The 122,412-nt window shown below is 46.8% G+C and overlaps 1 protein-coding gene and 1 non-coding gene across 2 annotated transcripts; one reads left to right on the top strand and one right to left on the bottom strand.

Annotated features, from left to right (window-relative positions):
* The first annotated feature begins 5,585 nt into the window (after positions 1-5,585).
* Cngb1 (cyclic nucleotide gated channel subunit beta 1) lies at positions 5,586-65,311 on the top strand. The gene is made up of 34 exons (XM_027406088.2): positions 5,586-5,795; positions 9,305-9,362; positions 9,631-9,697; positions 10,366-10,483; positions 10,589-10,631; positions 11,253-11,289; positions 12,533-12,608; positions 13,447-13,486; positions 13,864-14,011; positions 14,811-14,886; positions 16,222-16,258; positions 21,676-21,783; positions 21,847-21,898; positions 23,744-23,821; positions 29,852-29,939; positions 30,324-30,443; positions 32,220-32,487; positions 37,256-37,415; positions 39,694-39,801; positions 41,354-41,511; positions 43,126-43,281; positions 44,388-44,596; positions 46,689-46,739; positions 46,886-46,972; positions 47,861-47,925; positions 48,894-49,016; positions 52,375-52,516; positions 53,147-53,306; positions 54,673-54,770; positions 54,855-54,938; positions 58,430-58,548; positions 59,059-59,205; positions 63,533-63,752; positions 65,015-65,311. Exons 1-34 carry the CDS (start codon positions 5,586-5,588, stop codon positions 65,309-65,311), a joined length of 4,008 nt encoding a protein of 1,335 aa, XP_027261889.1.
* A 52,413-nt stretch (positions 65,312-117,724) lies between these two features.
* LOC113834696 lies at positions 117,725-117,831 on the bottom strand. The gene has a single exon (XR_003483430.1). It is a non-coding gene; the product is annotated as a U6 spliceosomal RNA (small nuclear RNA).
* Positions 117,832-122,412: the final 4,581 nt, after the last annotated feature.

Here is a 122,412-nt window from a genome sequence, read left to right as displayed (position 1 = left end):
TTGTGTGTATCCAGCTGCTCTCTACCACCTGTTATAGCAACTCTGGTCTAACTGCACATGGCCTCAGAGAGACTAGAGTATACAGGTGAGGGAAGACTGCTCCATCTATACAACTATAAGAAAGTCTTCATCCCTGCTGGGTAAAGACTTTCTGGTGTAGAATCTTGGGGGAGGAGCACCCATTCCAGAAATAACCCCCCACCCACGCTGTAGGGAGACACAGGACTATCTTTTGTCTTTTCTTGGCTCTTTCTTTCAAGGTGTACACCCTCTCATAATTGTTATTCTCCCATGGTTGCCTTTCCCAGTATACATTTCTCTGCTAACACTTATGTTTGAGTCCCACACAGCCAATGAAGACCCGCCTGACAACAATCCCTGGACGCTCCAAAAAAGGAATTGGGCCATACCTCCTAGACTGCACTGGATTCAACTTACTCCGTTTCAACTGACACTCCGACCAGAGCCTCAAGTACTGGCTTCAATCAAGTTGAGGATTTCAACCCAGATCTTCAATCAAGCAAATCCCATCTAACCTGGAGATAACCCATTAGAGACTTTCACTATACTAACATTTTCTTCCCACAGGACCCCACAAAGCTACCATCGTCCCATTTCAGCAGAAAGTAACTTGGAAGATACTACACCCCCGTTCCCTATTATTGTCTATTAGGGTAGTGTAAGCCTAGTTAGGAGTAACTTTCTTATTGTTTAGAGTTGGGATTGGAAGGAGGTGTTCAAGTTGGACACCCTTTTCACATGACTTTAGGGCTTAGCTAGAATAGACATAGTTAGGATGTGCCATAACAGATTATTGTATCTTCTTGTATTTCACCTTTATAATTGTTAAGTTTAGATGTTTTACACTATTAAGTTTTAATCCTCTTTTAGACTAAAAGGGGAATTGTAGGGAGTCACTGTAGCCCCACCTCCTAGGAACTAGGTACAGGCGTGCTTGACTACACCTGTGAGGGCGTGGTCAGGGGAGGTTCAGGATGATGCCTGGGGAGTTCTTAAGGGGGTGGCAGACATGTGGGGGTCCCTCTTTCTGGACTCCCTAGCCTGCTGCCTTTGGGCACGCTCTGGCTTATGCTTGGCCGGTGTTTATCTGAATAAAGATATCTTAACCTCACAGACTACAGATCGTCTTCGCTCACACTATACCACGCTCTGTAAGTAACCCTGATAAATGCATTAGTTCCCCAGAGTGAACTCTGGTGGCATTGTGCTGGGTTTGTCACTGGGAACTTGGGAGAGGAGGAGTAGAAGTTGCTTATGTTTCCTCTAGGAAATTGTAGTAATAGCCTGTCTCTGAAAAACCCAAACAAGAAGGAGAAGTTTGCAATATGATTGCTTCATATGGAAGAGCCTACCCTAGAAACTGTCTGAGAGAAGTGAACCTGTGCCATGAAGACTTGCATGCTGATACTCAGAGCAATGTGGTTTATAGTCAAAAGGTAGAAACAAGCTTGGTGACCACAGCCAGGAATCAGAAACAAACAAAACATAGACATCACCACCTACGAAGAACAGGTGCTTCCCAGATAACACCTCCTCTATTGCTTTGATCTTCTATTGCAACAGTGAACAGTACCTTTCTGTTCCTTGTAAATGACTTGGTTTAAGGTTTTGTGTTATAGTTACCCAGATGCAATAGGACAATTGGCTTCAGAGGAAGCCCTAAACCAGTGTTATTCAACACACTAAGGGTTGGCTCACAGCTAGGTACTCAGTAAGAACTCCAAAAGTTTGTTCCAGATGGTCAGGTTAAGTGTCTGCCCCTTCTGTGACTCTAGAACCAATCCAGGTGCTACCATCTCATAGAGCTCCTCTCCTCTGGGCCAATTGCACTTTGTACCCCATCCTCCTGGATTTGTATTTCTCCTGAGAGTTCAGCCTCGGTTTACCAATTCGGTCAGTTATTAGCCAGACCTTGGGACCTGTAATGGTCAAGACTGTTAATTTTGAGTTTCAACTTGGCTGATCAGGAATGCCTAGAGACTTGGTAAAGCATCACATCTGGGTGTGTCTGGGAGGGTGGTTCCAGGCAAGATTGGCATGTAGGTCAGCAAACTAAAGATTCATCCTACTATGTTGGAACTATCTGCTTGGTTAGTGTCTGGGAGGGAACAGGATAGTGGAAAGAGGAGAACTGTCTCTGATTCTTCTTCCATAATTGGGTGTGGTTCTTCCTGCTGCTGCTGGCCTTGGACCACAGACTCTGGGTCTTTTAGCCACCTTGGATGCTGAGTCTTGCACCAGCCACCCTTCAGGAACTCTGAGACCTGAGACATCTAACTGGGACTATATCCTAAGCCTTCTGGTCCTGAGACTTCATACTCTCTTGGTTCTGTTTCTCTGGAAATGCTGATAAGTACAGATTTTTGGCTAAAGGCCTTGTCCTGGGTCAATGGTTCTTGTGGTAAAGCTCAAGCTATTTAAGACTCTGCCACAGAGAGCCTGCTGAGTTTCAGTATCCATGCTGGAGAGTAAGGACACATTCCTGTCCCCTCTGACTGAACTGATGAGCTCCTGTCACCTTGAAGAGTCTCCCAGAACCACACAGGCATGCAGGCTATTCCTAGTTCTGCTGCCGCTCACTGGCTGTGTCAGGAAGCCGGGACCTGGCACTGGGGCAGGTTCCCTAGAAATTTATAGGACCTAAACATTCTATCTAGGACCCTGTTGGATACACTTGGGGGGGTTGCTGCTGGCTCCCCTGGGCACCAGTCATCTTTTTACCCTGCCCCCCCTTTTGCAATGCTAATCCTTTGCACCCGGCCCATCTAGTGCCAATTAATCCTGGCTGTGTCTGAGGGGCCAGCTGCAGCAGCATTGAGAAGGCAATTCCTGCCAGCAGCTGACATCTGAACAGGTAACTCAAATTGAAGTGGGGCCTCAGTAGGACTCCTTGGGGGATCCCCATGCTCAACTCCTAACAGAGCATTTAGGAAATGAAATAGACTTGGCAGGATAGCTGTGGTGCCTCCTCTGGTGGTTTAGACTTTGGGAGCTTCAGGGCAGCCTGAGACTTGACACCCCCAGAGGGCTTGGGGGAACCTAGGAATCTGCATTTTCTCTAGCTCCCCAGAAGATTCTCCCTTTACAGCAAGTAGGGGAGGGCAAGATGGTCAGGAGAATGAGGTGTTATCAGAGGGGTGTGGGAGCCAGGTGTCAGGAGGAGGGCTTTCCTCAGGTCTGGTTCTGGGCCTGCTGGTAACCGGCTGGAGTCTGTGCATTCTGGCATCCCAAACATGTGACCTTGGGAGGAAGTCGCTGTGTCTAGCCAGCAGGGAACTACAAGAACCCAATGGTTGTGTCTGCCCTCCCGCCCCCCCCCCTCGGTCACTTCTCTGTAGGCTGATCTGAAAGCACAGCTTAAGCTCTGCCCCCTTTGAGGCTGTCCTGGGAAAGCTGAGCCAGAGCTGGGATAGAGGTCAAGGAGCCTGGCGATGGTCTCTGGAAAGCTGGTCCTGGGGTAGGGATCCCTGGCCACGGGGCTACTTTTTTCAAGGGTCCTGGTAGAGACAGGAAGGAGGTAAAATCTTGGGTAGGCCTGTGTCCTGGGTGGTCTTGCACGGACCTGCCTACAGATCAGCCTGGATCTGCCACTGAGCAGTCCTTCGAGAATTCGGTGTCACAGAGCTTGGCTTAATATCAGTGAGCTAGAAACCGGTCGTAATGTCATTATCAACTGTGACACAGGTCCAACTGGCATTTTTATCTTCAAAGTTAAACAAATGATAAGTGTTACTATTTATTTGTTTGTTTATTTTTATAGTTCATTTATCCTTATTTTATGTGCATTGGTGTGAAGGTGTCAGGTCCCCTGGAACTGGAGTTACAGACAGTTGTGAGCTGCCACTGTGGGTGTTGGGAACTGAACCCAGGTCCTCTGGAAGAACAGCCAGTGCTCTTAACTGCTGAGCTATCTCTTCAGCTCTTGTTTGTTTATTTTTGAGACAGGGTCTCACTGTGTGGCTCTGGCTGGCCTGAAACTTGCTTTGTAGATCAAGCTGGCTTTAAATTCACAGAAATCTGCCTGCCTCTGCCTCCTGAGTATTGGGATTAAAGCACATGGCTAATGTTATCTTAGACAATACCGACTTTCTGTTCATAAGCCCCCTGGTCTGAGAATGTTGCTTTTATCAATTTTTTGTTTGTTTTGTTTTTTGAGACAGTTTCTCTGTGTATCCCTGGCTACTGGGAACTCACTCTGTAGACCAGGCTGGCCTTGAACTCACAGAGGTTTGCCTGCCTCTGCCTCCTGAATTCTGGGATTAAAAGTGTGCGCCACCATGCCTGGTTTCTCTTAATGGATTTTATCCTTATACTCTGCTCACAAGGTGGGGACTATCAATGGCACTTGCTTTTTGTTCAAGCTGACCTGGAATTACTGATTCTTCTGCCTCCACTGTGCAAGTGCTGGAGTCTAAGTGGGTACCACCATGCCTGGCTTCAATGCCCCTACTTTACAGACAGGCAAACAGGGATGAAGGGAGTCAGCTGATCTGCTCATGACAATGCCAGAGCATTTGCACCCCCCCATTCAAACTAACATGCTTCTTCCTGTCCAACCTTCCCACAGCCCCTCTTATTGGCTGCACTCCAATTTACTTCATGCAGACCTCACCCGTGATGAGCAGTTTCTTTCCAATAGCTAGCCACTGCTAACAATGTAGAGATATTTTTAGTTATGTATGTTTTATTTGAAATCCGCCCCCAAAGTTGTTCCCTCATCTTGGAAATGGATAAGTGGTACGAAAAATCCATACCAAAGAATACTATTCCATAATACAAATAAATGACTTAGTGACAGGAACACTTACACAAAAGAATCTCAGATGCATGCACTAAATGAAAGAAGTCATGCTCAAAGGCCACGCATGACATAGAAATTCTGGGATTTCTATATCTGCAAGTCTACATTCTGGAATTCAGACGGCAGGGCCAGGAAACAGATATGCATTTCTGGGCCTGGGGTGTGAGAGGTGCTGCTCATAATTGCAGAAACTCTTCCTTTTTTCAGATTTTTTGTATTTAAATTAGAAACAAGCTTGTTTTACATGTCAACCCCAGATCCCCCTCCTCCCTCCTCCCCGCCCTCCACCAACCCCCTATCCCATCCCCTTTCTGCTCCCCAGTGAGGGTGAGGCCTTCCATGGGGGATCTTCAAAGTCTGTCACATCATTTGGAGCAGGGCCTATGCCCTCCCCCATGTGTCTAGGCTGAGAAAGTATCCTTCTAGCAGAAACTCTTTTTAAAGATTTATATTTAATGTGTGTGCTTGTATATTTCATGTATGTGTGGATGCTCACAGAGGCCGGAAGAAAGTATTCATCTCCTGTAACTGGTGTCTGCTAGCTGCTTGATGTGGGTGCTGGGAACTGAATATGGGTGCTCTGGAAGAGCAGCAAGTGCTCTTAACCATAACACCACCTCTCCAGCCCTGTCACAGGATGTATTTTTAAAGATGAGGTGTGGTAAAGGGCATCTGCAGCCCACAAAGTGGCCGTGAAAGAGGAGTGTGCCTGCCTGTGAGCCTTCTCATGCAGTTCAAGACTCTGTCCGTTACAGGTGTCAGGATGTTGGGCTGGGTCCAGAAGGTGCTGCCCCAGCCTCCAGAGAGCCTGCAGAGGACCGAGGAGGAAGCAGAACCAATGCCAGAACCAGAGCCGGAGCCTGAGGCAAAACCAGAACCTGAGCCAGAGCCTCAACTGGAGCCAGAACCTCAGCTGGAGCCAGAGCCACCTAAAACAGCCCCTGAAGAGGATGTGCCAGAGGTCCAGACCCTGGTGAGGGGAAAGGGTGAGGAGGGCAGGATGGTCTTGCTGCTCAGGGACTCACAGCCTGGACCACCTGATCCCCGTGGGCTTTCTCAAGAAAGATAGTGGGAGCCAGCAGGAAACGTGGCTACTGACTCAGTGCACATCTGCATGGGGCCACTTAGGCCCAGAGAGTGGACTGGTTTGCCCAAGGCTGTTTCTGTGAAAGGTAAGATAGGCTTTGTGGGCTTTGCCATCTCTCATTAGTTGCTCAGCCCCTCCAGCTATAGCATCAGCACAGCTGTGCAGAACATACAACAAATGGACATGGCTGTGTGCTGACAAAATTTATTTATGGGACTGGAGAGATGGCTCAGAGGGCAGAAGCCTTTACCATGCAAGCATGAGGACCTGAGTTCAAATCCCCAGAACCTAGGTGAAATCTGGATGGAGTCACATCAACATCCATCATTACAGCACTTCTCCAGGGAGCTGGGAGCAGAGAGGAGAATCTCTGGAAGCCCATGGGCTACAAAGAGACCTTGTCTCAAAAGAGGTGGCCAGCAAGGACTGATACCCAAGGTTGTCCTCTAAACATACATGGTACATATATTGCATACATATACACTTTCTATTTAGAAAAATAAGCAATAGATTATAAATGCCCTGTGGCCATATTTGTCAGCCTCTGTAGTCTAGAGCAGAGAGATATATTCTAGACTCTAGTCCATGATCTGTTTATTACCAGACCATGAGGAGACTCAGAAATAGCTTCAGAATAGAACCACATCACTTCTTTCAGTCAGTATTTATTTGTAGGAAGACTTTCTCAATTCAGGAAGTAGGAAATTAATATAGATTTTTAAAAACAGTATTTTTAAAGGTTTATTTTAAATATTATGTATAATTGGGTGTGTGTGTCTGCTCTCATAAGTGCAGTGACCACAGAGGCCAAAAGATTCCTTGAGAATAATAGTGAGCTGCCTGATGGGGTGCTGGGAACACGAGTTCTCTGCAAGCAGCAAGTATTCTTAACCTCTGAGCTATCTCTCTAGCCCCTTAAACAGTACTTCATTTTCCAATTGTCTTTGAACATTAATGTTCTGAGAATAACAACCATAGACATGCTAAAGTCAGGGTTCGGGCAGGCAGCCTAGGAGGCTTTAATCCTACACAAGAACTAGAGGCAACTAAGAAATTCTGAAAGCAGAAGTAGTAGTTTCCCTCAGGGAAGAGCATATCGATTGTTTCTCCAACACCAAATGGTCAGCCCTGAAAACATACAGACAAGTAACATTTACAGACTGAGCAGGTTGCATTTATGTATTTGGGAATATATATGTATATAGCAACAATTAATGAGTAAAGAGGTCATAAATTTGAAAAGGGGCAAGGAGAAGCTTATGAAAGGGCTCAGAGGGAGGACAGAGACAAGAGAAATGATGTAATTATATTATTTTAAAAAATAATTTTAAAAAATTAAACTGAGCAGTGGTGGTACATGCCATTAACGTCAGCACTCGGGAAGCAGAGGCGGGCAGATTTCTGAGTTGTAGGCCAGCCTGGTCTATAGAATGAGTTCCAGTATAGCCAGGGCAATACAGAGAAACCCTGTCTCAAAAACCCAATAGTTAACTAACCAATTAACTAACTAACAACTATTTTTAAACAAGATTAGTGTTCCACTGTTTATGTATTAGAGTACATACACTTTGGGACATGACAGATTTTTAAAAACTTTATCCCATTTCTTTATTGTATATGAATGTGCAGAGGTCAGAGGACAAATCTTGTGTGGATCATGTCCTCAGGGCGGACAGCAAGCACCTTTACCGACAAAACTTCTCACCAACCCTTAATTTTTAATCCAAACTGCTCAATCACCACAGACCAGTTAGCAGTTTGCACTGGCATTAGTCCATGTACCACATATTGAGGAGCATTTTTCTAGAAAGTTCCTTCAAGCAGATCAAAAACTTGCCAGTTTGACACTACATCCCTTCAGGGGCCTGATAACAACTAATTTAGCAGCTTAATTAAGCAGATTTCATTTAGCTTCTAATTAGCTAGATCCTGTGCTTAGCGCAAAAGGCATAAAGAGGACTCAATCAGGCATTGTCCCTGGGAGGTTGGTACACAAGTGCCCGTCTGCTCCTTCTACCAGGAGACAGGGCTAGCGAGGGACTGGGCTCCAGCACAGCTCTTAGAACTTACAGAAATTCACAAGCAAGGGTCATTTAACCTCCAGAGTTGTAGGCTGGTGGGGCATGCTTAGACACAGGCTGTGGGGGAGTCTTAACTGGGGGGAATAGAGAGGCAAGGTACTCCTGGAAGAAGAAAGGTGGTTCGTGGGCTAGTGCAGAGTGTGTTAAGGAACCAGCTATAGAGTGTGTATGTGTGTACCCGTGTATGTGCATGTGGTATATTCATGATGGTCTACTGTTTATTGTGTGCACAGGATTCCATGTGTGTGTGCACATTTCTGAGTATGAGCTTATGCGTTTGTGTGTGTATTTGTCTGTTACGTTTGCACATCTGTGTATACATCCATATTTTATATGCCACATGTATACTTGTGTATATTTTAGATGTGTGTATATTTGTATATGTGTACATGTGTATATATATATATATATATATACATACTTACATAATTGTGCAAATGCCTGTTTATGTGACTGAGCATATACATGCATGTGTATATGCAAAGTTTTGTCTTTATACATATGCAAGTGTATCTGTATGCACATGTGTTCATGTGTATATACACAGGCATGTCTATGTACAAGTGTCTATGCATATGTGTATATGAGCATAGTTGTATTGCTGACGTGTGTATCTGCAAGTAGATACAAGTGCATTTGCATGAATGCACTTGTTTTGTATATGTGTGCACACATGTGTATCACTATTGTATTCACAACAGTGTGATATGTATGATCACACTATGTACATTGACATAAATATGGCCTCGGGGAGACCAGATCTGAAGTATGGGACTCTTTTCCAGAGGCCCAGAAATATGTCTCTTCTCTGCCCACTGTCCTCCAAGCCCGGGTACGGGTATACACTTGTGTGGATGTGTGCACGGATGCCCATGTGTGGCTGTCTGTATCTGCACACAGTGTTCAGGAGTAGAAGAGGCTGCACGAACAGGAGAGAGGCAAATAGCAGAAGTATGAAGGAAAGTTTGGACACCAGGAGGAAGACGCCTGATGAGGGGTGGAATGGGGGAGGAGTACCTCTGGCCCCTGTTCTCCAAGTCCGTCCTATGGCTCCTCCTTCTCAGGACACTGAGTGGAACAGCTCCTTGGGGGATAAGGGGCTGGGAGGAGAGGCCCCAGCCTGGGTGCAGAGCCCTTATGGTGTGAGGAAGGAAGGACCCAGGGTGGAGGGTGAGGCCAGCAGGACTTATAGAGATGATATTGAAATGCGTCATTCAACTTTGGGGACTGCAGATCCCTGGAGTGAACCAGAGGCTGTCCCTTTTGCACCAGGCAGCCTCATCAAGGCTTACAGGTCCTGTTTGAACCCCACAGCCACCTGAGGAGCCAATGGAAGGGGAGGGCATAGCTGAGGCTAGCCCTAGCCTTCAAGGTGAGTGCTGGGACCCAGGCTGGCTGTGCAGGGGGCTGGGGTCTTCTCTCAGAGCCTAGCAGCAGCTCACTTCACAGATGAAGTGGAGGCTCAGGGAAGCTTGGAGTGGGCTCCTGGGAGCTTTTCCGCTGAGCAGAGTAGAAAAGCTCACCTTCTAACCCCTTAGTGGCCTCCTTCTGCTCTGCCTCTGACTTGATCTCCCTAGCAAGGGAGAAATGGGCCTCTCTGGGGTCCACATTTGAAATATGGGACATCCTTTTTTTGCCAGAGGCCCAGGAAACTGACCCTCCTCAGTCTACCCTCCAGGCCCAGGTTGCTGTTGCCAAGGTGAACAGGTACCACATCACCCTCTCCCCTCCCACTGCCCCTGCAGGGAACCACTGCATAGAGGGGACCTCTGGGAGTCATATCTATGGCCATTCATTAGAGGCCCAGAGAATTAGTGAATGGTCAGGGGTGCTCTGGGCACAATGGGGATGATGGCCAAGAGAGGGCAGGCCACAGTAATATTGGGGAGCTAGAATGGTATCAGTGCTGGGGTGACTTCAGACAACAGCTGGAGCTGCTGATTTCCCAGTGAAGCCAATGTTCCTGATGCTTAGCCATTTTAGTCCATAGAGTTTGTCCCACAAAGCACATCTTGGGCTGGGGCTCATGAAAGGCAGGGATTCGGGATGCTCACATGAATGATGGATCAGCCTCTGCCTCCTTTTAGAGTACCAAACGTGAGAATGCTGGCAGGGGCAAGCTAACTGGGCTATGGAGAGAGGTTGGCTGTGCTGTATGGAGCAACTGGAGGGCAGGTTCCAAAGGTCTCCCTCATGTCCTTGGCTAGGGACTGCAGGGGACCCTGAGTTTTCCAGAGAGGAAGTGAGGCTTAAAAGACTCACCATGGGGGAAAGAGTGGCTTCATTCATGTCAAGTCCTTTGGGATATTATAGACTACCTGCCACTCTGATGGGGTGGGGATTGATAGTGGACTGGTGTCCCTATCCCTTGGCAGTCCCAGCGCCTGGGTACTGACCTGGTTCTGGAAGGGCATGGAGAGGGTCGTGCCACAGCCTGTCTACAGCAGCAAGGGGAGCCAGAACGTGGCTGCTGGAGTAGGAGACACAGATCAGGTACAAGCACACGGTGACCTGCGGGTGGAGGAAGGGTCTGCAGAGGGTTGTGGGGGTGGGGAGGCTGCTCCTTGGACTTCCTGTAATGTCTGTCTGTCTCAGCAGGCTGGAGCACAGATTCTGGGACCCTGTGGCACTGAGGAACCAGGTGAGACCAACAGGTAGGATGGTTTTCCAAGGGTGGGAGCCTCTAAGAGGAGACTGGAATGGGCCCAGAAGTGGGGAGAATTCGTACGGTCTGTAAGAGTGGCCCATCCATTGGCTGAGTGGCCTGATTTGGGGGGTCTTAGTACTGCTTCAGGCTGACCTGGGGTTCAGGCAAGTGCTTGCTCTTGGTATTATGCTTGCTCTCTCTCCCACACTTCCCCCTCGCTTTCTCCTCTTTCCCTCTCTTTCTGCTCCTTGTTTCTTTTTCCTTTCCTCCTCTTTCTCCACTGACTTCATGGATATTATTCAATTTGTTAATTTACTTTTTTAACTGATACATAAAACACAGCATTATTCATCTTAAGGGTTACCGGTGATGTTTTGTTCCCCACACGCTTTTGTAAACCTACCTCAGTCCTCTGACAATTCTCATTTCTTCCTAGTGAAGACACTCAGTCATTTCTGTAGATTTTGAGATATGCAGTGTTCAGTCACTGTCTGTATCCGCCCCCTGTGCAGCCAGGATGTCTGACAGTCCCTACCTGCAGTTTTGTATCCACAGAGCAATCTTTCCTCAGCCTGCCCCCCTGTCCTTTATTTCCTGACTCTGTAGGGTCTGAAGATGGCTCAGATGAAGCTTCCAGAGCTCAAGATACTGAGTAAGTCCTTGCCAGCAAGTGTCACTGTTGTCTGTAGTGGGCCAAGCAGTGTGCAGAGTTGAGAGCTTTGGGCTCAGGAGCAGGGTCTATTGCCACCTCGTGTGTCACTTGAAGCATGTTTCTTCCTTCTTTTCTCTCTTTTTCTTGTGTGTGTGTGTGTTGGGGGGAGTGTTGTTGAGACATACATATAGCCTTGGCTGTCCCGGAACTCGCTCTGGAGACCAGGCTGGTCTCAAATTCACAGAGATCCACCTGCCTCTGCCTCCCAAGTGCTGGGATTAAAAGTGTGTTCCACCACACCTAGTCTCTTTCCTCTTTACAAACCTACTTTTTTTGTCTGTAGCATGGGGTGGTGTAAACACCACACTGCCCATGTTTTCCGCTGCTTGCTGGAGACACTGTGTAGGGCCACCTCTGAGAAGGAAAAGGAGCATGAATGAGCTCTGTGCAGGCAGCCTTCCAGGAGTTGGGGGTCTGTGTGGCATCTGGAAGCAGGGCTTGGACCACCATGGGAAATATGCTACTTGTTTTCTCAGCAGTTTAGGTCTCTCAAAATAAGCTACCTGCCTTGTCAGTGAGGGTGTCGGGCCAGGTGGGGACAATGACACATTGGGGAGCCTGCTCAGGGAAGGCCCTGTCTAGTTTCAGCCACCTCTGCCTGGTGCAATTGCAGAGCCTCCTGTGTTTTATGAAGAGCTACAAACCAATCTGGACATGAGGGCACACACCAGTAACTCCAGAACTGGGGAGGTTGAGATTGGGGGATCATGAATTTGATCACAGTTGGGACTTTACAGCTTTACAGCTAGACTCTGCCTCAAAGTCAAACCAAACAAAAATAAAAACAAAATAAGGCCCAGGACTTTATATAAAGTCCTTAATTAGTACCTATTGCCAGTTATTAATTATATATAATTAAGTGCATACATGCACGTGTGTGCGTGCGCGCGCGCGCGTGCGCGCGCACACACACACACACACACACACACACACACACATAATTGTCATGTCCCTAATGTCAGCCTGAAGAACCACTTTGTGATTTCTGCAAGAAACCCAGATTCATGCCTTCCAGCCCAACCACCTCCTTCCTTTCACCCCTTCACTCACTCATTCCTTGGACTGCTGGCTCCTTGCTGCAAGTGTTGAAGGCTGGCCAGACCTAGACTCCAGTGGACAGTAAGGTAGCTCAGATGGACCTTATTTCAGGCCACCCACTTGCTGACCACTGACCCTTCTACAGGCCCAGCATGTGGCTGATCAGATGGCTTGAGCAGAACCTGGAGAAAGTGCTGCCTCAGCCCCCCAAACCCTCTGAGGTAAGTGATGAGTTAGGGGTGGACAGCTGACCAGCAGGGAGGGTTGGGGCCCAGGGAGCTGCTCCCTCCAGCAGGCCATGGCCAACTCCCAAAATCCACTGGAGAATGGATCTTCTTCTTAGAGTGTCCTGCACTGGGGGGAAGGAGGGATGACTGACTAGGCCCTGGGACATTTGGGAGCAAGACAGAGCCACTGTTTTCTTAGCAAGGAGACAAAATTCCTGACAAAAGATGCGTAAAGAGTTTATGTTAGCTCATGGTTTAAAGTGGGTACCATTTACCATGGTGGGGAACCACAGCAGGTGGTCTATTGCATCTGCGGTCAGTAAGCAACAGAAGTGAATGCTAGTGTCTGTCTGTCTCTGTCTGCCTGTCTGTCTCTCTCTCTTAAACCCTTTTGTTGAGTCTGGGATCCCAATCCATGGCCTGGTACCACACACACACAGTGGGTCTTCCCTGGTCAGTTAAGCCTCTTTAAAAACTCCCTAAAAGACAAGTCCAGAGGTGTGTCTCCTAGATGATCCTGAATCAGGCTAACAAAGGAGATTAATCATCATAGTCCCACTGCCAGCATCATGCATGTGGGTATACACACATGTACACATATGCGAGCACACAGGGCCAGGGCACAGCTGGTCAAGGTGGGGTATAAACAGGGCTGGCATTGACCAACTCTCTGTCATTCAGGCATTCAGGAGAGCCGAACCTGCATACATGTGTGAACACATAGAAAGCATAGATGCATGCATGTGCGAGCACACAAGGCCAGAGTACAGCTGGTCAAGGTGGGGTATATTCAGGGCTGGCTTTGACCATGATTCATCTTTCTGTCATCCAGGCCTGGAGAGCTGAACCTGAGGCTACTGTCTTGGACCCAGGTACAGAGAAGGAACTGGAGGGGCTTCCTAAACGGGCTCCAGGGGAACCTGAAAGTGTGTGTGTGTGTGTGTGTGTGTGTGTGTGTGTGTGTGTGTGTGTGTGTGGTCTCAGGATAGCCTTAGTTCTCAGCCAGATGAGGAGACAGTTCAGTCCTTGCTAAAACTGGAAACCCTACCTTAGTCAGATCTGGGACTCCAGCAACTAGGGTCAGCTTGGATATGTCCCTTTCCCTTCCTGTACTGTTTGATAGTAGGATGGTCCCCAAGGGGCACTTCACCCAGCCATGTCAAGTCTCCAAATCTGGCCCTTTATATCCCAAAGGAATTGGATAAAACCCTGCTATGGGGTCTTTAGTTCTGGCTCTCCTACCACTCAGATCCTCCAGAACCCCGGATGGAGACAGAGCCCACAGACAGTCCCTCCCAGACGAATCCTGGAACCCTGGAGCCCGAGGAGGAGCCAGATGCAGAGCCCCAGCCTGGTTTACAGACCGCTTCCTTGCCACCACCTGGGGACCCTGTCAGGTGAGCCCCCTGAAGGCCACACCTCCCACAGGGAGCAGGCTCAGAGCTTTGCTCTAGCCCAATAGGAGTTGGCTGAGTTAGAAAGTTAAAACACGCACTTGGGAGAAAACTTAGACTCCCCAGACAAACCTCATCAGCCAGGATGGGGAGTGTACTTTTCCTTTAAACATATACCAAGTACCCACCTGTAAACTAGGGAAGATGAGGCAGGAGGATCATAAGTTCAAGGCCAGCTTGGACTCTATAGCTGAATTTTGTCTCAAAACACGCAGCACGCGCGCGCGCGCGCGCACACACACACACACACACACACACACACACACAAACACACACATGAAGAAGGCCCTCAGAGGTGGCTTTATACACCAGTTCTATTTGATTCCTTCAATCGCTGAGAAGAACTACATAGTACTTCATTTATTTAACCACATAGGAACACTTAGAATTGGTTCACACTTTACCTGTAATCGAAAACCTTGTACACACCCTATTTGGCCACCAGGAGTAAGTGTGTGGACTCAATGCCACATGCATTTAAAATCTGGATGGGTGTTGCCCACTGCTCATACCCTGGGTGTGTGAGAGACTGGAAATGCCTATGTGAAGTGAGATGAAGAAGAGAGCTGAGCTGACCTCCCTGCTAGGGCTGGGTGGAGAGGGGAGGGGAAGGATAGGGAGGGGATGAAGGGGCCTTCAGGGTTAGAGACCCGGGGCTGACTTCTGACATGACTTGCCTCCAGGCAGGCTTGTTCTGCCCTAATTCTCCACCCTGAGTCTTCAGCTTGTCTCTCCATTACAGACTGATTGAGTGGCTCCTGCACAGGCTGGAGATGGCCCTGCCACAGCCTGTGTTCCATGGGAAAACTGCAGAGCAGGTGAGTGGCAGCCAGGCAGAAGAGGCCCTGGCTGGGTGGTGGTGAGGGAGGGGTCTTGGAAGCTCAGATAAGGGATGGAGAGTTGACTCGGGTCCCTAGGGATGGGGACACAGCAAGAAGGGAGCCATCAGTGGCAACTCAGCCCTGAAGCCTGTCTGTGTGCATACATTTGCTCAGATGCTGTAGCCACAAGACTGGTCTGCCTGTCAGGAACTTTCAGTCTAGGAACTTCTGCAGGGTTAGTAGAGCTCAGAGATAGAGTCTCCTGGAGCACCAAGGAAGGCTTGCTAGTGGAAGTGACCCATAAGAATGTACAAATATTCAGAGCCCAGGAATGCTCCAGGAAGAAGTGATGTTCCCAGGAAGCCTACAGGCTCCATGAGTATTCCTGGCAGCTTAGGGCCCAACATGGGTGGTAGGGAAGCAGGGCCATGGTCACCTCTTCCTTTTCTTCATCAAGAGACTAGGGCCTGATTCTCCTTCCTGGGGGACAGCTCACATCTCCATAGAAGCCCCTAGGACTGGGAAATGACTGTGTGACATTGGCCTGGATCCTCTGAGAGCCTTACTTTATCCCCCTGACAAGTGGGGGAAGAGAACAATTCCATTAACACCCAGGCTTGTGAAGGAAAAAAAGGAAAGAGCTTTGAAAGTAAGCCAGAGAGTGCTGGGCCTGGACTGGTTCTGGGTCTCTGGGGCCCTTAAGGTCCTAGCCCAGCACCTCTGGGCAGGCACCTTGCTGCAGTTATTTCAGGGACCCTATCTTGTGTCACAGAGCCAACTGCCCTATTTTTCCTGCATTGACTGTAGGCCTAGCAGGGATTTTTTTGTTTGTTTGTTTAATGGGAGGTGCGCCAAGAGCCAGATACCCAGTCCATACCCAGTTCAGCACACTCCTCCCCTCCCAGCTGGCTCAGTGATGAGGGAGGCTGAGCAGAAGGTACTGAAAGCCAGGCTTATGCTTCACACCCTTCATTGTATAAAAGGGTCTGGGTCAGGGAGCAGGAACCATTGGCTAATGAAGATGCTGTGATGACAGAGGACTCTGGGGGCCACAACAGCAGGGGAAACAGGTATAGTTGGGAGAAGACTTCCAGATGCTATAAGGAGAGGGTGGGCATCTCATAAAGTGAGCAGAAGAGAGGGTATTCCAGCCTGAGCAAAAGCTGGGAGCAAGCTGTGGTCCTGGAGGGAGAAGGGACCAGAGCAGCCAGGAATGGGGACCTGAAGCAGTGGGTCTCTGCAGGTTCTGCTGGGGAGAAGACTGATGAACTGATGGCAGGAGGGAGGCAGGTGAGGCAGCCATGGCAGGTCTACTCTTTTCTTCCCATGTAGGAGCCTGGCTGCCCTGGGACCTGTGATGTGCAGACCAGTAAGTATCACACTCATGGGCCCCATGTTCACCTCAGGGAGAGACACCTGATATACTTAGCTCTGAGTGTGAGGCAAAATTAGGGTTTCCCAACCTGGAGTTGAGAGAGCCCGCTCCCGCTCAGCATCTCTGGATAGCAGTGATGGAGCTGCTGGTTAGAGCATTTCCACTTTGGCTCCCAGCCTCCATCAGGAAAACAAGTCCACACCCCTGTTGGCCATCACCAAGAACTGGGGACTGGACTCTAGAAGCTGAGCACGTGGGTTTGGCTGAGCAGAGTCCAGGTTGGGAAAGTGGTGATGGATGGGATGTTCTTGGGAAACAGATTCTAGGAACTTCAGATCCTCCAGTCAGGACTCCTGCTCCTGTGAAGAGCTGGAAGGTATGCTGGAAGGTATGTGGTAGCATCACTGGAAGACAGAAGGTTGAGGGCAGGCAGGAGACAGGCAGGGGCAGCACAACTGGAAGTGGATAATATACTGGCAGGTAGCAGATAAGACATTCATACATTCGTTTATCCATCCATCCATCCATCCATCCATCCATCCATCCATCCATCCATCTAAATAGTGATGGGTGGCTTGCTATCACTTGCTCCAGACCTCTTCATCCAACTGTGGTGGGCTTCAGGTGAGCAAAGAAGCATCATGTCTATGAACAGTGTAGCCCCTGTACCATCCTAGACACATACCCTCTGACTGGCTCAGGGCCTTCCAGGGCAGGAAGAAAACCTTCATCCAATCCCAGACCCACTGAGTTATGCTCTCCAAGAGCATCCTGAAACCGAGTGACCACTGTGGCCAGGGATACAGATGAACAGGCAGGTCGGGGAGGTGAGAGTCCACAGTGAGAGGAAGAAAGCTGGCCATATGCAAGATAGAACAAGCATTCTTTTTTTCCCCCTGGGACTCCTGGCTGTTTTAGAGCATGTAAGGACCCTATGGGTGTTAAAGCAGGAAAAGGGCAAACCTTGGAGAAACAGAGACACCTTCCTATTCAGAGTAAGTCATATGTAGCAGAAACTAGGCTCCATTTAGTCAGGCAAGTGATTACTCAGGCTGAAGTTCAAGGACCAAAATTCCCCAGGACAGGGACCTTCTATACATGGCAGAGGGCTCAGATGGGTGCTGGGTCCTCCTGTCTTACTATTGGCTCCCTGGAAGGTTGTAGGATTTCAGATGGGTGAAATCAGGCCACCCCAAAGTTCCTGGGAAAGGCAGGTCACTGGTGGGCACCAGGCAAGAGTGGACACAGGGTTAGCACAAAGGTCAGGAGCTTAGCTTTGTCCCCTGTGACTGCTGTGACAAATGTGCATATGTCCACAGTTGAGGTGCTGGCCAAGTCCAGTCCTTTTGAGACTCTAGGAGTGGGCTGTTCTTGCAGCGCTTCTAACCAGCTTGGGCCTCCTTGGCTTCTAACTGATCTTCCATCTGCTCCCTGTCCCCTCTGCTCATTTTCCCACTTGGAAGGCCATCTGTTGCTGGGGAGAAAGCCTTCCCTAAACTCAGGGAAGCTTTTGCTTTGAGATCCTGAGGCCAATCATGTTTTCAAAACCCTATTGCCAAATAAAGTCACATTGACATAGAATAGGATAGAACTTGAACATGTCTTTTCAGGAACACTGTTCAACTCACTACATGGGGTGACTGGGGGCCCGGGGATACATGTTCATTTCCCTCCTCTGCCCTGTCTCCTTGCCTCCTCATCCATCCATCCTCTGCTTGGCCACTCATATATCCATCCATCCATCCATCCATCCATCCATCCATCCATCCTCTGCTTGGCCACTCATATATCCATCCATCCATCCATCCATCCATCCATCCATCCATCCATCCTCTGCTTGGCCACTCATATCCCCATCCATCCATCTATCCACCCACCCACCCATACTCTACTTGACCACTCATATCCCCATCTATCCATCTATCCACCCACCCACCCATCCTCTGCTTGACCACTCATATCCCCATCCATCCATCCATCCATCCATCCATCCATCCATCCATCCTCTGCTTGGCCACTCATATCCACATCCATCCATCCATCCATCCATCCATCCATCCATCCATCCTCTGCTTGGCCACTCATATCCGCATCCATCCATCCATCCATCCATCTTCTGTCTGTATACTCAGGTGCCCACATTTTTGTCACCTCCTTTGTTTCAGGGGTGACAGCTGCTGGAGGCCTCTGAAACAAGGGAGAAGGGGACCTGGGAAGCCCATGGACAAACGGATGGATGGATGAAGGACAGAAGGATGCCTCAAGAGAAGACCTTTTAGGGGGCAGTGACTGCTAACCTCCACCCTCCTTGAATAGTGAACCCCAGGCAGGACCCAGGAAACCAGAGTCATGTGAAACACCAGAGCTTTTGGGGCTCTTGACCGAGGGGCAGCACCCTGACCAGAGCAAGGGCAAGGGGGACTTCCTTGTGGGAGACTATATTCAATGTTCAATGTCTGAGCATGCTCATACCAGGCACCTAGCAGCATCCACACTGCCGCAGGACCCAGGTTCCCTACAAGTGGTTCTCCCAAGGTCTGTCCTAGTTCTCTCTCGGAGTCAGGAACCACCACTGACTGTGGCATTTGTAATTGACATTAAAGAGTGTGATTTTACACCTCAAATCTGTGACTGCATGGCATTCTTAGGAGAAGTCCGAAAGAAGCCTTTGGGTTTTACTTTTTTTTTAGACAGTATATAGGCTATATATTCCAGGTTGGTCTCCAACTCTCCATTCTCCTGTTTCTGCCAACTAATTGTTGGAATTGCAAATATACCCCACAACACTGCAGTACTTAGGTACTAAACAGAGACGAGTTGGATAGACATTGCCCGTGGTACTGGGGTTATAGGATGGAGGAGTTGGCCAGGGACCCTGAGGTCCCAGTGTCCCCTAGATGCCTTTATTTAGATTGACTTTAAAACAAAATTGTTAACTTTTAAAAAGTTCTGCTTTCATGCTGGGTGATGGTGTTGCACACATTTAATCCCAGCACTTGGGAGGTAGAGACAGGCAGATCTCTAAGTACGCCAGCCTGGTCTACAAACCAAGTTCTAGGGCTACACAGAGAAACCATGTCTCAATGAATAAATAAATGCATAAGTAAATAAATAGATAAGATTTAAAGATCAGCTTCCACAGAAGGGCGTGGCTTCTGTTGGGAATGGGATGGTCTGGCTGTGATGGCCAACATTATGCTCATGAGAAAAGTGTGAACGGGAGCTGTCACCTGCAGGCAGCTGACACTTGTCCCTTCATTCATATCCACCATCTGAGTTTGAGTTTGAGACCCTCAATGCCTTGAACTGGCAGTGAGAAAGGGCAGTCTGTAGAGAGAATAAAGTCGGAAACGCCTAAAGTTGGGGGCAAGGGGCCGGAGAACTCTAGACATGTCAGCTAAGGGGGATCCCAAGCTCTTGATAGTCAAGTCAAAACTAGACGTTTAACTAACCTATAGGGATTAGGCTCTAGGCAATGGGGAGCTACTGAAGGTGGTTGAGCAGGGACTGACTTCATGAAGATTACTCTGGGGCTGAACAAGTACTACAGGCAGAGGACATACTCAAAGCAGGACTATACCTCACATGACCAGGCTCAATTGTGAAGAATGCCCCACCTCCAGACCTCATTGCTGGGGTACAGGTATCCTGGAAATCTGCCTTTTCAAGTGGCTCCTGCCTTCCCATGTAATCCTGTTGATGGCAATCCCTGGGACTTTCAAAGGTGTATGTGTTGAGTGGGGGCCTCTGCTTCAGAGCAGAGAAGATGAGGACAGATGTAACCTGGACTAGAGTAAGGGGCATCATGGGCTTACCTGCTAGAGAAGACAGACTGAAGCAAGCACAGGCCCTGCTTTCAGGAGACTCGAGACCAGAGTGTCTAGCCTGGTGAGAACCTATGTGACCAGACTCCCTGGAAGCAGGAGCTCCTTTCTCAGTGGAGCAACTGGATAGGTTACTGACTGGAAGGTATCATGTCCAGGAAAGACTCCAGGGGTGAAAGTTAAACATGGGCTGAACCAGCACTGGACTCCGGGTGGGCTGTAGAGAACAAGCAGTAGACTATTTCTTGATACAGAAGGGAGCCAGAGCACCGCGGGCAGCAGCTTCTCCCAGAGGCCTGCCAGCCTCTCACCCCAGCCCCTGCCCCCATATATGTTGGCTATACCTCATCCTTGCCTTTTTGGCTTGGTGACAGGGCCCAGAGTTATAGCATATTTGGCTGTAAACAGGCACAATCTAAGGTACCTTGGAGGCCTGTTGCAGAAATGAGGAGAGGAAGTGCTCATGAAGAGTCAATGATTTCTAACTGTGTTCAGAGCATCTAAAAAGCATTCATAAGGAAGGAAACAAGGATGGTGACACTGGGGACAGTGCTCAGTAGGGCACCAGTGCTGAGGAGGTGCTCACAGGCACGTTTATTACCTGGGATACAGTGACATCGCTCAAAAGTTTGAGGCCATCCTTGGCTGCCATAGCAAGACCCTATGTCCAAAAAACAAGGAAGTCACCATTACTAACTCATGCTTGACTTGAGGGCCACCAAGACCCCTGCAACTTTTGAGAAACAGCTGGTTTGCAGGAAGTCTCCCCTTCCCTCCTTGACAAGGGTAAATTGGGTTTCCCGTGAGAGGTCCTGAGCCGCCTTCTTTGTTTTTTGAAATGGAGTCTCCCTGTGTAGCCCAGGGTGGCTTAGAACTCACCACATTACAATCCTCTCTATAGAAATCCCCTTGCCTCTGCCTCTTAAGTGCTAAGATTACAAGTGTGAACTACCACACCCAGCTGTCTGAACCTATTGCCTGACAGGCCCACATCGCTTTCTAGTCAGGGATCTGGATCCATGGAGAGATGTTAAAAAGTTGCAAGCATCTGTATTTGTTTTCCATGTCCCCATTGTTTCAGAGAGTGGATATTCTAAGCCTAGCTGGAGGGATAAGGTTCCCAGAAGCAGGTGCTGAGCTCACAGACATTCTGTCACCAAGAGACAGCACCCAGGAAATAGGCAAGGAGCATGCTTTGTCTGCACCCCTTGGGACAATCCAGGATCGTCCCTGCCCCTGGAGGTGGGGAAGTGTCTAGTCTGGGACCTTTGACATCAGCTATGATGCTGTGAATAGAATATTATTTCTGTTCTGGCCAAACCTCTAAGAAGGAGAGCCCTGATAGGAAGCAAGCTTGGTCAGCCATAATCAGAGCTTGGTCCCAAGAAGGGAAAGGCAGAGAGTCATGGGAGGAGGCTGTTTGAGGCTGTCATTGGGGCATTGAGCTGGCTGCTTATGATCCTGTTGGTTAAACAGCCAGCTAGGAACCAAGGCCCCCATGGTAGGGCCCCAGGATGGATCACCAGGACTCAGGGGGCATAAGCCACCCTCCTTATCCCACAAATGGCTCCTCTTTATCCCCTGCAGTCAGCATCCTCCCCATGGAACAGGTGGAGCATGATCTTGTCCTGGAGGAGGTGGACCCCTGCTGGGAGGACATCCAGCAGGAGGACAGTGCCAGCCAGCAGGAGGACAGTGCCAGCCAGCAGGAGGACAGTGCCAGCCAGCAGGAGGACAGTGCCAGCCAGCAGGAGATAGAGGCAGCTCCAGTTTCTGAAGAAGAAAGCGAGGCCATGGTGGAGATGCCCAGGTGGGAAAACAGAAGTCCTGGAAAAGGAGCCAGTGCTTGAGAAGGTACCAGGCATACAGTGTGGAATCCTAAAGGCATAAAAGGGCCGGATACAGGACCACACCTGCCTCTCCACTCTCAGCACCTGCCCTCAGCCCCTAGGCACATGGCTCCAGACCCTACTTCAGAGTTAGATTGGGGACAGATACACATGGAACCCCATATTCTAGTTTGATTTTGTTGCTACGATCAGAAGCAATGTAGGTGAGGAAAGGGTTTATTTCTGCTTCTACTTCCAGGTCATAGTCCATCATTGAGGGAAGTCAGGGAGGAACTTGAAGCAGAAACTGTGGAGGAATGCTGTTTGCTGGCTTGTTCTCTAGTCTTATGCTTAATTAGCTTTTTACATAGCCTAGGGCCTCTTGCCCAGGGAATGGTGCTACCCACAGTGGGCTGAGCCTGCCTACATAAATTAATACAAGACAACCTCCTCCAGACATACACAAAACCACTTTGATTCAGGCAATTCTGCAGCTGAGTTCTTCAATTCAGTCATCCTCTCAGATGACTCAAGGCTGTGTCAAGTTGACAATTAAGGCTAACCAATTAATTAGCCTAATTAAGGCTAATCCTTTTTTTTTCCACAAAAGATGGCATATCATTTGTATTTATCTGCTCCCTAGTTATATTTGGTCAGTAATATACCTTGACACTTTCCATAATTCACTAGATGGAAAGCATCCTCATTGCTTTCATAGTTGTATAGTATTCCATTATGTGGCTAGACCATAATTTGTTTGTTTGTTGTTTTGTTTGTTTGTTTTTAGACAAGGTCTCACTATGTAGTCTTGGCTGGCCTGGAGCTCACTCTGTAGAACAGGCTGGCCTTAAACTCAGAGAGACTTGCCTGCCTCTGCCTCCCAAGTGCTGGGATTAAAGGTGTGCGCCACCGAGCCAAGCTTTAACATGCCTTCCACTGTTTACCACTCTAGTTGGAGGCATGAACCTAGGAGAGTGGAGCCTAAAAATGAAGTGGACTAAAGTCTCACGCAATAGTCAACTTTATTCAGAACATCAGACGATTTATAATCTGAGAGTTAAGAAGAGTCACATGAGCAAAGTGTACAATCACAAGGGGAAGCTAGCTGCACATGGCAGAGACATGTTTTTCCATCGAGGCAGATAAAACAACAGCAAGTTGTAATGAATAATCTAAAGTGAACTCTCTTCTACCCACTACACCTGAGAGGGTCCCAAAAGCACATTCCAACATCAGTTCCATGTTTTTGAAGAGATTGAGGTCACAAGACTCTTGTCTTGCTTTCTTGGAGTTTTCTCACAAGCACCCAGAATTCCCCCCAAATGACTCCATTCTTGGACTCTGTTTAACACTCCACTGGTGACGTTTAGGTTGTGTGTTAGTCATCTTTCTGTTGTAATTAGATACTCAAGGTCACCATCTTCTAAAGAAAGGAGGTTTGTTTTAGCCCATAGCTTCAGAAGCTCAGTCCATGGGCAGTGGCCCTACGACTTTTGGGCCTATGTTAAGACATGGTGACAAAGAACAAAATGATGATGTCAGGGAAGCATTTGAAAAAGAAGGGGATGTTACAATGAGCAATGCAAGCTCCTGAACTGCATTGCTAAGAAATACATAAGGGGAAACTGAGGCTCACTGAGGCTCAGAACCATCCTCAAGTCACCATCAGGACCGTGTTGACAGGTTGTGGCTAGAGAGAGCCTGGGGCTACTGATGAGGAGCTCCCAGGTGGAGCTGCTGTAAGTCCCAGGACTCATGTCAGAGATGGGGTGAGGAGGGCTGGAGCAGCCTGAAGGGCTCACCTCTTGCCTCTGGCCCTGATTTAGGAAGTTGCCCCAGATTCAAGAGGAAAGAGAAGATGAGGAGGAGGAAGAAGAGGAGTACGAGGAGGAAGAGGAGCCTATGTGAGTCACCGTCCTGGGCAGTGGGATTAGGGGCTTCTGGGGTGGGGTGCTTTTCTGCCTTTGTTCTGTGATGAGCACTGTTGGGCACTGACCAGAGAACTGGGAAAGCTGGGGTCCCCACTGTGCTGAAATGAGTCCTCAGCCTAATATCCCTCCCTCCAACTCACACATGAAATCTGAGACTTGAGAAGGTTGTTTTTATTACTGTATCCCGGATGCCTGGTATACAGTAGGCATTAAGGTGCATGAGTGAACACATGTATTGAGCTTACAGTAGTACTTCTCTTTTAACAGCAAAGCCAAGGTTGTCTCCCTTATGTAAGCATGTACACGCATGTGCGTGCGCGGGCACACACACACACACACACACACACACACACACACACACACACACACACACCAATGATCCTGAGGCAGCCTCTGCCTTGGGTTCTACTCTGTCCCACATCCACACAGTGGTGGCATTAAAGTCCACATAGTGCATTTTAAATAAAGCTTAAAAAATGGAAGGCAGATCCCTGACCTAGTTAGAAGCTGGAGACTTGGTGTAATGGTTGGCAGAGTGAGGAGCTGTGGGCTGGGAGGAAGCAGGGGATGAGTGAGGAGAGAGCACAGGCCAGGCACACAACCAGAGATGGTCAATGAGGAGGGTCTGAAGGACTCCACCAGCGAGGGTACATGGGCGGGGGGAGAAGAGCACACAGTCAGTGATCAAAAAAGACTGCCTCTGGAACAGGTTACGACAGCCTTGGACCTGGGTTCCCAAAAGCCACAGGGAGCACTGAGGATTTGTGAGCAGGAGGGTGATGTAGCTGGCAGCTGTCTGGAGAGAGGTACAGACAGGGAAAGTAGGGAAGCGGCTGCTGTCAACAGAGGAGCCCTATCTGTTCCTCTAACCCCTTGCCTTGTTCCCTTTATTTGTCACGCTGCCCCCTGTCACAACACTGACCTAAACCTACAATCCCTGGGTTTTCTTCTCTGGCCAGAGCTTGCAGCCTGGCAGCACCACAAGTGTTCAGAGAATAGCTTTGCTCCAGAAATGGTACCATACCTGTGAGCAGGGCTACCTGGTGAGAGGCTTCCCTCTCCAGTGCCCACCTCCATAGCTATAGGGGGCTGACAGCAGAAGGGCCACAGGGATGGTAGTCAATGGGTGCAGTGGGCCCATCGGTGACTAGTGTTCTTGTCCCCACTAAGGGCAGCTTCATCCCCAGTCAAGAAACAGTTAAGCATGAAACCAACATGAGATCCATGTAGAATCCTATGGGGTAACATCAGCCAGCTATCGGGGCACTCTTGCTCAGTTTACATTTCGTCTTCCCAACTGTGACAGGGAACTACACTTTCCCTTGCCTACCTCCAATGATGAGGGAACTCATCGCCTCTCAAAAGCTATCTAGGGCCTGGGGAGAGACAGCTCAGATACATCTCCAGAACCCATATAAATGTCAAGGGATGTGGTCGCCTGCCTGTAGTGTAGCCCTTGAAAGGTGGAAATGAGATTCCTGGAGCAAGCTGGTTAGCCAGACTAGTCAGCTAGAGCTCTGACTTCAATTGAGTCTCAATAAATATGATGGGAAGTGACAGAGGAAGACTGCAGGCCTCCACACACCACAAACCTATGTGCACATATATGAACATGCTTATATATGTGCACAAACACCACATACATACACATGCAAACAATTTTTTAAATAGTAAAACTTTCTGAGCTGGCATATGCCTTTAATTCCAGCACTGGAGAGGCAGAGGTAGGTGGATCTCTGCGAGTCTGAGGCCAGGCTGGTTTACAGAGCGAGGTCCAGGACAGCCAGGGCTGTTACACAGAGAAACCCCGTCTCAAAAAATTAACCAAATAAATAAATAAATAAATAAATAAATAAATAAATAAATAAATATAAAACTTTCCATCCCATCCCAAGCACTGTGAAAGTTCCTCCTCCCTCCTTCAGCCCTGTGGGTCTTCCCCTCACACCGGAGCCAGGTGGGAGTGCCATATGCTGCCCCTTCCTTAGGGCAGACTGGTGAGTACTCTGCATTCCATCCACCTATATACACAGTGCTGGCTCTGAGTTATCCCCCACGGACCCTGAAAATTCTGGCACATGCCCCTGTTCTTGAACTGAGACTCCTCCCAAGGTCAATGGCCATATAGGTTCACGCAAATGTATACGTGTGTCCTCAGACATAGTGACATGGGCATGCATGCATGCATATGTGTATAACTGGCTACATACACTCACATATCCATATACACACATGCATCATCTCACCAGCTCACATGTGTGCATAAAGGTACTCATGTATGTGTTTGTATGTGTCCAAACAGCTCAGGCACCTCAAGCACACATACATCCACACAAGCGGTCACCCACAGCTTTAAATTCAGAGAGCCTTTGGCCTCTGTGATGACAGTCAGTGGTCCCAGCTGCACATACAGAAGATGTGAAGCTGGGGCCAGGCTGGGCTGGGTTGTTAATGTCTGGGGAAGGATGCCCTTGGCCAGCTTTGCAGAGACACAGGTTAGTGATGACGTGAAGGCCCTGGTAACGCAGATGGTCACCTAGCAACCCCGTCTCTGCAGGCAATAGCTCTGCTTTTCCTAGCAACCTTGGCCCATGATCCCCACCTGCCCTCTCTGGAGCGTTCCTGCAGTTCCCTGTCAGCCCATTGGTGTGGCTAGAAGCAGGAAGGACCAGTGGCTCCATGCTGAATCAGTCACAACATAGAAGCTGTTGTCCTGGCTGACCCAGGACTCTTCACAGCCCCACTCATATGCTCCAGTCCCAGGCTTGGCGTGATTGTCACAGCCCCAGGCTGACCTACTGCAACATGGCCCCCCCTACCAGCAGTGTCCGAGAGAACCAAGTAGGTGGCTGCTCCTGTCTCTGAGCTCTTGTCCTCCCTTCCTTCTAAGCTGGGATTTCAGAGGAGGAACATGCTGAAGGTGAACTGCAGATCTGAACTTGGGGGGAGCATGGCTTGTGGTGAGTGGGGGAGGAGTAGGCTGCTAAACTTAGATGCTGGCATGGCTATTGCATCTTAATCCTTAATCTAGAAGTCAGGGGCCTGCTGGAAGCCAACTCAACCCATCTCTGCTCTTCTGCTCACAAATCCCTGGGACTTGGGAGTTTTTTAGAAGTCGAGGGGCTACTGCTTCCAGACTGGACAAGAGGGAGCCATGGACAGTACTGGGCATACTGTTGAGTAGAGCAACATGGCTTTGGCACATGGACCCTCTGCAGCCCTTGGTAATGTGTACAGGGCCACCATTGTGTTAGTAAATTGCTTTGTGAGCTGAGGTTGTTTATCGAAGTATGTGTGTGATGTCCTAACCCAATGAATCCTCTGGGATTAGCTGTAAGGATACCAGCAGTAATAATAAGAGCTGCTAGATACTGTAGAGACAGTTGGAATGACAAGTCCATCACTGAGCTCACTTCTCAATTAGGGACACTGAGGTTCAGAGCTGTGTTCTTGGCTTCCTGACCAGGAAGTGCAAGGCAGGGTCTGGCTCCTCCAAAGTGAAATGCAGACAAAGTCAGCATCTCACTGTGTTTAGAGAGAAGAATCCTGAGATGGCACCTGACATTCTTCTGGCTTTCCCATTTCAGGCTCCCTGACCTGTAACCACAGACAGCCCATGCAGGGCCCTGGCTTTTTGACACAGGAATAGAAGAGGCAGGCTTGTGGGTCCAGGCAAGGTGGCTTGCCCAAGGCCACAGAGAGACCTGACACTAGAAGGATCTAGACAGAGAGGCCTCTGACTAGTGCTGGGTGCCATAGATAGAGCCTTGCAGCTGTTTCCAGAAGAATCTATTCAGGCCCTCAGCACAGGATGGCCCATCTGCATGAAGCCAACTTCTGCTTAGAACCAAAATATGTGAGGGGTCCAAGAGAATATTAGAATATTACTTTGACTGAAACTAAGTCCTCATGAATGTTAGGCAAGCTCTCCAACCTAAGAAACTTTTAATTTATTTTTAAAACAGACCCAAGGAAGAACTTTTAGATTTAAGAAAACACTGCAAGATATAAACTAATATTGTTCTTTATTCAGTGCCACCAGGAAGTAATTTTGACATATTTTTAGGGGTGAAGAGACCCATGAAGGCTAATGTAATGAAGGCTAATGATCAAAATCTGATGTGAAGCAGTGTGGACACTCAGGATGGCACAGGACAATGGTGCAAACTCTGCACCTTGATTCACCTTGCAAAGACTATATGACCGTGGGCTTCTCTGAGCCTCTGTTTTCTAAGCAGGGATATTGACAATGTTGCAAAGAGCTTGGGCACAGGGCCTGGCACACAGCTCATGGAAGCTGCCATGGCCATGTGATTATTCATAAGCCCCAGCAGGAGACTTATATAGACTCCATTACATCCTGCCTCAGCCCCAGCTTACTCACCTTTGGAGAACTGAGACATGGCCCTTTGGGTAGAAATGACACCTTGGAACATCTGCTGTGAATCCCTGGGGACAGGGCTCTGATGGGGAGGTGGGGCTGTCAGGAAGTAGGACCTAGTTCTAATTACAAAAGTCACATTAGAATCTGGGCTTGGAAGCACATGCCTGGAATCCCAACACCAGGAAGATTCCAAGTTCTAGGCCAGCATGTAATACATGGCAAGTTCTAGGCTAGCTTGGACAATATAGGCCCACTACAAACACACACACACACACAAAGACACACACACACACACACACACACACACACACACACACACACACAGAGAGAGAGAGAGAGAGAGAGAGAGAGAGAGAGAGGTGGCACTCACATCATCTTAGCCCCTGCTTCTGAGTTATTCTAACACAGGGGTCACATACAGTCATCTAAAGGCCCAATTCTACCTAGAGACTGAATCTTATGTGTCTGTGTGCGGTGTGTGTGTGTGTGTGTGTGTGTGTGTGTGTGTGTGTGTGTGTGTAATACATTTTTATGTAGTTCAGCCTTAAACTTACTATATAACCAAGGGTGCTCTTGAACCTTTAAAAAATATTTATTTTTATTTTATGTGCATTGGTGTTTTGCCTGTATGTATGTCTGTGTGAGGGTGTTGGATCCTAGAGATAGACAGTTGTGAGCTGCCGTGTGGTTTCTGGGAATTGAACCAGCAGTCAGTGCTCTTAACTAATGAGCCATTTCTCCAGCCCTGCTCTTGAACTTCTAATCCTCCTGCCTCAACCTCCTGAGCACTGAGATTGCTAGTGTCCAGCTCTTCTGAATAGATGCATGCTTACATAGCATCCAATGTCAGAACATTCTGCCTGAAAAATCTGGTTCAGATGCCTGGAAAATGAGGAGATACCTCTGGCCCCCCATTCCAAACAGAGTGGGGCCCCTTTCACACGGACAAGAGCCTTTCTGTTTGCCATGGTCTCCTCCCTGCTCCTCCCAAGGCCTCCACCACCCCAGACCCTGTGGCTCATATATACTTGCCATCTGGGACAGTGATGCCAGGAGCCTTCAGCATGGTACTGTTGGTGCTGAACTCATGGGGAAGAAACAACAAGGGCCTTGGGTTAAGGTTTGTGATTTTGGTCAGGTTGCTTCACATCTGTCTATCCACCCCCATACATACTGGGGATGGAACCTGGGGCTTTACACATACTAGGCAAATGCTCTACCACTGAGCTACACACCAGCTCTTGCTGTTCTTCCATACCTTTCCTTGCCTGCAGCCACCAAGATTTCCTTCAAACTTGGGGAAACCCGAGGTATATATGCTCAGCAGGCTCCATCCCAGAGATGCTTCTCTGAATGTCTCCTATGGTGTCCTCTTTAGACCAATCCTCTCCCAGTCATCCTTGAGACCCTGTGTGTAACCCACTTCTTTGGGGAAGCGCTCTTTCCTTGCATAACTGTGGCCTTTACTTTGGTTCCTTGTCTCAGATAGTAGATTATCAATGTGGATGTGACTTAGCCTCTGACGTCTCTATGTCCGCTGTTTCTGGTCAGCTTTGGCCACCAGCAGGATTTGGAAACACCAACCTCCACTAACACTGGCTCTTTCCTCTGTCTTCTAGTGTCCTGCTGGATAGCTGTTTGGTGGTGCAGGCTGATGTGGACCAGTGCCAGCTAGGCAGGACAGAGCCACAGATAGCATCACTCCAGGTAGAAGGTCCCAAGCCCGGGGAACCTGGGGCCATTGATGATGGGGTGGCAATGGGGTTTGCTGGTGAGCTATCCATAGCACAGAGATGGTTGAGATTGTAGGGGGACCCCCAGGGGCTGTTGTCCAGGGGCAGGTGTGGTCCTGGAGTAAAGATTCTAGGGACAGGCTGATTGGGTAGCTTTGTCCCTACAAACAGGGCCTCATGAGTATGAGATAACCCCTGGGCTTAGGAACTTGAACTTCAATGCACACTGCCCTCTACAGTTGGTAAGCCACCTCCTTGGATGGCCCAGGAGATGAACTGCTCCAGTTGGTACTGGGTGGGGTAGGAATTGGGGGGAGTTCAATGAGGCACCCAGTGTCCTCTCTACATGTCTCTGCAGGAGTTGCCAGAGGAGGAGGAGGTGGAAGAGGAGGTAGAGGAGGAGGAGGCTACCAGCTCTACAGGTAGGAGTGACGTTGAAAGGATCCTCTGGGGACCTTCAGGCTGGTGGCAGCTTGGAGTGAGGCCCTCTTCCAACCCTCTGTTTCCTTCCAGCCCAGGGCCCCTCCATTCTGTCCTGGACAAGGACCCTCCTCTGTGTCTTAGGACCCCATTATTTCAACTAGATGATGTCATTCAAAGATACTGGGGAAATGATGCCCAGAGCATTGGGGGAGTCTTGCCCTGCCAGCTCCTCATGCCACCTCCTCTCAGGAAAAATGTGCCATAAACTGTGTAGAGAACCTGGGGGTGGAGGGGCAGAGCCTGTAAATGGCATGATTACGCCCCATCTCTATGGCCACACTCGATGCTTTTGAGCATGTCCTGGGTAGGGAGCACCATCTGTACCCATATCTGTACTGTGGTCCTCTCTGCTACCCCAATCTGAGGCCTGGTGTCTTAGTCAGTGTTCTATTGTCATGAAGAGATACCATGACTACAGCAACTCTTATAAAAGAAAACATTTAATTGGGGCTGGCTTAGGGGTTCAGAGTTTTAGTCCATTATTTTCATGGTGGAAAGAATGACTACACACAGGCAGACATGGTGTTAGAAAGGTAGCTGACAGAGTTCTATATCTGCATTGACAGACATCAGGAAGAGAAGAGAGATGCTGGGCCTTTGAAACCTCAAAGCCCACCCCCAGTGAGACACTTCCTCCAAAAGGGCACACCTACTAGTGCCATTCCCTATGAGCTATGGGGGACTATTTTCATTCAAACAATCACACCTGGTAACCCCAGGGATTGGATGCTAAGGAGAAGCCTGGGCCATTGCCCCTGGACAAATGGCATCTTGGACTACTGGGCTGCATTTCTTATGCACCCCCACATTCTGTTCTTCAAGATGTTGGTCCTTGAGTTGCCTTGTGAGGCTAATATATTATTTTACAGGTAACAAAACTAAGGCATGGTGTGTTCCAGGGTAGGCAAAAAGTGAAGGCACAAACTACATTGGCTTCTGGCTCCTCCTTGCTATGGGACAGAGTTGAGCAGTGCTAGAACCTCCCACACAGGCTCAATCAAAGCGGCCTGTCACTCAAAAGTCTTTTCTGTTGAAATCAACACTCATCTGTAGAAACCTATGGTGTCCAGGCTGGACCCTGGGCATTCACAGAGATGTGAAGGCTAGAACCAAACAGCAAGCTGGCTGGGTCCCCTTCCCTAGGTAGTCTGGGGAAGTAATACTCAAAAGCTGACAGCTTCATTGTCCCCTGGAAACTGGTTAGAAATGTGGAATTTAGGTCCCGCCAAGCCCTGCGAAGCCAGAATCTGCCTGCTACCTGCCTAACTGTCTGGTGATTTGTCTTCATGTTAGCGTTTGAGGCAATAGCTCTGAGCCCCACTTCTCGGATAGCTGGAGCAAGGCTGGGCAACAGGACCACATAAACCTCTTCAAGGGATTCTAGCATGTAGTCCACTGATCCCAGGGTCCAGCCCTGCGTCTGTTTCTGGTGGAAGAAAGATGAATTGGTTGCAGGGTTTCTTTGAAGAGGAAAATTGTTCTGAGCTCAGCACATTGGAGCCTGGGTTCTGAAGTTCCAAGTCTTTCCGCTCCAGATTCTGAGTCTGGCATCTTTTGAATGTGATGTGGGGAATACTATTGTGGCTGATAAGCAGTCCCAAGGCTCCAGGAAGTCACCTGGTGATACCTTTAGGGTTGAGTGTTGGAGAAAAGAGTGGTGCTTCAGACCTGAGCAGGGCTGATGCAGCAGGCAGGTATCAGGTTGGTTTATGCCAGTGCTTGGCTGGAGCCCCACCTGCACCACCTCCCTCAACTCCACTCCTGATTACAGTCCCCAGGGCCACACCTCTGCCTGCCACCTTCTCGACCCAGTACCATGGCTAAACCAGGCCTGAATATGGAGCTGAATCGCTTGGTTCAGGACCAGCCACCTGGCCAGGAGGGCCCCAGGCCTGGCCCCCCAAACCCAGCCGAGCACCTCCCCAATGTGCCCAGCTATCGTCCAACAATTACCCGCATTCCTGTCCTCGCTTCCCGGAGGACAACCTTGTCCAACTCCAGCTTCGCCAAGGAGACCAGGAGCTCCATCCGTCGCCTGGGTAGTGTGATCTTGCCCCAGCATGCTTGGGATGTGGCAGAGTAAGGTTTCTGCATGGCTTGGGCTGTCTTCTTGCCAGTGAGGCATGCTGCAGGAACATGCTTTGTGCTCTTGGAATTCCCCTTCCTCTAAAGACCTCCCTCCCACTTTGTAGTGACTTAAGGGGGTTTAGTCCTTTTCTTTCCATGTGCCTAGAAGCTCACAGTTAGCAATTTAGTTCTTTGACTACATATACTTTCTGCATGTCATCATTTTATACAGGCACTCAGTCCCACTCTGGTTTTGTTTTGTTTTGTTTTGTTTTAATGAGTCACCTCTCTAGACCATGAAGCTTGGGGAAAATGCTGATAGAAGAGGGTAGGGGCCTAACTGAAGGGCTGTGGACAGTCAATAGCTTCTGGCGGGAGGGGGAGTCAGTTTTCTTTAAAGATATGGTTCCTGGTAGGTCAACCATGCTCCGATGGATGGCCTCCTAACCAGGAGTTTGTGAGGAGTACAAATTGGAGTTGGTGGTTTATTATAAAAGACATTAAGCTGGGGGAGTGAGAAGGTGGGGTGGATCTGGGAGGAGCTGGAGGTGAATATTGTCAAAATACATTGTATGATATCTTCAGGAACTAATAAAAGTAGCCAGGTGGTGGTGACACACGCCTTTAATCCCAGCACTCGGAAGGCAGAGGCAGGAGGATCTCTGTGAGTTCAAAACCAGCCTGGTCTACAAGAGCTAGTTCCAGGATAACTTCCAAAGCCATAGAGAAACCCTGTCTCAACTCCCCCCCCCCTCCAAAAAAAAGAATTAATAAAAGTGTTTTTAAAAGAAGGGACAGAGGGACAGAGGTCATGGAAAGAGGGAAATCAAATGGTGGCGTGATGTGCGGTCCATTGTAGTTTCAGGGCAAGTGGAAGCAGGCAGGTGCAGACAGGAGAAGCAGGCAAGTGCAGATAGGAGAAACAGGCAGGTGCAGAGAGAAGCAAGCAGGTGCAGGCAGGAGGATAGGTAGGTGCAAGTAGGAGACGCAGGAAGGTCAGGCAAGAGAAGCAAGCAGGTGCAGGCAGGAGAAGCAGGAAGGTGCAGACAGGCTAGGAGAAAGAATTCTTAGGATTCAGTGCAGATTAAGGGCCTGTCCAACTAGTCACTGGGCTAGTTCTGCTCACTGACTAATGACAAAGTACTTGGGGACTACAGGTGCCCCAACTTCTCTCTCTTTTTGCCTTGGTTTAAGCCATTCTGCCCACTCTCCCTTTGATGTGATAGACATTTGTGCTGACACTGGGCCAGGCTGTCTCTGAGATCAGAACAGGTAGGAACAGGACACTCGATAAAAAAAAATTCCTGGTTGCCCTTGTCTCCTCATCCTGGCTCACGATGGGCACAGAATGGGGTGAGCTTGTATTCTGATCATCCCTGCAATGAGGGGCAACACCCAGGGCTCACTCTGCTGTTCCATAGGACCCCCAACTTCTGCTTCTTTTGCTGGATTTTATTATTTTTATCTAATTTTACATAAACAGGAAAACTTTTAATGGCTAGTCAAATGGAAAATCAGAGTGGCTTGGCATAGACAGAAGATGCCAACAGTTTGCTTCTGTGTTGCAGTGATAAAATGCTGAACAAAAGCAGCTTGTAAAAGCAAAGGGTTTATTTCAATTTACACTCCTGACTCACAGTCCATCACTGAAAGAAGCCAACACAGGCTCTCCAGGCAGGAACCTGGAGCAGAAACTGTGAAAGAATGCTGCTTACTGTCTTGTTCTCCTTGGCTTGCTCAGATAGATTTCTTCTATATCAATTATCAAATAAGAAATGCTTCCCAGACATGCCTGCAGGCTAATGTGATGGAGGCAACTCCCAATGGAAACTCTTTCAGATAAGTCTGGAGCTGTGAGTTTCTCATGAGATAGAGACTGCTGAAGGCTTGGAGCCCAGAGGGGCTTCCTCTGTGCCAAGGCCACAGAAGCATTGACTTTGCTGATCCCCTCTGCAATCAAGATGGAAGGAGAGTGACAGTAATGTTGGGGTCTTATTCTCCACCTTCCCTTTTCTGGTCTGTGTTTCTGGAACCGTCTATGTCCTCTGGGTCCTGGGAACTTCGACTGGGAAGTAATCTCATCAGCACCATGCAGGCATGGCTGGTACAGAGGAACAATGAAGTACAGCAAGAACGCTGTTCCGGGTCTGGGTGTGGTGGTGCACATCTGTAATCCCAGCATTTGAGGGTAGCGAGACCTTGCCTCAGAACAAAAGGAAACCAGAAAAACTGGCAATTGGTTAGTCTTGCCTCAGCCCTACTGAACTGGGCCTGCAACTGCACTGCAGCAGGTTTCTGAGCTTTTCTAACCTACAGGCCCCATAGGCACAAGTTGGGAACAGAATATAACAACTGCCCGACAGAGCAGCTCAGAAGGTTAATCCAGCCCTGCCATACTGCTGAGAACCTACAGTCCCTGACACTCAGGAAGCTGGGGCCAGGGCATTGGTTGAAACCAGAATATACAGCCAGCTCAAACCCCAGCAAGGGGGAGATGGGGAAAGGGAATAGACGTAAATACTTAGCATTTAAAAACCAATAACAGAAGCTGAGCATTAGTGGCACATGCTTTTCATCCCAGCACTCAGGAGGCAGAGGCAGGTGGATCTCCGTGAGTTCAAAGCCAGGTTGATCTACAAAGTGAATTCCAGGACTCACCAGCACTACAGCACTATAGAGACTGAGGCAAGAAGATTGGGAATTCAAGGCCAACATGACTACATAGTGAAACCCAAGAAGGGAGGGAGGGGAGGAGGGGAGGAGGCGAGGAAGGGGAGGAAGGGGAGGGAGGGAGGGGAAGGAAGGCTGACCAGGAGGATGGTTCAGTAGGTAAAGGTGCTTGCTGCCAAGCCTGGTGATTGATCCCCAAAATGGAAGGGGAGAACCAATTCCCACAAGTTGTCCCATGAGACACACACACACACACACACACACACACACACACACACAACACACACACACACTATGGCATATTACACCATATGTAATAAAAAGAGTATAATTTTCTTTCAAAACAAGATTTCGCTGTGTAGTCCTGGCTGTCCTGGAACTCTGGCCTTGAACTCAAGAGATCCACCTGCCTCTGCCTCCCAAATGCTGGGATTAAAGACGTGTGCCACCAAGCTTGGCTTATAAATGTAATTTTTTAAAATTTACAAAGAAAAGGGGAAAGGGAGAGAGTAAATGCATTGAAAGTGTTTAACAGTAAACATTCTCCTGACATTTTAATGTTTCTGTTTCTAGTATTATTAGTCTAGATCACTATACTATAAACCTATCTCGTCTGAGCTGCCCTCCGCCAGCTGGTCTCTCCTCTCCACTGGGAGGTGGCAGTGGTGGAGTCCTGCCTAGGGCAGGCAGCAGGAGAGGGCATTCCTTGCCTAGCTCCCCGAGTCAGACTTGCTGAGCATACTGTATATCCTGGGCTGGGGGCTGAGGCCATGCTGGGGGCAGTTCTGGGATCCCCGGGGTCTAACCTTCAGGTTCCTTCCTCTTCTGCTCCCATGGGGACTAGCGGGCTGTAGGTGAGGCCTCTCCTCTTCCTTTGAGCCTGGAGGATTTCTTGTCAATCCAGCACACTGGTTCTCAACCTCTCTAATGCTGCAACCCTTTAGTACAGTTCCTCATGTTCTAGTGACCCCCTCACCATAAAATTATTTTGTTGCTACTTCACAACTGTAATTTTGTTACTGTTAGGAATCCCGCCGCCCTGCTCCCAGGAGACAGGGTTTCTCTGTAGAGCCTATCCGGAAGTCACAGAATCTGCCTGCCTCTGCCCCCCACCCCCGCCCCGGGGTTTAAGGCATGTGCCACCACCGCCCAGCTAGGAATCTTAATGTTAATATCTGATATATAACCCCTGTGGGGGTCTAGACCCACAGGCTGAGAATTGCTGAATTCTAGCAAATGATCTGATCTGCCTCAGTGTTTAAAAATCTTTTCCATTCTTGCTAGTCCTCCTCCAGGAGGTGTGGGGGAGGCACTTTCTATGACTTAACAAAGCAAGCACCCAGGTCTGAGGCCCCCTTTCCTCCCACTGTATAGCTGTAAGCTATGCACTGGACTTTCCATGGTGGCCATCAGCAGAAACATCCCAGGGACAATTATTTCAGAGTACCTTCCCTGCCTTTCGGTGGAACAGTCTTGTGTGCAGCTGCCTCTTAGGCTCCCTTCTAGGGATAGTCAGCCCTCCAGTGTCCTGAGTCCCCAAGGTGATGCCATACGCAGACTCCCCAGGAAGTACCAGACTCCAAGGAATAAGGCCAGGTTTTTCAGAGGCCCAAATAGACAGCAGGTGACTTCTGGGTCCCCTGGTATGGGTGCTAATACCCTCCAAAGTAGATTCCCAGGCAAACACATGACTAAGACAGCAAATACATCTGAATTGGAGTCCCTTCAAGAATCCAAGGCCTTGACTCCTGCCCTCCCTACAGGCTTGGAAAACATGGTTTCTCCTACCTTGAGAGGGGAGCAAATGGGCCTATCTATGTGACACTAGTTCCAGCCTCCCCAAGTCGCTGCTACTTTCCACACTGAGAAGCTAAGAGAGTTGTGGAGCATTGAGCCTAGATTTCCAGCTCCTGGGTTTGGGGCTGGGGTGGTAGTGACATGCAGAGGGCCTCAAGTTGCATGGAGCTTGGCTGGGGACTGCAGTGGTGAGGCAAAGCCACCAGAGACCCTCCAAACACAGCCCCAGAACCTGGCTTCTCTCCCTGACTATCCCCTCCTATCTCTTCCCAGTACCAGCCACGAAAGAGCATCCAGAGCTCCAGGTAGAAGACACAGATGCTGACAGTCGCCCCCTCATCCCAGAGGAGAAGCTTCCTTCACCGGAGAGACCACCGTCTCCTTCAAAATCTGACACCCTCAGGGTCCCTGGCTCTGCTGCAGCAGCCCACAGGTTAGCCATGATGGTTTGCTTGGGCTTTTGTCCTCACAATGCCACTAGCCCATCTGACAGATGATGGGAAGCAGAGGACTGAGATCTCCTCCGCTGGTGATCCTGAGATGTATTCTCAGAGTCCTAGCCCAGATACCCTCCACTGCAGGACAGAGGGATGCTATGCAGAAATGCCCGTGTTTATACACACACTAAATGTGACAGCTAATTCCAGCTGCCTCTTTTGTTTTATTTTGCAATTTGGCAGAGTATTGCTTCCTAAAGAGCACACATGACTATAAATTGCCAGAGTGCTAGGTCTTCTTTATTTTTTTCTCATTTTTTTCTAGTTCAGGACTCTACATACTAGTCAAAAGCTCACACTCCCAGCATCTCTTAACAATTTAAAAATATGGTTTTATTAATCTGTTTATTTAGTGTATGCATGTGCCATGGCATATATTCGGGGGTCAGAAGACAACTTTGTGGCATTGATTCTCTCCATCTACCTTTAAGAGATTCTGGGGATTGAACTTAGCTATCCAGTTTTGCACCAGCACCCAGAGGCTTCCTTTTTGAACTAAACAACTTCACTGTGTTATCACAGTGTCACAGTTAAAGACCACAGCTAGACCCTGATGTGTGCCCCTAGCTGATCATAGTGCCGCCACTGAGTTCAGCACACTGAATCCTCACAGCTGGGCAAACTCTGTAGCCACATTCTGTCCCAACACTCTTCTTTCCTTTTTTCTTCTCTTTCCTTTTTCTCCTTCTCTCTCTCTCTCTCTCTCTCTCTCTCTCTCTCTCTTTGGTTTTTTGTTTGTTTTGTTTTGTTTTGTTTTGAGACAGGGCTTCTCTGTGTAGCCCTGGCTGTCCTGGAACTAGCTCTACAGACCAGACTGGACTTGAACTCACAAAAATCTGCCTGCCTCTGTGCTACCACCTATCCTGACTTCTTTTATTTTTTGTGTTCCAAAGGTCCTTTCTATGTGGACCCATCCGCATGCATTACCCTGTCATTCTCATTTGGAGTACACTAGAGTTTAGGTCCTAAGCCCTCATCATCTTGTTCCTTACTGTTCTGACCTTCACTTGACAAGCTAATGCATTGCCTTCATGTGCTAGCACACCTATCTTTGTCCTAGACTCTTGGTTCCGTGTTAGCATTGTGCATCTTGTGTTTATATGCTGAGAGTCTTTAGGAAGTGGCCATTCTTCTTTTCTGCATTCATTATCTCATAAAATGTTTGTTTCTAAACTGTGTGTCGATAGTACATGCATCTAATTGCAGTACTCTGGAGGCTAAGGCAGGAGGGTCACAAGTTTGGAAACAGCACAGGCCACCTGTCAGGACCCTGTTTAAAAAGAAATGAAAAAGAAAATGAGAGAGAAACACAAACACACACACACACACACACACACACACACACACACACACACCAGACAGGCACACCAGAGGTACATAGACACACAGAAAATCATTTCCAGCTCTTGGTCTGACCTGCATCCTCCAGGTACCATCTTTGTGTTTCTGTGTTTACTTACTCTACTCCACCCTAAGCAAATCTTTCACTGAAGCTGGGGATAGCTTTCTTGGTAGTGTTAAGAAATGTCTGTCTTTCCCAGGGTTTGGGATTCCTCCATAAAACAACCCATCCCCACTCTTGAGGACAAGGGTAGGAACATCCAGAGAATAGTGCCAAGGACCCCCCTGTCCACAGCTCATACCACCCAGCCTCTGACCTGTGGACCTTCATATCTAATCAGACAAGATACTAGTGGCTCCAAATGCAACAACCTGTGGTGTTCCTGAATGACAGCCCCACCCCCCACCCCAGATAACTTAGGCTTCATTCTGTAGTTAGGGGCCTAGAGTTAAGAAGGAGAAAATTTGTTCAAGGTCACACTGTGAGCTGAAGACTGGACTCCATGGCTTTGTCTCACAGCTGAAGGGTGGTACAATGTGAGGGTGGGGTTGGGGAAACTTCAGATCAGAAACAGGAGGCAGAATGATAGAAGGACACTTAGGCAGAGACTTAGTTGAGGGACAAGCACCTCTATTTTACTAGGTAGATTCACTGCCACTTATAGAAGAAAAGATGGAGGCACTTTATTGTTTAAGTACTGTGCCCAGGTCAAATTCCAAGTTTGCCTGATACTAAGTCCATGCTGTTCACTTTGGGCTAGGCCCCTGAGAGGTGTGCAAACACTGGGGTCCTGAGATCAGGCCTTCTTTCCTCCCAAGAACAGCCTTAGGCGGCCTTCTCTGAAGGTCCCATACCTGTCTGGGTCTTTACAGGAAGAAGCTACCTTCTCAGGATGACGAAGCTGAAGAGCTCAAGGCACTGTCACCAGCAGAGTCCCCAGTGGTGGCCTGGTCAGACCCTACCACCCCACATGAGGCTGAGTAAGTGGAGCCACTCCTGAGTCTCAGAGACTTCAAGGTTGGTTTGGGATGAGCAGACAAAGAAAGAAGCCGAATCTGGGGTGCTTGTAGAACCCCACACAAGGTGAACTTCATGTTTTGGAGTGGTAAGGTGGGAACAGCTCTCCTGCCCAGAACTTTCCTGGTTGGCCCAAGGGTGGACTTGGACTCAAGGTAAGATGTGTTCATTCCTGCAATGATCAGAGAGGAAGTAGTACCTAGGCAGAAGCCCATAACCACCATAGATCTTGGCACTGAACTCCAAATAAGTCAATAGGAGGAAGAAGACCATAGGTCCCTACCTGGAGCTTGTTAAATCTGATCCCAGGCTCCACACAGCTCTGGACAGAGGTCCCAAAACTTGCATTTCCATAGCATTCTGGTGACTTCGATAGCTGGTATGTAGGACATGGCTGGAGGCCATGATAGCAGAATTGGAAGCCAAGTCCCTGCATCTAACTGTCCCCAGGACTGGGTTATGATAAAGTACCTTCCTGAAGGTTTTCGGTAACCCTGTTTGATGTTAAGTGTCCAGCCCAGAACATTGGCCTAGCTACTCTAACATGCTCTCCAGGCATGACCCCTGTATTGACTACAAGAAACTTGAGGTAGGCCTGCCTCCTTCCTTCTGTCCTTTTTCCGCCCATAATTATATTTATTTGTTTTAAAATGTATTTATTTGTTGTTATTGTAAGTGTGTATTGATGTCAGGAATACATACATGCGTGCCATGGTAGACATGTAAGTCAGAGGACGTCTTCATGGAGTCAGTTCTCTTTGACTTTTTGTTGGGTTGGGGATGAACTCAGGTCCTCAGGCCTATGCAAGCACTTTATCTGTGGAGTCATCCTTGTGGTTCTCTCTCCATAATTTTATTCACTTTGTACTTACCAGAGTTGTGGAAAATTCAGAAAAGATAGACTCAGGGAATCTCCAGATCTTACACAGTTCAGCTGACATTTTAATACCTTGAAATTGTATTTTATGTAGCAGAGCAGGGACACAGTTAAGATTTAAAAGAAAAATATGGCAGGAATCAGAAACAATAAAAATTACCCTTGGGATTGTATAAGGAGGTCAATATAGAGACCCACGTATTAGTTATGTAGGTTAAGCTGCTGTAATAAACAGGCCCTGATGGTTCAGGAACTTAAAAGACCAGATGTTTCATATGTTATAGTCACTGCACTACTTGTGTTTTTCAGGTCAGTGGAAGGCTGTATTTTATGAAATCATTTAGGGACCCAAGTATCCTTGTCATTTAGGCAGTGACTCTGGTATCTCCATGTATAAGATGTTCTGGATAAGACTAGAAAGAGAAAACTTCAGCCATACATGGTGCCACAGGGTTATAATCTCAGCTCTTCCAGAAGCTAAGAGAGTGGAGTGGGTCTGACATTGTCAGAAAAAAATTGGGTTTAATTAGCCTCCCTTGGACTTTGCTAGAAGTGGAGGCATAAACATTACTCAGCATAGGCCTGGGGTCCTGGCAACCCTTCCTGTTTGGTGTTTATCCTCGGCGGTGTTCCCACAGTGGCCAGGACCGTGCAGCCTCCACAGCCAGCCAGAACAGTGCCATCATCAATGACCGGCTCCAGGAGCTGGTGAAGCTGTTTAAGGAACGGACCGAGAAGGTGAAGGAGAAGCTCATTGACCCTGATGTCACTTCCGATGAGGAGAGCCCCAAGCCCTGTGAGTGGGAGTAGAGGTGGCCACAGGTGGTCAAGGAGGGTGTGGTGCCCAAAGAACCCCATCACCTACTACTGGGGAGTGTGGCAAAGGAAAATGGTTGGGGTGTATGAGAAAAGCCCAGACCACCAAACTCTGGATTTGGGCCTTAGATGTGTACCCGGGAAAGGAAGAAGGTCAAAGGTGAACTTGACCTTCCCACAGCTAGTGGTTTATAGACTCTTCTGCTTCCTTCTCCCAGAGGGGCAGAGTCTCTCTCTCTCTCTCTCTCTCTCTCTCTCTCTCTCTCTCTCTCTCTCTCTGTCTGTCTGTCTCGCCCAGGCTGGCCTTAAACTCAGAGATTCTCCTGCCTCTGCCTCCTGAGTGCAGGGAATAAAGACTTCTGCCACCACCGCTCGGCATCAGGCAGTCTTTATATTCAGAGGCATTCATGTCTTTCTGGGCCACCTGAATAATTCTTTTTTCTTTTTTGAGAAAAGATCTCATTCTATAGCCCCAGTTGGTCTGTAACTCACCCAGTAGCCCCAGGTTGGCTTGGAACTCATGGCAATCTTCCCACATGCTGGAATTATAAGTGTGAACCAGTGTGCTGGGCTAACATCTCCTTCCTTTAAGGAGCCATCTGACAAAGTGATAAATGCCTGGCATCCCTAGTGCTTGGGAGTCTGAGGCTGGAGGATCACAAGTTTGGGACAAGCCTGGACTACATAGGGAGCTACTATCAGAAACAGAAACAAAGACAGAGAAAGAAAATGAACAAGAACAAACTCGAACATGTTTTCTTTTCTTTTTCTTTTTTAAATAGTCTCACTGTGTAGTCCTGGCTGGTCTGTAACTCACTTTGTAGACCAGGCTGGTCTTGAACTCACTGAGATTCAGCTGCATCTGCCTCCCAAGTACTGGAATTAAAGGTGTGTGCCACTATACCCAGCCCAATGAACAAGCTTTTTGCCAGGGATATTTTATAGGTTTTTCTGACAAGGGTTGTGCACTGGGACTCAAATGCCCAAGACAGGTTATCAGAAACTGACTTCACACACCCCTAACACTAGAAACACAGCTGTGTTGGACCCCTAAGAGCCAAGGCACAGTATCACAGACCCATGGAAGGCTGAATCCTAGCCAGGTAATGCGGCTGAGTCTGAATCAACATGTCCCCAAGTTGACTGACCCCTTCAGCATTCTGAGTAAGGAAGATGGGGGCATGGGCATCAAAAGAGCAAGGGGTCCACTGACACACAGACACAGACAGACAGATGTGTATACACACACACACACACACACACACACACACACACACAGAGAGAGAGAGAGAGAGAGAGAGAGAGAGAGAGAGAGAGAGAGAGAGAGAGAGATATGAAGTGTGCTCTTGAGTCTTGAGGAGCACCTCCTGGCTGGGTAGACATCTAGGAAGAGCTGCCAGACTGTTGTGGAAGAGAGGGCCGTGGAGTTCGCTCCTGAGGAGCATATTGGCTTCTGCATTCAGTGTTTATGAGCAAGTTGTGTGTTAGAAGTGTGGAGACCCTGCTGTCCCAGATCCGTGAATGGGACACTTTTCCCTACATTCTCTACAAAGCCTCAGGGCTGGGTCAGATTGTCACTGATGTCATCCCACAGCCCCAGCCAAGAAGGCTCCAGAGCCAGCCCCAGGCCAGAAGCCTGCAGAGGCAGAGGCAGCAGAGGAGGAACACTACTGCGACATGCTCTGCTGCAAGTTCAAGCGCAGGCCCTGGAAGATGTACCGGTTCCCCCAGAGCATCGACCCACTGACCAGTGAGTCCTCTTGGAGGAGATCCCCACATACAATATGAGAAGGGAGGCAGGGCCCAACGACATGGACATCCTTGGTTCATGATTCCTCACACTTTCCACAAACGATTCCACATGCCCTTGCCTGACTCTGTAGCACAAGACCCCGGGGCTAGGGACAAAGGCCACACCCATTTTATAGATGGAGAAGCTGAGGCACAGAGAAGGACCTGAAATACAGCTAGTTAGACTCCTCGCCTTGACCATGGCCAAGTCTTCTTTTTTAACCTGGCCATGTGTGCTCCTTTCTGAAGCCCCTGCTCTGAGCAGGGGCAGGGTGGAGTTCCCCATAGTCAGAAATGAATTCCTGAGATCCTCTGTAAGTCTATTCCATAGTCCTCCAGCCCAGCACCCTCCATGTGTGTACCATACTTCACAGTTCACACTGGAGCCCCTTGCCTTCTCAGCTGGTGACTTCCTGTGACCTTGAAAAGACCAAGGCAGGTACCAGAGAGGAATTTCTTTAAAGTTAAACAGGGAATCACTCAAGGGCAGGACCCCAACCCTGTTGTCTACTGGGTTTCTAAGATACCAAGTGATCCCTCATCTGTCCGTGTATCCACCCACCTGTGTGTCCATCCATCCATTCATTTTCTGCATGTCATTTACTGCTCTGGATTTCCTAAGATGAAAAATTTATTGTCAAAACCTGTTCATGGGCTGGTGAGGTAGTTGCCAGCCAGGCCTGACAACCTTAAGTTCCATCCCCAGGAGCCACATGGTGAAAGGAAAGAACTAATTCCTGAGAGTTGACCCCCGACCTCCAAAATGTCTATAAGATCCTTCCACCCCCCATAAATAAATGAATATAATAAAAAATTAAATATGGAAAGCAGGAGGGCTTTCCAATGAGCCATCTGTTATCCAATAACGCCACCATGCCCCCCATCATAAGACTCTGATCTTTTAGGACCTATCAGTGACCTCCATGGCTACCTATACATTCATCCACTAGTCCACCTGTCTGCCCATCTGTTTGTCTATCTCCCATGGGATGAAGTCCACATGCCATTGCCCAGGTGAGAGGTCCTCTCGTGCTGGCCTTCAAGCCCATCCCTGTTCCCCCACAGACCTCATGTACATCTTGTGGCTGTTCTTTGTGGTGCTGGCCTGGAACTGGAACTGCTGGCTGATTCCTGTGCGATGGGCCTTCCCGTACCAGCAGCCAGACAACATCCACTTCTGGCTGCTGATGGATTACCTGTGTGACTTCATCTACCTCCTGGACATCACCGTGTTCCAGATGCGCCTGCAGTTTGTCAAAGGCGGGGACATCATTGTGAGTCACAGGCAGGTGGAGGGGGTGACAGGACAGACCTTCTAGCCAGGGCCTTCAGGGGACTGACCTGAATGAATGAATGAATGAATGAACAAGGAAATCCTGGGAGCAGCTGTTCATGTTGGGTTTTTTTTCCCTGCCTCTTTCATGTGTTCAGATTATACATATTAGATACCATTCCATGGTGAATTGGTTCCCAGACCGTCTGAGAGTTAAAGAAGTGGTCCAGAGAACAGCCCTGTCTGAGCTTCAGTGTCCTCATCTGGGAATAGGGTGGTAGCAGCTCCCCAAATGATGCAAGTATTGCTGTGAGAATTAGACGGTGCACGCAGTGTGCAGGGCTCAGGGAGCTAGTGCCTCCTGCAAAGGGCATGGGGCTGATCTGCTGTATGGAACAGCCTGAGCCAGCCCCTTACTGTGAGGAAACTAAAGCCTTAACTGTGGCCCTGGTGGTGTGACACACGCCTGTAATCCTAGCACTCAGGAGGCCAAGGCAGGTGGAGCTGAGTTCAAAGCTAGACCAGGCTTTGTGGTGAAAACCTGTCTTTTTTGTTTGTTTTTGTTTTTCAAGACAGGGTTTGTCTGTGTAACTCTGGCTGTCCTGGAACTCACTCTGTAGACCAGGCTGGCTTCAAACTTACTGCCTCTGTCTCCTTGAGTATTGAGATTAAAGGTGTGTGCCACTGCTACCCCAGCAAGACCATCTTAAAAACATAGGGACCAGGGGTTGGGGGAAGGGATAGGAGAAAGAAAAGAAGGCATCCCAGTTCCCAGTTCGGTGAGCAAGTCGTTTTCTAAAATCCCACACTGAGGCCTGGGTGTGTAGCCCTGGGTGTGTAGCTCAGTAGTGCTTGACTAGCTTCCTGAGGCTCTAGGAGACCATCTTCACTATTGCAAAGTTAAAAAAAAAATTCCACACTACAGCAAAGGTGAGGTCTTTCTTCTCAAACAGCTTTTAAGTGGCCTCTTCTGAATCAAACTTTCCTTTGATAAGGGATGGTGACTGGCTCTAAGAATCAATGGAAGAAGTCAGGCAGTTAACATATAGATAAGGAGTCAGAAATATTAGAGAAAGGTTTTAGCCACTTCCATTATATTGATAAGAATTAAGAGGGAGCCAGGCATGGTGGCACACACCTTCAATCCCAGCACACAGGAGGCAGAGGTAGGGAGGATCTTTGTAAATTCTAGACCAGCCTGGTCTACAAAGAGAGACCCTGTCTCAAAACAAGATGAGTCAAGGTCTCTGGAGAGATGGCTCAGCAGTTATGAACACTTCCTGCTCTTCTAGAGGACCTACATTGGCTACAGGGATCCAATGCCCTCTTCTGGCCTCTGTGGGGACCTGTGCACACACAGACACAGACACAGACACAGACACAGACACAGACACAGACACAGACACAGACACAGACACAGACACAGACACAGACATAGACACACAATTACCTGAAGAAAATGTAATCTTTTAGTAAAAAAATCATTCAGTAAAGAAAAAAAGAAAATTGATAGTATTATGAAGCTATTTATTAAGCTGTGAGAGGTTGTTGAGTGCCATGTTAAAGGTTTAGTATAATAATTGGTAAAATAAAATGTAACATTATAAAAGTTAAGGTTTTGGACATTGTACCATATTCGTTGCAAGTGATGCTAGGCCAGCCACTGTTTCACGGGCTGCAAATGTTGTAACAACAGGCACCATGAATTAAAGTGCAATGTGAACCCAAAATGGGTAAGGAGACTGTAACACGCTAGACAGCATATGCCGGAAATGAAAGAGCTGGTAACAAGCAAGGAATCTTTGGCCAACCTTCTTCCTTAGCCCCCTCAGAGAAGTTGCCATCTCCTTACAAATCAAGTGGCTAGTAGTCCTGGGAGGAGCTGAGAGAATAGGCTCCAAGCTCCCACTTCCCTCCATCCATGGAGGCTAGCTGGTGACTCCAGTGTGGCTTGTTCCCATGGCTAGTCACCAACCCGAAACCACAAGTCTTTCCCGGCAATTCACTGCACACCCCTATGATGGCATCCTGGCTCTCTCTGGTCAGAACTTAATCTAACACCATTTCCCCATCACTGTGTCTCCTTCTTCCAGACAGACAAAAAGGAGATGCGTAATAACTATCTGAAGTCTCGCCGGTTTAAGGTTTGTACTGGGGTGGGGTACCCTCTCATCTGAGGCTGTCCTGAGCATTCTGACCCTTCTCTCTGGCAGATAGAGACATGCCCCTTAGCCCCCCTACCCCCAAGGTTTTGTGCCTTATCTCCTACGGTGCCCCATTGGGATTTCAGATGGACCTGATCTGCCTCCTGCCCTTGGACTTTCTCTACTTAAAACTCGGAGTGAACCCCCTCCTTCGCCTGCCCCGCTGCTTGAAGGTAAGATTGGCAGGTCCCCCGGGGCCTTCAGCTCCTCCTGGCTTGGCATAGGCACTGCCACTTGGGGAAGGGAAGGTGTCCCCAAGAGGAGACCCTGGAGAGGTGAATGCCCCCCAAGCATGTCTTAGTATTAATTTGTTATAATTGCTGGTGATTTGTAGATGCTCTTGTTCATCTCTGATCCAGAGACTTTACTAATTCTAGCCCTTCAATTCCATTCCTTAAATACTGTTCTTACCATTTTAAGGAAAGGGGCACAGAGAGGCTAAGGAACTTGCCAGTGTCACAAAGCAAGGCAGGAGTAGAGTCTGGATTTGAATGTAGGCAATCTAGCTCCAACTCCATCCCTACAGAGCTTCTCCAAGAAAGGTCTTCTGCTTTATAATGGACTTCATTCAAAAGATGGGAACTTGGCCCTTGGAAGGGCTGGGTGACTTGCCCAAGGTAACAGGAGTAAGGCTGTGCCAAGGACAGATTTGAATGCACAGCACCCACTTTATAAGTACTCAGTGTCTTTTTTTTTTTTTTTCCTGACACTCACGGGCTGGACCTAGAGTCCTGGGAGGATCTGCTTGATGCAGGGTGGAGATCTGTCATGTGAATGTGGTCAGGATCAATGGCTACTCAGAGCACTCCGGATCCCCTATATGGACTTTTCTAGCCAACCAATTAAATTTACTATCCCCTTGACATGATATTGCTGTTCTTTTCCAAAGACAGTAAATGGGAACAATTACTAACAGAGGGAACCATAATGACACTGGTTACCTAGAGGAAGAGTGCAAGGAAGGTTACCTGGTAGCCATCGGGTAGGGTGGGAGGCAAGAACAGTGTGCCATGTCCCCAGAAGGCACAAGACAACTCTGACAACCTTCCTCTCCCTCCTAGTACATGGCCTTCTTCGAGTTTAATAACCGATTGGAAGCCATCCTCAGCAAAGCCTACGTTTACAGGTGAGAGTTCCCCATGCACACAGGTGGACATATGTATGTCAGGGAGTACACACACACACACACAGACACAGACACACACACACACAGAGACACACACAGAGACACACACACACAGACACACACACACACACACACACACACACACACACACACACACACCATACCCCTTAGCCACTCTCCCTGCTCCAGGCCTCATGGCCTCTAGAAGCCAGGCCTCTTCTTGACTCAACCTCTTCTCTAGAGGAATATTTGATCTGTTTGTTTGTTTTATAAGATCCAGTGATGTCTTATTTACACCCCCCCCACACACACACTGTGACAAGGGACACTCACAGGTTGACTCAAGTGACAAATCAGTGTTTCTGTGTCAGTCTAGGGAACTGAAGCCCCACCCTAGCTCTAATATAGGGACCATTTGTAAGAACACAGTGGATGCAACACAGATGTTCAAGGTAGGCCCAGGACCACCTAGGCCATACTTGGGGAGCAAGGATCCTTGTTCCTACATCAAGGACACATAGCTCCTCGCCATTTCATTTCCATTTCTCTGCACACACCTGTCTCCTCCCTGCTCCTCCTCAGACCACATTTCCCCTTTGACCTCTCAGCTTTCCCAGCATTCATCTGTATAGATTTCTCTGCCACAGCTGGGCTGAGTTCGGCCCTGCAGTTTGACCAGGCTCCAGTCAAGAGCCCCGGTTCAATTCCAGCCCTTTTCACAAAGAAAAACCTGAATTGACTAAGTGGTGTGTCATGCAGTTAACTATACCTTAGAATTAAAGGGATCCAGCAGAGAGAGGAGAGTAAGACTGGGTATCTGACTGGGTGACTGGGCAGGGCTGTGTGGTTCCAGCAGGGAAACCTATGAGGTGGGCCTCGGGGAGCTGAGATCTAGTTCTTTCTCTGAAGCGCTGCCTCTGGGGCAAGGTGTCACCTCCCTGGCTGTGTCACACTCTCTCCCTCTTCAGGGTCATCAGGACCACTGCCTACCTGCTGTACAGCTTGCATCTCAACTCCTGCCTTTACTACTGGGCATCGGCCTTCCAGGGTATCGGTTCCACTCACTGGGTTTACGATGGCGTGGGGAACAGGTGAGCCAGGCTTCCCTGGGGCATCATATGATCCTCTACAGTTACAACCATTGTGTTGCCAAGACAACCTTGCTCCTGAGGAGTCAGTCACAGCCAAGGTTCTAGCGCCAAGTTTTCCTTTCCCATCCATGTACCTAAGCGAAGGTCTCCTGGGATTTGCAAGTGCCAGGAGAGGGTCTGGGCATGAGATGTGCTAAGATCTTCTCAGCATCCCCAAGGCCAATAGGTTGGCAAGTATACCACACAGATGTTAGTGTGAGAAAATATTCAGGGCCGGGGACAAGGACTCCTGGATAAAGCTGTTCCCCATAACGTCATTCGTCATATAGAAAGAATGGAAATGCCCCTTGGGACCAATGGAAGGATCGCTGGCAGAAGCAGCATAGTTTCAGAACATCTATGTGATATTGTGTTATTTTACCTCCCTGTGGGTGACCTACTTTTTCAAATTTTAGCATTTCTAAATTTGAGGCATAAGGATAATCCATGTGCATGTTTAACATGATACTTATTTTTGTACAAAAGGTTGGATTTGGGTTTAAGATTCAGCTCAGTGGGAGAGATCTTGCTTAACATGCATAGGGCCTTGGGCTCAAACTCCAGTACCTCAAAAAAACAACAAAAAACAAAAAAATAACAAAAAAAAAAAACCAAAAGCGAAAACAAAAAAACCTGAGTTGCCTCATTGGTGTGCTATGCCATTACTGCATCTTAGAACTGAAGAAATGTCACAGGAGCATGTGTTCCTGGTTTTTCTCTTAGAGTCAGAATTAGCAAAATAATTGCATATGGCATCATGCATATATGTGTATCCAATACAGTGGCCAGCAAACAACAAACCATAGCTGGTTCCCTACTGCCTAAAGCAAGGCTATCCATTTATGCAATATTGCAATGCAATGTGACTCATATATACAACTTGAAATGTTTCAATAGCCACATTGTAAACATAAAAGGAGGTGAAATTAATTTTAGTAATATATTTGATTAGTCCCAATGACAAAATTATCCCTACTACATGCAATTGCTATGTTAAGCATGAGTGACAGGTGGTTGGCCTGCTTCCTCTATACCTTTCAAATCCTGTGTGCGTCTGGCACCCACAGCACATGATTGTATGTGAATCTCTGGCCTCCAGCTTCATGTCTTCCTTATGAGATACATATATTTTAAGTTCTAGGGATAGAGCCCAAGGCCTTCTCTATGGAAAATAAACTAAATGTTTTTAAGACCGTCTCTCTATATTGCCCAGGCTGGCCTTCAATTCACTCTGTAGCCCAAGTTGGTGTTGAATTTTCTATCCCTGCTAGCTTCCTGAGTGCTTGGATGCTACCTAGGAGTCTTGTGACAAGAAATAACAACAAAACAAAAACAATGAGTGTTGAGTGTCTGGCTGGCGCCCGGATGCCGGGTCAGTGCCTGCCCCGGCTGTGAAAGTCGGCATGCCAGTGAAGGGTTCTAACAGCCCCAGCCTGGAAACAGAAGCTAATTTCTGAGAATATATCAGCTGTTCTGAGTAGTTTTCTGGCTTTCCTTCAATTCTCAAAGGAGTCTGGGCCCTGGAATCTAAGAACCCCCTTCTCAGCAGCAGGCCAGACTGGCAGACCTGGAAGGAAAGAGCAGGAAGGAGAGATCAGTAGATTTCTGGAACCATCTTCCCAAGGACCTGGGCTGGGTTTGGGGTTGGGGGGCTAGGCCTGCTTGCTGACACTTTCTTTCCCAGGGGAGTCCTCCAGGGACCCTGGATACAAAACGCAGTAATGGAAAATTCTTCAAGTTCTATAGCACAAACACTAACTATAACCACTTCCTGGGATTCTGTGTGCCGGAGTAGGAACCTTGGAAAACCAGTTCCCACCTATGTCAGTCTACTGTGCTCTGTCCCAGCCTGCAGTGCCCACCTGGGACCCACTGCAGGACGTCCCAATATGTGCCATGTCTGTGGGAGATACTCCAATTAGAAACATTTAGGGAAAAGCAGGGGCTTTAAGGACACCACTCTTAGACCCTCTGTGGTTCACTACCTAGTTGCGTGAACACTTAGCTTCCCCAACAGTTGGGTTGGCTCGATGGTTGATAGGGAAGCAATAGGGGTGTGTGGGGGGGTATGAGGGGATGGCACTCAGTTCTGCCTAAGTTGCTTCATGCGCCCTCTTGTGACCAGTACTGGTATGGCATTTGTTGTCAGGGCAGATAGGTCTGATGTCATCAAACGTCCAGGCAACTGGCGACTAGGAGCCCTGCCTACGATCTCCCAGGTAGTCTGAGGCACACGCTTGCGCACACACGCACAAACAAACACTCACCCTGCCACAACTCCAGCCGCCTGGGCTCCCTCTCAGCATAGGTGTGCATTGGTGCTTTGGTGCTTGTTCCCACTAAGTAGGAAGCATCTGGAAGACATGGCCACTCTGCTTTGTTCCCCACAACAGGTGCTGGCAGGCACAACACTGCGCAGGTCTTGACAGGGCCTGGTCATTCTTTTAACAGCTCTCTTCATCCTCACAGTTGCCTGGGAACAAATGCTCCTCTATTGCGTCCATTTTATGGAGGAGGCCAGCTGCAGGGAGTGAAAGTTGGTCCACGTTAGAAAGTGGCTATAGGGCAGTGGTTCTCAACCTATCGGTCCTGACCCCTTTAGGGGTTGAACGACCTTTCACAGGGTTCACATATGAGATATCCTGCATATTATTTACATTATGATTAATAACTAGCAAAATTACAATTATGACGTGTCATAATTTTAAAATTTTTTTTACAATTTTACAGTTGGGGTCTGTGTGTGTGTGTGTGTGTGTGTGTGTGTGTGTGTGTGTGTGTGTACACACACTCCCTAGTGGGGACTGAACCCAGTTAGATACATTTTTCCACCAAGTGTTTCCCATTTGTAGCTGGTTGGGTCTACAGGAGCAAGCCCTTCAGATGTGAGGGCCCCCAGTATCTCCTGGTTTTGTTTTCTTTCTTACTTTCTGTGAGAGCAAAGAAAAATACTGGAAACTGAGGGAGCCCCGTCACCAGGTCCAGTCTGTCTTCCTGCCAGCTCTTCCTTGCTGTCTTCTGGAAACCTCCTTGGCCCTGCTGGCCTTCCCTTTGCTAACTTCAAGGAGGTGTCAGCCTGGCACTGCGGCCAGGTGTCTGCTGGAACCTCAGTTCCATATCCATGTCTCAAGGTGACGACATGTTTTCACATTGCTGGGACAAAGCCTCAGCCACACCTGGTAGCATTTGAGAGTGCTAGTGGAAGTGGAGCCATTTCTTGCATCTGTGGCTATGTGGGGTCCCTCTGGGTGTCTGAACCAAGACCACAAGGTCAGCAGTTCCTCTACTGACCAAGGTTCCTCTTCTCAACTCTTACTAGTTACATCCGATGCTACTACTGGGCTGTGAAAACTCTCATCACCATTGGAGGGCTGCCCGACCCCCAGACACTCTTTGAAATTGTCTTCCAGCTGCTGAATTATTTTACAGGTGTCTTCGCTTTCTCTGTGATGATTGGACAGGTAACTGAGTCACACACCCACCTGCCTGTGACTCCCCTGCCCAAATAGAAACTTCCCTGTGTGTTGTAGCTTTGGGATAGAGTGCAGGGGATATACAGGCTGAACCAGGAGCCCATGGCATTTGGAACAGGAGGATGTCTGTGTCCCAGGACTGCCTGAGATCTTCCTGTTTGAATGTTAGTCCTTTGGGAGCATGGTAAGCCTGGTGGTTACATGGCTTTTTTAAAGGCTGGGGACTTGGGCTGTGCCCTGTAAGAAAACCCTTTGGCGTCTTTGATGTGATGAGTAATGTGTGTTCTAGTCAGGACACGAGGAAACAAATTGAGTCCTCAAAGAAAACTCGGAAGGCTCAGTGTTCCTCCCTGGGGAGAGTGTCTGTACACTAGAATTAGCCTATTCCAATGGGACTCCCTAACACACCCCGAGGGACCTGAGATGGCCAGAGAGGTCTGCAGCCTTGCTTCTTGCTTCCAGTGTCCACGCTTTATGTGTGGCCATCTATGTTTTTCTCCCCTACTTACCCACCAGCACAGGTCCCTGATCTGTGTACTGCTACATAACCAAACCTGTGTCCTACCCAGCCTGGGCCCAACACTTCCTTGACCTCTCCTTACTGCTGTCCTGCTCTAGATGAGAGATGTGGTGGGGGCTGCCACAGCAGGACAGACCTACTACCGCAGCTGCATGGACAGTACAGTGAAGTACATGAACTTCTACAAGATCCCCAGGTCTGTGCAGAACCGTGTCAAGACCTGGTATGAGTATACCTGGCATTCACAAGGCATGCTGGGTAAGACTGGCCAACCCCCCATACCCCCCACCTCCCCCAACCAACTTTCACCTGATCCCCAGATTGACCAACTCTTCCCTGGTCCTCTGTGGTCTGAGGGGTCTCTCTTGGTTGCACCCCTATTGTTGATATTAGAGGGACCTCTCGACCTGAAGACCCTGGAACACCTAAAGAGCTTGTCCTCTGGACAGTCACTCTCCTCTTGCTTCATCTACCTTAAGGTGTAGCTCCATCCAAGGCGGAAGCAATTGCAACCAAGGATGCAGCCAGGCATGGCAGCTCAGGCATGGGATCCCAGCACTTAGGAGGGCTGCTTTAAGTTTGAGTCTCAGGTAGACTACATAGCTAGACCTTGTCTCCAAATGAATAAAATGGTAGGTGGACCAATGAGATGACTCAGCTGGTGGAGGGGCTTGCTGCCAAGTGTGATGGCTCCAGCTCTGTCCCTAGGACTCAAATGGAGAGAACTGACTTTGACAAGTTGTCCTCTCACCTCTACGTGTGTATTATGGCGCGCGCGCGCGCGCGCGCGCGCACGCGCGCACACACACACACACACACACACACACACACACACACACACACACGATGTGAAAAAATCAAAGTGGTGGTGGCAATTGCTACAGAATAGGGACCACTGATACAAAAGCTGGGTAGGGGCATCAAAGTCAGGCATCCTGGAGGAAGTGGCATTAGTCCTTAGTGTCCTTAGTTTTGAAGGATGAGTAGGAGTTTGGAAGGGAGGAGATGGTGTTCCTGACAGGGGAACTCTGAGACTCTGGTAAAGAGTGAATTACCAATACGGAGTCAAGTAAAGATATCAGGGTATTTACTAGCAGGGAATTTACTAGGGAGATGCCTTACAGAGCAACCTAGCCAGCCGGCAGGGAACCAGGTAAGTAGAACAAGCCAATGATGAAAGGAAAGAAGGGGCTCCCATGTGCGTGCTCCCACTCTTTTGTTTGTTTGTGTTTATGTTTTTTTCGAGACAGGGTTTCTCTTTGTAGCTTTGGAGCCAATTCTGGCGCTCTCTGGAGACCAGGCTGGCCTCGAGCTCAGAGAGATCCACCTGCCTCTGCCTCCCGAGTACTGGGATTAAAGGCGTGTGCCACCAACGCCCGGGGTACCCCTCACTCTTAAACCTCCCTCACATCACCCTGTCCAAGCCCTAGGGGGCGTGTCCAGGTACACCTGTAGCAAGCCCCGAGAGGAGGCGTGGTTAGGGTGTTCTCTACACTCTGGAGAGGCTCCCTGTAGCCAGGGAAGCTGAGTTGGCTGAGCAGGGCCTCACGTGGTTGCATGGATGCATGTGGTGTGAGGGGCAGGCCTGGCTTGAACTCTGACCCCTGTTGGGTCTCCTTCCCAGATGAGTCAGAGCTGATGGTGCAGCTTCCAGACAAGATGAGACTGGACCTGGCCATCGATGTAAACTACGACATTGTCAGCAAAGTGGCGCTCTTCCAGGTACCCTCACGGGTGCCCTCCCACGGGGGGATCTGGGACAAAACCCCTGCTTTCTAACTGACTCCTCCCTCTCGGTCTGGTCAGGGCTGTGACCGGCAGATGATCTTTGACATGCTCAAGCGTCTTCGCTCAGTTGTCTACCTGCCCAATGACTATGTGTGCAAGAAGGTGAGCTGTATACGGGGGGGGGGGGGGTGTCACTGCAGGGCCTGTGAGGGGGTCTGCCCGGCCAGAACAGCAGCCTCACCACAGAGGAGGTAGAGTGCATGGGCAGCCTGACTGGAGAACACCTGCTGCAGAGGGTGCCCTGGGCTCTGCCAAGGGCTTCCAACGCTCCCTTCACACAGAGGAGCCCTCCTTGCAGGAAAGGGGTAGAGGGGCTCCAGCCCACAAAACTGCCACCACAGTCTCAGTCTTCCCATCAGGAAAGTGGGCAGTTTACAGCCCTGAGGTGTTTTATGAATTTATTTAAGTAGAATTAATCCCTAACCTTTAAAAGTTGGAAGATTTCACATCAAAATTCAAATGTCTGGATGAAACAGAACTTTGACTAGCTCTGGACCCCACTTCCCACAACGGCAAGAGTCAGAATGAGAGCAGGGGTTGTTCCTAAAGGGGACAAGTGATGCCCTATCTGATGCCACGGGTCCCACCACTCTGTTCCACCCCACACCAGGTTGTCTTCATTGCTTTGAGTCACCTAGGAAACACATATGCTAGAATCTGGTCATTGACATTGTAAAGCCCTTTGTGCTCTTTGTCAAGGGGTCCAGGATAGCAGCAAGGTCACCGGGATGGGGTGGGCAAGTTTCAGGTCTTATGTACAGAGATATTAATATGTCTGGGTGAGTGTGTGGGGTGAAAATAGCATAAGACGTCGGGCATTGGTGGTGCACACCTTTAATCCCAGCACTCGGGAGGCAGAGGCAGGCAGATCTCTGTGAGTTCGAGGCCAGCCTGGTCTCCAGAACGAGTGCCAAGTCAGCCTCCAAAGCTACACAGAGAGACCCTGTCTCGGAAAAAAAGAAAGAAAGAAAGAAAGAAAGAAAGAAAGAAAGAAAGAAAGAAAGAGAAAAGAAAATAGCATAAGACTTGGGAGCCTCCAGCCCCTGTCATTTAAAAATTATTATTTATTATTTTTGAGACAGGGTCTTTCTCTATAACCCTGGCAGTCTTGATCTCACTATGTAGACCAGGCTGGTCTTGAACTTCAAGAAATCCTCCTGCCTCTGTCTCCTGAGTGGTGGGATTAAAACCGTGTGTTGCCATGTCTAGCTTTTTTTAAAAAAAAAGTCCTTTAAGGATTTTATTTTTACTTATTTATATGGTCCCCTGAAAGAGGAGTAAGTGTTCCTAAATCCTAAGCTCTCTGACCCCCCTCCTTTAAAATTACTTATTTGCTGGGGGTGTGGGTATTCCACAACAAACATGTAGAAGTCAGAGGACCACTTGAGGGATTTGGTTCTCTCTTTCCACCATGTGGGTTCTGGAGATCAAACTGCCCATCAAGATTGACAGCAAATGCCTTTCCTGCTGAGCCATCCCTGAGTTCAGTTTACAGTTTTGTGTTGGAGCACAGCTATCCCTGGCCAAAAGTGACTCAGCGAGCTGCAGGTTGGACACATCTGCTGGGCAGTATGCAGGACAGCAGCTTCTGGAAGTAAATGGCTGAGCCAAGGGAAGAGAATGAGATTCAGAAGGATGAGCATTTAAAGCTGTTGCCTTAGGGGCAGGGGAAGTTTGGGACCCATAGAGTGCTTTGTACGGTATGGGAGCCACTTCCTAGCCTTGCTGTGTTGGGTAGGTGGCTTGACCTCTCTGAGTCCTGTTCTCATGGATGAAGTATAGATAATCCAAGTACCTCTTTCATGAGGTGGCTGGGAAGACTGAATAGGATTTGCCTGCTTGGAACCAAATAGGCACAATTGCTGACACTGTTTTCCGTGTGATTTTAGAGTTTGCGGCAGGTGAGAGGTGACTCAGGTGTTGGGGAGCATGTGTGAGCAGCGCCCTCTGCTGTATCCTCTGTGACACTGGGACTTGAACCACCACACTTTGATACCTTGTAAGACTGAAAAGAGAAGGGAACAGCAGATCATGACTGCGAGTGATGTGTAGGAACATTTGTGGAGTAATTTAAAGTGTAAAGGGGTTTCCGCCACCCCTTTTAATCATAACAGGTGTGATTGACAGGTGGCCACCAAGGTAGAATCTGGAAGGGCATGAATTGGAAGATGTGTGGCAAGTTACTGTTTTTGATTGAAGTCAGAACAAGCCATCCATTCATCCGTTCACTTAGTTGTTCCTTCCTCATTCATTCATTCCCTGGTTTAACTTGGGATTCAGGCTATTTATTGTGTACTAGGGCCAGTAGATCAAACTGAATGGCTCATTTCCTCAGGTAGCAAGATGTTCATCTTCTCTTTGGCTATCTTCACCTATCTGCATTTTCTGTAAGAATGCCAGTTGGATTGGATGAGGGCCAAACCTGCTCAAGTAGGCCATCGTAATTGAATTACACATGCATCAACCTTATTGCCAAATAAGGGCCTATTGGGAGGTCCTGGGATTTCAGCAGCCAGGGCTCAGGTTTGGGGACAGAGATTAACCACATTGGCTATGCAACCTGGAGTCAGGTTGTCTGGATTCAGATGCCAGCCTTCCCGGGTTGGCCTGTATCAGTCCCACGCTACAGAGGTCATGTATTCTGGACTGATGTCTTTGGGGGCTGTGATCGGAACCAACTGAACGGCCCCGGGTCTGACCCTGAATGGGGGAGTATGGATCAGGAAAGTCCTAGCTACCCAGCAGAGTTAAGGATGAGACAGAGACATCTTGTCATCTCAGGAGGGCTCTCAGTCCATACTGGAGACCACAGTTTATTTAAGCATGCTCTTAAATATCTTTCCAAAAGTGGGGGTACTGGTATAAGACATCTATTATCATGTATAGAGCTGATAAAAGATATTTCCTTTAATCCCCAAGATAGTCCAGAACACACTTACACAAGCCCTCAGACATTCCACAAGGGCACATTTCACTAGTCCCTCACTAGTCCCCAGGTACTTCCTACCAGCCCCCATGATGGGTGTGGGTCCACCCAGGGGCCTAGGTTTATTGTTACACAAACTAAAAGCAATTCTCCACTGTGGCCAAGCCATCCAGTGGTAACCAGCAGATATCTAAAAGATGATGGGAGATTCGAGCTCCTGGAATTGAGCTGAGGCCTGTATCCGAAATACCAATATTTGGGCTCCGACACCAGGCCTGGTTCGACCTTGCATTATGATCTTGGTAGAGCATAATCTTATCATAGTAGGCTCACTGGTGTGAAGCATGCCCACTGGCATCAGTTTGGAAGATGTACCAGGGCCTCTGGGTCTCCTGACCATTATTATCATTCCTATGTCAACTGGCTGAGCTCCTGGGGCACTGGCTGAACTCCTGAGGCACCGGGCATAGTTTTTCACTGGGGTGTGGACCACAGGGTAATACCAGCGGAGCTGCAGAATAGAATAGCGTCATACCCAACATTCAAAAGAAAGGGCAGGCCAAGAGCAAAGTGACCTGCCCCCCTCCCCACCACATGATCTGGTGGTGCAGGGCTGGGACAGCCTCAGTGGCTATGAGGTGTGGGGCTCAACCCTCTTCTGTTCCAGGGGGAGATTGGCCGAGAGATGTATATCATCCAGGCGGGGCAGGTGCAGGTCCTGGGTGGTCCAGATGGGAAGGCCGTTCTGGTGACACTCAAAGCCGGATCAGTGTTTGGAGAGATAAGGTCAGTGGTGGTGGGGGAAGGGGTCAAATGCACCCTGGGCAAGGGCTGGGGGCTAGGGTCAGGGGAAACTACAGTGAATACCAAACTGGTACAGTGAGTACCTGCATGTGTAGAATGGGTGCCGCTGAGGTGTATCATGGAGTGGGTGGGGAAATGCAGAGTTGAGAGATGTGAACAAAACCCAAGCCACTGGGTGGCATGCACTTACAGTCCCAGTTACTGGGGAGGCTGATAGTGAATCAGCCTGAAGGAAAAAAAGAGAATTCTATTTCAAAAACCTAAACAATGCCAAATGTGGTGGCACACACCTTTAATCCCAGCACTGAGGAGGCAGAGGCAGGAGGATCTCTGAGAGTTCAAGGCTAGCTGGTCTACATAGGGAATCCCAGGACAGCCAGGGCTACATAGTGAGATCCTGTCTCAAAGCAAAACAACATAAACAAAAACCTAAGACAATCTCTCGAAGCCACAGCCTCCAAATGCTCTCATTTCTTTTCCCTTCTACTCCAGCTTGCTGGCTGTGGGGGGCGGGAACCGGCGCACGGCCAATGTGGTGGCCCATGGGTTCACCAACCTCTTCATTCTGGACAAGAAGGACTTGAATGAAATTTTGGTACATTATCCTGAATCTCAGAAGCTACTCCGGAAGAAGGCCAGGTACAGAACCCCTTTCTTTTTTTCTTGTCAGGTTTTGATGCTTGGGAGGAGCAGGTTCTCTCATATTATGCAATACCACTGTGAACATCAGAGAATTTGCTGCAGAAACCATACTGTACTCTCATCTCTAATCCATGCTGAGATTGTCTGGAAGCTCTCTTCTCCTTCCTGCAACAAGTCAAAGGCCCTGTTCTGCATTAATGTGCTGAATCTCCTGTCTCCTCTGACCTGGGACAGTTCCTTATGGTGTCTATCTCTAATGGCTTTGACCTCTTTGCAGCCAATGGACAGGCTAGGCTTTAGAATGCTCCTTCGATTAGGTGTGTCTGGTGCTTTCTGGTGATGTTTTTTTTTTGGCTCTGCATCTGGTGCAGAAATCATCAGGGTGAATATGCCCCCCAAGGCAGCATATGGGGGCAAAAGTCTGGTTCTTCCCAGGCGATGAGTTCACCTTAATCACATGGACCTGGCTTCTGGACTACAATGTTACTATTTCTTTGTACTTGACAAGCGATTGGTGGGGACCTCTTTGGAACTACATAGATGTCCTTCTTCCCCCAGATTGCCACTTGGTGGACACTGATCTGCCCATGGCTCTTTGTTCTTCTCTCCTCAGTGGTCTCTCTGAGCCATCACTGTCCAGCTTCCTCCTGCCTCCCACTCCTTGGCTCACACTCTGCTATGGAAGAGCCTCCCCTCCTGGTGTTTATTACATCAGCAGGCATTGCTTTGTTTTATAAACACCTATTACAGTTATTCTGAGGCTTCAGTTGCTCTTGTGTGGCCAGTGAGAACTCATCAAGCTGATTTTTGTCACCCTTTGATGTCCCATTATAATTCAACATTCCCTTGTGTGTATGGGGGACAAACAGGTGCAGCAAGACAGCCTGGCCAACCTTGGGCTCCAACACCAACTGCCCCCTCCCTGAAATGGCAATTTCTTCAAGGAACTAAATTCCTTCTAGTGGAAAATGTTTGAAGGAATTTTGGGGGCCACGAGGCTTGGGGAAGGAGCCCAGGGCTTTATCCATGCTAAACATGTGTGCTTTGCCACTGAGATATCTAGCTGCAGCTTACCAACGGTTTTTAGAAACCAAGATCTAGTGTGTGTCTCGTGCCATTAATGTCAGAGGCAGAGGCAGGAGGATTGCTGCAAGTTCAAGACCAATCAGGTCTGTGCTTCAAGTTCCATGCCAGCAACAGCTATGTTGTGAAACCCTTTCTCAAAGTAATGAAGTAAAAATAAAATAGAAAGAAGATCTGAACCTGAAGGGTACTCATTGCTATGGGTTACTACTAGGCTTCCTGGTGAATGGAGCCAAGGGACCCCCATGCCTGTGTACATCAGTATAAATATTTTCACATATGTATGCACATACATGTCTACATAGATTTTTCTATAGATAGTGATGAATTGGGAGATCTATAACACAATTCAGATCATCCCTTCAGTTCATTCTAGTCTCTCTATGCTTCTAACCCCCTTCCTGACACTAAGACTTTTGACTGCCTTTATCTGTGTTTTATCTATTCGTTTGTTCAGTCCCATGATATAATGTTTCATCATGCTTAACCCATCCACTGTGCAAAAACAAGCCTTCCACATAGAGTTCAGTGTCCGACAAAGTTATTTTTGCTTTTGGCTCAAGTATTTATGGTAAAAGTATTGTGTTTGAAGTTATTTGGGTCAAGGGCTGGAGAGTGGCTCAGCAACAAAGGCCTTGGAATGCAGAGAGACTCACCATCTCTCCAGTGCTGGAATTATAGGCATGTGCCACCATGCCTAGCTAGCCTTGAACTTTTGAACTTCCTGCCTCAGCTTCCTGAGTGCCACGATCACAGGCATGTGCTGCTGTGACTGGCAGAACTATTGTTTTGAGAACATAAAATACTGACAGGACTCCTAAAGTACAAAGCTGTATGCTCAGGAAATAAATGGTTAAATATGTTAGGTTTGTTTGGGGATATTCTTTCTTTCTTTCTTTCTTTCTTTCTTTCTTTCTTTCTTTCTTTCTTTCTTCCTTCCTTCCTTCCTTCCTTCCTTCCTTCCTTCCTTCCTTCCTTTCTTTCTTTCTTTCTTTCTTTCTTTCTTTCTTTCTTTCTTTCTTTCTTTCATACCCAGGGCCTTGTACATACTGGACAGGTGCTCTACCACTGAGCTTAAACTCCAGATATTATATTTGATTTGCTATTGGGGCAGAATCTTGCTGGATTGGCCAGACTGTTATTCCTGTTGTTTTGTAGTCCAAGTGAGTGCTGCCTTCTTCATCTGCCTGCCTGTAGCAGGGCTCACGGGCTCGTGCTGTCTGGTCTGGCTAACCTCATAGGTTCTCACTTTTTCCTCTGTGTTTTTATTTTTTTAAAAACAGGCAGGCCCATGGCTGTTTTCTTATTTCTCTTTATGTGAAGGGTAGCATATTGTAGCGTCATCTTTCCCCCAGAGTGAGCACATGGGGCAGCGCCAACGTTTTGCAACTGTGACTAGCAATGCAGGTGTATGTGCTTGTGTTTCATATTGGGAAATGGGTTATTTTGCTTTTAGAAAAGCAGACGTTTGCTTTCTAGTCCTTTAGATGAGGTTTCAAGTTGAGTGACTAAGGAAGCACTCTATGCTATAGAAGCCCACAGGCACCCAGAGAGTGGGTTAGGGGGGTTAGAGATTCACAAGCAACCTCTTGGTAAAGGGTTTGCTGTTTCCTTTTCATCAGACAGGGACTGCTACAGGTGGGCGTGGTCAGAGTAGCAGTGTGGCCCAGATTCTAACAGCAGACTGGCATAGGGTGGTCGTAGACTTGGTTGCCTAAGTGTGCACTCTAGCTAGTGTCAAACATTGTGCCACTCTGTCCCTGAGAAGAGCAACTCAAAAGGAGGAAAAGCTTGTTTTGGCTCTTGGTTTCAGTCCATGTTTGCCTGACAAGAGTGCTTTGGACCTGCAGTGAGGAAGGACCTTGTGGTGGGATGGATGGATGGATAGATAGATAGATAGATAGATAGATAGATAGATAGATAGATAGATAGAGCCATAGATTGATAGAGACAGAAGACAGACAGAGGCATAGACAGGAACCCCAGTCTCAATGACATCTGTTTTTTTTTTTTTTTTTTTTTAAATGTGTGTTTGTCTCTAGTCCCTCTTCTTCTGCCTCATGCCCTTTCTGAGCCTAGAACACAGAGAATCCCATTCATGTGGACACAACTGTCTGTGGACACATCTGTCTGTCTGCACTGACTCAAAGCAGAGCAGCTGCCAGCAGCTGTCCCCTCCACTGCTCTTTGTTACTTCAGCACCAAACTGAGCCTTTCTGCTGCCTGTCATGCATGAATTATGGACTCACATGGCTCAGGTGACAGTGCCCAGGCTACTAGCGAGCCTGCTTCCAAGGCCTCTGATGGATGACCATGCTTGTGTCTCCTGGGGAAACCCAGGGAGAAATGCAAATCTCAGCTGATTAATATCACGGCACACAATTCAAGCCCATTGGCTCTGATTAGCTAAGCAGCCGGCAGCGGCCTCATTAAAACCAAAAGCAAAAACAAAAAAACAAAAAACAAACTAATTGCGCTGGAACCCTAATTTATGAATTTGCCAATTAGCAGTCTCACCCACTAGATTGCATGCAAAATGCATTTGTTCTTGAGTCAAGCTGTTTATCACATATTCATAGCTTGAAAAATTCATAGTAAAAGGCGCAGGCTCTGTTTGATGGAAAATTCTATCCTTATTCAAAGAAACAGGGTGCTAGGTCACACCTGATCTTGAGTCGGGTTCTGCTGTCATCACTCCTTGGAGGCCTGGAGCATGTCACTCCCTGCCCCTATTCCGAGCCTTTTCCAGATAAAGCAGAGATGGGGCCAGCATGACTTTTTTTATAATAACCCCTTTCGTGAGAACTAGTCAGGATCCCAGGAACTAGATAATTAAAGACTTCTCAACAGGCCCTGCCTCTAAGGTTCCGTGCTGCCTCCCTCCCACAATATCACCACGAGCCTATGAACCCTTGGAGATACCCTCAAACCACATCTGAACTATAGCTGTGTCCTTGAGTCTGTCCAGGGTGACCTCAAGCAAGTTAGTCAACCTCTCTGGGCCTCAGTGTTCTTATCTTTATGGCACAGAGAATAAGCCCCGTCTCATATAGCAGTTCTAATCATTCATCTATGCAGAAGCACTCAGCACTGTGCTTGACTGAGCACAAGCACCCTGAAATCATCAGCCAAAGGCAGCACCAACATTACTACCCCACCGCCACCCACCACCCCCACATAGGGACAACTCAGAGGGTTCTGTGCAGGTGCAAGCACAGATGGGGGTGTGGCTCTCTTTCAGGCGCATGCTGAGAAACAACAACAAACCCAAAGAGGAGAAGAGTGTGCTCATCCTGCCCCCACGTGCAGGCACCCCGAAGCTCTTCAACGCCGCCCTTGCTGCAGCAGGAAAGATGGGTGCCAGGGGAGGCAAGGGTGGCAAGCTCGCCCACCTGAGAGCCAGGCTCAAGGAACTGGCTGCCCTGGAGGCAGCAGCACGACAGCAGCAGCTGCTGGAACAGGTAACATGGTTGGGACCTGGCTCTTTGCCCTTGGCAGGTTTGTTTCCGGAAGAAGGTCGGGGACCTCCAAGAGCTCATCACACACCCAGTGTTGGGACTCTGTGTCTCCTTTACAGCAGTAGGCCTTGTTTGGTTCAAGTGAGACAAGCTGGGTCAAGCCAAATTGAGAAACCTCGCTCGTAGGTGTAGCTCACGTGGTTGAGAAGCTGATACAGAACTGCTACGAATTCTAGGCCAGCCTCGGCTACTAATTTTAAGGCAGCCTGAGCCTGAGAACCCAGGGACTTTTCTTTAAGAAAAAAGGCTCCCCCCAATTACTTATTGATGGCCAACAATACCACATGGAGGAAGCACAAGTTAGGGGCTGCAGTTGCCCACCAAGCTTGTGAACACAGGGCCACTTCATCCTAATTTTGCTGTCATCCCATTCTATTCTTCCCATAAGGGCTGCAATCTTTGGAACCTTCTAGAAAGATGGCCAGGCCATAGGTACTCTTGCTCACTCAGTTTTACCTATGTGCTCCAAGTTTTTCTCACTCACCCCAGAACCATCCATTACTAATAAGAAGTGTGGGTGTATAGCCGGGCGTTGGTGGCACACGCCTTTAATCCCAGCACTCAGGAGGCAGAAGCAGGGAGATCTCTGAGTTGAAGGCCAGCCTGGTCTACAGAGTGAGATCCAGGGCAGGGTAGCAGGGCCACACAAACCCTGTCTTGAAAAACCAGAAGAGGAGGAGGAGTGGGTGTCTGGATGGCTCAGCTTTGGAAGAGGCCAGTCGTCATGCTTATCAGCTCCCCAGATAAGCTGGGGGAATGGATCTGTACTTGAATGCAAAACTTAAGGCAGGCTTCCAGCCCATTACTAATCTAAAATGTCCCTAAAGACCTGGGCATGGTAGCCCACACCTGCAGTCTCAGCATCCAATCGATAGGCTCAGGAAGAAGGACCCTGAGTTCGAGGCCAACTTGTGCTCCACACCAAATTTAGGGTCAGCCTAGGCTACATATGGAGACACTGTCTCAAAATTAAATCCCCAAGACTTACACCCAAAACATGCTGGCCTCTCATCCTCAAATTTCAACCTGCCAGTACTATATTGTTTCTTCTACATTACCCTGATACTGCTCTGTTAGGCCACTAGCTTTCAATCTCCTTTGTGCCACTGCCCTCTGGAAGTCCCAGAAGGTGGGGGCAAATTGGCCTGTAAGATCCCTTTGAAGGAGACTACTTCACCTCACCTGTCACACTCTCTGGGTTTCAGGCCAAGAGCTCGCAGGAAGCTGGGGGAGAGGGCTCTGGAGCCCCGGACCAACCTGAGCCCCAAGAACCACCGGAACCCAAGAAGCCCCAGGAACCTTCAGAGTCCCAGGAGCCCCCGGAACCCCCTGCCCGGAGCTCTCCACCGCCGGCCCCGGGGAAGTCCGAGGAAGGTACTGAGGAGGCTGTGGCTGGGCCCTCGGAGCCCTCGGTGAGGATCCGTGTGAGCCCAGGCCCGGATCCAGAGGAGCAGACACTGTCTGTGGAGATGTTGAAGGAGAAGGAGGAGGAAGTGGACTGAGGCGCACGCAGGCCCCATGATTCCCATAATCCATGATTCCCCATCCCCGGGTCGGCGTGAGTGGTGGATCCGCCTACCTGGATAAGCTTCCTAGCCCAAGAACACCTCCTCACAGGCTTGTTGTGGAAACCCTCAAATTTCATCAAATGGTGGTGGTGTTCTTGAGCTCCAGCCCTCCTTGGAGCACCCTGCCCCCTCCCGCAGTTGCAATTTTCAAGAAGAAAACCACCTTGCACTTTTAAAAGTTTTTAGAAGGGTATAGAAGAGGGCTCCGACATCACTGAGAGCTCTACTAGAAAATTCGAGGGTTGGTGATATGGCAGGTCCCCACCAGCACCCACCCTTGGCTTAAGTGATAGGGAAGAGTCGGAGTGGAAGTGCACACCTGTAAATCCAGTACTGGGGAAGCTGAGGCAGGAGGAACCTTGGTTCAAGGTCAGCCAGTGCTGTATAGTGAGACTATGCCTCAAAACCAACTAATAGCAAAACAGCTTGGGAGTTCCCAAATTCCTGGAAACATCTCTAGATTCCAGAGCAGTAAACACAGTACTCTCTTTGGTGACAGAGTCAGTGAGTGGGCACTCCGTACACTGCAGTTAATGATGATTGGCACTGTTATCTTACCCCTTTAAAGTTTGCTTACTTTAGTAGGCAATGACATTAAAAGTTCTCCATGCTACTTCTGGCACCCCCACCCCCACCCCAACCACTCTCAAGCATCAAATAGCAAGTGTGGGAAAAAACCAAAAACTACTTAGAGAGTAGTTTTTGTCAGTACTTAGAGAGTATGCTTGTAGCGGGCATGGTGGAACACTAGAGGCTGAGGCAGGAGAATCACAAGTTTGAAGTCAGCTGGGGCTACATGACAATACCCTATCTCAAAAAGGGGAAGGAGGAAAATGCACTGGTTCATTGGTGATGTCAGCTTAGTCCCTTGTTCAGATGTGTGGTGACATTTTAGCTACTTCATCAGCGAGCATTTGGGTTGTTTCCAATTTCACACTGTTAAGAATAACGTCTCAGGGCATTGAGAGGACTCAGTGGATAACAGGCCCTTGACACACCACCATGCAAGCTTGATGACCCGAATCTCTGAAATTTATGTGAAGGTGAAAAGAATCATCTCTAAAAAGTTGTCTTCTGACCTCCACCCGTGCACTGTGGCACACACACACTCTCTCTCCCTCCCTCCCTCCCTCCCCTCCCTCCCTCCCTCCCTCCCTCCCTCCCTCCTTCCGTCCCTCCTTCCCTCCCTCCCTGCCTGCCTCCCTCCCTTCCTTCTTCTCCCTCCCCCCTCTTTCTCTTTCTCTCTCCCTCTCTCTCTCCCCCCCTCTCTCTATAGCTCACAATAATAAAATTGTTTGGTACAGAAAGGGGTTTGCCTTACTATAGATCACTTGCCTGGCCTACTTGAAGCCCTGAGTTTGATCCTCAATACCAAAAGAAAGAATCCTACACAGATCTAATCTCACTGGTACACATTATTTTTCAAAAGTGGGATGAGCTGGGAGTCTAGTCATATATTTTTAACCCTAGTGTCCTCATGTATATTCTCATACCTGCGCCCTAGAATCTAAAGCCCTGGGTATAGAGAATGTTTCCACCTGTGGCAGATACTTCAGATGTTCCTATAAGGTAAACATGGCACCCTTCAGTAGACCTCAGAATGTTTCCTGACCCCGCCTCTATGAGGTCCTGCTTCTTCCTGATGCTGCCACTGTGAGGTCCTGTTTCATAAGGAATCTGTTCTCTATGGATGCACCTACTAGATGCTAGTCTTTGAAAATGCACTGCTTATTATATACAGCGAGAAGTTCTTGGGATTCCTGGAAAGAGCATTAATTTTGAAATGAGATCTGCAGTGTCTTAATTTCACCGAGCCATCTCATTCAGGGTAACACTCTCACAGAACCCAGATATTAGGTAAACTGAGTTGGAGACAGGCATTAATCTCCAAATTAAATGACACAGCTCAGAGATCATGGTAAACCAGAGTTAGAACAGAACATGTATGTGTGACTATTGAATCTCTCCTCTTTTAATCTCCTCAGTGTGTCTTGCATTTTTGAATATAATGAATCAAACGCCATCTTTCTAAAAACTACACAAATATTTTAAATAGAATTAAAACCAAGAAGCTGTTTAAAGTTTCATTATCAAAATATGCTCAGCCACCAGAAATAGTCTAAGCTGTTGTCTCAGTAAACACGAATGCTTTATGTACACACCAGCTTTCATAGTACAGTGAATTTTAATTAAAGTGTTAAACAAATGTTCCTGGGTTGTGGATTCATTTTAAAAACTAGAAGTTGGCACCAGGTTTGATGGTGCCCACCTGTCATCCCAGCACTTAGGAGGTGGAATCAGGAGAGTCAGGAGTTCAAGGCCAGTCTCAGCTACTATTGAGACCAACTGGGTATATGATACCTTGTCTCAAACAAACTAATCCCAATCAAGCGGAAAAACTGCAAGTCTGGCTTGGCATATTCCCGTACACCTAGTACTTAAGAGACTGAGACAGGAAGACTGAGAGTCAAGGGCCAACCTGGTCTGCATAAGGAGACCCTGTCAGAGATAAACCTAAAGGGTGCCAGTGAGAGGAGAGAGTGGAGTAGAAGCAGAACCCTCATCCTAAAGGAAAACCAGATGACCACGGGGAAAGGCACCTGGTGAACCTGCCCACGACACAAGCTCCTGGGCCTCGAAAGCTTCAAATACCAGTTGGGAGTTGGTGAAATACTGACTGCTCCTGAGGGAGGGATGGGCAGTGAATAACAGATCTGTTTTACTGTTTTCCAAGTCTTGGAGGGTTGTGGATGGCCATCGTTTCTAAAAGGTAGCTTATTGGTTAAGACCAAACTTCCCTACAGGCCTGATAAAAAGGAGCAGTCACAAGTTAGGAAGCTTGTGATCAACACCCTCTCTGGCATACACACACACACCACCACCACCACCACCACCACCACCACCACCACCACCACCACGAAAAACTCCTGAAGCCACTTGGAGAGGGGGAGGGTCAGTCACTGACAGGCTGGAAAGTTCAGGTGGCAGGAGGTTTGTCTTTGGCATGAAGGGTCCTGTGAATACACCCTCAAATGACTAAACTGAGCCATCTCCTGACTATAACTGGAGAGTAAATGTGGTGGTTTGAATGAGAAAGCCCCCCACAGGCTCATGTATTTGCATGTTTAATCCCCAGTTGGTGAAGAAAGGATGAGGAGGTGTGGCCTCATTGGAGAAGGTTTGTCACTAGTGGTGGGCTTTGAGGTTTCAAAAGCCCATGCCAGTCCCAGTGTCTTGCTCTCTCTATCTGCTCCCTGCAGATCAGACTATAAGCTCTCAGGACTGTAAGGATTCAGGCATTATGCTGGCTTGGCCCCTGTCACCTGACAGAATGCAGGGTTCTGGTCAGCCCAGGGTTCCATGGCTGCTACTTCACTACATAATCTGCACACAGGTGAAAAAGACCCTTTAAAAGAAAAAACTCCACCCACTCCCGCTCCCTCCTCCCCCATTCCTCTGAAGGAGCACGCAGAAATTTTCCTGTCCCACTCTCCCTCCTTCCTTCTCTCTCTCTTCCCTTTTCTTTTCTGTCCTCTCTCTGGAGGCAGCTCCGTCTGTCCCTGTCTCTGTGTCTCTTTCAATATGAGTCATGTCTACAGGTCTCTGTTTCCCCGTCAGCCCGCCGCCCATCACCTACTGAGCCACAGGACCAAGGTCTCAGCCCAAGCTGCTGTATTCCTAACAAGCACCAAGCCTGTTTGCTTCCTGCCATGATGATCATGGACTAACCCTAAAAATCTGTAAGCAAGCTCCCAGTTAAATGCTTTTTTTATAAGAGTTGCCTTGGTCATAATAGAATAATAATAGAACACAACGATAGAGTGGTAACTAAGACAGTGAGTTAACTATGGTCTGGAGTGGCTCAGCCTCTAAAGTCAGACATACTGTGAGGTGTTCAGCCTGGGGAACAAGCACTCTGACACTCCAGCAGGCTGCATGATCATCTATAGCTTTATACTAGTAGATTTAACACTGAGTGGGTCCTGAAGGTACAGAGACGGTTCTCCCATGCAGATCTCAGCTGTGTTTGATTCACCAAGTAGCAGAGCACTCTTCTTGGAAGACATCCCCTGGTCAAGCATCTTAGCCACCCTGGAGGGAAGGGGGGAGATGGGAACCTCCAAAGTCTGAGAGAACCTGCCCAGCCCGTGGGCTGCAAAACTAAGTGTGGCCAGCAGAGGCCGCTAATCCACAAAGAAGGGAGACTGACAAAGTGAAAACAGCTGTGGTGAACATTTGTTGCTATCCTGGTTCCACACCTGCTGCTTCCCATCCCCATCACTACTGGGCAGATTCCAATTTTAGAGGACCCAGGAGGAAGCTATTCAAGTGCTTTATTCTTCTCATCCTTATAATTTTTTTTTTTTTTTTTTTTTTTTTAGAAAACACACTTTGTGCACACACAACCTTTCCCATCATTGGGCATTTTTCTTTTCACTATAATAGCCATTTCACTATAGTCTTAAATTTATTTTACTTTATTTTTATTTTTAAAAATCATATTTTTAGTCTTTCTTCCCCTTCTTACATTTATCTTGGTTATCTCACTCACCCAATTACAGTTGTGCCAGTATCCCAGGCAACCTCCACATGCACTTCTGGGCACCCTACCACAAGTACCTGTCCCCTGTGATCCTAAGGCAATACTATGACAAGTCTTGGTCCCCTGGAAACACCCTTGGATTGAGACTCCATCCTGTGGCACCGAGCTCTGGCCATGTCATACTCACTGTGTCTCTGTTTCTGTGTTGCTGGGATCCTCCTTCTGCTAAGACTCCTATTTACCGCTCCTAATACCTGGATTTGGAAAGGAAAAACTGTTCCCCAAGTTTCTCCGACATCCTCTTTGCTCTGCTTCTGGGAATTCTTGGCTGCCGCCTTTTCTTCAAGGGTGTCACTCTTCCTCCCTCTAACTGACCATGGGCTCCTCCCGTTCAAAATTAAACTCCCTACCTGCCTTCCCAAATCTCTTTCCCTCCTCGGACTCAGACACCATTAACCTTGCCACCTTATTCTTTTACTGCAATATAGCTTGGCCTCAATACAAGCTTGATAATCAGTCTCAATGACCCAAAATGGAACATTAGACTTTCAAATTCTCACTGATCCTGACAAATTCTGCCGACGCTTTGGCAAGTGGCTCAGGACTCTCTATGTCTAAGCCTTCTTCTTTGCTCTCCACTCTTGTCCTTCTCTGTGGGTCTCGTGTTACAGCCACCAAATTCTCCTGGCAAAGGTCAGACCTCCTCCCAAAGCTGACCAGGACCTCAGCTCCCTCTCCTTTCAACTTAGATAGAGGACATTCCCTATGGGCGTCACCTCAGCCTGACCTCAACATCACTCACTGGTGTCCTTCCAGCCTCCTCCACCTTCTTAACCTGACTCACCTCATCCTTGCTTCTTCATCACCCTTGGCCAGTCATACCCACTCCCATATAGATGGTCTTTATCCCCTCAGGGAAATGGCGGGCCCTAGTGGCATACTCCATGTGCCTTTTTCTATGGTTAATCTCTCATAGGGAGACGAGCAACTTGGTTCTTTCCCTAATAACCCTTCTAACTTCATTAAAGAATACAGGTTCCTCACCCAAATCTATAACTTCACTCACATGACCTCTATGCCATTCTTTCCTCTACTCTCATCCCTGGGGAAAAGGAAGGGGTCTGGATGGCTGTCTGGGACTGTGGAGGTTTAAAAGAAAAATGGACTCCAAAGGGAATGGCACTATTAGGAGGCGTGACTTTGTTGGGGTGGGTATGGCTTCATTGGGGATAGTGTGCCACTGTGGGGTGGACTTTGAGGCTTCCTGTATTCAGGATACCATCCACTGTGACTGTCACTTCCTGCTGCACTCTCAGCTCCAGCAGTACGTCTCATGATCCCTATCATGAAGATAATGGACTAAACCTCTGAAACTGTAAGCCATCACCTCAATTAAATGTTTTCTTTGTAAGAGTTGCTGTGGTCATGATGTCTTTTCACAGGGCCCATGCAGATGATAGCCACAGGATGGATCACACCTATCTGGTGTCACTGCAGCAGTTCCCAGGTGAACCCCACTGGAATTATCAGTTTAGTGGTGAACATTGGTCAACTGGTAGGGAGACCCAGGATGGTTTTTTGCCTCATGGCCAGCCTACAAAAGGCCTCCCATAAGGTGGTAAATTTTGACAAACTTAGGGGATCACCAGAGGCCAGACAGATAAAATCCTGCTGGGCTCCTAGCCCAGCTCACAGAGGCTCTTCTTCAGTCAGCAAGCTGGGCCCTAATGCTCAAGAGGCTTGCTTGTCCTCCATTCTCATTCACTTTCCTAGTGAGTCCTGCTATCAGAAGAAAACTCAGAGTCTAGATGACGGCCCTCAAATCCCTCAGAGAGATCTGTTGACTGTGGCATTTAAGGTGTTTAAGAGCAGGAAAGGATGGTGAGGACTTCTCATAACAGACAGAAATACCAATTTCTGCCAGCAACCCTGAGGATGGGGCACCAACACACTCCACATGGTGCCTCAGATGTGGCAATGCCTATATTGGGCTTTTCTGTCCCACCTGTACCTCAAATCATGACACAGAGATTTATTAATTATGAAAGCTCGGCCTTAGCTTAGGCTTGTTTCTAACTAGCTCTTATAACTTAAATGAACCCATTTCTATTCATCTGTGTGCTGTCACGTGACACATGACTTTTACCTCTCCTTCTGCATGTCTTGCTTCCTCTGAACCTGGCTGGAGAGTCCACCTTTCTTCTTCCCTGAGCCCTCTGTTCCCAGAAGTCCCACCTAACCTCCTCTTGCCTATCTATTGGCCATTCAGCTCTTTATTAAGCCAATCACAGTGACACATCTTCACACAGTGTAAATAAATATTCTGCAACAAACACCACTCACTGGGCAAAGAACTGCACTTCACCTTGCCTGCTGCCAGTACCCTGCACACACTGTGGACAGGCAGGACGCCAGAGGGTTATGACTTCCTTCTTTGCCTTACCATGGAAAGTCAGTCCCCTGGGTTCCTACTCCACAGGAAAATCTTTCTGATCTTCTGGGCCTGGTAGCCGAAGATTGGTGTCTCCTTGGGACCTTGGCCTCCAACAAAACCATTGAGATTACTACCAATGTGCCAAGGGTAACTGTCTAGGTAGTGGGTTAGTGTCTGCTGTTTTAATAGATTTGGGGGCTACTGGGTTTACACTTCCTGCTTACTATAGTGAAACTTATCCTTGTTGTATCTCTGTGATGGGTGTTGATGGCTGGCCCCACCAGCTTAGGGCTATAGGTCTTCTCTGTTCCTGATGAGGTCACCTGGTTGTCACTCCTTCCTTTTTATGCCTTGTTGCCCTCTGTTTTTGGGCAGAGATATCATGGCTACATTACATTTTTCATCTAATGTCTTCCAGAATTTTTTTCTCCTTGTTAGCCCTCTCCCTTACCCTATAACATCCCTAAAGCCTGGTGATTCCTCCTGCTTGGTTTAGGAACCTTCGGGTTGTTAATTTGGTAATCCCTCCTATCCAGCCAGCACTGCCTTAACCCGTACACTTTACTTTCTCAGACTCCCTCTTCTAGTTCTCACCATTCTAGACCTGTAACAGGGCCCCAGACCTTAGCACACCCATTCCATGATGGAAGTACCATTCAGGCCATAAAACTCAGCACATAGACAGCACCATCTGCCAAAATAACAAAGACGTAATCCATCAAAGTCCATAGTTCTGGGGAAGTCTCTAAATGTACTAACCATGCTTTTTGACTTCTGTAGTTTCACTTCTGGCTAATTGTTCTTAACTGAAGTTTGCTAACCCAGGATATGTTTTTGTGATTAAAAGCTCACCCCGAGAAAGCCTTGGGATTATACCAGGATCCTGAATACCCAAGATATTTGCCAGCCAGCTAATACAGACTTTCTATTGACTTAAACCCAAGTCTGAGCTGTCTTCTTAGGCGAATGCCCCACAATAGACTTTACGGACACTATCGGCACCTTTCCTTTACACCCAGATTCACATGGCTTCTTTGCCTTCGCCTGGAAGAACTCTAACACCAGAACATCGTCTCAGTTTATGGGACTGACCCTCTTCACCAGGGGTTCTAAAATAGGCCCATTTCTTTGGCCAGGACTCGGGAGACAGAGGCAGATGGATCTCTGTTAGTTCAAGGCCACACTGAGTTACAAGAAATTGATTCAGTCTAAAAGAGAAACAGCTCACACAAAGGTGATCTCAGCACTTGGGATCACATGTCTTTAATCCCAGCACTAGGGAGATGGAAACAGGAATGATATGGTTGGTCTGAGAGAGGAATACAAAGCAGGAGGAGACAGGAACTCAGAGCTTTTGCCTCTGAGGGTTCAAGGAGACAGGCTTACACTTTCAGTCTGAGGAAGAGGTAAGAGCTAGTGACTGACTGTTTTGCTTCTCTGATCTTCCAGCTTGAATACCAATGTCTGTCTCCGGGTTTTTATTATTCATGTTAAATTTACCAATGAGCCTCTAAATCCTAAAGCTGTTAGAAGCCTCTTATCTTCCTAAGCAGGCAGCAGTTATTAACTGTAGGTCACCTGGCCTCTGCTAGTGATACAGCTTTGTGAAAGGCCCCTACTAGTGATACAGCTTTGGAAAATGCTTTCACTGACAAGACTGCTAAGGAGGCCAACCAATATCCCTACCCTCCTTTTTCTATTCTCCTTTTGGCTCCTTCATGCCTAACTCCTACCCAGTCTGAGCCCCAACAACAGGTCTTCCAGGCTATGGGAACCCATTACAGGTCCTCAGGGCTGCATCCTCTACAGGACAGGTACTGTCTCCAAGGATGCTCAGGTAAAACCCTTCCAGGTCCTTTCCCATTGGGTTTTGACCTCTCTACTGCTTCATCCAAACTCTCTGCTTCCACCCCAGCCCTTCTGCACTCTTTAAAGCTTTCAATCAGGGATGTCCCACCTATAACCAAACCTCCCCACAGAGGGCCTTGAGACCCCCTCCTTCCTTCAACCCACACCAATTTTGGGGCAATCTTCCGGGGAGGACTGGCAGATAGATTTCACATACATGTCTCCTAAAAAGAAACATAAGTAGCTGGGTGTTGGTGGCGCACACCATTAACCCTAGCATTCAGGAGGCAGAGGCAGGCAGATCTCTGTGAGTTCAAGGCCAGCCTGGTCTCTAGAGTGAGTGCCAGGATAGGCTCCAAAGCTACACAGAGAAACCCTGTCTTGAAAAACCAAAAGAAAAAAATAATAATGAAATAAAAAGAAACATAAATATCTTCTTACTACAGTAGACACTTTTCAGGATGGGTAGAAGCTTTCTCTACTAGAGCTGAGAGTCCAGAAGTGGTCTGTTCCCTGATGGGGATTATCCTTCTGTACATATTTTTCTCTTATTGGTTAATGAATAAAACATTGATTGGCTGTTGGCCAGATAGGAAGTATGAACTCTTAACCAGGATGGGGCATACAGCCTTAACAAGTCCTCCGTGAACCCATTTGAGGTATGGTCACCTTCACCATCTGAGACCCCAGGGGTGAAAAATGGGCCCAGTGCATTGTGGGACAGATCTACTTCTATATGGTGGGGGCTAGCCTGTCTCATAGAGGGTGATGGTGGTAATTTTTGGGCCACTCAAAGAAGCACCTAACACTCCTATATACAGTATAGTTGGGGTTATTAGACTATCTAAATCAGTCCTGCAGTCCAAGCTTTGAGAGATCTCTCTTAACTGGACCTTTGGAAGACTATTCTATTTTTCCTTCCTTCCTTCTTTCTTTCTTTTTTTCTTTCTTTCTTTTTTATTTATTTACTTATTTTTTCATTTTTGTTTTTTTGAAACAGCGTTTCTCTGTGTAGCCTTGGCTGTCCTGGAAGTCAGTCTGTAGACCAGACTAGTCTCAAACTCACAGAGATCTGCCTGCCTTTGCCTCCAGAGTTCTGGCATCAAGTTGTACGCTTGGGAGACTATTCTAAATGACTCCTTGCGTCTTCTCTGTACTTTTGGCAGTAACAGCAGGTCCTTTAATGCAACCTCATATTTCTTTTGTGCTTCCCTGCAACAATCCCACTTAGCCACATAAACCCAAATGCTATGCTCTATAACCCTCAAACCATTTCTTCTCCCTTGTCACCATTGGTACCTCCCTACTCTTTGGAGTCACCAGGTGACTGCCTCTCAACAATCTTTCTCATCCTTGCCCTCTCCATCAGCCCCAACTCATATCTCAATTTTGGGAATCTTGCTAGCCCCAGAAGGAACCTTCTTCAGGTGTCACTTCAAGCTCTGCCAGTGTATAGGCAAATCCACGCACGGTCCCTACTTCCCACTCTGTTACTTCCCCAACTCATCCTATACACTGACAGAGAATTCTATGCTCTCCTCCTAGTCACACACAGGAGTTGATAGCTGGCTGTGGCTCTCCCCGTCGTTACTGGGGTCAGTTTGTCAGCCTCAGTGTCTGCCATTTGGCTGCAGGCAGGCTGAGTCACAGTCTATATCTATCTCAGCAGATTTCCACCCACCTAACAAAATAAGCTTCTTTCTTCCAAGTCCTTTATACAGGCTGCTACAAGAAGGTGTGGCTCAGAGTTAGGGAGGGTCTTCCAACATTGAATGTTCTAACCAAAAAAATCCCTCACAGGAGTGCCCAGCTGCTTGGGTAACTCCAGATATAGCCAAGTTGACAGCTGAGAATAGCCATCAAGAGTCTACCCTCGTCAAGTTGACACACAATCATATCTCCTTATGTTATGCTTAATTTATAAGTGAAAACACAAAAAGTTCATAATTATGCTTGACAAGATATAACTATCCTGTGTATAACTGCAAATGCATTATTTTTAAAAATTTATTCATTTATTTGTTATGTATGCAGCATTCTGCATGCGTGTATGTCAGCAGGTCAGAAGAGGGCACCAGATCTCATTATAGATGCTTGTGAGCCACTACGTGGTTACTGGGAATTAAACTCAGGACCTCTGGAAGAACTGCCAGATGGCTCTTAACCTCTGAGCCATCTCTCCAATCCATGCATTATATTTTTAAAGTCGGTGGTAATGTTGCTTGTGTCTAATAACTTAAGTATGATAATTGCTGATATTATATCAATTGATTTTATATTACATAATAAAGAAATCAACAAAGAAAACACAAATATCTGTACAAACACATTCTTAACAAGATATGACAGAAACACTCATGTCAATTATACTCCTCACTTCTGCAGCTGGTCACATGGCCTTAGCTGGTGTTTGTGGCTACCTTCCTCTATTCCCTCCACCTCAGCAAGCACCTCCCCAGGCCTTGGTCACCTCCCTCCCCCCGCCCCCCCCCACCCCAGACGAGAGACTCATACCTTCATTCCCAAAAGGAATGTGCCCTATGTCATCCTGACTGGATTGGACGGTCATAGTTTTGCTGTTGACTTTAACCACAGGACATGATAACACCATGAGATTTCCCCAAAGGATCTCCTGCAATCTAGACATAATCTTCCTTACCCCTATTGTGGAGGATTAGGTTTTATATGGCATACCCACTCTAGCATTGCAATTTCCCTGAGCCTTAACAACCCTTCATCTACACTAGGCCAAAGGATATAGGGCATCATCAGCTTCTTTTCAACAGACCATCTTTTGACAAACCCTTCACTAACTATTCAAATAAAATTTTAACATCATGTTTAACTGTTCAGGCTTCCATATTACAACCTAGAATCTCCACTGAATGGGCCCATATCAAGAAACAGCCTGATCTAGTTTTATGTTCCTTCCACTATTATCCCGTACTTGTAAAATCCATTCCCACACATATTATTCAGACTTCTGCTTGAATGAATCAGCAAATTCATTAAGCTCTTTAGTGATATAGCATGTCTCTTCATGGACTGAACTTTCTATTTCCTCTATAGGATCCTATCTAGCCTTAAGTCTAGTTGAATACACTCAAATTGACAATCAAGAATATCCACCACAGCTACAGAGATCCTAGGAACTCCTAAAACAATGAAGGCTAATGCCACTGTTGTTGGTTGCCTTCCAGAGCTACATGGTAGACCCTATTGCTGAAAAGGTTGGGCCTAAAGAGTCCCCTTCCTGTGAGCTAGATGGCTCCTATTGAAAGGTTCAGGCATTATGCTGGCCTGCCCCTGTTACCTGGTGGACCAGGCAATACCCTGGTCAGCCCAAGGTTCCATGGGAACTAAGTCTGCACGCAGGTGCAGAGGACCCCTTTAAAAGATAGGCCCCTGCCCATTTATGCTCTCTGTTCTCTCTGTTCCTGCTCTCTGTGCTCTCTGTTCCCCCGCTCTGCTTTGTCTCTACTCTGTCCCCCACCTATGCTCTCGCTCTGTCTCTCTATGGCGACCGGCCGTGGCGGTCAGCCATTTACCCCTGTTCCTCTCCTTTTAGTCTCCCCATTCTGCTGGGCCTTATAATAAACTTATAGTCTTATGTCTCATGTCTCAGCATTTCTCTTTTCTTCTTTTTAAACAAAAGAATAACACCTATAGTGTCAGAAAGTGCTACCAGCAGTGCTGGGAAGGTTTAAGACCTCAAGTCCTACTCAGCTGCCTGATGAAAGTATCAGGTAAGATGTGCCAGCCTGTGCAACAGTGGCTTAATTGAGGGATTTGATGTGAGAATTCCCTGTGATATGCCTATGCTGGAATCAGTGTAAACAGATGCAAGGAGAAGCCAAGGCTGGGGACATTCAATTAGTGGCAGGAGAACTGTTTCTCCAAGACCTCTTGGCTTTAGTTCTTTGTTGCTATTGTTGTTGGGTTTTGTGTTAGTTTTGTTTTGTTTTTGTCTTTTGGAGACAGGATGTAATCAAGAATTCCTGGCTGATGTGTAACTCACTTTGTAGGACAGGCTGGCTTTGAACTCTGAGATCCACCTGCCTGTCCCTTCCATGTACAGGGATTAAAAGTGTGAGCTACTAAACCGGGCGGTAGTGGCACCCACCTTTAATCCCAACACTTGGACAGCCTCCAAAGCCACAGAGAAACTCTGTCTTGAAAAAACAAAACAAACAAACAAACAAAAACAACAAAAAAAGAAAAAAAAAAAGAGTGTGAGCTACCATGATCAGCTTTAGCACAACCGATGCCATTTTTGTTGGCTTCCAGACAAGGTTTCTAAGAAACTGAGGCTGGACCCAAGTTTATGTTCTTCCTTTGTTAGCCTCTTAAATGATAGAACAAAAGCACGCACCATGTGTCAGTGGAACTCAATTTTGATCCTAAACGTATTTCTTTTTCTCTGAACAAATTTCTCTGAAAACTTCAATTAGTCTGGTGGTCCAATTTTGACTGTCAGTTGTCACTGGGGAATGAGATCTGATCCCATGCTGGAAGTGTGATGTCAAGAAGTTAGTGTAAATAAAATCCTTTATGGCCAATTTTAATTAATTGAAGAGGTACAGGAGTGACTTTAAGGCCAGGCAAACATGGAATCCGTTCTTGAACTTGATTCTTTCTCTCCTGAGGGCTGGAGAGGTGGCTTAGTTGGGAAGAAGTCTGGCTTCTCTTCCAGAGGACGCAGGTTGGGTTCCCAGCAGCCCCATGGAACTATCAGATTGCGACCAGCTGAAGAGTTGGTGACCTAAAATCCTCAAGGGAGCTGAGAAACAGGAACCCTGATAAACTGATAACATCTAAGGTCAGCATACCAACCTCATTGGTTGCAGGGGGAGTTTCTGCCGATTTCTGTAGCTGGTTTGAATCCAGAGTGTTAACACCTAGCTTTGATCTGCCTTTTGTGACTGCTACCTTTTGTCTCCAGGTACCTTCTGTATGAAGTATGTAAATCTTACCTGAGAGTTTCCTAGGGATTCAAAGACTATGCAAAATTTGGTTGGAGGAGAACCTGGATGTCTTTTAACTGAGAATTTGCATTTGCCATTGTCCCTTTGGAGAGTTTAGATAAGAGGTTTTGGTATATAGAAATTAACGGTGTGAATTATATAACAATAAAAAAAAAGCACTTTGCTAAGCTACAGTGAGTCAGTCCTCCAGAGACTGAAACTACCCCCCCCCCCCGGAGCTGGAAAGGCTAAAATTAATCCTTTAAGTGCCACAGTGTCTTCTTTCCATGGACCCACCTGCACCCACACCACACCAGATACAATTGGTATTCACAGCTTTGAGACTGCAGGGGAGCAAGTCTGCCTATAGGATCTTCCACCCCCAAAGTTCCCTTTTTCTGCTCAGTAACAACAGTCACCGCTCCTATGAGGTTCAGACAAAGGACAATCTGCTTCTGCAGAGGTCCGTCTCCTCTTTCTTTTATTTTCACCGCTGCCTCCATCAGTCTCAATCTTACCATTGTCTGTAACTCCAGTCCCAGGAGATGCGATGCCCTCTTCTGGCCTTTATGAGCACCAGTTATGCTGTACAGCGTAGAATCAGCAAAACACCAATACACATAAAATAAAAATAAAAACTTAGTATGTCTGTCCTGTGGGTGTGCCCAAATCTTTCAAAAGTATCGCTTAAGTTCTTTTGTTAGAAGTTATATTTCACCGGCTTGGTGGTGCATGCTTTTAATGCCAGCACTTGGGAGGCAGAGGCAGGCGGATCTCTGTGCATTTGAGGCCAGCCTGGTCTACAGAGTGAGTTCCAGGACAGCTAGAGCTACGCAGAGAAACCACCTTGAAAAAAACGAAACCAACCAAACAAAAAAGTTACATTTCTAGCCGCCTGTGATAGCACATGACTCTAATCGCAGCATTCAGTTTCCCACGAGAGGCTGACCCTTTCTCTGTGCACTAATAAACAGTGCTAGCTATTGAAGGTGTGTGTGTGTGTGTGTGTGTGTGTGTGTGTGTGTGTAAATATAATCGTTAGGCTTTGTTATTTCCAGGGTTCCATAGCCGTCAGCATTCAGCCAAAATGCCTAGTCATCCCAGGGCCTTGTGCGAAAGCGAAGCTTAGCCGTATTATCCGGCTTATGTGTGACCTGGCTACAGAAGCCCCCATACGAATTTGCTAAGTGACCTTTAAAAGGAGACATGATGTTGTGCCCAGATTTCAGAACCCCAAAGGAACCCACCAACAAGGAGACGACTCACCGAATGCAAGGACAAAGGTTTCTTTATCGACTCAGGGATAAGAGCTGCAGCAAGGACCCCATTCGTTCGGGAACAAATGGAGTACCCACTTTCAACTGAGGGGTGTTTTTATAAGGGAAAATTGTAGGGCTAGAAGCCCCAAGATTACAAAACTTCGTGGTTACACAGGACAGGGCAATGGCTGTATGCTTCAGGCAAGGTGCAATTAAGCAGGAAGCTGCAGAGGAAATGAGTTTGTTAATTGTCTCCTGGGCTGGGGACTTCTACAATTGATAACTATCTGGTCCTCTTTGGACCAGAGGAATGAGGACACCATTCAAGGGTGTGATATCTGGCCTACGGGCTTGAGTCCTGTTGAAGGGACCAGCTTCCCTTTTGGCAGCCATAACTCCGAACATGTGCTCTATGACCTTGTCTTAGTCACTAGAAAGTCACATGCCTGCCTCGTGACAAGGAACCAATCAGAAGTTAGCTGGTGGCGCTATGCTTTACGACCCTGGGTGTACTTTACAGACAAGCACACAGCAATGACGAAAAGCATAGCAACCACCCTGGGAGGGCCTATGGGCCATAACAACCAGTTGACCAATCAACACAGGGCAAACCCTTCAAGGCTGGAGGCACACCAATAGTGAGCCTGTGCATACCCCTAGACACTCCCCTTACGCTGCCCTACAAGATCTATACGCATCGGGTTCGAGCTGTCTTTGCTAGCCATCCGCCATGGCAGGTGGGTGAAAGACCTGAGCTAACATGGGGTTAGCTCGTTAAATTACAATAAAGCCTCATGCAGTTTGCAGCAAGCTCTCGAATCCACCTGGTGATTGGGGTGACCGAGGTCGTGGCCTGGGACCCCGGATACCTGAGTTTTTCGGGAGTCTAACACTGTGGACCTTTGTTTAACCTTGTCTGCTGAGCTGCCTTTTGGGAACTCAGAGTTTTCTTTTTGGGCTTTGGAGTCTGGGTTTTAGACTTTTATTAATTTTCCCCTTTCAATACTCAACCCACTTTCTCTCTCCACACATTTCTTCCAGACAGGCCTGCCCACACCCCTCTCCCTACTCTTTACTAATAAAACTCTTTAAATGGGTTTTGTTGTGTATCTTGTGGTCTGTTCTCAAGCACAGTAAATAACATTAGGAACATAAGTGAGGCCGTTTTTCGCAACTTGAAAACCATTTTGTGTGACTTGGAATAATGTAATGCTTGTGAGATAAGCACTTGCCACAAGGTAGCTCTGATGCCCCAGAAGCAGGCTCTGGTGTGTTAGTTAATGGGCCCTCCACAAGGCAGCTCAGTAATGAGCCAAGCCCAAGATGACACTAATATGTTAATGAATTAACCCCAAGATGGTGCTAGTATGCAAGTGAACCAGCCCTAAACTGTGAGCCCCAATAACGCAAAGCTACCACCCAATGAAATGCTGCAAAAATTGGGCCTTTGAAAGTGGCCACTGGGATGCTAATGGTGTGCTCCTGAGACATGGACCCTTGAGCCTCTGTGCTGATGCCCTTCCATGAGGAGGACTTTGAAACTGGCCTCTGCGTGTGGCCCTGGCTTCAATGACTGTTGAACTTCTATCACTGTTGAGCTCATACATGCCCACCTGTCAGAGAGGATCCACCTGTTACAGGTGGATCCTCTCTGGGACCTTCTGGACCTCCACCAGTGCTATCCTCCTGGCCTGCCACAGCTGAAGGACTTCCCGGTAGACATGGGTTGAGTCCATAAAGCTCCCAAAGAATCCTCACAAGAAAAGATTCCCCAGTAAAGCCCTGTAGTTGTGTTTTCTGCTTGACTACCTGTTCCCCACTGGCGGGATGTCTGCTTGGTGTTTTATTGCTGTGAAGAGACATCATATCCAAGGCAATTCTTATAAAGGAAAGCAGTTAATTGGGGGCTTGTTTACAGTTTCAGAGGGTTAGTCCATTATCTTGGTGGCAGGGTGGATGGTGGCATGCAGGAAGGCATGGTCCTGGGGTGGCAGCTGAAAGCTTTAAATCCTGATCTGAAGGAGAGAGAGAGAGAGAGAGAGAGAGAGAGAGAGAGAGAGAGAGAGAGAGAGAGAGAGAGATCTGGCATGGACTTTTGAAACCTCAAACCCCATTCAAGTGGCACGTGTCCTCTAACAAGGCAATACCTCCTAATCCTTCCCAACCTCCTAATCCTTCCCAACAGTCCACCAACTGGGAACCAAACATTCAAATATGTAAGACATTTTCATTCAACCCCCTCAGTATTATAAGGTATATTTGTGTGAATAAACTGAGCATATTCAAAGACAAATCTTGTGTGGACATCCTGATTGTCAAACACCTAGCTCATTGGCTAGGTTCTTTACAATAATACATTAGGAACACATAAACACAGGCATACTAGTTAGGGTTCTCCTGAGTAATATATATATATATATATATATATATATATATATATATATATATATATATGGTTTATTATTTGTTGTGGTCCAGATAATCCAACAATAGCTGTCTATGAAGAGAAAGTACAAGAATCCAGTAGTTGTTCAGTCCATCAGACTGGATGTCTCAGCAGGTCTTCAGTATACTCCAGAAACCAGAAGTAGGCCCTGATGCCAGTGAGGAATGGATTTTCTGGTGAAGGCATGAACAAGTAGGCAAAGAGAGAGGCTTCCTTCTTCCGTGTCCTCTACATAGGCTGCCCATAGAAAGTGTGATCCAGATTACAGGTCTTGCCACTTCAAATGATTTAATTAAGAAAAAAGAATCCCTCACAGATGTGCCCAACCATTTTGAGATTTTAGTTAATTCCAGATGTAGTCAAGTTGATAACCAAATAGCCATTGTAACAGACTGATGGACCAGCTAGATTCCATTTTAAGATTAAAAGCTATCTTGTTACAAGGTCAAAATTAGTTCACCCCTGTTTTCTGTAAAACTTGTATTTGACCTATTCTAGAATTTAACATATTCCACACCCTATACCCTGACCTCCTCCCTGAGGATAAGATATTCTGCCAAATAATTTTGAAAAGTTCAGCCAACTTCCTATATAATCAATATTCTGCTGGAAATCCACCAACCCTTGAAAACCCCCAGTCTTCCAGGTTTTGGGGCTATATAAACACCACTATCACCTATGTTCTATGCTATTTTCTTAAACACCTGCTTTAGGGAGATAGCCCTGTCTGACAGAAAATAAAGCTTGCTTAATTTGACTAAAGAATTTGGGTAATGGTCTTTACTCTCATTCAGTAGGATTAACAAGGCCTCAGAAAGATTAGCACCATTAAATACTCTAGTTTGGAGGACACTAGCTTCGTAAAGTTTTCTTCTAAGCTTTGCATCTTAGAAGCCCTGCTAGTTAGTTCTTGTCAACTTGACACAGTCCTGGGCCATCTGGGAAGAGAGAGCCTCAGTTGAGAAAACGGCATTGACTGGAGAGATGGCTCACCTTTAAAGGCTAGGCTAATAACCAAGAAGACAAGAGAAACGGCCTCCATCAGATTGGTGTGTAATCAAGTCTATGGGGCAGTCTCTTGACTAATGATTGATGTGGGAGGGCCCAGCCCACTGTGGACAGTACCATCCTTGGGCAGGCAGTCCTGGAATGTTTGAAAAAGTAGGATGAGCAAGCCTTGGGGAGAAAGCCTATAGGACAATGGTCCTCTGTGATCTCTGCTTCAGTTCCTGCCTCCAGGTTCCCGTCTTGAGTTCCTGCCTCACTGTATGACTCTATGATGAACTGTGATTGGGAAGTGTCCCGAGCAATCGCCTCGCCAGCAAGAACGACACAGGACATTCGGATCCTTCTGCAGTAAAGCTTTTAATGCATCTTGAGAGGAGAGCATAAGCTTACCAGAGCGGAGACCCCGAGCCAAGAATCCCGTCCCCTAATAAAGGCTGGCAGCCACCGCCTGGGACGTGTCACCCTATGATTGGCTGCAGCTCATCAGGCCATATGACACCACGGAATAGGCAGAGATCAAGGAATGGAAAATTACCCAGCGCCTGCGCAATAATCTTGTTTACATTCAGTGCCTGCAGGCGCCATCATTGTAATAGAGAATGCAGGGACGGCTCCCTACAGGGAAGTATAAGACAAATCAACCCCTTCCCTCCAAGTTGGTTATGGTTAGTGTTTTATCACGGTGTCTTAGGGTTTCTATTGCTGTGAAGAGACACCAAGACCATGGCAACACTTATAAAAGAAAACATTTAATTGTGGTATCTTCAGGGGTTTAGTCCCTTATCATCATGACAGGAAGCAAGGCAGCATGCAGACAGACATGGTGCTAGAGAAGGAGCTGAGACTTCTTATATCTTCATTCACAGACAATAGAAAGTGATCTGTCTCACTGAGCATGGCTTGAACATATATAAGACCTCAAAGTCCACCTCCATAGTGACACACTTCTTCCAGCAAGACCACACCTCCAAATAGTGCCATTCCCTTTGGGGGCCATTTTTCATTTTCTTTCAAACCACTACACACAGCAACAGAAACCAAACTATAACAGGCAGTTTTTATTTATCGGTTCTTTCAACACATAAGTTAAATCTAAACTCTACTCATGACACATTAACATCACATGCTTTTATTTTAAACTTTCTTGGTAAATTATGTTGTCACTGCTCATGTAAATCCTGCACCAAGATTTTTTTCTCAGTTTGTTTCTAGAATTAAGATTTGAAAGTGACAGACCCAAAGCCATTCTACCTACCAGGAAGGAAGTTCAAAATTAACTTTTCAATATCTTCAGTCCCAAATCTACAGTTAATTCCTCTATTTTTAGCTAACTACATTTTCAAAGGATTAGAGGAAAAACAGAGGCTACAGCTCCTGTATATTAAAGTAGTTTAAAAATTGTCCTTGGAACACACACACACACACACACACACACACACACACACACACTTTAAATTAGGCATGCTAAGAACAGTAATTTAAAATTCAGTGAGTTTTAAAAATAAAATAAAATAAAATAAATGAAGTGACCGGAAATTTGTCATGCAGTTTTCAGGGGTGTTAGGACTAGACAATTTTGTCTCATGCTTTTTTTGATACAAAATGACACAAAGTGCCCTGAGCTGGTGCCTCAGACCTTTAATCCCAGCACTTGGGAGGCAGAAGCAGGCAGGTCTCTGTGAATTCCAGACCAGCCTGATCTACAGAGCCAGTTCCAGGACAGCCAGGGCTGTTACACAGAGAAACCCTGACTCAAAAAAAAAAATGACACAAAGAAATTGTTAATGAAAATTTTGGGGACTTGGGGGAGTCCCTTCATGGTCACCACATGTTACTGGACAAATCAGGGTTTCCTCTTGGAGTTCCTGGTCTAATTAATAAAAGAATATGAGCCACATGTAGTGGTGCACACCTTTAATCCCAGCACTCGGGTTGTTGGGGGCAAAGGTAGATGGATCTCTATGAGTTTGAAGTCAGCCTGGTCTATTTAGTGAGCTCTAGGCTAGCCAGGTCTACATAGTAAGACCCTGCCTCAAAAAGCAAAGCAAAACAAAGAAACAAAGAAGGGAAACTCAAAAGGAAAGTTGAGGGCAATTTTATTAGAGTTTAAAAGAAAAACCCCAGGGCTGGCCATCTATAAGTCTCTGTAGCTAGTTGGAGAAGGAAGACGAAAAAGAGAAAGAGAGAAAGCCATGGCATTTGAGTTAAGCTGGTGTGGAGGTCAATCACATAGTGGACAAGTAGTCATATAACAGGAAGGGGAGCTTTTGAGAAAGAGTAAGGAAGCCCAGAGTACCAGAGACAGCATGCTAGATGCTGGCCATTGTTTAAAAGAAACGCTAGAAGAGAAGAAAGGAAGGGAGACGCTGTGATTGTTTGGGTCAGGGTTCAAATAGGCAGGCAGATCTAACAGAACCTCTTGGTGACTTAGAGAGACTGTGTGAAAGGAAAGGGAATTTTGAAAAGAAAGTATATTATTTCATTAAAGGGCTAATTGTTCCTTCTGTGTCTCTTGAGCATGGCTTAAAGTGAACCACCTTGGCTAAGTGATTGATTTACCCAACTGGATCAACTCTTTTTTCTATTTAGTCTTAGCTGGTTTGGAGCTTGATATGTAAACCAGGCTGGCCTCTGCCTCCAGACAGAGTGTAAAAACAGGATTCCTGTGAAATTGTAACAGGGCCCCAGACCTTAGTAGGCCCTGAGACTCCATGATGGAAGTACCATACAGGCTGTAAAACTCAGCATGTAGACAGCACACCTGCCAAAACTAAAACAAAGGCCTAACCCATCAAAGTCCATAGTTCTGGGAAAGTTTCTAGATGTTCTAACCTTGCTTTTTTGCCTTTGACTGTTTTGTAAACCCAAAGCATGGTTTTTATGTTTAAAATCTCACCCTGAGAAAGGCTCAGGCTATAGTGGAATCCTAAACACCTGTGTAGCTGCTAATAGGACTTTCTATTGGTTTAAACCCATGTCCAATTATTCTCAGGTGAATACCCCACAAGGTTACAGCTGAGCTTGCTCAACCCTTAATGGTCATCCCCTAGAGGAATGTCTGATTGTCTTGCCCCCTCACTCCCAAGCCCCTCTTCCCACCCTAATAAAAGGGCACAGCTAGGATATAGCACAGTGATAGAATGCTTGGCCAGCATGCACATGCACAAAGTCCTAGTACCAATCTTCAGTGCTGATATATGTATCTATCTTAATATATAACATTATGTATAGATATATCTTAATATATTATATATATGTATGTATGCGTGTGTGTGTGTGTGTGTGTGTGTGTGTGTGTGTGTGTGTGTGTGTGTATGTGTGTAAGTATGTATGTGTATATGTATGTATGTAAAAAAAGAGACAGAACACTGTGAGTGAATTTTGGCTCAGCTCCCTGATGGCTCCCATTGCTATTCTCAGTGCTCTAGTCTACCCGTGTTACTGCTTCTGGGAAGAGGTCGTTACTCGGCCTCATGAGTCCTAGGAGTTGAGGCCTCTTCACCTCTGGTTTCATCAGCTGGTCTCACCAAGCAACTCACCATACCTCATCAAGTTTGTTAGGACAGACATGGGTTCTGCATCCAGGAAGCCTGGCTTCCGGCCCCAGGGTGATCATTTACCATAGTCAAGGACCCCTTTGAGCCCTGAAGCCCTCATCTGTAGGATGGAGGTGGGGACCATTCTGAAGATCAGTAGCACGCTGGCATTGCAAAGTCTGAGTGGGCATAGGGCAGGGAGGAAAGAAAGAAGTGGGCGTGAAGAATGAAATCGAGTGAGTACTCCAGTGGAATGTTGAATGATGCTCTCCTAGGATGAGAGAGGCCCAGGGAAGGATTCGTGGCCACGTGACCATCTGCAGCCAGACAAGCTGTGTCAGAAAGACCCCTTGTCAGCAATTGCTGGTGATTTTTACTAAGGAGCCCTTCATTTGTGTTTGTCCTGGGCCCCACAAATGGTATAGCCAATCCCAGCAAGGTTATTGGTGTGATTGTGATACAAGATATTTCCCAAAGGTTCAAGAGTGAAAGGCTTAGTCCTTCATACAGTGTCCAGAGCTGAGCTTTGGGGAAGTGGCTGGATGAAGCCTCTAACTGCATCAGTAGATTCATTCACGGATGGGTTTGGGCTTGAATGGGCCACTGGGAAGTGGTGGGAACTGGGGAAACTGGGGCCTTCCTGGAGAAAGTGGGCTCCTCAGGCCATGTCTTAGAAAGGTTTGTCTTGTCCTCGGTCACTTCCTCTGTCTCCCTGATTCCTGGCTGAGATGAGCAGTTTTCAGTGTGGCTCTTGCCAAGTCTTCTGCTTCTCCTCAGTCCCAGAGCAGTGTCTCACTGACCTTGGATTTAAACCTGTGAAACTGAGAGACACGGTAAAAATTTTCCTCCTGGGAGATGATTTGCTCAGGTACTTGGCATAGCTGTGGATGAATGGATGGATGGATGGATAGAAAGAAAGTTAGAAAAATAGATAAATGATGTCCACACTTAGGATACCATACACTATCTGAAAAGGTCAGTAGCAAAGGGAAGTGGAGATGTACTAATTTTTTTTTCTTTCCTTCAGTCTCCCTTCAGCTCCAGGATCCTTTGGGAGGAGGACTACCTTCTGATCCAAACTGCCACCATTTCCAGGAGGTCAGCTGCTCGCCAAAGATCATCACAGCAGCTGGGCTTGTTAACTGTTGACTTTCCCCCCTGGAAGGAAGGGGGAGTCATAGGACCCTCACCTGAGTACCCAGTTACTCCTCCTGGCCAGTTACATGCAGTTGTCCTAATCACCATGGTCTTGGGAAAGACTGGAGGACATAGGTGGGAAAGGAGGGAGCCATCAGCGCGTGGACCTTCCTGTGTGGCTGCATTGATGTCACCACTCTCTCACCTGTAACCCCTCCCCTATAGTCTTAAGTAAATTTGGTGGACTCACACTTGGTTTGTTTGTTTTGGAGACTACAGGAGGGAGGGGATAGACATTGTTCACATCTCCCTAAGGAAGGAGTTTCAGCAACAAATGATCACTTAGGCTTGGTGGTCTCAAAGAGGCCACTGGGAAGCTGGGTTTTGAGAACTATTTGTCCTTCTTTCTTCTGCCAACCTAGTTACAAGCTGCGCATGGCAGTCCAGGAGATGGAGCCTGGTCTAAGACAATCCCTGCTTGCTCTTCTCTTGCCCAACACTTGCCTGACTGGCCTTCCCCACTGTAGGGGTGAGCATTTGACCCTGTTCTGACCTGTAAAAGGAAGGAGTATGGAGGACCAGAGTAAAGGAGATACTCTGTCTTTGCTGGCCTTCTTTTGCAATACTGATGGAAGAATGTATTTGTTGCTGAAGCAGCCCTCTGGTCCTGAAAAGCCAAAAATCAGGGCTGAGGAATATAGTGAAACTAGCATCTGCCTAGGTATATGTGAGGTCCTAGCAACACACAAACAGATGGGCAAAATGAGAACTGTAGATCATTAAATATTTACCAAGTCAACCCCGAGACCACTTTTCTCCAGAGCATCCATCACATGAGACAACAAAGCACTGTTATTTAGGCTGCTCTCTGACCCTGACTTCAGCTGTGAATGGAGACAGCACAAGGAAAATGGGATCAGCTGTTCTCAGCTTGGACCCTCTGAGCAGGGGAGAAATGAGTTGAAATTCAATTTCCCGTGGGTCCCTGTGTTTCTCTGGCTGCTCTTCAGTTCTTCCCTAAATCACACAAGCCACCCTGTGCATTTAGAGTCTAAACATCAATGGGTCAGATTTGATTTCTGTTGTTCATGATAGACAAGACCTAAGCAGAGTAGGCAAGGCACTTCCTGGAATCTCCTAATGGCTTGCACTCAAGAGCTTGGCCACCCACTCTGGGTGTGGCTTTCAGCATAACACAGGCCTTGGTTTCTGTTCAGAACCTGTTTATAAACAGGTATTGCTTTCTAAATGTAATATCGGGAAAAGCCCAGACACATGGGAGAGAATAGACTGTTTGGACTAAGACCAAGGTCAAAAGCCTCTCAGAGGATGGCTAGCCTATTGAATGGGTGGGCTTTGTCTAGGGAGGTAAACTTGAGTATCAAAGCCCTTTGACCCCAGGTCTTCCCCAAATTCCTCTAGTACTAAAGGGGTACTCCTCGACCAAAGGCCCCTCATAGAGTCCCATCAGTCTTGTCCCCCAACCCCATGCTGTCTGTAAGAATGAACTATGTTCTGCATATCAGAGAGCTCTGTCATTCAGTTAGTTTGACTGCTATGCTCCTGCAGATTGACCAGGAAGGAAATAATCACTCAAATTATAGAAGAAATTTGAATTTGAGATGGAAAGGAAGCCAAGAGAAGAACATACCTGCAATCCCAGCACTTGGGAGGCTGAGGCAGGAAGATTATACAAGACCCTTTCTGAAAAACAAACAAGAGCAGCTGTGATGGTGCATGGCCATAAGCCCAGCACTTGGGAAGGAGAAGCAAGAAGATCAGGGATTCAAAGAAAGTTTCACTACTTAGCAAGTTTTTGGGCCAGCCTGGGCTACATGAGATCCTGACTCATAAAAATACAAAATAAGTAAATTAATAAATCTAAACAAAATGAAATGGATTTATTCTGTCCCAGTGTAGAGACAGAAACATCAGAGTGTAAAGCACTCATGAAGACAGGAGGGCACTGTCCCACTTAGGTTGCTAGCTTACATTATCATCTAAACTTGGCAACTTCCATTTTAGCTAGGTATAACAGTGCACACCTATACCCCAGCTCTTGGGAAGCTGGAGCAAGAATATCTTGATTCTGAAATCAGTCTAGGTTACACTGTGAGATGCTTTTAAATGGGGTATGGGCTGGAGAGCTAGCCCATCCATTAAAATTGTGTATTGTTCTTGCAGAGGACCTGAGTTCACAACCACTCATAACTTTAGCTCTTGCAGGATCTAACATCTCTAGACTCTGAGGACACCTCACACACACACACCACATATACATAATTTAAAATAATAACTACTTAAAGAGTGAAGCAAGGGGAGAGAAAGAAAGAAAAAAAGAAAAGAAAATGATTTTCCTGTCCTAATTGTTTTCTGGGCCCAGAGGTTTCAACTCTGCATGTTCTTTTAAGAACACTGGGGGCTGGAGAGATGACTGAGCAGTTAAGACCCTGGTTACTCTTGCAGGGGACCAGGTCTTACTTCCCAGAACCTACATGGCAGTTCACAACCATTGGTAACTCTAGTTCCAGGGGAGCTAACACTGTCTTCTGACCTCTGCAGACACCAGGCATGCATGTAGTACACATACATACATGCAGGCAAAGCATTCATTTACATGAAAATACATCTAAAAATTTAAGTATGTTAAATAGATATTTGATAAGCTAGTAGAAAGATAAATGTGTAGATGTGAACATCTCTCTGCCTCACTATGTCAGGTACCATCTCCTCTAAGCATAAAGAAGGCCAATACACGCTTCTTAGTATCTTACTCTCTCAGTGGACCCAAGGTACTGCTGGCATGTCTTTCCTGATCACCATCAATGACAGACTTAGGAATTAAAAGCATAAGATGACCAGTTCACTTAGATTTTTGATAAACAATTGAGAGGTTTCTGGAGTACTATTTCATGCAGTGTTTACGACAAAAAAAGGTTTGTGTTATTTATTTGAAACTGAAATTCAACAGGGTGTATTTTACTTGCCATCTCTAGGCAGAGACCAGTAGCTCCTGTTCTGCAGAATTAGGGTGCAACCTTGGCACTCCGTGACTTGGAGAGGTGGGCCTAGGCTTTTGGACAGACGCCTTAGCTTCTCCAGTCAGTTATGATTGCTAGAGGAGCATAACTGGGTTCAGCCACCCACCCAAATGCCAGTTAAAGAGCTGGTGAAAAGCAGAGACCATTTAACCTGTGCACCCGGGAAGAGGAACAGATCAAGGGGCCAGAGACCCCATGTCCTTCTTTGTGGTACTGGCATGAGCTTTAGGTTTAAATAGAGGAAGTATTGGGCAGGGAGGAGAGCTCTACATGATTAAGCATCTGGCCATGGTGTGGTCTGGTTGATGACATTCCCGATTCTGGTTCTACACGGTAGTCTCCAAAGTCCCTCCTGACTGAAGAGCCCAGCTGGCTCCCAGGAGATGACTGGTCCTGCCCCAGGATTCAGCTTCAGCAGCATAGATGGTTGCCTTTCCTAAGGGTCACCTGTGGTCCAAGGCAACTGCAGGTTTAGGATATGGAGTAGAGAAAGACCTTCAGGCTCTTTTGAGGGTCATTGTAAAAGCTGACAGTAGCCTCTGCTACTCTTATCTGTCTGCTTTTATCCTTAAAGGAGAATGAAATAGGTTAGGCTATTTGTTTTGGCCTTGAGTTGTGTAGCCCAGGCTTTGCCTCAAACTCATGATCTTCCTGCCTTAGCTGCTTGAGTTCTAGGATTGCATGTACTTCCGAACAATCACACTCAAGGAATGCAGCTCTCTGCCTCCTGCTTCCAGGGAAAACCCTTTCACGAGGAAAGATGGGAATAGCTACCTCTTTTCCCTTTTTGTTTTGTCGTTTTATTTTAAATGTTATTGGGTCTGTGTGTGCTGGCTCACATGGGTATGTGCATGACATGACACACAAATGGTCATCAGAGGACGGTTGAAGAAGTCAGCTGTCTCCTGCCATTGTGTTACAGAGAAACCCAGTCTCAGAAAAACCAAGAACAGCAACAACCAAAAACCTCAGGGGTCTTTAAAGTCTGAGACCTCATGCCAGCCATTTGGCATATAAATGCCTGAAGAGGCCACTCAGGAATGCCCTTGGAGAATGACCTAGGGACCTCAGCTCAGATGCAGCCACTTGTCCCAGTAGAGGTAAAGGAGTTTGTCACCCTTTCCAGTGAAAGCAATTAAGGAGACACATGTCTGAAGAGCTAATTATTAGGTGTGTATAGAGTCCCAGAGCACTATGATCTCCTGCTTTCAGACTTCCTAATTCCTAAAATCCAAAGTGTTAATCCGTAAGGAAAGATGGAGGGAAGAGAGGTTGCACAAAACCTGAGGCACTGCAGCCAGATACAGACAAACCATTCAGGTAATAGCCACGGCGCTGGTGCACACCTATCACCCCAGTACTTACAAGGTTGAGGCAGGAAGAGTGTAAGTTCAAGGCCAGCTCAGGCTATTTTCCAAGACCCTGTCCCAAAAGGTGAAAAGGAGCCATGGCCACCTGCATGAACTAGGACCCATGAAACTGGGTTGGCATGGATGAAGTGAGGGTTCACTCCTAGATGAGGAGTTATTGGCAATTAATGAAGAAGTTTGTTTTGTTTGTTTGTTTGTTTGTTTGTTTGTTAATATTTTTTTCTTATGTGTATAAACGCTTTGTCTACATGTATATATGTGCACCACATGTATGCCTAGTGTCCACATAACCCAGAAGAGTACATCTGATCGCTTGTAATTACAGTTAGTTACAGACAGTTGTGAGCTACTATGTGGGTGCTGGGAGTCAAACCCAGGTCCTCTACAAAAGCAGCCAGTGCTCTTAAGAACTGAGCCATCTCGCCAGCTGTTTGGACATCAGGTCTCAATGTGTAGCTCCGTAGACCAGGCTGGCCTGGAACTCACAAAGATCTCTACCTTGACTTTGCCTCCCAAGTTCTGGAATTAAAGGCATGTGTCACCATGCCCCAGCTTTATTTCTATTCTTAACCATGTATTCTTCATACAATCCTTTGCCCTGGGACCTAAGCGTCTAGAATTGCATTCTCTGAGCACAGATCCATGGCTAGGCACGCCTCAGCATGCTTTCCCCTTGCTTAGAAGCATCACCTTCCCCCCCCCCAGCTTGCTGTCTTGTTGTTTGTCTCTCAGATTTTAAGTGCTTAGCTTTAAATTCAGATGGACTCCAGTTAAACTTCAGTGGAGGATAATATATTGGACTGCTTTGGGCAGATCCATGAGGAGTGCCTGCCAGGAGAGAAGATTGCCAAGAAGAGATGGCTGGCCCCAGAGAGGGTACTTTGGTTTTTTTTGTTTGGTTTGGGTTTTTTTTTTTTTTTTGGTTTTTTGAGACAGGGTTTCTCTGTAGCTTTGGAGCCTATCCTGGCACTTGCTCTGGAGACCAAGCTGGCCTCAAACTCACAGAGATCCACTTGCCTCTGCCTCCCGAGTGCTGGGATTAAAGACGTGCGCCACCAAGGCCCGGCTGAGAGGGTACTTTGTATTGACATCATTAGCATGTGGCATTAACATGATAAGATAGAAGGGGGGGGTAAGGAATAAAGGAGACAGATCATTTATTTCTGATTACTCATGAGAATCACACAATGACTACAGTGAAGGCTGGAAACTGTGATTCAGATTTGAAATGTCCACTGCAGTCTGCAGTCATCGCCCAGAAATGACTAATTTCTCTGCAGACAATAAACTAAGCAGAATAGTGACATTGAATCATGGATTCCCATGGGGGGAGGGGGAGGGGAAATCACAGGGCACCCACCCAATTCTAATAAGCCAGCCCTAAAAATAGCTGCATGACATCGCTGATGGGAAAACATTGCTGTAGTAAATCTGTCAGCAGGTGACATGCCACGAATGGTGCAATTAGCAGCACCCAGAGCTGGGAGGTGTCCCAGTCATTCTACTTGGTAGTTACTTTACCTTTGATGTTTGACAGACACTTTAAAGAAAATTCTCCATAGGAGGAACAAGATAAGTTTTAGAACAATGTAACAAAATGAGGAGGTGATCATTGTATGGATTGCTTTAATGTTTGGTTCTTTGGTATCTGGTAGATGCTGCTCAGAATCTTTGTATTCTCTACTTTAGAAAGCCATGGATCTGTTCTTCAATGAACTTTTGTGCTCTGTATTCATTTGAATAGCTTATTACCTAGATTTCTCACTGGCTGTGTTCTCATCGCCACTGGAGTGTTTGTGGGTGGTACCTTATCATTGGTTTGTTTCTTGGTCATGACCTCGAGCATGCTAGGCAAACACTGAGCTACATTGTACTATACCCCAAGCCCTTTTTTTTAAAAAAAAAAAAATCAAATTCTGGCATTTAGTCTAGTTGTCACTCCGATTTGGTGTGGACCTGCTGTAGTTTGCATCCCTTCCCAAAGATCACATTGAAATTTAGTCTCTACTCTAATGGTGTTGAGGGAGAGCACCTTGATGGAGTGTCAGGCCAAGTGAATGGGATTGTGTTGTGTCAGGATTGGATTAGTTAGAAAAGCTAGTCTACTGGGTGGAGTGGCACACACCTTTAATCCCAGCACTTGAGAGGCAGAAGCAGGCAGATCTCTGTGAGTTTGAGGCCAGCCTGGTCTACAAAGTTCATTCCAGGATGGATTGGGTTACATAGTAAGACCTGGTCTCAAGAAAAGGAAGGAAGGAAGGAAGGAAGGAAGGAAGGAAGGAAGGAAGGAAGTCCAAGGCATGTTTGAGGCTAGCCTGGACTATGAAACAGAAACAGGACCCTGTCTCAAGAGAAGGAGAGGAGGAGGAGGAGGAGGAGGAGGAGGAGGAGGAGGAGGAGGAGGAGGAGTTTTTTGGTCCCTCTGACCCATCCCTGTCTCTCCAGTGCTCTCTGTTTGTGAGATGTCTTTCCTTGTGTTGTCTTGTAGCAAGATGTGACTCTTCACCTTGAGACTGCAACCTTCAGAATGTGAAAAATGAATGTCTTTTCTTTACATAGCCCCCAGGCAGTGGTATTCTGTTACAGCATCAACTATCAGACTAAGACAGTGTATAACCTGGCTTGGCTTGGCCTGGTGGACGCAGTCCCTGCGACGCCTGTAGAGCACTATACTTTATTCTCTGTAGAGGCTGTATCTCCCTGTCTTGGCCCTGGTTCCTGTCCCTTTGTTGGTCATTTAACTGCTAACCATTTTCATTTTTTTCAGTTATTATGGAAATCACATGCTGATACTCTGGTCTTTGCTTCTCGAAGTCTAAATTTTGTGGCTATCCCCCAGGCATTGGAAGAAGTGGCTATTTTGTTGGTTTTGTTTTTGAGAAAGGGTCTCCCTCTGTAGCCTAAGCTGACCTTGAGCTCAGGATCCTCCTGCCTCAGCCTCTGAGTGCTGTGCCCACAGGTGTACACCACCATGCCCAGTTAGGGTTTGCTTTGGTTACTTTTCTTTTGATACTAGTAGTGTGTGTGGTGTGCACATGCATGCAGATTAGAGGACAGCTTTCAGAAGTTGGTTCTCTCTTTACAACAGGACTTTGGGGATAAAATAGCAAGCATTTTTACCCATGGAACCATCTGGCCAACCCTTGCTTTGGTTTTCTTATTTGGGCCCCAGCACAATTGCACCTATACCTTATCCATGCGATAGGATACAATTTCAGGGTAGAACATTGTTTGATTCCTGGGAAACACATGGTGGGAGAAGAGATCCTTCAGGTTATCCTCTGGCCTCCATTCTCACGTGTTCATGCAACTACACACAATAAATAAAGTGTAAAGTATAAATGAGGAGGGGTGGAGAAATGGCTCCATGGTTAAGAGCACTTGCTGTTCTTGCAGAAGACCCAGGCTGTGTTCCCAGGATTTACATGGTGACTCAAAACTGTCTGTGACCCCAGTTCCATGGAGTCCATGGTGCACATGATATGTGCAGCAAACACAAAATAAAAACCAATCTTTAAAATAATACGTTCTTAGAGTGATGCATCACATGGGCTTAAATGGATACATTGCAGTGTAACTTTCAGGAGTGAGAAACTGAAAAAAAATGGGGATAGGATTATGCTTACCATGTGAAGCACGTTATCTGACACAAGAAATTATTTCTATTGAATTTAATAATTCAACAATCTACTTCAATTTGTTACTTATAAGGGGTCCCTTGCTACTAACAAAACTCCACGTGAAATACCGGGTGTCCCTGGAGGCTCCCAGAGCTCACAAAGGGGAAGGGCTTGGACAACAGGGATAAAAAATGACTTTTTTTTCAGGCTGAGCCCTTGTAGGTGTGATATCAGCTCTCTGAGCTGGCAGGTCCATTAATCAGGGGACACTTACATCCAGCAGGCTGGAAAGACAAGCCTGAGCCACCGAGTGTTCATTACAGAAAAAAAGAACTCTTGCAAAAAGCCTTAGGCAGAGAATTCTTATCAACCAGAAGAGGGGTGATGAGTATGACATCTGTGGGGAGAGAGAATCCCAAGTGGAATTTCAGGACCAAGTGGCGGAGATTGGAGAATAGGACCACATTTACATCTCAATGGCGTGAACACAGAGGGTCATTTTTCATGTGGACTTAATGTATTTTAAACTGCAAACCCTGAGATTCATTGTGGGTGTATCCCTGTCTGGGTTTTCTTACCACGATGATGACTTTGTAGTGGGCTACAGTGCTATTTAAGCCCCAGTATCGAGTACATTTTTATTTATATATTTACAATTTGTTTCCAGTGGAGGTTTGGACTATAATCCCAGCACTGTGGAGACCATGGCAGGAGAATTTCCTGTTGGACACTTCTTGGGACACACGGTGAAATGTTCTCTCAAAAATACAGCAGAGACAGCAGATATGTGAACCAGCAGGGAAATGTGCTTATTGTCAAGGCTGAGGACCTGTGTTCAATCCCTAAGACCCACATGGAAGAAGACAAGACTCCCACCCTCGGCATACATGCCATGACACATGCATCCCACCCACACAAATAAATAGATGCACTCTAACAATGTTAACACATACAGTGAATAAGGGGGTAAGAGGCAGGGTAACGGGATATGATCAACATACGTTATATGCATATAAAATAAATAATAAGTAAAAGTCAGTCATGGAGTCAAATGGTAAGAGGTAGAGGTAGGATGATTGGGAATTTAAGGCTAGCCTCTGCTACATATAGAGTTTGAGGTCTTATGACCATCAACTCTGGCTACCCAAGACCTTGTCACAAACAAATAGATAAATGTTGTCTGTCCATCCTATGTGCTAGAGCAGGGGGAGGTGTAGATTGGGGGTGGAGCCTCTACCCAGTGTAGATGAGGCCCCACAAAACCCACAAAACAATGTATGTTTCAGTCTTTTTTAATTCATCAGATGAAATGGAGCTGATCTAAATGGAACATGTTATCCTTTATGTAACTGTATGAACCACCTGAGGAGCTCAGCTACTGAGCTTACAGGTTGGGGCATATGTTGAGCTGCAAGTAAAATACAAAAATCAGGTATGGGCCTGTCTCCGAAGTCCACAGGCCATAGATCATAGTGTTCTTCTGTCATCATTGTCTGACACACCTGTGCCCAGAGAGCCAGCCCCTTTCTTCAGAGCCATTTCCAAACCATGCCATGGCAAGGTTGATCGTTTTCCTTGTTCAGTTTCTTGTTTCAGTCACTTTCAGGTTGGTTGTACATGTGCCAAGAAGGAGGCACCTGGAGATGATGCTTAGGGGATCTCCTTTTTCTGCTTTTTGTTTTTGTTTTGTTTTGTTTATGTACACGCGCTTGTCAGTACAAAGTTACACTATTTGGAGTTTGGAGAGTATAGCACTTCCGTAAAGTGTCCTCACTTCACTATCATGCCATGTATCCGGGGTCAGGTGATAGTAACTGTCATTCAGTACTCTCTGAGGTTCCGTCAGACCCCAGAGGAAGGATAGAAAACCAAAGCTCTTTAAGTTGGGATACAAATGAGCGTCAGTTGTCATTATTTGCAGGAAGTTAAGGCAAGAGGACGGCAACTCCAAGGCTTGTCTGGGCAACTTCGTGAGATCCTGTCTCAAAAAGATACAAAAGGGCGCGGGACTGAGCACGGTGGTGCAGACCTGTGTTTCCGGCACTAGGGAAGTTGAGGGCAAAGAACAGAGGGACCCTGAAGGGAGGAAGACAGACAGAGAGGTTGACCATGGTGAACAGGAATTGCCTTGTTGCCTGTTTCACGTTCACCTCCACCTTCGGAGGTTTGACCTAATTTCTGGTCCCCCACTCCGGGCGCCTGAGCTGGTGGGTTTCTCTCTTGCTCCTCGACTACTTCCTCCAAAGTTCCACTAGGTGGCGCTACGATCCTGGTTATCACTCCCAGAGAATCTAGAAGCCTGCCGAAGCCTTACAGGCTGGAGACATCTGAACCCAGTCAAGGCTTCAGAAATTTTGTGCTACGAGTATATGGAAAGTCAAGGAAAATAAGTAATAAAGAGATTCAAAGATCTCTCTCCTCCTTTCTCTCCCCATAATCTGTTCCAAGCTTCCAACAATGTCATATCACCCAGGAAGGAGCAGAGCTCAGACGTGGAAGGTGGGGTTTGCCATGCAGGAAGCACTGTGGTGGCTTCGGGTCTCCCTCTCTCTGCCTCGAAGAAGACTCGTTTTAAAAAGAAGGGAAGAAAGAACTGGAAAACAATTTTAAAAAATAGCCTAGTGTGGTGACTTACATCTTTAATTCCAGCCAGAATTCTGGAGTTGGAGGCAAAAGGATTACAGTGCGTTGTTGGCCAGACTGAGTGAGTGAGCTACATAGTTCTAGTCCAGTCTGAGCCACAATGTGAGACACGGTCTCATCAATCCAAAATAGCAACTACAGAAAAATTTAAAGGAAGCAACGACTGGGTATCTTTGGTTTTGCATGGTTCTTGAGAGAACGAAGAACATGAGAGGAAGGTCATAGGGGCTCACCTCTCTTAGGAATAAAACAGCGGAGAAACACACAAGCAAGTCTAGAAGCGCTGTTACAACAGAGATCACAATCAGCTAGCTGAAGAATTTGGAGCTTTTTTTTATGATGCTGAGGATGGAGTCCAGGGCCTCACCTATACCAGGCAGGTGCTGTCTCTGAACCACGCCCCTGTCTTTGCTGCAGGATTTTAAAGGGAAGGTTTTTGTTTCCGTTTAGAGTAACACGATCTCACTATCTGGCCCAAGCTGGCCTTGAACTGTGAAACCCCCTGCCTTACGAAGATTCTGGAAGACAATGCTGAAGACTGAAAGACGCAGGGACTCTTGCAGGCCGGAAACTGTTTTTGCAGGACTTCACTCTTCCGAAGGCTTGGCTGGAGGGCAGCTGGCTGTGACAGATAACTAAAGGACACAGGGCAGAAGTCAGCTGGGAAGGAGGGCATGGCTGCGAGCTTTCCAGGAGGTTAGGAATTTGTACTTTGGCCTGAAGGCTGTGGGGCAGTCGGGTAGGCAGCCAGCTCAGGGAATGTCCTGGGCAGAGCTGCTGCTTGAAAAGAGGACCCTGGCAGCCTCGTGGAGGTCCAGAGACAAGAACACATCGGGATTGGAGACTGGGGGCACACAGGAGAATGAGGTGAGGATGGAATGGGTGTGGCAGTGGGGAGGAAAGGGAAGGCAGAGGTTTAAGCTAAGACAGGTTTCTCTGGCAGTTACTAGGGGATTGCTAGACCTCTGGCCAGGACTTGAGCTACTCATAAAAAGCTAGAAAAAAAATGATTTTAATTAAATGTACATCTTTTGGGGCTAAGACTTTGGAAATTGCTTTTTCAAATTTGTGAATATGTATGTTTATGCAAAAGCATGAGCTCACACATAGCACAGCACACATGTGGAGGTTAGAGGACAACCAACCTGTAGGAGTTGATTCCCTCTCCTTCCATCATGTGGGCCTTGAGGATGGAACTCAGGTCTTATGCTTGGCAGTAGGTGTCTTTGCTTGCCGAGCCATTCACGGGTCCCTGGAATTACTTTCTAGTTTAATGGCATTCCAAACGGTTGCACACAAAGGGCTCCATGGGTAGGGCTACTAATAATCTCCCAACTAATAAGAGGCCACACTAGAATACTCCCCAGCCCTGTTCAACCCACAGCATTGATTAGAGTTATAAATAGACCCTCCCCCCAAAGCTGGGAACAAATCTTAATGGTAAAGAGTCTGTCTGGGGCCAGGCTTTGGTGGCACACACCTTTAAGCCCAGCAGAGAGGCAGAGGCAGGCAGATCTCTGAGTTTGAGGCCAGCCTGGTCTACAGAGTGAGTTCCAGGACAGCCTCCAAAACAGTACAGAAAAACCCTGTCTTGAAAAAACAAACAAACAAAAAAAGGAGTCTGTCCAGGATGCATACACAAGGCCTGTCTTCCACCCCAGTCCATGATTCCTCAAAATTGGTAGCCTCCCTTTGCCATGGTCTCCCTCTTCTAGGATATGACACAGAAAAAAAAAAACAAATTTTTTTGCGGTGCTAGAGATGGAACCCAGGGCCTCATGCACCCTAGGCAGGCACTCTGTCATTGAGCTATAACCGACAGACCCCTGTTTGTTGTTTTGGAAGAGTCTCACTATGTAGCCCTGGATAACCTGAACCCACTAGGTACACCAGGCTAGCCTAGAACTCACACAAATCCACCTGTCCTGTGAGAATTGGGGTTAAAGACATTCGTCACCACTCCCAGCCCCAGTGTCTTTAGTTACCCAAATTCTACTTCCTCTGGCTGCCACCACTGATGAGGATAACTACATTATTTCTCTCTCCTGAGCTCACTGCCATGGATATGATTCTAAAATGGCCTTCGTGGTAGGCAAATAGGCTGGCCTTGTGCTGGATGGACAGGATGTCTAGAGTTTGGAGAAAGGGGGTTGTTTGGGGATGGCCCTGGGTGTCTAGAAGCATTTTCCAATTGCAGAATCCCTTGGTGTGGAATATTATTTTAACTATGTAAAGATGTATTACATTTTTTTAGGCCGTGGAATATTACTTTAACTGTGTAAATGTGTGTTACATTTGTTTCTGCTGTCTTTGTTAATGATGTAAAGATGTGCTACATTTTTTTGTCCTGCATTTGTTTAATTTTGTAAAGATATATTGCATTTGTTTCACCTTGCCTGCCTAAGGCACCTGATTGGTCTAATAAAAAGCTGAACAGCCAATAGCTAGGCAGGAGAGAACTAGGTGGGGCTGGCAGGCAGAGAGAATAAGTAGGAGGAGAAAGCTAGGTTCAAGAGAGGAGAGAATAAGGGAGAAAATGAAGGAGATACCCAGGGTCAGCCAGCCAGACAGGAATAGAACATACAGAAAGAAAGGTAAAAAAAAACAAAACAACAACAACAAAAAAACCCTGAGGCAAAACGTAGATGAAGAGAGAGAGGTTAGGTCATAAGATCTAGCAAGAAACAAGCATAAGACAGAGCATTCATAGCTAATATTAAGTCTCCATGTCATGATTTGGGAGCTGGTTGGTGGCCCAAAAGAAAAAGCCTGGTACAACCCCTGATTCTTTTGGACTCAGTCAAATACTGATTTAATCTATTGTTACTCAGAATGTCACTTGGCACCTCAAACTACAAGTTCCACAAACTGAAAGTGTAATGCGGCAGGGAAGCTGGGGTAAAATGATGACCCTTTCAATGTTTGAAGCTCCTGATGAATTTGCTTGGTTTGTACAGGTCTACAAGCTGGTTTGATGTTTTCTGGAAGAGTTAGTGATTACTCCTGCTTGTTTTGTTGTTTTGCCTTGCTCTTTGTTTGTTATTGAGCCCAGGCTCGCTTTGAACTCACAGAACCCAATCTGACCACCAAATTTCTATCCTCCTTTCTCAGCCTCCAAGTCCTGGGAGTAAAGGCATGTGTCAGCATGCCTAGCTGATCACTTCCACTTGTTCAATGACTTGCAATGTGTCAGGACAGTTGACCTGGGCTCCATGAAGCCTCCAGAGCCCTAACAGGACAGGAGCTCAGATGACATGACAGGGCCTCGGGGCAGGCTCTTCCTTGGGAACAGAGAGCCACTTTTGAATTCATGCATGAACCTAGTACCACTTAATAGAGAGGAATGGGAATGGGGCGGGGTGGTTTTTTTGTTTTGTTTTGTTTTGTTTTGTTTGTTTGTTTGTTTGTTTTTTAGACAGGGTTTCTCTGTGTAGCCCTGGCTGTCCTCCAATTCAGATCTGCTTGCCTCTCTCCTGAGTGCTACGATTAAAGGTGTGTGCACCCAGCAAAGGGTGCCTCTTAAATTGAGATTTGAAGGATGGAAAGAACTGCTGTATAAGGAGCGCCTAGGCTCAAGCAGGCATGAGGAAACCCACTGCCTGCCAGATCTGCTCCACAAGTCCATTTTCCTTTTCTTCCTATCTGCCCACACTGCCAACCAACACTTCAGCTTCCCGAACCAGGAGCTATTTCTCCTTTAGGGAAGTATGGGACCCTTTGACCTCCTGGCCTGCAGTTTCCCTGGGAACATTGGCCCTGGCCAACTGTATTTGATTTATGATTGAGAAACTGCATTGCACGGTGCTATGGTTCACAGGAGAGGTGTGGAGGCTTGATGATAAAGGAGAATATGTAAGCTCGTTTCATTCAAGTTAGTCCAGGTTTCTAAACTTTACTCCGCCTTTTCATAATTTCCAAGAAAGGACTAGGAGACTCTCATCAGAGCTGAGTGTTCCCTGGAACTGTGGGTAGTGGCACCAGCATGTGGAAAGAGAGGCCAGAGGTTCTGGATCCCCTGGAGCTGGGGTTAGAGGCAGCTGTGAAAGCTCAGGGTGTGGGAAGCAAACTCGGGTCCTCTAGAGGAGCAGCAATTGTTCTTTAACCCCTGCACTACCTCACCAGTCCCTTGTTTTATCTGACAGGGTCACAAGTAGCCCAGACTTTCCTTGAATTTACTACATCATCAAGGGTGACCTTGAACTCCTGATCTTCCTGTTTCCACCTTCCAAGTGCTGGGATTATGAGTTTGTAACACCACACTTGGCTGGTAAAGTTGGTTTTTTTGGTGTTGTTGTTTTGTTTTTGTTTGTTTTGTTTTTTATGAAGCCAATCCTTTAATTATTTTTAGTTACCTACAATTGTCCGCCCCTTGTGACTATGGCATGACTTCGGGGTGTCAGAGAATTTGTATGAGAGGAATTTCTAAGGTCAATGGGGAGGGCATGATCATAGGGTCTATGTCAGCTCAGCAGGAGTGGATGAGACCCTCTGGGGGAGTTTCTGAGAGCTGATGGAAGTGAAGGAACCAGCTTCCCTTTTGGCAGCCATAACGGCCGAACATGTGCTTCTATGACCTTGCCCTAGACACTAGAAAGTCAGATTCCTGTCTCGTGACAAGGAACCAATCGGAAGTTAGCTGGTGGCGCTATGCTCTATGGCTCTGGGTGTACTTTACAGACAAGCACACAGCAATGACGTAGAGAGCATAGCAACCACCTTGGGAGGGCCTATGGGCCATAACAACCAGTTGACCAATCAACACAGGGCAAGCCCTCCAAGCCTGGAGGCACACCAATCGTGAGCCTGTGCATACCCCTAGACACCCCCCTTACGATGCCCTATAAGATCTGTGCGCAGCGGCTTCAAACTGTCTTTGCTAGCCATCCGCCATGGTGGGTGGGTCAAAGACCCAAGCTAACATGGGGTTAGCTCGTTAAATTACAATAAAGCCTCATGCAATTTGCATCAAGCTTTCGCCTCCATTCTGTGTTTGGGGTGGCCGCGGTCCTGGGCTAAGATTCTGGAAGCCTCAGCTTTCCGAGGGTCTTACAGAAGCAGCTATAATTAGGATTTCACTAAGTGACTCTTTACTTTGTGTGTATGGAGGCTGGGGCTGGGAGTGAATATAGATGATAGGGCCTCAATGTGCTAAAAAATGCTCTGGGCTGAATCCCCATTCTTCTCTTTTTAAAATTCTGAGTAAAAAGTCATCCATGCCATTTCAGTAGCTTTACCCATGTCTTTGGAAGAGGGAGGGAGGGAGGGAACTCAACACAGCTTGAATTTGGACATGGACACAGAAGAAAACACTCAAATAGAGAAGATTTAGTCCAGGGTTTATTTGGGGTCTGGGGAAAACAGAGTTTTCTGGTGACATTTCTGGAAAGGCTTGTGTCTCTACAGAATGAGTCCAAGCCAGCCAGAGCTACATAGTGAGATTCTGTCACAACATATTAATTGATTAGTTAATTTTAAAAATGAGATTAAAGTTGACTCTAGGTGCTTCTAAGTCTCACAGAAAGAAGGCCTCCCCGGGGAAAGCACACTTTTCAGGTACTCATGAATTCTTTTCTTTTTCAAGACAGGGTATCTCTACCTAGTCCTGTGAGGCTCACAATATAAGCAGGACTGGCCTGGAACTCACAGGGCCCCGCCTGCCTCTGTTTCCTGAGTGCCAGGATTAAAGGGGGGCACCATCATGCCCAGCTTCCTCTATATTTTTGACAGATCGGAGAACAGATTTTAATACCTTCTTTAAATAGCTGATAGAATTATAGGGTTGGAATCTTTCTGGGTGGTGGTGGGTTTTAACTAGACATTCAGTTTCTTCTAGTGGGTGTGGGGACTATTTAGTCCTTCTGTTTCCTCACAGGGGAGTTTTAACAGTTTGAGGCCTTAACAAATTGGTCCATTTTCTTCTGAATTATCAGACTTCTGCACACATCTCTTTACTGTTCTTGTCAAAGAATCTGCTTGTTTTTTATTTTCTGATCTTTGTTTTGTTGGATTTTTGAGATAGAGTCTCACTATGTAGCACAGGTTAGTTTTAAACTTGTAGCAGTTCTCCTGCCCCTCAAGTGTTGAGCTTATAACATGTGCCCAGGTACCCCATATCCAGGTTTTGTGTTTTGTTTTTTAAATGTCTTTTGGAGACATAGTTTTTCTATGTAGCCATGACTGTCCTGGAGCTCACTATGTAATCAGGCTGGCCTCCAACTTGTGATGATCCACCTGTCTCTGCCTCCTAAATGCTGGGATTACAAGTGTGAGTCACCTACTCAGTTTCAGTCTGGAATTTACAGGATTAAGTGATTGTCTTGCTTCAGCCTTCCCAGTAGCTGAGATTACAGGTCTGTTCCAACACCTGACTTCAGCTTTTGTTTTCATTGTTGTTTTTCCATTTTCAATGTTACTGATTTTTTCTCTTAGCTTTATTATTCCCTTGCTTTTTCTTATTTTTTTCCACCTTAGTTTGTTAGGTAAGAAAATTAGTGCGCGCTCTCTCTCTCTCTCTCTCTCTCTCTCTCTCTCACACACACACACACACAGAGAGACAGAGAGAGAGAGAGAGAGAGAGAGAGAGAGAGAGAGAGAGAGAGGAGACTCAGCTTTGTAACCAAAACTTGCCATAAAACACCCTGTTCTTCTGTCTCTCCCATGAGTGTTGGGAGTACAGGCATGCACCACCATGACCAATCTAGATTAGCTTTTGAACTGTGGCTCTTACTCTTCTCAGATAAGCATTCAATGCTATAAATTTTCCTTAAGCACTCCTTACTTGTATCCCACAAATTTCCATGTGCTGTATTTTCATTTTGGTTTGGTTTGAATGGTTTTCTATTCAGACTAAAACTCCCACTTTAGAAATGAACTGCTGCCACATGCCTGTAAATTTCCAGCATTCAGGAAGCAGAGGCAGGAGGATTGCCACAAGTCGGAAAAGCCAGCCTACACAGTTAGTTCTAGGCTATAAAGGAAGACCTTCCTTTAATAATAAGCAAAACAAAACACAAAGACAAAACCAAACCAAACTAAAGAAGAAATATGCTGTTCGGTTTCTAAGTACTTTTCCAGCTTTTTTTTTTTTTTTTCTTATTGGCTTCAAATTTAATTCCATTTCGGAAAATAATGTTATATCATTTTAAGTCTTTTTAAGCTCCTCTCACAACCAAAAAGGTTAGCTCCTTCTAAGCATGGGGATTTGTTTTATGACTTACAGAGCAGTCTCACAGTGTTCTACCTGCACCTGAGAAGCCTGTGTGTTCTGCACTTATTAGATGAAAGAGTCCATAAAAGTCAATGGGATCCATTCAGCTGATGTGATGACTAAATTATGTATCTATGTTTATTTTTTTTGCCTACTTATAACATCAATTACTGAGAGAGGTGTATTGAAGTCTCTAACTATAATTGTGTATTTTCCCATTTCTTCAATAGCTTCTAAAGATTTTGCTGGCTCTATTTGAAGCTATGTTGTTAGGCACATATGTTTAGGATGGTCTGTCTTCTTGGTGAAGAGGTTACTAGATCCAGGTGCTTACCCCATGGGAAGACCAGTGAGTGCTCCAGAGGCGGATGTTGGGATGATGGATGTGTAGCAGTAGGGGTGAAGGCTTTATTCAGTGAGCCAAGAGGAGAAGAGAGATCTTTGCTCCTGAGTCAGCTTCTCCAGCTGGACATGGTAGCAAATGCCCACAAGCTCAGTAGTCAAGACCCGAAGGCAGGGGAGTCACAAGTTCAAGGCCAGCCTGCACTACATGTGAGTTCTGGGTCAGCCTGATCTACATAGCAGGACCCTGTTTCAAAAGTACAAAATAAAACAATAAATAATGAAGTCAGCTCCCTTACCCTCTTCAGGTAGGAATAATGAGGGAGAGATGGCCAGGAAATGGAAGAACATTCATGGCACTTGTGTGACTAGGTGGGGCTTTTCTAAGAACTTGGGAACCACCTCTTTTCCTGGCTTTCTTGGTCTGGTGTTTCCAGTCACCGTGGCTGAAGGTGTCACCAGCCTGGAAGGCAGGGTGAGAGACACACTAGCAAGTCTAGCTCAAGTTAACCCTGCTTTGTAGTTTTTGGCAAAACATTTCTCAAATGTTTCACATGCCTACATGTAGAACTCAGTCAAATTTGACCTGAAGGTTAAGTCAGAGGAGAGAGACGACAGACAGCTCTTCATCCATCCTAATTACCTGTCTGTCATCTGCAGGGCCAAGCCAAAGGCCCCGTTTTCAGGTTCCTGGAGAGCCCCTCTGGCAATCACAGCCACAGCCCATGCAACCAAGAAGGCAGTGGGGACTAAGGATGTGCTACTTAGCTACATGACCTCCAAAATTAGTGGGTTTTAACCCAGCTGAGAGCTAGTCAGGCTGGGGTTTCTCTGGGTGACACAAGCGGGTCCATTTGTTCTCTACGAAGCAGCTGGTTTTGCTCTGACAGTTTGCTTGGCCTCCGAGTTGGTTCTGAAGTCTTGCTGAGGCCATCTATGGGACAAGGTTTTCCTCTTGGTGACAAACTGGCCCTTTTGTCATTATGTAATGTCTCTCTTTATTCCTGGTCATTTTTCTTGCTCTGGTACTTACCTTATCTGATATTAATATAGGCACTTATATCCCCATGGTATCTAGTTTTCCATCTTTATATAGAATATTCCTTTTTTGATTTTCTTTATATATAATATTATTTTTGTTTGTTTGTTTTTATTTTTTGAGACAGTTTCACTGTGTAACCCTGGCTGTTCTGAAACTCATTTTGTAGACCACAGAGATCCTCCTGTCTCTGCCTGTCAAGCACTGGGATTAAAGGAATGTGCCACCATTATTACTAATGTGTATATGTGTGTGGCATGTGTGTGTATATGTATGTGGTGTGTGTTTGTGATATGCATTTGCGTGGTGTGTGTATGTGTGTATGTGGTGTGCATGCGTATATGTGTGTGTATGGTATGTATACATGTGTGATGTGTGTGTGTGTGTGTGTGTGTGTGTGTGTGTGTGTGTGTGTGTGTGGTGTGCCACAGTGTGAATGTGGAGGTCAGAGGACAACTCTCCTTCCACCTATGGTTGGGTTCCAGGGGTGGAACTTAGGCGGTGAGGCTAGTGTGGGAAGTGCCTTAACTGGCTAAGCCATCTCACAAGCCCTATTTAAATATTTTAAGTATTCTGTTTTAACTCAGCTATTGTGTGGGGTTTTGTTTGCTTTGTTTTTGTGACAGTGTTGCCACATCCGTACATAGCTTGGGTCCCAGAACCCTTACTAGGGACAATGAGGGAATGAAGAAATGATGGACACATGTACAGAGAAAAGCAGAGGGCAGGTGATCTGGGCTCTTGGACGATTGTTGTATACAACTGAACAAGGACATGGGGTCATTACACATAAACAAGGAGACAGGGTTAGCTGGTCTCGACAGAAGCAGTCTCTGTAGGGAACAGTCTTCAAGCTGCACAGTGGTGGGCGAGAGGAGGTAGGTACAGTGGGATTTGCTGCACACACCATCAATGTCTGCCCACACCATCAATGTCTGCACACACCATCAATGTCTGCACACACCATCAATGTCTGCCCACACCATCAATGTCTGCACACACCATCAATGTCTGCACACACCATCAATGTCTGCCCACACCATCAATGTCTGCCCACACCATCAATGTCTGCCCACACCATCAATGTCTGCCCACACCATCAATGTCTGCCCACACCATCAATGTCTGCCCACACCATCAGTATCTGCACACACCATCAATGTCTGCACACACCATCAATGTCTGCACACACCATCAATGTCTGCACACACCATCAATGTCTGCCCACACCATCAATGTCTGCCCACACCATCAATGTCTGCCCACACCATCAATGTCTGCCCACACCATCAGTATCTGCACACACCATCAATGTCTGCACACACCATCAATGTCTGCACACACCATCAATGTCTGCACACACCATCAATGTCTGCACACACCATCAGTATCTGCACACACCATCAATGTCTGCACACACCATCAATGTCTGCACACACCATCAATGTCTGCACACACCATCAATGTCTGCACACACCATCAATGTCTGCCCACACCATCAATGTCTGCACACACCATCAATGTCTGCCCACACCATCAATGTCTGCACACACCCTCAATGTCTGCACACACCATCAATGTCTGCACACACCATCAATGTCTGCACACACCATCCCTGCTTTTCCATCTCTCTGAGCCTTACCAGGGTGGAACAGCTTTGTCACTCCCATTAGGCATGCCATGTCAACTCACTGAGGACTTTTTTTTCTCTACAGCATGTCATTGTGTAGCCCAGGCTTGCCTAGTCTAACTCATGATCCTTCTGCTTTAGCCTTTAAATACAGGGATTACAGAATGTACCACCATGTCTGCCCTGCTATCTATTGTTCTGTTTTGCTGTTTTAGACAATTTCACTCCGTAGCCTAGGCTACCTTGAAGCTCATTTTGCAGCCTGGGATAACCTCAAACTCATGACAATCCTCCTATCCTCCTGCCTCAGCCTCCTGAGTTTTCCCTGGTTTTTTGTTTGTTGCTTGTTTTTATGATGCTGATGGCTAGTTCTCTCTGTCTCTGTCTCTGTCTGTCTCGAGACAGGGTCTCTCTACATAACCATGGCTGTCCTAGAACTCACTATGTAGACCAGGTTGACCTCGAACTCACAGATGTCCACCTGCCTCCCCAGTGCTGGAATTAAAGTCATGTATCTTTTAAGAAGAAATATAGCAGCTGGGTGTGATGATACACATCTCTGTCTCTCTCTGTCTCTGTCTCTCTCTCACACACACACACATACACACATGGCAGTTTATCTCAAAGGATGGGTGTATGTTTCACTATCCTTACCTATAAGATAATTTATCTCAATTCAACTAGGGTGCACAAAAAACAAACAAAAGAATTATAAAAGACCAGGCATGACAGATCAGGCCTTTCACCCCAGTGCTCATGAGGTTAATGCAGTAGATCTCTGTGAGTTGGAGGCAGGCCTGGCCCATATAGTAAGACCCTGTCAATCAATCAGTCAGCCAATAAAAATAAATGGGTCAATAGAAATAAATTGATGAGTAAAGTGGAATCTGAAATCTGGGTTTGATTATTTTGCCTTTTGAAAAAGAAATCTTTATGTGTGGGATTGTTTTCCTGTCTGTATGCCTGTAGACTAGAGTATATTCCTGGTGCCCGCAGAGGCCAGAGAGGTCATTGGATACCTTGGAACTGGCATTACAGATAGCTGTAAACTACCATCAAACCCAGGTCCTCTAGAAGAGCAGCCAGTGCTCTTAACCTCTGAGCCAACTCACAATACCCACGCACACCTTTTGTTTTTAAAAGGTTTTAACATAGGGCATTATTACTCTGTAGCCCTGGCTGGCCAGAAGCTAGCTATGTAGACCCAGAATTTACAACAGCCTCTCTCTGATTCTCAGATCCTGGGGTCAGAGGTGAGCAGCATCATGCCCAGCTGCATTGCTTATTTGCAGCATACCATTTGGACTGAGATGACCATTTGTCTCAAACTGTTATGGCAGGTTCCTAGAACTGGTAAATAGACACACTAGCTTCCTTATTCATTGCTGTAACAAAATACCCAGCAGGAAGACAAATGAAAAGGGTTTTAGCTCACAGTTTGATGCTACAGTCCATCACGGCAGGGAAAGCAGCAAGAAGCTGATTGCTCACACCTGGACAGGTGCATGCTGATGTTCAGCTTGCTTTCTCCTTCCCCCCTGTTATGCAGCTGACCTTTGCCCACTGGATGGTGCCCCCACAGTAACAGTAGGTCTTCCCTCATCAGTTAAACTTCTCTGGAAAGCCCCCGGCCCCAGAATGGTGCCTCCCTGGTACACTGGTGATTTTTCATTCAACCAAGCTGACAATTGAAGTGACTGACCTGGAAAGGCTTGTGAAACCTAAAGTCAAATGTGGAGTAAACTCTAGTGTTCATTGCTAGCATCACTGTTAGTCCTTGGGCCCCCTGATCACACAGCCGCTATTGTTCTCCACTTGTTAGAAGACCCCAGAAAAGTAAATTCTTCATGGTGACAATGGGAAGAACCTTCTTAGATTCTAGAATTAATGTTTAAGGGAGAAGGGGAACTCAATCACCACAGAAGCTTCCTCACAAAGTTCCATTTTGTTTTTCCCATTTTTAGTTTTTATTTTGACGTAGGGTGACAATATGTAGTTCAGGGTGGCCTTGAACTCTCAGTCCTTCTGCCTCAGCCTCCTGAGTGCTGGGATTGCAAGCATGTGTCATCATACCCAGCTATGTCTGGCACACTGTGTGGCTTAGGAAGATTCCTCAGCCCTTGGCTGTAGCCGTGTTATAAGCCTGGGTTATCTGAGATCCTTGTTTCTACAGGTCTGATAGTTCTTCAATATTCCTTTGTTTGTTTAGTTGGTTTTTGAGACAGGGTTTCTCTGTGTTGTCCTGGCTCTCCTGGAACTCACTCTGTAGACCAGGCTGGCCTCGAACCAAGAGATCTACCTGTCTCTGCCTCCCCAGTGCTGGAATCAAAGGTGTGTGCCACCACCACCACCAGGCTTCTTTAGAATTCTAATAGCAACCAAGGCCCGCAGTTTGACTTCTCTGGACCCTTATGTTCTTCTTTCCTTCTTCAGCCTCAGTGCTCTGTCCTCTATTCCCACCACTCTGCTGCTCCTGCCCTGGGCACTCCCTTGAACTGTTCAACCTCTTCAACGCTCAGGCAGATGCCTGCCTTGCTGCATTTGTGTTGAGTGACAGCTCAACTGACAGTTGCCACGCTGCTCTCTGCTGCTGCTTTCCCTGTTACCATTCAGTACACACTGCTAAAACTAGGCAGAAAAAGACTGACAGAAAGACTTTTGTTGGGCCTGATGTTGCAACATCAGAGGAGCCAGTACAGGATGGTATCTGTCTCCCAGTCAACTCACCAAGTGAGCCTGAACAACCTGCTTGTAGGCCATGGAAGGGGTGATTGTACTAATAGCAGCACATTTCTCTTGCAGACGAAGGTCAGTGATGGCACCAATCATGGTTTTGTCTAGTTAGCGCAGTGACAGTGGTTGATTGCTTTGCTAGGCCACTGGTAGAAGTGCTGTTGCTCTGGGTTAGGTAAAGATGGTCACAGGATCAACCTGAGTTTTCTAAGGCTCCAATAGCAAAATATCTGCACAGATTGTTTCCACCAGTCCTGGCTGCCCCGCATCTTCAGGAGAGGGGCAATCAGCTGGGGTTGAGTAGTTTGGGCTGGATTCTGAAGAGTACAACAGCTGTCAGTTAAGACATCAGATTACCCCAACTCCCAATTTTTTTGATGCTTGCAGTTGGAACTTAAGGAGCTTATTAACATTAATCATGATCTTTTAGGTTTTTTGTTTGTTTGTTTGTTTGTTTTGAGACAGGGTTTCTCTGTAGCTTTGGGGCCTGTCCTGGAACTCATAGACCAGGCTGGCCTCGAACTCACAGATATCCACTTGCCTCTGCCTCCTGAGTGCTGGGATTAAAGGCATGTGCCACCACCCACGACTGCCCGGCCAACTAATCATGATCTTTATAGTGACATACCAACACTTAACACCTGCCCAGGCAGAGGTGGGTCCCCCCACCCTGTCTGTCTCACTCACACATGCACTCAACCAGGCCCATGAGACACCTTGAAGGCTGGTCCTCAACTTCTGCGCTGTGTGGTCTTTCCCTCAAGTAAACCAGGCCGCAGTTCCAGTTTCATACTAGAGAAACCCTTGAGTAAATGAGGACGCTACCAGTGCATTCTCATCTGGGCAAAATGGGCTTAGAGCTTTAACAGACTCCCTGCTTGTACCGGAATTCCCAGGCATTGTACAGAAAAAATAAGGACTTACTAGTGATGCTTTGGCTTCCAGTTTTCAGGAAACAATAAAGATGGTCCAAACATAATTGCTCAGAACATTTTAAATTGTTTTGTAAAGGGATCTTCTAGACTTGATCTAAAAGTGTGTGTGCTCTTTTGGAGCCAGGGGTAGTTAATCCCAACGATTCGAGGAGAAAGATCAATGACACAAATCATGGCCAAATTAATAAAAACAATTAATGAAAGCAAACTTTTTTTTAAAAATCATGTACAAAGGTTGTCTTTCCCTAAAAGTGAAGCTCAAGAGATTGGCTTTGGACACGGGGAGGACAATGGCTTTTATAGTCCAGGAGTAAGGGGTTTAGTGAGCAAATAGGCATGTACAGGAATTACCAGACTCATGTGCCAACTGCAGCTCTGGGTGTTACTCTCAGATTATAAGGCATCTCTGGAACTGTGGAGTCTTTCTCTGCTCTACCAACCAGTTCTCAAATAGCCACACGGAGACACATTAATTATGAAAGCTGGGCCTACAGCTTAGGCTCATTTTTAACTGGCTCATATAATTTAAATTAACCCATTTCTATTAATTTGCTTTCTGCCTTGTGGCTTTATTACCTCATCTCTGTAGCACCCATCCTGTTTCTCTGCATCTCGGGCATCTCTGCCTTCTTCCAAGTGTTCTCTCCGCCCTGAAAATCCTGCCTAGCTATTGGCCATTTAGCTTTTTATTAAAACAACCACAGTGATGTATCTTCACACAGTGTAAAGGAATGTCCCACAACATAGAACCACATTAAGTACCTCTCTCATTAAGAGAGAGAGGGAGAAATCCCCCCAAATGTTTCTTTTAGTAGAATTTTATTTTATGTACTTGTGGGGGCCGACAGGTGTGGAACTCACTATGTAGACCTGGTTGGCCTTGAACTCACAGAAATTGGCTTGCCTCTGCCTCCTGAGTCTTGAGATGAAAAGCATGCACCACCACATCCATCCAATAATAAATCTTTAAGAACAAAACAATAGGGGGCTGGAGAAATGGCTCAGACGTGTTAAGAGCACTGGCTGCTCTTCTAGAAGTTCTGAGTTCAATTCCCAGCAACCATATGGTGGCTCACAACCATCCGTAATGAGATCTGGTGCCTTCTTCTGGCATGGAGGCATGCATGCAGACAGAATACTGTACACATAAATTTAAAAAATCTTTAAAAAAAAAAAGAACAAAACAATAAAATCCTCCAACTCTGCTTCAATAACCTGGTTAGCCCTGAAATTCTCAGTGTTGAAATCAGACTCTGATGAGGTCCTTAAAAGGTCTCCAGGCTGGTGAGAATGTTCATGTGGACCTCTGTCTGTCCTGTCACTGTGATGGTGGCAGTGTGAAAACTGTCTCTCTCCTGTCACTGCTGACAGCATGAGTGTCTGGGTTTGAACATAAGGAAATTCTTTCTTCATCATCTCATACTGATGTCACCTGTAGATTCACTGCTGACTCCCCTCCTCAAGGGTGACAGGAAACTGGGCAATCCTCCCTGTATGTATTTGACACACACAGGCTCATTTGGGAACTTCTGGTTCTACTCATAAAACATTACTGACGTGTAAGAGGTACCGTTCAGATTATGTAACTAAACCCTCCTCCTCTTGAACCCTGTAAAAGGAAGCTTCAGACAAAAATCCAGGATCCTTAGGTGCCCTCACTCATGGGGGCCACTGTCATTCTGGACAGTGTATCCCTCTAGAATCTGTTGCTCCAAGGTTGTCTTGTTACTTTTGCAAATCTGAGTGGGTCCTTATTTTCAGTTCTTTGGGTAAGAGGCCAGGAACCTGGAAACATGAGGCCTCATCTCTCACAACCCGTAAGACTGTCCCTGCCTCTGATGTTGGTAGCAAGTCCCCAGCTGCCAGGTTTTTCTGATGGACAGGCTGTACACTCAAGAGCTGCCACATCCCCTTCTGAGCAGGCCTGGTTTGCAAACAGCTCTCATTGTGCAGGAACTTAACCGTGCTTACCTTAGACCAATGGGATCTATATGTTCAGGTGGACTGAGAGTGGCTCCATATTTATTTTTTCCATCAGGATCTCCCTATGTAGCCCAGGTTGACCTTGAACTTCTGACGCTCCTGCCTCAGCACTCCATGTGCTCTGGAGAAAGGGTTCTTTTTTGTTTTTGTTTTTCTGAGTCTCAAAAGACTCCTACCAGTCTAGAAGTCGCTAGGCTTCAGGAACTATGCAAAGAACCTGGGACCACAAATAAATATATTTCCCTCTACTGCAGAATCATAAAGGAACATGCAGTTCTTTCATGGCCATCATTCTGTTCATAAAAGAGTTTCCTCTGCCACAGTCAAGCTTGGGAGGTTTCTTGAAACTCAATACCTGAGTGTTCGGGGAGGAAACCCAACCTATGGAAAGGAGATGAATGTGGGCCTGCCGGTGGTGCAGCCTTCATTTAGCCTCGTGGGAGATATTTTTAATCTGCTTTTCTCCTGGGGTTACTAGATGGAAAGGGAAAGAGGGAGGGAGGACAGGCCATGGGAGTCTGGCTTAAGAAGGGCTTGATAAGAGAATTTGCACCTGTCTGGGCAGTGCCACCATCCTGGCCCAGGTGGCCAGGTTTCCCAGTGGCACCTCGCTTTAGTGCCCACGGTTGCAGCTTGCCTTCTTTAATGCTATAGTTCAGAGCATATGTCTGGAACAGAGAGGGTAGGAGGCCACAGGCAGGGATTTTTTTGTTTTTGTTTTTGTTTTGTTTTTCAAGACAGGGTTTCTCTGTGGCTTTGGAGGCTGTCCTAGAACTAGCTCTTGTAGACCAGGCTGGTCTCAAACTCACAGAGATCCGCCTGCCTCTGCCTCTGTCTCCCAAGTGCTGGGATTAAAGGCATGTGCCACCAATGCCCAGCCAGGTAGGGATCTTATAGCTCTGCTTTTCCTAGCTGAGCTTCAGGTCTGGGACCAGAGACCCAAGAGAGACCCTGAGACCCTGGACCAGAGTGCCTTGACTGCCATACTCTGGAAGGGGTGGAGCCCTCCCTCACCTTCCTCCAGATGCCTCCAGAGTTTGCATTTCTGGCGGGGTGAGGTGGAGTTGGATACCTATATAGTCTCTAGCCCTCACCTATCCATCTCCTCAAGGGACAGGAGAGTCAGAAGCATCCTCTATCCTTTTTCTTGTTCCAACAGCTATGTCATGCCCTTCATCCACAAAGGTTTGCAGGGCCTTTGCTCCACATCCAGCTGGGGACTGACTGTCTGGGAGCCCCTGCCAACACTGTGGACAAAGACCCTAACATGCAGAGCTAACTGTCCTTCACAGAGGGACACAAGAGGTAAAGCACAAACCAACAGATGCCTTGCCACGGTGTATATTAAGAGACAGTACAAGCGTGACAAAAACAAGAGCAGCCATGGTGCGCACCTATGATCCCAGTTGGAGGAGGAAGGCTGAAGCAGCAGGATTTTTCAGGAGTTTGAGGCCAGCCTGTGTTATAGAGTGAGACCCTGTCTCAAAGACAAACAAGGGATGTTGTGGTATATTTGTACATTATGTGACAATATATTGCTGTGATTGGTTTAATACGTATGCAGTAGAGGGATAGGTGGGGCTGGCAGGTAGAGAGAATAAGTAGGAGGAGGAATCTAGGCTGGCAGGAAGAGAGAACAAGGGAGAAAAAAGGCAGATTCCCCAGGGCCAGCCAGCCAGGCAGCCACCAGACAGACAGACACAGAGTAGGACATACAGAATGAAAGAAATGTAAAAAGCCCCAAGGCAAAACATGGCTGAAGAGAAACAGGTTAATGTAAGTTATAAGAACTAGTTAGTTCCAGCACTCGGGAGGCAGAGGCAAGAGGTTCTCTGTGAGTTCAAGGCCAGCCTGGTCTACCATGCTACACAGAGAAACCCTGTCTCAGAAAAAGAAAATCCTTAGCTGGGCGTTGGTAGCACACACCTTTAATCCCAGCACTCGTGAGGCAGAGGCAGGAAGATCTCTGCAAGTTCGAACTCACAGGCTCGAACTTCCAGGGCAGGCTCCAAAAGCAATACAGAGAAACCCTGTCTTGAAAAACAAACAAACAAAAGAGCTAGTTAGGAACAACCCTAAGCTACAGGCTGAGCCTTCATAATAATAATAGGTCTCCATGTCATTATTTGGGAACTGCCTGGCGGGACAGAGAAAGACTTGTTTCATAAGATGTGTCCAACATGAGGGCATGTATTTCTACATAGGACCTGAAAAATCTTTTTTAAAAGTTCCAAAAAATGCAAACAGAGATCCAGACACAGCTTCCTAGTCCCACAGTCTCTAGACAGGCCACAGTATATAGAGATGCAGCTCCCAGCTGCTGCCTTGAGCCAGCAGTGCCATGTGCTGAGCCATGCTGCAGTTTTAAGGCTTGGCTTACATGGTTAGAAAAGGCTGCAGGTGTTCTGTAAAGTGGTCCAGACTGAAAAAACTTTTAAACAGGAAAAATGGGTATAGACAGTCATAAAAAATAGTTAAAAAATAATGAAGTTTTTTTTTTATTTGAATTAGAAACAAGATTATTTTACATGTCAATCCCAGTTCCCTCTCCCTCCCCTCCTCCCCTAACATCTCACCAACTAAAACCCTACCTATCACATATCCTTTCTGCTCCCCAGGGAGGGTGAGGAAAAATATGGAACACTTCACTAATTTGCGTGTCATCCTTGTGTAGGGGCCATGCTAATCTTCTCTGTATTGTTCCAATTTTAGTATATATGCTGCCGAAGCAAGCACAATAATGAAGTCTTTAATGACAAAGAAAAGCAATATAAAAAGAATAAGCCATGTAAAGATGAGAAATACCCAAAGTGTCTGAATCCCGTATGGTGATTTGTTGGATTTTAATTTTTTAAATGCTAATATACAAAAAACAATAGCTGCTGAGAGACATTGGATTATGGAAACTGCTAAATTAAACCAACCTATAGAGGGGGCTGGAGAGATGGCTCAGTGGTTAAGAGCAGTGGCTGCTCTTTCAGAAGACCCGGGTTCTATTCCCAGCAACCACAAGGCTGCTCACACCTGTCTGTAACTCCAGTTCCAGGGGCTCTGGTATCCTTACACTAATGTACATAAAATAAAAGTTAAATAAAGTATTTTTTTAAAAAACAACCTATATATTTTTAAAATGTCTTAACTTCAAAATGGAAGTCAGAAAATATGTTGCATTGGGGAGAAGTTATGCCTTTGTTTCACAGAAAACAAAAAGTTATGGTTCTCTTCAAAATTAATGAAGATCAGATTTGATTGGGGGAGACCTCCTGAAAATTGTGGCTACAGACACAAAGAAAGAAACCAAGAAAGACTACAGGACAGGTGACATATATGCTGATCCCTCTACATGGGAACAGCTCTGAGACTGGATGAGACATGATAAATCTTGTTGACTACAGAGTCCTCATGACTTATTACATGCCATCCTTTGATATGGATGGATGGAGATTTATATTACAGTTTGGTTATGCATCCAAGTGGACTTACAAAGTTGACAGATGCCTTTTACCTGCTCAGACAAAGAACAGAGAATCATCTTTAACTGCTTTGTGCACACCTCGCATCCCATGTTTGTGTTAATTCGGATGTATATGTTTTCTTTAAAAGTTTGTATGTTGCCGGGCGTTGGTAGTGCACGCCTTTAATCCCAGCACTTGGGAGGCAGAGGCAGGCAGATCTCTGTGAGTTCGAGGCCAGCCTGGTCTCCAGAGTGAGTGCCAGGATAGGCTCCAAAGCTACACAGAGAAACCCTGTCTCGAAAAACAAAAGAAAAGAAAACAAAAGTTTATATGTTTTCAGAACAAAAGGACCAGACACTAATAAAGACAAGTAGCCCAGGTGATCCAGCCTCTCAGAATGCCTCTGTTGTAGTTTCCTCAAAATTCTGCATCCAGAACAACTTCAAAGTTGCTAGCTGAGATAGTCCAGCCTCACAGAAAGTCCAGCTAGAACTTCAGATAAGCTTTGCACTTTCCCATCACACTGAGACTGGACAACAGGACTTGACCATTATCCCAATTTTCTTAGGGTCCCCTAAAGATGTCATCACCTCCCAGACAACAGGAAACAATCTAGAAATGCCCACATTCCCAAGAGGTGGGTGGGTGGACTTTCATCATTTGGTGGGTTATGGATGTTTGTCACCATTTGGAGGGGGTTACAAGTTGTTATTGGTCATGGTCAGGAAAAAAGCTGAACAAAGGAGATTCGATTCAAGGATCTCTTTCTGAAGGGGAAAGGGGGGATAGAGTATAGAAATGATGGGATAAAAGGATGGATTGTTGAATCTACTTTTGCACAACCACTAGTCTCAAATGTTTTACATTGGTATGGATTTTTGTATAATGATACAAATTTAAAGTTATTTTTGTTATACTCTATATATGTTTCTACTTTTGTTTAAAGTATTATGCCTATATAGCTCATTTAAAAATGTAACATGAAGTTTTAGTCCTTGAATGCAATTTAGTATAATAACTTATGGTCATATTAGGTATGTTTTCAAGGTCAGACATATATTTTGGATAGATAGATGGTCTTCAAACCCTTCAAAGACCTACAGAATATGGCATTTAAAATGTTTTAACAACATAAGGCTTTCCATGATAGTGAGACACGTCTGCTTGTAGCACCAATTTACTTTTAAAAAAGTATGATGGGCATCAAAGAGCCTCAATATGGAGTTTGATTTCATTGTAGCAAAAGTTAGCAATTGGGCAAGAAACTGGCCTTGCCTCAACTAGTGGCAGTATGCTATCCAAATTGGACCAACAGGACACAAAAGAAGGTGACTGCTGAACTTTGCCAAGACAAGGTAGGACAGTTCTTCAAAATTCCTGCTTCACAAGAAAGTCTGTTAAATATTCTAGGCCCATAAGCCAATGAAGGATGCCCCAACATTGCAGAGGAACCTTGGGTGACTGTCCAGGCAGCCAGCTATTCTGTCATTTCTATGGTTTTGGAAGTTGCTTGCTCTGCACTTCCTTTTTACTCATGTAATATTATATCCTTCTTGAGTCTTTGATGGGGTTGAAGACTAGGTAGTTATAGTTACAGTTTTCCTTGTTATCAAATTCAGAAAAGAAACTCACGAAAGAGGTATAAACTGTATAAAGTTGAGAGACATAAAACTTAAATTGTTTATCTAAGAAAATGTTGAGGTCTAAAAAGATAGTTTTAGGATGGTAATACAAGCTATGATAGAGAATGGTTTAGGTATAAAACTTTGGACTCGTCAAGATAAGATAGATAATAGAGTAATTTCTCCAAATTTGCCAAATACAAATGGACTAGACATTGTGAATGTAATTTTTTTTTGTTTGTTTGTTTTTTTTTTCAAGACAGGGTTTCTCTGTGGCTTTGGAGGCTGTCCTGGAACTAGCTCTTGTAGACCAGGTTGGTCTCGAACTCACAGAGATCCACCTGCCTCTGTCTCCCGAGTGCTGGGATTAAAGGCGTGCACCACCAACGCCTGGCCCGTGAATGTAATTCTTACAAGATATTGTATATTCTTATTGTATATAGTTTTACTATGTTAGAGTTAAAACCTTTTTTATTTAGATAAAAGGGGGAAATGTTGTGGGATATTTGTACACTGTATGAAGATGTATTACTATAATTATAATAAAGAGTTGGACAGCCAATAGCTAGGCAGGAGATATAGGTGGGATTTCTGGGGAGAGAAAGAAAGAGGAGGAAGAATTGAGGGGCAGGAGAAGCCAGGAGACATGGAGAGGAAACAGAAGGTACAAGATGGAAGGAGAGGTAACACTACATGATAGAACATAGATTAATATAGGTGGGTTATTTAAGTTATAAGAGCTAGCTGGGAACTAGCCTAAGCTATAGGCCAAGCTTTCATAACTAAGAAGTCTCTGTGTTATTATTTGAGAGATGGCTGGTGGGACATCAAAGAGCAGACTGGGAAAAGTTGGTTCTAGATAAACGAGGGAAGATAAGGGGTGATTTTAAGAGAGGAAGTCAGATGGGGCCCCCTTGAGGAAAAGGCACCTAAGCTGCTGTGGAGGGAAGGCATTGAGGACACCCAGCAGATTTCAGGAGAGTGGCAGGACCTGGGGAATAATGCATAGCAAAACACAGAGTGTGTGAGGGACACTGTGCTTGGTGTAGTTTTTGTTTGGGTTAACATGGAGGCCATTGAAAGCTCTGAGCAAGAAAGTGATGGGACTGGGTTTTGGTTTTAAGAGGGTCCCTGGATGCTGAGATAAGATGTGGCTAGAGCCTATGGTAGGGCTCCAGGCAGAGATGTGGTTGGATTATGGATTAGATTTGAAGAGAGGGCCTACAGAGTGTGATGATGGAATGCAGAGTGTGAAAGAGTTGAATACGATGGCATACACCTGTAGTCCCAGCACTTGAAAGCCAGGGCCTGGAGGATATGGCACTCAGGTGTGGCCTGGGCAACGTATTAAAACAACCACGCCGATCCCCGCCCCCCATTTCCAAAAAGACAAAATAACAAGCCTTAGGGGGCTCGTGAGCTGGCTCAGTGGAGAATAGTGTTTGCCATACATTCCCTGTTGACCTGAGTTTCAGGAACCCAAATGTGCTCTTAGTGCCTTCCTGAGACCCTGGACCTGGATCTACCCCAGGACTCAGAGTAGAGGAAGAGAATCAATTCCCCAAAATTGTGCTCTGACCTCCACATGGCTACGTACACACTAACAGTAATATAAAAAGCACAAATGTCAAAAATACCTGTGAACTTCCCATCCAAGTCACTCCAGGAGAAGGAAGTCATTGTTGGCTGGGCCATGAAGGCTGAGGGTGAGACAGGGTTGGGGAGGCTGAAAATGAAGATCAGATGTAGGTAACTTGCCGGCTCTCAGGAGTGGAGTCAAGAGGGTCGTGGTGTTCAGGGCCAATCCTAGCTACACAGAGTTTGAAGTCAGTCTCAGCTGCAGAAGACCCTGTCTTTAAAAAGCAACAACAGCAAAACCAACCTGGATTGAGTTTCCAGTTGGAAGTTAGAAACTGTGGCTGTTACAATCCTTAGGACCATGTAGAGCTGACTGCAGAGAAGGCATCGCCTTGAATTCTCCTAATAAAAGGTCATGTTCTAAGACCCTTGCTTGTGACCAGGTGATTCCCTGAAAGCTGAAGCAGATGCTGCCTTCAGAGCCCTTAATGACTGTACTAAAGCCTGAAGGGCTCCTTGTTCACAGTCAAGCTGCTCCTGGTGACCCAAACAGAAAACCCTAGGGCATGGGCTGCTGCAGGCTCCAGCTGGGTAGAGCACCGTCAGGCAAGCCAGGCTGTGGGTGCCATGTTTGTAGGGCCAGCCCTGGTCTGGTTGAGCTG

Source organism: Cricetulus griseus, chromosome 3 (assembly GCF_003668045.3).
Source record: "Cricetulus griseus strain 17A/GY chromosome 3, alternate assembly CriGri-PICRH-1.0, whole genome shotgun sequence".
In the NCBI taxonomy this organism is placed as follows: Eukaryota; Metazoa; Chordata; class Mammalia; order Rodentia; family Cricetidae; genus Cricetulus; species Cricetulus griseus.
The sequence above is the reverse complement of the archived record's forward strand: the minus strand, read 5'-3'. Positions and strand labels throughout refer to the sequence as shown.

Coding starts and splice junctions, on each gene's coding strand:
- Cngb1 (XM_027406088.2), top strand. CDS start 5,586: ATGTTGGGCTGGGTCCAGAAGGTGCTGCCCCAGCCTCCAGAGAGCCTG. Junction 12,609..13,446: donor AGCCCCCCAAACCCTCTGAG/GTAAGTGATGAG, acceptor TCTGTCATCCAG/GCCTGGAGAGCTGAACCTGA. Junction 46,973..47,860: donor GCCTGCCCCGCTGCTTGAAG/GTAAGATTGGCA, acceptor TCTCCCTCCTAG/TACATGGCCTTCTTCGAGTT.